The 144179-nt window shown below is 43.3% G+C and overlaps 4 protein-coding genes across 7 annotated transcripts in view; 2 read left to right on the top strand and 2 right to left on the bottom strand.

Annotated features, from left to right (window-relative positions):
- The first annotated feature begins 1407 nt into the window (after window positions 1–1407).
- LHFPL5 (LHFPL tetraspan subfamily member 5) lies at window positions 1408–12859 on the top strand. 2 transcript variants are annotated; one of them, XM_090025535.1, is made up of 3 exons: window positions 1408–1959; window positions 11361–11597; window positions 12066–12859. In XM_090025535.1, the coding sequence occupies exons 1-3, from the start codon at window positions 1548–1550 to the stop codon at window positions 12080–12082; spliced, it is 666 nt and encodes a 221-aa protein (XP_089881661.1). In that variant the 5' UTR covers window positions 1408–1547; the 3' UTR covers window positions 12083–12859. The 2 variants fall into 2 exon arrangements, with proteins under 2 accessions (XP_089881661.1, XP_089881662.1); XM_090025536.1 differs by lacking the exon at window positions 11361–11597.
- Window positions 12860–13884: 1025 nt separating this feature from the next.
- SRPK1 (SRSF protein kinase 1) lies at window positions 13885–62848 on the bottom strand. Of its 2 annotated transcripts, XM_090025099.1 has the most exons (17): window positions 62692–62848; window positions 62531–62591; window positions 61305–61397; window positions 42831–42949; window positions 36484–36592; window positions 35577–35664; window positions 34209–34296; window positions 32627–32733; window positions 31896–32061; window positions 28800–28825; window positions 28056–28269; window positions 26945–27379; window positions 26128–26228; window positions 24903–25010; window positions 23474–23543; window positions 17485–17577; window positions 13885–16510 (listed from the first exon to the last, which is right to left on the bottom strand). In XM_090025099.1, the coding sequence occupies exons 1-17, from the start codon at window positions 62795–62797 to the stop codon at window positions 16326–16328; spliced, it is 2169 nt and encodes a 722-aa protein (XP_089881225.1). In that variant the 5' UTR covers window positions 62798–62848; the 3' UTR covers window positions 13885–16325. The 2 variants fall into 2 exon arrangements, with proteins under 2 accessions (XP_089881225.1, XP_089881226.1); XM_090025100.1 differs by lacking the exon at window positions 61305–61397.
- A 5854-nt stretch (window positions 62849–68702) lies between these two features.
- SLC26A8 (solute carrier family 26 member 8) lies at window positions 68703–105102 on the bottom strand. Its single transcript, XM_090026680.1, has 21 exons — window positions 104885–105102; window positions 103342–103498; window positions 100525–100769; window positions 97346–97485; window positions 94724–94840; window positions 92973–93148; window positions 91637–91801; window positions 90851–91000; window positions 87300–87382; window positions 85796–85943; window positions 84595–84708; window positions 82549–82626; window positions 80215–80310; window positions 78541–78647; window positions 75668–75737; window positions 74768–74860; window positions 74547–74681; window positions 72855–73220; window positions 72017–72071; window positions 71705–71892; window positions 68703–69327 (listed from the first exon to the last, which is right to left on the bottom strand). Exons 1-21 carry the CDS (start codon window positions 105082–105084, stop codon window positions 69106–69108), a joined length of 3105 nt encoding a protein of 1034 aa, XP_089882806.1. The 5' UTR covers window positions 105085–105102; the 3' UTR covers window positions 68703–69105.
- A 142-nt stretch (window positions 105103–105244) lies between these two features.
- MAPK14 (mitogen-activated protein kinase 14) overlaps window positions 105245–144179 on the top strand; it is a 40776-nt gene continuing 1841 nt past the window's right edge. Inside the window, exons 1-12 of one of the 2 annotated variants that reach the window (XM_090026681.1) lie at window positions 105245–105495; window positions 112655–112784; window positions 121520–121578; window positions 124566–124677; window positions 125559–125588; window positions 126090–126137; window positions 126680–126794; window positions 127538–127609; window positions 135507–135586; window positions 141720–141798; window positions 142935–143108; window positions 143630–144179. The exon at window positions 143630–144179 is cut by the window's right edge and continues 1841 nt beyond it. In XM_090026681.1, the coding sequence (XP_089882807.1) occupies window positions 105380–105495; window positions 112655–112784; window positions 121520–121578; window positions 124566–124677; window positions 125559–125588; window positions 126090–126137; window positions 126680–126794; window positions 127538–127609; window positions 135507–135586; window positions 141720–141798; window positions 142935–143108; window positions 143630–143697 (1083 nt within the window). In that variant the 5' untranslated portion in view covers window positions 105245–105379 and the 3' untranslated portion in view covers window positions 143698–144179. Of the gene's footprint in view, window positions 105496–112654; window positions 112785–121519; window positions 121579–124565; window positions 124678–125558; window positions 125589–126089; window positions 126138–126679; window positions 126795–127537; window positions 127610–135506; window positions 135587–141115; window positions 141196–141719; window positions 141799–142934; window positions 143109–143629 lie in introns of both variants that reach the window. The other variant, XM_090026682.1, reaches the window with a different exon arrangement.

The following is a 144179-nucleotide window of genomic DNA, read 5'->3' on the forward strand; positions in this document are numbered from 1 at the left end:
TAGCTCAGGGGCTAACAAAAATCAGCACAAGACCTTTGCTGGGCTGGCCTGGGCAACCCTAAGCTATTATTAGCTTGAGCGATAGACATGCATGTGTGTGCAGAAGACTCAGGTGAGGCACAATGCTCAAATTACACCTCAAGATAATATTGCAGTCATGTCAAGCCCTTTGCCCTCTGAGTGCTAACAGATGGGCAGCAGTAGGCAAGTGTCAGATAACTCCAGAGTATTGTGACTTTGGCCCTACTAAAAGGGCCAGAGAACAGACCATCTCCTGCCAGCTAACACTGAGCAACTAAAGAAGTCCTTCATTTCAAAGAAGCTTAGGTTAGGACATTTTCCATTGATAATTAATACCAAGGTCTTGATTAAAAGAATCTTCCCAAGAGAACCCCTGTATATTAGGAAATCCCTCTCTGTCCCAGTTACAACAGAGCTGTTCTGCCAGTGGCAGCGACAGTGAGAGTGTCGGTATACAGAGGGGTAAACTGGTTTTACCGCTAAGAGTACCGGTATGTCTGCAGTTCCATCACAGCAGTGGCTCCATTAGAACATGGACATACTCAAACTAGTTAGCTTCAATCCTGGTAGCCATCTAGCTGAGCCAACACAGAGGTCTGCATGGGCTGTAAAGAGGGTAAATTAGCCTGCTCTGAACACTGTGCTGCCCCACTGACACTTCTACCAGTATCTAGGCTGGCTGGTGTACTTCTAGCTCAGGGATCTACCTTGTGCTTGGGTGTCTACAGCCATGGCAGCCAGACCACACAACACCCAGGCACATTCAGAAGGGAGTTAAATGAATAGGTTGCATGAATGAAAGTATCCTGCCTATGCTTGCATTCCCCCAGCAGAGCTGATCCAGGACTGGGGCCAATGCCATTGCTCCCCACACAATGCTGGTGCCACCTGCACCTGCTGGGTCGACCAGCAGATCCACAGATCCCCCTTTGGCACTGCCAGTGCAGCCGGGAGCCAGCGAGAACAATGCTGCACCCAGTCGCTCCTCTAATTGCAAACCAGACACCCCACTGGTGCCGGCGGTGCAACCCAAGTGGAGCTACGCTTTACTCCAGCTCAGGATTTGGATCCTGCCTCCCCCCACCACACCCTCCCTGCCGGGCCAGGGAGTTGCATCCTGCCCCCCCCCCCAACCCCGTGGAGATGCGCTCCTGGCTGCTTGCCTTGGCTGCCGGTCAGGGCATGCCCGAGGGACTCCGCCGCCGCCCTGCAGCCGCTCTCCGGCTCCGTCCCGCCGGCGCTGTCCGCGGTGCTGAAGGGCGGCAGAGAGCGGCGGCCGGGGGAGGAGGCTGGAGGAGCGGGGCGGGGCCGGGGGGGGGGGGGTGGGGGCCGGCTTCTCCTGCAGCGCGGGGGGCACCGAGCCCTGATGCTGGCCGCGGAGCCGGGGCGAGAGGAAGCCGCAGAGCCCAGGCCCCGCATCCTCCGGCCCTACCGCATGCTCGACACCAGCCCCCGGCTGCCCCCCTAGAGCCACAGGGCAGCAAAGCAGCTCCCCCCACCCTGCTCCAGGCCCCTCCAGCAGCACCATGACCAAGCTGCTGCCTGCGCAGGAGGCCGCCAAGATCTATCACACCAACTACGTGCGCAATGCACGTGCCATGGGGGTGCTGTGGATGCTCTTCACCCTCTGCTTCTCCATCATCATGATGGTGACCTTCATCCAGCCCTACTGGATTGGCGACAGCATTGATACCCCTCAGGCTGGCTACTTCGGCCTCTTCTCCTACTGCATTGGCAATGCTCTCACCGGCGAGCTCATCTGCAAGGGTGGCCCCCTGGACTTCGGCACCATCCCCTCTGGTGCCTTCAAGACAGCCATGTTCTTTGTGGGCATCTCCACTTTCCTCATCATTGGCTGCATCCTCTGCTTCAGCCTCTTCTTCTTCTGCAATGCAGCCACGGTCTACAAAGTCTGTGCCTGGATGCAACTGGCAGCAGGTGAGTGGGGCATAGGGTTTCAGGGAGATACAGCCCTCCTCCCTCCTCATCCTAAGGGATAAACGCATGCGTGGGTGGGAGACTCATCACTGTTTGTATTGCCATCCTGTGTGGAGGTCCCAACAGAGTTCAGAAAATTCTCAGACCTGGGAAAAGCTGCATAAGTAACTTAGAGCCACAGAGTAGAAGAAGGGAAAAAAGCCTCTTTTTCTATTGCATTAATTTAACATTAATGAACAGAGCCAAATGCGTGGAGACAGATCCTGCTGTCCTCTCCATCCAGCAGGCCCTTTATCCTTGCCTCAAGGCTGACATGATTGCCCGGTCAAGAAGGGAGAAGACAGTGTCACAGCCTTGACCTATACAGTCACCGAGCAATCTGCTCTGACACTAAGGGTGCCTCAGACCCCAGGCCCTAACAAAATGGGCTGACCCCTCACTCTTGTTGCACATAAGTAGGTTATAATCTGCTTTGCACAGCAGGCACAGAAAAAAGAGTGTGGAAGGGACTGCAGAAAGCTGCCTCAGACAGCCAACTTCTAAGAGTTCATCTGAATCAAGTTACACTTCAGAGAAACAAAGAATCAGTATTTTATAAATGAGTAGTTGCTTGCAACATGACTGGCACTGTCTGTTTCAGCAGGGTCAGTTGGAGGTGGATCAGGATTTTGCTCCATGATATTTAGCCCAAAGTTTACTTCTTGAAGTTAAGCATCAACTCAGAAAAGCATCAGTTTGGAGGCATAAACGAGGTCAAATAAAGCAACCAGAAGTGCTGCTCACCCAAAGTACCCAAAGCAGAAAACCAAAATCCTTGCATTATTAATAAAATGAGTGAGGAAGGCATAATACAGCCTAACATAAAAATGGGGTTTACTGAACCCTACCAGTTCCCACTCGTCCTCTCATATGAAGTTTTGCTAGCGCAACACTTCTGGGGAAAAAAAAAAAAAATCATCACACTAACTCATTCCTATTTTGGCTCCCTACATTGTGGCGGATACCAGGATGGTTAAAACATCTCATTATGGCTCCAGAAGAATGAGGATGAGTCCTGCTTTTGATTCAATGAAGGCCGTTTCCAGTCAACCTATCTGTAAAAGGCTCTCAGCTCACTAGGGCTGAGTGTCAAGGGTGGCTGGAGATGATGCTGGCCACATCACTCCCTCACATGATGAGGATTGTAGGAAATAGTGCACCTGAACCACGCTCACCCAATGGGCCATTCAGCTTGGGTAGACTTTTAAACTTGGCCTTCTGAGGGATGCACAGAATAAATGAGCTGCACAAATTTAAACGGAAGATGGCATTAAGATTGGCAACGTTAGCTCTTTCCACTACTAGCGTTTCATTAAGTCCACAACTATCACTGCAGAAGACAATGGCTGAAACTTCGGGGGAAAGCTGAGCATGAAGCAAAACCCTAGGGTGCAATTCTGTACATGGCAAAAACCCCTTACTACTTCTAGTAGCATGCAGCCAAGGTCAGAGACATATGACTTGATTAGCTTGCAGCAGCCCTACAATGACTCCCCTCCCACTTTAAAACAGGCATTGATGAGCTAAAGTTGGGGTGTCCACAGGTCAAGCAGATAGTAAAAGTAGCACATATATATTGGCAGAATAACAGAGCTAAGCACATTACAGGTATGGGTGCTGAGGCCTCGGTTTAGGCAGCTCATCAGCAACTAGGGCATGCATCTTTTCAAGACATTAAGAAAAGAATAATGACTCTTTAGGTTCTAACTTACTCAACTTATCTTCAGGTTACTGGACAGAAATATTGGCTAATTAAATCCTGCCAGCAATGCTAATGCTCAGGAGAATGTTACACAACTCAGCTGCATCACTTAAAAGCTATTATAATCCAGTATAATCATCCCAGCCTCCTGAATCATTCATGGTGAAAAGAAAGACTGCATCCTGTTACAGCTCAGCAGAAGACCCTTGCTGGTTAAAATATCATGGAGACAAAGAGAGTTAGGCCAGCTGAAGTGTGGTTTAAGTCCTCTGGAATGGAAGTAGGGTTAAATTTGACCCTTAAATTTTCTGCTAGGAGGAGAGCAGCATTGTGGGATTGCAGCTGGTCTAAAAGGAAGTCCCCCAAGCCAAGATTAAGATAAGAGGCTTGAAAACAACTCAATAGCCCCAGATGTCTGGATAGCAAAAGGCTTCCTATCTCTGAGCTCTGCTGTAGTCATTGCTTATATATGTTTGACTACAAAAATAATATAAAAAGGATTAATAAAGAATGGAGAAGTGCAAGATGCATCAGCCTTCTGCATTGGCTTTATACCCTGGATTAGGAGTCCAGTGAAGACTACATTAACCCCATGGTCATTTGGGCATGCTGTAAAATGTTCACTTCTATGGCTAAAATTCAGCAAAAGCACAAGTTATCTGTTCTTTTGAGAGACCTAACAGTACCATAAGGTCTGGGATGAAGGGAAAATGATGAAGCACTAAGAAATATACGGGAAGTTCCCACTGATATCAGGGTGGTGCTATTAAGACTTCATTTTCCACAAGAACTAAATTAATGCAATTCTGTATTTTGGGGTGGGGAGAGAAATGTTAATCACATTTTAGCCTCTTTAAAAAATAATTAATCTGCTAAACAGAGATACTATTCAGTGCAAGGGGGAAATAAGGCGAGGTAGACATCCTACTCCTGTTATGAGGATGCTGTATTTGTTAGAATGGCTGCATGTGTTCTCTTCCTAGGAAGGAATTAGAATTGATGGCCCTTAACAGGCTCAAGGCAAAGTGGTGGTGAGACAGGAGCCCAGCAGCCAGTAAAAATCTGGAAACCCCTTTTGGAGCAGGGCAATTGCAGGAAGGCTTGATGAAGCTGCTCAGTTGCTGTAAAGCATGCGTCTCACCCCATGCTGGGGATATTAATGCACCCTTCCTTACAACAGCCTGGTTTTGCCTTAAACATAATAAACCCTTCTCACTAGCTTTTCTCTTTTAAGATCTGTGAGCAGACAGACTGGAATGGTAGGGGTTAAGGTCTGTACTCTGTACAGGCGATGCAGAATATTTAAACAGGGTACACTCTTCACACCTCTTTCCAGCATTTATGATCATAAAGGCTTTATTTTAGTGCCTCCTTAGGTTAAAACAGAGCCCAAACCTGTCCCCCTGCATAGATAAAGCAAAGCCAAAATCCATTAACCCCACCTCCCAGCCATCCTACCACAAGCAGAAAACAGGACCAGGCAGGTTACATGCTAGAGCTGGTGGCATTGATAAATGATCTGGACACTGTAGCTCTATTAAACAAAAACAAGGTGGGGGGAAGGAACATCAGGCTGTGTCAAAGAAAGCAGGAGTGATTCCTGCTGTGCTTTGAGACATGCCTCCTTTGAAAACAAACACTGCAGATTTCTTTGCAAAGTGGTTTTACTAGAGCAGATGCACACTCCAGACTTATGCAAGTTAGAAACGGTTGAGGCTACAAGGAAGCAATGATGTTATCTAATCCTCTCCCACCAGCCCCTCCTTTGGCTGTACAAAGACGTTCTCAATAGCCCAGAGTGGCTCAGTCAGTATGAAACATTTCATATCAGGGCTTCTCTCAAGTCTGATGGGAGACAGGTCCACAGTCTAACAGACTCATTACTTGTATTAATACAGGCCTGGGAGGCCCCACCCATTGTGCTAGCACTGTCTAGTCATGCAGTGCATGCACAGGACAGAGTATAACAGAAGCAAACAACATAAAGCATCAGTGAGAGGCAGGATCACTGTCCTTATTTTGCTGGGAGAGAGCAGAGGTAGAGAGACACACTGAGATTTTCAGAAAGGACCAGTGCTTTTGGGTGCTCAGCATGGGACACTTTTAAAGCCTCCAATTTTCAGAAGGCACTTTCTGAAAATACGTATCCTTAAATGTCTTTCAAGTTGAGCAATCAGAATCTGGTCTGGGACTCGAAAGACCTGGGCTCCATTTGTGGCTCTGCCACTGACCTGCTGGCTGACCTTTGGCAAGTTACTCTCTCTTCATGGTTCTGTTGCCCCATCTTTAATATAGGAATAGTAATACTGACCTCTGGTAAGGTGGCCTGAAATCACCGAAAGAGAACTGCCATAAAAGCAGAGCATGATTATTAATCAATCACCTTGAAATTCTCAGCTTAAATGACTTGTCTAAGGTTACAGAGGCAGCCCGTGTCAGGATGGGACATGAACCCTGGCCTCCAGAGTATCTCAACTACAATAGCACACTTTTTCCTCTCCTAACACGTTACACTAATTTAGTTTTCCTCAAAGATAATGCTATCCAAGCACTGTGGACATCTTCTCTTCCTGATCGAATCACCAGCCTCTCTCCCGACTGAGTCACAATCCAGTGGCAGCAGTTAGGCAGTTCTAACTAACCAGCTGCTCAGCGCTCAAAGGCAGGCGCTATCAATGCCTGCCACAAAGACTAGCACCATGGAGAGAGCCACTACCAACCATCAGATTCATTTATCAAGTCTCCATGCCAATGGCAGTGTTGGTCAAGAAAAAAAGCAAACAAGGAATTCCTGCAACACTAGATGGGAAGGCAAGAAGAATAGGTTTAGAGAAGTAACAGGACCATGGTTAAAACACTGGACAGGAATTCAGTTGATCTGGGTTTGGTTCTGTAGTTCTGCCACACGCTTCCTTCCCTGACCCCACGCAAGTAATTGAAGCCGCCAATGCCGGTGTTTGCCATGCCTGTCAATTGAGATATCTGGATAGTCTTTCTTTGTTCTTTCCCTCTTAACGGTCCCTTGTCTTAAGCTGAACGGGAAAAGTAGCCCATTTCTGTGCCTTGTGCACAGAAGGCAGAGGAGCGAGTCACAGAGGGCCATGGGAGGCATATAACAGCGTAGACACCCATTGCTGAATATAGCTCCTCCTGCCTGGGTCCATTAGTGTCCATGGTTTCCTATTTTACTCAACCCCCTTTCTTTTCTTTAGCCCTTGTATTGCAAAGCTTCCTGCCAACGTTTGCTCAAATGCTTTCCTAATACAACTGAAAAGCTTTGGGTTGACACAAAATTAAAGGCAACCCCTGGGAAATTAAGCAGATTGTAAGTATATTCAATAAGCAAGAGTCAGAGCAATGGGTCTATGAACTTGCCTTTAGTCTCAAAGGGTTAAGTAACTGTTGAGCAGTTATTCGTGCAAGGAGTGTCACTGAATTCGATGCCACTGTTTGCATAAATAACCACTTGGAGTGGGGAAAGGCTCCAGAATGTGGACCTTAACAAGATGCACGTGAAGTCTTGTGCCCATGTTTCCCAAAGGGGGAAAAGATAGGTCCATGGTCACGACTAGAAATAGATTTGGTTTCCCTTCTAATATCTGGGATGCAGTCTTTTATTTGACAAGACTTCAGAGACACTCAAGCTGATAAATGCAGCTACTTTCTTAGCCCACACTGCTTTTCAGATGCTCATAGCAGACTATTTCCCATGCAGAGAAATCACTGGTAGTATATTTCGGGGGGACCAATCAGTGTAGGAAAGGACTTGGTTGGATGAGACTGCTTTTGCTTGCATGCTGTAATTATACCAGGATGCATCTCAGATTAAGGAAGTGTTTTCACTCGAAGTGACTCTTCCCTAATCATACCCCATATTCATGGAAGCTGCAGGGGAAAGTAATTAAATGCACTAGAAACCAGTTGGTTCTAAACAAAGAGAAATTGTGCAGAGCCACTAAGGTGCATATATCCTTACTGTTCTCCTCTCCCTAAAGCCATTGAAAAGCCCCTTGCAAATCATTACACAAGAGCACCTGTCAACAGTCCTGGAAACACTGAGGTCTATCAAGTTCCAGGCAACAAAGATAAACATGGGCTGTAGGGATGGTAGGAAAATGCACGTTACTAGAAATGAAGCAGTAGCAGCAGTCTCTTTACACTAGGAAAGATGGTGCTGCTAATACCCATCACCTGATGCAACAGGAATCCGCAGTATATCAAAGCCCAAAAGCTGCCTATATACCTGCTGCAGGGAATCATTTGTTGCGTGTCAAAGCAAAGGAAACATGCCAGATGGAGATAAATTGCTTCTTATTCCAGAGTTCTTAATGTGTTATCATTGCTGTAAAGCATGCAAGAAGTGCCTATGGAGATTTTTAGTTGACTAGATACAGATTTATTATTGGTAGTAGTAAAGTGGAACCTATCTTGGGACTAGGACCCTATACAAACTATCCCCAGTCCCAAGGAAGGAAGGGAAGAGAAATGCAGAGGATTTCTGTAATTCACTCAGCAGGTTGCCACTTAGGTTTTGATTGCAGACGCACAGAAGACTAAAAATTAAACCAACACAGCAGGGACACACAGAAACGTCAGCTGACATTTTAGTGCTTTGAGCTAAACACAGCCTTGAGTTGCTTACAATCTTAGGCCCGTGGCAGACGTCAGAATAATGGCATGATTGGGATCTGAGGAATGTTACATCCCGCTCCAAAAAACATGGATCCCACAATACCAGATGTACATGGCAGGATGAGTAATGTTTGGGATAGGCCATAAAATTCCTCATCTCCAAATCACACCACTGTAGGGCTGCCCCTAACTTGATCTTATGGATCGGGCAGGGTCTTTGTCCTGGACCCTGGAGCTACCCCATGCCCAATCCCACAACATCAGGCTCAGGTATGGGCAACGCTGGATCCCTAGTTCCAGACTCAAAGCTGCTCCAAGTCCCAAACTCAGGCATTGGGCTGGAGGTAGCCCTGAGACCAGAGGCGACTATCAGTAAGTATACTGGCTCCAGAGAGCCTCAGGTCCTGTTCCAGATCTGAGGCTGTGATTGTCAGCATTGGTGGGGCAGCCCTGGCCTGGAACACAAAACATGCCACACATTCAATTTAAGGTGTCACACAAACTAGCCACGAAGATATTCTACATTGTACCTGGAACATCTTTGTTCCTGGTTTGCCATTTTACGTTGCAAGGTGGTTGAATGTTTAGCATATAATTTATGGCACTATATGTTAATTATGCCATAAATGTAACATCTGCCCGAGATCTTAGTTGCCCAGATTTAAACTAGCAGGTGATCATTATACACACATTTGGGCAGCTTGCTGATACCTTTAGCCAAATGGAATGAGGATTAAGAGATGCCCGGCTTTGGGGCAAGAATCCTTCATAATTGTAGAGAACTCCTTCATCCCAAAGCATCAGTCATTTATAAGCTAGCAGCATCTACAGGGTGTGAGGCACCACATAAGCCAGGAATACTGAATCCTATACAACATGCTGTTGGTTACTGCTCTACAGACAGATGCCGAGGTAGACTCTCACAGGCAGAGATGGGAAAAGCATCTAGTAACTCCCTTTTCAAGGCCAACATGCAACAGACACTGCTGAAAAAGGGCATAAAGTGCTTAGGTGGAACATCACTTTGTGATATAGAAAACTGAAAGCTGCCTGGATGGCAAAGAACATTTTGTGAACTAGCACTTCACCCGTTTCAAAAAGAAAAGTGAATGAAGGCCTCCCGCAACTCAAACACTGCACAACACAAAGTAGCTCAGCAGTAGGAATGGATCCAATAACAAGGTCACATATACTCCTAGGGGGAATGGATCTATAAGTGCTTATAGTAATTGATAACTTGGGAGTCATAACTGGAAACCCTTCAGCTGAATAGGCCTAAACTAATCTGGGTACAAGTCTGTTGACTTCACATATATATATATATATATATATATATATATATATATATATATATATATATATATATATATATATATATATATATATATATATATATACACACACACACACACACATACACACCCCCCTGGGCAGATTTTAGCAAACGAACAGCAATACAAACCTTTACTGATCGAACAATCCCAATTCAAACTGGCTTTCAGCTGTTTGGAGGACTCCTCCAGTGACTGTTTAAAAGGACGGTTCCCAGAACAGTTCTTAGTCATGTTTTTAACAGGTCAGCATTGCATATTCATGTAGGAGTGAAAGGATGTTGCCAAGGCAACAAGGTTAATGGAAGATTACACAGCATTTCCTCTTTGGGAGAGAACCATGCTCTTGGCTACAAAGCTCACTCTGCCAGAAATGGTTACGTGCAACAGCCATTCTGGCTTTCCCCTTCTTTACCTTTTATTTGTAGTAGCGCTGTGTTCATTTAAGGTATATGCATTCGGAAAAGATCACAGGTTACAATGAAAATATTAAGCTTAGTATAACAACATTGTACCAATGTAACTATTTTGGATAGGGCTGTAATTATTTAAAAGAAGCAGAATCCTTAAACTACAAAATCCCGAAGTAGGCATGCAGTTATACCAATGTAAGAAGGGCCTTACACAGGCCTGGTATATTCTCCTTCTTGTGGAAGAACTATACTAGTAAGCTTTATATTTATGACTGTCAGCACTGTGGGAAGAGGATATACTACTTTATCTGTAACACATGACAGGTTTAGACAAGCCCCTGGTTATGTATCATAAGGTTTTAGCAAGGTGCGCTCATGCGAACAATACTAGTCCTGAAAGGGTGCAATTATCTTGTACTAACTTTTTTTTCTTGACAGACCAATGACAACTTTTGTCTTAGGGTTGTGGATTTTTCCTCATATTTTTAACCTCTAAGACAGGAGAAAGATAATACCCGATTCAGTGGAATACTAGTATTTTCACTTTGAGAAATGCAAAGCATTTCTTATTGTAAAATGCTATGGAGGGAAGGATTAGTTGGATAGGCAGTTCAGGTGTCCCAAATTACCTAACTGTAGCAGCAGGAGTCTGCGATCACAACTACAATATTCTAGTAATCACATTTAGCACCAACTCTAGACCAGGAAGCATGTTAAGGGTAGGATCTAGGAAGCTTTGATCAGTACCTTCCAGTCAAGGAACTTTAGCGAGAACTTCACTTTAGACAAGAGACCATCTTCTCCATCTCACCATCCATGTAAAACTGAAGCACAGCTGTTTAACTGGCTTTTCTCAAGTTTATTTTGGTAATGACTTGGGCTTTCATATAGCCTACAGTGCATCAGTTGAACTGGTGCTTGTATGCCTGTGAGCAATTACTCCCACAAGTAGCCTTGGTTCTGTTCCAAACACGGACCAGATCCAACACTGAAGCTGAACAGTAAAGCTGTTGCCAACAGTATGCACTGCCCCTGGCAGTGAACACCAAACTGATTAACCATCCCTGTAAAGCTAAATTTTCACATAAAATCTAAAATATGCTGCGATTACTCTACCCGAGACCATTCTTGTTCATCAAAAGTTGTGGAAAGGGAAATGAACTAATTGAATATGAGCCAAGTCACAGCAGCTGTTCGAACTACTCACTCCATTCACGTTATGGTGGACTGCCATCCTGTGCCGTCGTATGCCCTGCAACAACAGTAGTGTTTCTCTCCTTGCAGCTACGGGCCTGATGATAGGTTGCCTAATCTACCCAGATGGTTGGGATTCCAGTGAAGTGAAGCGCATGTGCGGTGAAAAAACAGACAAATACACAATAGGGGCATGCACCATACGCTGGGCCTATATCCTCTGCATCATTGGGATCCTTGACGCCCTCATCCTCTCCTTCCTGGCCTTTGTTTTAGGGAACCGACAGGACCATCTCCTCCCATCTGACTTTAAAGTCGATGGTAAAGGTAACTGAGCCTCTTTGCTCTCTCTCTCTCTCTGGTCACATCTGCCACCCATTATAAGGGCATGCCCAATCCCCTACAAGGCCAAGCCCTGCTATGGTCCACTCGTCCCAGATGCAACATTTTGTGCACATTACAGCAAACTACCATAAAACTGAAAGGCAGGCAAAGGATACAAACAAGGAGAGCAGTCATCCCAATTAAAGGTTTCCCTTCACTAACCAGTTTTGCCAACCATGGTTTTGAGTATCCACGCTTAATTTTCTATATACCATTTTGGCTACCATGGTATAGAGTTTTGAGTAACCCTGGGTTTCCATAGCTGCCTATCAGCCTACCGCCTGCCATTTGCCCATAAGCCCTTTGTCTTGCCAACCACGGGAACTTTCAAGAACCTAACCCCAGCAGTTGGCGAGGGAAAACCTGTATACCCTTATGCTATTAACGTAACTACAATTCTTTGTTTTACAGAAGAGGTCAATGAATGAAGAAGCTGAACGCCACAATAAGCTACCTCGAAGGAACTTACTTCTACACTTACTACACATGCATTTTACATGTCATTTACATGTGGGGATTCCTGAAATGTTAGTGGTGTTGCATTGATTTATGTCATGCCCATTGTTTTAACATGGTGGTGCCTAACTGATCCAGCCAGCTCCACCGGCCCAATCCACCACATGGCTCCCTTTAAGTCCAGAAATTCGGCAGCAGGACAAGTGGCAGCAGCATTAGTTGCCGTGGCTCCAAGAGCCATGGCGATTAACATTGCCACCCACTGCCAAAGCTCCTGTGGGCCAGATGACACAGCTGTGTGCCGTATCTTGTTCACTCCAGCTTTAATTTATGCAATTAGGTGCAAGACAAACCAGCTTTAACTTAACTGACACCGGCAGTTTCAATTCCTTACACAAAAAGGAGTTAAGACTATTTTGATGACTACAGTTTTGCAAAACTGATGGGGGGGGTTTCTCTTTTCCCGAGGGAAAAAACCCAAGAATCTCTTCAGGCAACTATCCAAAACTTGCTCTTTTTCCTTAAGTTTTTTTTACAAAAAATTTTTTATGACAAACTTTCTTGAAAACAGAGGACCCACAGAAATTCTATGCAAGGGACTGCTGTAGGATCACCACTCTCAGAATTTAGTTGGATGGAGACACCCTATGAAGTGAAAAACCACAGCATTTTACAAATACACTATCCAGTGTGTGTCAGGAAAATGTTAGTGATTTTAATTTCCTGTCACTCTCTTTGTACTGCCTTCTTTCAAGAAAAATTCTGCTGAATAAAGACATATTTTAAATGCTTTGATTTTGTATTAGATTCCTTGAGAAACCTATTTCTCCTCTGTTCCCTCTTCTGTCGTCTTGTCTATTTTAGATGATCAGTTTTAAAGCAACCTTGAACAGATTCTCAATTGTTGTCTTTTGAAAGTCCCCCACATAAAGGACAGAATTATTTTACTGGTACATGGACTGGTTTAACAACTGGATTATAGCACTCAGTGAAGACTGCCCTTAAAACCCAACCGGTTCCAAAACTCCTCTACTCAATCCTGAGCCACAGTAAATGCAGACTCTCTCCTAGGGAAGACTTTCTGGCACAAATCTGCCTGCCTCCAGCATGACACAGCAGACAATTCACTTGATTTTCACTAGAACAGATGGCGTCAATCAAAGTCAGCTCATTCACACTCAGTGGATCACCGGACTCAATTAATTTCATTGAACCATCAATTCACATCATACTGATCACCTACCTGCCAGAGTCTTCAGTATAATTCTCCTATATAACCTGAAGAGGCCGCACATTTCTTTTGGTTTTGAAATGTCAAACAGTCCTACCAGATTGACATCCAAAATTGATATGCATTAATATCTACTTTCCTTTGGACTGGATTGTTCTTGTGACTAGAAATCAGGGCAATTCTTAGCAATGGTGCACACTGAACTTCCACATGTTGCTTCTGTTACAATAAAGCCTTTTTGAAAAGCTTAATTAAGATTCCCCACTTCAGGAAGGCAGACAGAAGAAATATAGCAACAAAATGGCAAATTGGAGGGAAAACTCACTATAGAAAAGTTTTCTTATTTCTTCTGAAAAAGTTAAGATTTTTGCAAACAGTTTTATGATAGCTATATATACTCAATCACATGCTTTGGCAGATTTCCAGGGTCTTAACACTACTAAATACTGACTGAACCCCATTTCCTACTGCTGCAAGCTACAACCACCACCAGACGGATACTCCCTCCAATTTTGTTCATTCAGAGCCAACATATCAGGAATATGTATGGGTTATTAAATATTCTGTTTATTGTACTGCATTTACAAAGAAAAAAAGACAATGCGTCCAAGTAGAAAGAATAAAAATGTATTTTCCTTCAGGTTTTAGACTGACACAGCAAATACAAATCCTTTAGTGAGCACTTTATGGCCATTTGAAAAGTCATGAACCTCAAGTGAGCAAGCACACAAGGTACAAGACCGAATCCTGACAGCTGCTTCTGCATGTCTTCAACCCACAAGCTGGCTCTTTTACTACTAGCAGAGGATAAAGGTCTCTTCTGATCGGGGAGATGGGGGGGGGGTGGAAAACAGATCTCAAAAACAAGTCTGCAGCCCCCCTCCCTGCCCCTGCTATGAGCATGTCATTCTTTTAGGTCAGCCAGGTTGCTGAAGTGCACAGGGCTTGATGAGCTCTAGCAATTCCAGCAGAAGTTCCATTAACCCTGCCAATAAGACTTCACAGTATTTAAAGAGAAGGTAATTGTTCTAGTAATCCAATCCTGTCTGTAATCCCCTTGCAACAGATGCAAGAATGATGCTTGGAATCAGAGTAAGAATTCCAGGTGGCTGGAAATATCATTCAGCAGATTTACTATTTTGGTATGTTTCTCTCCTTTAACATTGGACAAGATGCATAGAGAATCTGACCTAAGAATCCCTAAATGGACATGCAGCATGGATTTCATTAGTGGCCCAGTCAGGCGTTATTAGACAGGACAAACAACTTTTGACGTGGATTAAGTAATGGCACCAGTTTTGTGGATGAAAGATTGTTATGGACTGAGATGTCAAACACACACAGAAAGTTACATGTAACAGTCTCACTGGCAGCTTTGGTATCATATCTCAAATAGTGCCTGCTTGGCCTTCTGTGAGGTCCAGAGTCGTGCAGCAGCTTCTATCCTCTGAGAGCTTCATGATCCCAAAGGCCTGTTTGGTCCATGGTGAGGGGTTCCAACACTGCCAAACCTTGCTTTAGAGTAGGATGCAATGAATCTGTAATAGCCTGGGCAAGTCTAGGAGAGACCATCATAAAACTAGCAAATGCTACAATTCTTTAACTTTTAATTAAAATAAACCCACAAACTTCAGTTACGTCCAATCCCCTCGGGGAAGTTTAAAAGCTTATACTGTATTCTACTGAGCAACCTTATTTGGTGTGATTCTAGGAAGCATCAGCTGACCCTGCATTTACAGGGAAAAGGCCAAAACACTCTTCTCCCGTCTAGTTCAGCTGTCCTTGTGTTAATGCCCACGTACCCAAATGCCTCAGAAAATAAAAGGCAATCCCATTCAGGGCTGTTACTTATAAAGGCTAACACCTGAGGCAGGTTAACAGAGTAGAAATCTTTACAAGTGCGGTGTTTCAAAGTCAAAGGATAATGTGGCTGTAACACACAGATGCCACCACCCTCTCTTCAGAAGTGAGTAGTCAAAATAAGAGCAAGAGTACGTTCCATCTTTCTAGAGTGAAAGCCAACTGCTTACTGATGCAATGGCAACCTTAAGCAAGGCAAAGGAAGTGCCAGTGGGGGGTGGGGAGTGGGGGGCTCACAGCTCACTCAAACGTCTAGGACGAAATGCCTGAAGCATGGCTACTTCTCTGCAGCCAAAGGGTGTACACATCTGTACTATGAAGATTGTGCGTTTATCTGTTCCAGCTTTTGCTTTTATTTCCCTTGTCAAGTTTTAGTCCAAAAGGCTCAGGCATTCAAGAGAGCAGAGCAGGTTTCACTGAATTCAGAAACTAATCTGAACACTAGGGAAAAAAAATAGTACTAAAAAACTAGGTTTCTGAATACAGCTTGTTTCAAAAACAAAAACAAAAAAAGTGGCTAAAACTAAAGAAAATTATTTGACTGGAAAGAATGTATGAAATTACCCAAGGAATGGAACAGGCACCTAGGAAAGGATGGAGGATTCCTAGTTCTTTGCTCCACATGAAGTTAAACACCTTAGTATCATCTGCTATTTATGCTGCCACTAGCTACTAGATGTGCAGTGGAAAAATTAACTCCCGAGTCAGTGAGCTAAGGAGGGAGTCGCAGGTTTTCACATCCCTCTGACAAAACAAAAGATTGCTGTAACTTAGTGAAAGGAGTATATTCCAGTGCAGATCAGCTCACACTTACAGGATATAGCACGTTAACAGTGAACAGACTCAGGGGCAACTTCATGTTCCAGTCGGTCAATTAGTCTTTGGCAAAGCCCAATCAAGGCAAAAATCAGGTGATGGTGCCCATTGGCTAAGAGAGTCCCCACTGAGTCAAATAAGCAAATTCAATTGAACAGGTTAGATTTATCTAAAATCTTGGAAGCCTTGAAGGAAGAGCTTCACACTGAAAATGAACATGAAAAAAATGGATCTAGGAAGGGGCAGCTGGATGTATGTATGCTACGCTGTAAACCAGAGAGTAGGGCTGTGGTACTGTGTTGAAGCCTCTAGGAGTTAAGCCAAGGGTGCCTGAGACACTCTCCTGCTGTGGCCCGTTTCTCTGGAACCAGCTCCAACATAGGTAATAAGAAGTCTGTGAATGCAGCCGCCTCATCTTGAGGCCACTCGTATTTCTCCACAAGGACTTCAAAAAGGCCCCAGGGCTTCAGTTTGGTGATGTGCTTCAGATCACCTGAAAACCAAGACAGATAGATTAAAGTCACCAACGGCAGTTGTTCATCTAATCAAACAGGGGAGAGATCTGGACAATGTTGCCTTGGACAGGAGAATCTTAACCTTTTTGTCTCAAAATTTCACTCTTTAAATCTGCTCTTGTAAACTGGCCTTAAAAAAAAGTGTTTCCAAGAAAGTCTCATGTCTTCTCTTCCTACTTCTGCCCAAAGGCTTGGATACAACTTGATTACTTACTAAACTTTACGATTTAATGCAACAAAGTCAGGTACTCAGACTCCGGCTGAGAAAATAGGCTCTACAAGTAGCAGCCAGATATCTCCTGTTCAGGCCGGTAAATTCAATGGCACAGGAAACCTTCACTCTTCTGGCTCTTGTTCAGATAAACCCAATGTATTTTACTCTACAGTGTTTACAAGACCCTTATTATACCATAAGCTCTCATAAAGAGATTTTGGGCCTGGCTGCAATACAACTCTGCCAGTTCCCTGCCAGCTTTCTCTGCAGAGTTGTCACTTTCCCAAACAAGGCCGTACATCTTTTTAAATCTACAGAAGAATAATGTTTAAGGTTTAAAACAGCATCTTTCAGTTTTTATTACTGCAGGGAACTACTTCTCCAGATAGATTTAGATTGGTACACCAGAGCTGTACACATGAAGAAATTCAGAAACAAATTACAGCCATCATATGATAAAACACCAGCTGTTTAATGCCAAAAGATCATTCAAGGAGCTCTTTACAACAATCCCCTGCAATCTGTTTAGTCAGTCTATATTGGATGTGGAGCACTAGAACGTTCTCAGTTGCTAGATAAGAACACGTGTATATCAATGCATCTTTACTTTGAGACAGTCCCTACTGTTCCAGGAAGATAACTTTAGGATACTACTTTGCTGGGGCCTACAATTACTATGACATTCCAGTACTATGTATTCGAATACTGCTGGGGTGGGGGAGAAAAGATTAGCTTTACCTTTTTTGGTGAAAAACTCCTTAGAATATTTTCCTGCCAGAATGAGCTTGCGAGGTATTTTCCCCAGAAGTTCTATAATCAATGCAATGTGATCTGCATTTTTCAAAACATTTAAGAAAGAACAGAAACATACAACAGGTATCAATATGAGGCACTCCATATGCAGCAGAAGCTCTGGACATTGATGGAGCAAGCAGCATGCAAAACTCCAGTTGGAAATCTTTTCTCTCTCATTGCTAAATGGAAGGGAGTGGATGACCAGCATCTGATTTCTCCTTCTGAGGATCCAAAGACTCTTTCCCCACTATCTAAGGATTCAGGGCCCTGAGAAACTCTGCTTTCCTCCGAGATGTGGATGCTGTCCACATCCTGGTACCTGGGAAGAATGGTGTCATGGAAATATTAATTCCTGCAATTATCTCCCATAGAGGGGCAAGGTACCTTGGCATTCTGCTTGACAGTTCTACAATATGCACAATGTGGGCTACAGCGGGAGAAGAGGAGGCAATAAAAGGGACAAAGATGGGATAAAGCGGGATAAAGGAAATACAACTTTTTTCCAGCTTTATTTAGACAATATTTAAGAAGACAATGGGTTTAAAAGGCAACCTGCTTTCTAACTTGGCTTTAACTGTATGAGGTACAAAAGAAAAAAAAGGCAAAGTTTTTAAAGGAATATCAAATCTGAGCTTGTATTACTGGACAACTCTGCTGAGTACCAGACTGGAAGCACTCAATCCTCATGTGAGCAGCTGAAATGTTAATTAAGAAATTTGCATCGAAGGTCTTTGAGGTCCAAGTTAAACAGGGATGAAACATTTTAAATACCTTCCAAAACTGAATTGTTTCAGATTTGCAACAAGGCAGTGCAGTCTAGTGGATAAGGTACTATATGCCAGGACTCAGGATAATCAATTGGTTTGGTCTCATTTGGATAAATCACCTCATTTTTGCTTCCACTTCCACTCGCATCCTTTTTGTATATGGTATAAATTCATCAGGGCAGGAATAAAGTGCCTAGCTCAATGAAGTTCTGATCTCTTCTGGGGACCTCAAGCACTACACTAATACACACTTTGATTTTATTAGCTTTCCGTTTGCCCACAAAGTCTTCCAAAAACACAAAGCCCTACTCAGTGGTTCCAAAACTGTGCTCACTGGTCAGGAGTCTGCAGACTGAAGTGACCATTCCCTCTGACTGAATAATTAATAAGGGAATCTCATAGTCCACACACAACAAAATAAAAAATTGAGGACTGACAGTGGTCTGCTGGCCGGAAAATTTTGGGAACCTAAAAATGTTCAATTTAATTTCTAGAAGATGGCAAAAGTTATAATCCAAACTAGTTTCATAGGGTCTAATAGGGAGCTCACCCACTAGCTTGTTTAGCCATGGTCATGATGCAAAAATACAGCCAATGTCAGAATAGCATTTTGGATAAGCAGAGTATTAAGAAAGGGTGTTACATTGTGTGTTCTCCATGAATTTCAGCTTTCAATAGTTTTTGGATTTTTACACCAAGAATTTTTTTAGAGTTAGCTGAAGAGGCAGCCAGGTTTGCCAGCTACATTCTATAAAGCTATGTCTAACACAGGAACACTTCACAGGATCACAGAAGTCGGGTCGGAAAGGACGTTGTAGATCTTCAAGTCCAACCCCCTGCCTGGGCAGGAGAAAAAACTGGGCTCAAATGATCCCAGCCAGGTAGGCATCAAGCCTCCTCTTAAAGACCCCCAGGGTGGGAGCCACCACCTCTTCCCTTGGAAGTTGGTTCCAGATCCTAGACGCCCTGACAGTGAAGTAGTTCTTACGGATGTCTAATCTAAACCTCCTCTCCAACAACTTATGGCCATTATTCCTTGCTATGCCAGGGGGCGCTTGGGGAAACAAGGTCTCTCCCAAACCCTCCTGGTCCCCCCTAGTGAGTTTATAAATGGTCACCAGGTCCCCCCCCTCAGCCTTCTCTTGTGAAGGCTGAACAGGTTCAGGTCCCGCAGTCTCTCACTGTAGGGTCTGCCCTGCTGCCCCCTGATCATGCGAGTGGCCTCCTCTGGACCCTCTCCATGTTGTCCACATCCCTCTTGAAGTGTGGCGCCCAGAACTGGACGCAGTACTCCCGCTGTGGCCTGACCAGTGTCGCGTAGAGGGGGAGGATTACCTCCCTGGCCCTACTTGAGATGCACCGGTGGATGCACAAGGTCCGGTTAGCCCTGCCAACCGTGACCTCACATTGTCGGCCCATGTTCATCTTGGAGTCATTATTGGCTCCAAGATCCCTTTTTGCCTCCATGCTCTCAAGAAGGGAGTTTCCCATTTTATAAGTGTGCTGCTGGTTACTACTCCCCAAGTGTAGCACCTTGCACTTGTCAGTATTGAAACACATCCTGTTTTTGTTAGCCCACCCCTGTAACCTATCCGAGTCTTGCTGCAATCTTTCCCTCCCTACTAACGTGCTCACCTCACCCCAAATTTTGGTATCATCAGCGAATTTAAACAGGTTGCTTTTCAGCCCATCGTCCAAATCGCTGATAAAGAAATTGAACAGCGCGGGCCCAAGGACTGAGCCCTGGGGGACTCCGCTGCCCACCTCTCTCCAGGTCGAATATGACCCATCCAGCACCACCCTCTGAGTACGACCCTTCAGCCAATCTGCAATCCATCTGACTGTGTAGGCATCAATGCCACAGTCACCCAATTTTTTTTAATGAGGATGGGGTGAGAGACAGTGTCAAAGGCCTTGCTGAAGTCCAGAAAGACTACATCCACAGCAACACCTGCATCCAATGCCTTTGCAACCTGATCATAAAAGGCAATCAGGTTGGTCTGACATGACCTGCCCCTAATGAAACCATGCTGGTTGCCCTTCAGCATCACCTCTGAGGCCGGCTCATCACAGATGTACTCCATGATGATCTTCTCAAAGAGTTTCCCTAGGATTGAGGTAAGACTGACAGGCCTATAGATGCCCGGGTCCTCCCTCCTCCCTTTTTTAAAGATGGCGACCACGTTGGCTATCTCCCAATCATCTGGCACCTGGCCCAAGCACCACGAGCGCTCATAAAGCCATGCCAAGGGCCCTGCAATAACCCCTGCTAGCTCCCTCAACACCCTGGGGAGGGAGCATCTGGATCCGCTGATTTGAACACGTCCAGACCCTCCAGAAGCTCTCTAACCCAGTCCTCCCCAACCTGAGGTCTGGAGGCGTTCCCCTTGAGTCCGTCTTGCATCACGGTGGGGAAGTCCCGGTCCCTGCCCAAGAAAACGGAGGTGAAGAATTGGTCAAAGAGGTCTGCTTTCTTCTCTGGCGCAACCAACAGGTTGCCCAGAGGATCCTGCCAGGGGCCCCTCATTTCCTGGTTCTTTCTTCATCCTCCCTATTTATTTGAAAAAGGACTTTTTATTATCTTTGATTTTGGACGCAAGTCTTAGCTCTATGTCCACCTTAGCTTTCCTGACAGCCCCCTTACAGGCCCGAGCAGAGGTATACTCCTCTTTGGAGATAGCACTCCCTTCCACCCGTTGTATGCTGCCTTTTTGGCAATCAGGCATTCCCGTACATCCTTAACTTGGAAAAGTTAAGATGAATCAACCAAGACAGAAGTCAAGAAGCACATAAACCCTGCTGCCATTCCGGGGCAATGCGACTTTAGTGATATTGCTGCAGTCCAAAGGCACTCAACTCCTGATTTTACCCACCTAGCTGAGTCACTTCGACCTTACTGAGTGTTCCCATATCAAGAGCTGTACACATCACTGTTTCAGATGAATATTGAATTGCTTAGGCTTAAAAAATGCGTAAGTGTGTAAAAGTTCCCGGCATCAACAATTAATTTATTTTTATTAGGTAATTATTTCTCCAGTTTTAACCATGCAAAAATATATGCAATAGTGACTAGGGTATTCTCTGTGGAGCTTTCAACGGCTTCTAGAGAGAGAATAGCTTGCTAATTATACTAACACTTTGGTCCAAATCTCATGGAATGCATAAGCATGCATGCCTTTTAGTTTTCAATGCCTTTTGATCCATGTTTTTATCTATTCAGTAAACAATCTGACTTTCTTTAGCACATGGTGGTGGTTAGGATTCACATGCTGTATTTTATATAACAAGTACAGCAATTCCTGCTTCTGAAGATCACTATCTCACCTAAACTGCTGCAGCCAGGGGTGGAAGGAAGGAATGATATGGCAAGATACTTGTAAGGCCAAGCCTCCTCAACGTGAGCACTACAATCAATGCTTTTGAGGGGCTGCTCGGACCCTGAATATTGGGAAAGTTTTAGGTGCTGAAGCAGACTTGGCATTTTGCACTGAGTGCTCAGACATTCCTACGACAGGAGGGTTTACATGCATCCATTCTGTGCTGAAACAATGCAACAAGATGAGATGGTGCTTGCCCACTTGCAGACCATGTGTGACACTCACAGCAGTGTCAAAGGAATTTTACTGGTGCAACAATAAGCCTCTGCTCCAGATGCATATGGACCACACCAACAAGCATAAAAACACAAAATCAAGTTCCTATGAAGATGTTAAATGAGGTTTACTCATTAGGCTGAATGTGATTTTTCAGCTACTTGATCAGAACAAGGGTTCTAAAGTGACAAAATAGGGACTGTATGAGGAATGTAACTTGTTAAAATTTGTGGGAGCCACACACCATCAAAGGTACACTATTTTTCTGTATATGCAACAGACTTAATAGCTACATATTAGACATGTTGCAATTATGGACCCAACTCCTTAAATGTCATGATCCAGAAAGCCACAGGTAAAATTTGCCTTTAGAGAGAGTGCAGTCTCTGGATTTTCAGTTCTCTGTTGCTGGTTTCATCATATTCTGGACATGCACAATAGCTGTATTCACTAGTAATTGGAAAGAGAACAGTTCTGGTACCTCTATATTTAGGCTAATGGGCAACAGAATGAATGGTTAGATAATTGTATTGCTTATGTAATTTCTGTTTGAGACTTGAGGCACAGTCAAAGGCTGTCAGAGACACCATCTGTGAATTACTGTTGCTAGTGCTGATGTCTCACTAAATAAAGCAGTGGTTAAAAGAAATCATTTTATTCTGAACAAAGTCTTAAGCCGCCAACATCAAATTCAGAGTACCGACTTGCACAGATTGCAGTTATAACTCATTACCATCAAATCTATTCATTTCCTCCTGCTCATTTTAAAAGGCAGATAAAGGCGTCACTATGAAAAGCTGTAGTCAGGTAGGGCAACAGTGAAAGTGTTCATTACACTGCATATTTATATACAAAATTCACTTGCTGCTATAACATGTTTCTGGTATTTAGAGGTGGCCATTTTACTGGTCTCTTTCTGAGATCAGGTTTGCTCAGAGCACTAGGACTCAGAGGAGACCAGTAATATATTCCCAGCCCGCCCCAGACTATTTTGTCACGTTGAAGAGTCAGGTCCCATCCGTGCCTCAATTTCCTTATCTGTAAAGTGAGGATAAAAGTACTTGTTTTACAAAGGAAAGCCTTTTCAGGTTTATAAGGAAACAAATACCGAATAAAAGGAAGGCATATTATAAAACTGTTCAGTGTCACTTTTGTTTGTATGATCAGATGTCTAACCATGTGCACTATGGAGATTACATGTTCTGGTTTAAAGGCCTTTGGAATACAAACCCGTAAAAATCAGGGACTGGTTACAGAATCTACAAGAAACAAGAAGGACAACAAAGGCTGAGGGGTATACTCAGATTGAATCGTAAGATGAGAAATGGCAGAAGCAGCAGTAAAGAGAAGGTTAATTTGGTATCAAACAAAAACTAAATTTTTACAGATCAGCATTTCACAGTAAAGCTTCAACAGCATGGATGTTTCCTAATTTTACTAACTTGGGGCCTGTTTACTTATACAAAACATCTGTGCTTCAGTGTCTTCCAAGAAGCAGCTCTTTGTCTCTGGACAATCCCTCAATTTATTGCTCTCTCTCTCTTTTTTTTTTTTTTTAAATGAAAGACACACCTTCATCCCGAGAGTAGTCTTCTCCAGAGTGAGGCTCAAATAGGTAGTCTCCTGTAGCCAATTCAAAGGCCTAAACAACAAAAAAGTAGTGTTAAATCACATTAGGCACCTCTAACTGGATTGTTCTAGGTTTTCCACCGAATTAAACCCAACATATACACTGTAAAGTGCAACACAATGCTGCACCTTATAGAAATATCTCCATCAGCATCAGTGTCCGAATCATAGCAAAGTGGAGAATCTATGAACTAAAAATCAAAATCATTAAAACAGAGTGCAAAATTTAGGATCCACACACTTGACCCAGACCAGATCTCATATTTAAAAGCATCACAAGCATGCAAGATACTTGGACTAAAAAGGTGGGCTTTCTTTTATTAAGCTTCCTCCAAAAAAGCAGGTTTCAGAAGCTCGTCAAATTTTCTAGACAGCTTCTCTCTGAATCTCTTTCTAGATTCAAAAGCATTTTTGATTGATTCTGAATGAAGTTGACACATGACACTTTCACATGTCAACACGTCAGTGCTAAATGGCACTTGTATGTCAAGAGCTTATATTTAGGCAGCTGTTCACAAGGTCTTTGTACCCCTAAGACTTCACAATTACTGAACCTTCACAACTACCGAAACAACCTCATATTTACCACAGGAGGCATGCACATACACAGTTATCATGGAGTAGATGACGCACCAAGTTCACATACCAACTTACACAGTGATAAATTTGCTCATGTGCCCATATACCAAGTGTTTTATTTATTATTTAATACCCAGCGCTAAGGTTGCCAAGAAATCTTCCAAAAGTGACTCAGCTTAAACTTGTTTTATTTCAGGAGTCTGCAGAGATCCCCGAACAGGCCTGCCAGACTAAAACTGAGTGCTACTCTGGTACATCACAATATCTAAATGTCCAGCTGCTAGCTGATTTAACAGCAACACTTCTTATGATATGCTCATTCTACAGTTCCAAACTGGTTCTCAAGGTCTCTCAAAGGCAAAGAGGACAAAATTCCTCTTACCAAGTTTCAGTTCCAGCTTCTTTTCAACAACATACTTAATGCATTATGCATCAATACAAGAACACTGAGTATACTGAAAATCTGAAGTCTGGAGAGAGAGTAAAATATTTATCAAGATAAACACCATAATCTGCATGGGGAAGATTTAAAAGAGCGATAATGCACAAGTCTGAGGTTTCTGCCATATAATTAAAATTTAATATCCTGTATAACACGTGGGCCCCCTGGCTATAAACCTACACAATTTAAAAACTAATGGATCTCTTTCAAGAGAGAACTCCCAATCTGTGTCTGAAACAAACTAAGAACCACTGGAGAGATGATTAAAAACAAGCAGGAAGTTAATACTTTCCTTCCCTCCTTATCCTTATACTGAATCAACTGTATAGTCAGAAAGCTCACTGAACTCACCATACAAGCTGTGCTCCAGATGTCAGCAGGAGTGTTATAACCAGATCCAATCAATACCTCCAGGGATCGGTATTGCCTTGTCTGAATATCTTCAGTGAAGTGCTTGTGCTAAAGGAGAAAAGAAGTCTTTATTAAAATGCAAGTGATCTTTAATGGAAACGATGCTATTGAAGTGAAGACGAAAACCGTGATGAAAACAGAGACATCTCTCAGATGAAGTTGACAGACAAGACTAAGGAAGTGTTTAAATGAGGGAAAAAAATTCTGTAAAAATTAACATGATCTAACTACAGACAGTTTTCCTAGCAGAAACTTTTCTTCAGAAGCAGCAGCAGGGAAGATGTCCGTTTTAAAAATTAACCTGCCAAGCGTTATCAAGCGACTTGTGATTGTTAAGCAGGCTCATTTCTGATAGAAACTGTCAGTATTTGACAAACCTGAAACATATAGCCTGAACTGTAGAAAGCATGCTTACTAGCTGGACTCGTTTCAAAATAACGAGCTTGCACATTAATGCTAGAGAATTAAGGAGGAGGTCAGACAACAGCACATCGGGAAAATTTAGAATTAAAGCAAATGGCAACGTTTTGGTGAACACAGGCTGAGTGTCGTTATATATCCTACATTAAACTCCAGGCAGACACGTAATCATAAAACCCGGTTTTAGTTCCCTGGAACTCCACATTCATATTTCTACATCTCTCTTACCAGAGAATGATTCTGTATCTACTTTAAGCACCTAAAGCTATGAACACAACTAGGACACTGCCTCACTAAGTGATGCAAGTCAAACACAGGGCCCTGAACACTTGGGACATTTCAAAGTATTTAGCAGCCTTTTACAAGCCTTCAGTCTTTTACAAGCATTTATATAGGCAGTCTTCTACTCAAGATTTCAATTTGGCTTCAGAATATTGCAGTACATACAGGATTTGCAGGGACAAAATTGTTTACATTCAGTCTTCTGCAACCAGCAGTCAAGCTAATGAGCTACAAGGTTGGCTACAACAGGGAACAGCAGAGGATCTTTCAAACACTGGAGGGATAACAACATGATTCTTCCACTCGCAGAACTGCACAGGAGCAATAAGCATTTTTCATCTTTTATATATATAAAAAAAAAAAAAAAAAAAAAAAAAAAAGAAGATGGTGCCTTCTACATCCTCCCTAACTGGGAACAGATTAGAAGCTTTGGTCTGTTGACCCTAAAAAGTTTTAAACTTACCACCCAGCAGGCATTTCCTAGGTCAGCAATCTTCACTTTAAGCTTATCGGCATTCTTGGGTTCAAGAGGATTAAGGAGGAAATTCCCAGGAGTGGATTTTCCTAAAGGCAACATGCACAACAGCTGATTAAATCCACATGGACAGTGCCACCATTTGCTCTCCAAACCCTACATGCTTTGTTCTACATAGGATGCATGATGGTCACTGATCAGAACTTTCCCCTTCCTCAAAGTTTAATTATTAGAAACCCACTTCAGTTTCTGATAAGGTGACAGAAACCATCAAGATATTAAGATTGTAACGCTTATAACTAGAGTAAATACTACAAATACTTGGCACAACAGAGTTAGTTTTGTTTCTTAACCTTGTAGTGGGCTATTTAGTACTTAACTTTTCCTTTACAAGACATGTTCTGCCAGCCAGTGATGGTCCTGGACATTATGTATAGAAACTTTAACAAAAAGACACTTCAACTATAAGGGAAACATTCCCACTTATAAGCTGACCAAAATAATTAAGACATGCTTGAAAAAGAATTAATTCTTTTTAGAGAGTAGGAAGGGACAGAACGAATTCGATGAGAACATGGTAGCAATTTATACGCTCCTGATCACAAAAAAAGGCATAACTATCTGTCAAATGAAACCTGCAGATTCTGTGAAGGTGAAATTATCAGGACAAGGCTCACCATGGTGGCCTCGGACAGGATCAGGTCTGACTATGTAAACTGAGACCCCAACATTAATACTACATTCTGCTCCATGGCACAAGCAAGGGAAAGGAAATGGTTTCTCATGTATAGGACTCCTCTGATACCTTTATTCACAGATGAGCCATTTTCATTTTCATCCTCTGAGGGTAGCTCTGCCTGGATACGCTGTTGCAAATGGCTAATCTCCTGCTCATTATATGATTGCTCTTCGCTTGAAGTTGCCTGACACACCATGGAATCTAGCACCTCAGAAATTATAGGTACACATGAGTCCACCATGGTTTCTTGTGGTCTGTCCTCAGAGTCTCCATTACGCTGGCTGTAACTACAGCTATGGAAGTTGTTCTCCTCCTGCGCTAGAGGGTCCTCGCCACAGTCATTGGCATTATGAAGATCTTCCTCAAGATGCTCAGGCCCTTGGTTGTTGGAGTTCGAGAAGCCTGTCGTTTGCACTACACCGTTGCAATTGATTTCCATTATGCATTTTTCTACGCCACCATCCATTAGGATAGTCTGCTCTTTCACCTGAAGATTTTCATCTAGGAGAGGGAGAAACAAACAGAAATCAGAATGCTAATAAAAGTACAAAGAAACCTACAAATATACCAAGTAATAATCAAAGCAAGGCAAGTGCCATACTTCTTTAGCCTGGGGGTGTCAAACATAACCCAGGGGTTGCATCCGGCTCGCAGAGCCTCTGTCTGGCCCACTGGACTACCAGTGGCCATCAGAAGTTGGCAGATGTGATCTACCACAGAATATGGGGATGTTTGGCCCTCCTAGCCAGAGCCACCAGCAGCAAGCCTAGCTCACTACTGCAGCTGCTCCCAAACTCTTGCTGCACCCCCAGACTCCTGCTGCTGCCAGAACCCTTATCCCCAAACCCAGGTTCCTGCTGCTCTGGACTCTGTCCCAGGCTGAATTTGGTCTGTAACAAACCTCAGAGTCTGGACCCAGCCTGGGGCCCCAAGCAAGTCTGACATCCATGCTTTAGCTTATTTTATGCCAGCACAATATTTTGCAGGTCCCTCATACTCAATGGAAGTTTTTGCAACAGAATTTAAGAATATTACACAGTTTTCATAAGGTTACCAGCTTGACTGCCACATGCTCCACAATTGTCCACTCCAACTTTACCAGCTTGGCTGTACAAATACTACTGTGCTGCTGTACATACAGTTGGATGCAAGGCCCTGCAATATGCAGGATTCATACCTGATTTATGTGGTAGCCCTTCATCTTGTGGACTCTCTTTCAGAAGGATGTGAAGGGGATTCTGAGCTTCTTCCTGATCTGTAGGTTGTGTTTGAACTGGGCTGGCTTCCTTCTCCATTTCCTCTATCTCCTGCATTCGCTTTTCTAGTAGTTCAGCTTGCCGTTTCTGTTTCTTTTTTAATTTCTTTTTCTTATTCTTTGACATTTTGTCAGCCTGCAAGGAAATGAAAGGGGCAAACCTCTTAAGCGATGACCTGGTATTTTCTATTTTAAATGCCCCCCAAAGCAACAGATGGGATTTAATTTAGCAAATTATTTTAGAGCCTGTGAAGAAACCTGGACTGACAGCTTTGCTGACTGAGTTCCTTTTCCATCAACGAAGCAAATGCAACCACTGTGCAAGCCTTTATCTAGTGCCTTCCAGTGGGTCCCAATCCTGACCTATAAGATCCATCTTTTGGTATTAAAAGTTGTTCAGTCTTTACGGCCTGTGTAGTCCTTGGATTCCCACTAGAAACACCATAAAAAGCTTGGGTTGCAGTGATACCTTAAAGATGCAAGTACCTCTCTCCAAAATGTACCAACACAGCTGATGAATGCTTATATAGTGAAAGAACTTGTTAATGTTTCAAGTTCTTCTGGTCCTCCCTGCTGTGCTCCCAAAACAGAATTCCCCCGATGCTAAAGAACAATCTTACAAAAGCTGTATACGAGCAGTTATAAACAGTCCACAGCTATACTTACTGGTTTGGGTTGTGGTGCAGTACTCACTGAAAGGGAAGGGAAGAAAAATGAGTTAGTTGCTTGCATTACACTTGTACAGGAATATAAATGCAACCTATAACTTGAATAGAAAAGCTGATTTTTTTTTAGAAGCCAGTAACCTCTTCCACAAAGCAATACTGTTTTTCTGTGGATACTAAGTACTGCTAAAATGTAAAGTTGCACTAACACTAAACCGCAACTGCCTTCTCACTCTACATACATTTGCATAAGACATGTCGGTGGCTTGTTCTATACGTACTGGTAATAATGAACTTAATTGTATCGTCCAATCCTAACGGTTGGAGAAAAAATTATTTTTCAAAATAACAAACAGCAGACATCCACCCAAAAGAGCTCAATGCAGAAATTGTTAGTTAAACTTCAAATGAAAGCCTGACACAGCAGACACATTTGATTGATGACCAGACCAAAGCCTCCTATTATACTATTTCATAGAATCATAGAAAAATTAGGTTTGGAAAGGACCTCAGGAGGTCATCTAGTCCAACCCCCTGCTCAAAGCAGGACCATCCCCAACTAGATCATCTGAGCCAGGACTTTGTCTAGCTGGGTCTTAAAAACCTCTAAGGACGGAGAATCCACAACCTCTCTGGGTAACCTGTTTTAGTGCTTTACTACGCTCCTCCTGATAAAGTTTTTCCTAATACCCATCCTAAACTTCGCTTGCTGCAACTTCAGACTATTGCTCCTTCCTTGTTCTGTCATCTACCATTGCTGAAAACAGTCCAGCTCCATCCTTTTTGGAACCACTGCTCAGGGAGCTGAAGGCTGCTATTAAATTCGCCCCCCCCACCCCACCCCGTCTTCTCTTCTCCAGACGATTTAAATAAGCCGAGTTCCCTCTGCCTCTCCACACAAGTCATGTGCTGCAAACCCTTAACCATTTTCGTCGCTTCTGGACTCTCTCCAATTTGTCCACATCCTTTCTGTAGTGGGAGGCCCAAAACTGCACACAGTATTCCAGATGTGACCTCACAGTGCCAAACAGAAGAGAAGAATCACTTCCCTTGATCTGCTGGCAATGCTCTTACTAATGCAGTCAAGTATGCGGTTAAGTCTTCTTGGCAACAAGGGCACACTGTTGGCTTATACTCCGCTTATTGTTTACTGCAACCCCCAGATCCTTTTCTGCAGAGCTGTTGCTTAGCCAGTCAGTCCCAAGCCTGTGCATGGGATTGTTCCATCCTAAGCGCAGACTTTTACACTTCTTGTTTTTGAACCTCATGAGATTTTTTTTTTATTCAATCTTCCAATTTGTCTAGGTCTCTCTGAATCCTAACCCTATTCTCCAATATATCTACTACCCCCCTTCCCTACCCCCTGAGCTTGGTGGTATCTGCGAACTTGGAGAGTGCACTCCATCTCATCTTCCAGGTTGTTGATGAAGATACTGAACAAAACCAGACCTAGGACCGACCCCTGGGGCACTGTACTTGAAACCAACTACCAGCTAGACAAGCCATTGATTACTATCCTTTGAGCTCAACGATCCAAACAGTTTTCTATCCAGCTTATAGTCCATTCATCCAACCCATACTTCTTTAGCTTGCATGCAAGAATGTCATGCGAGACCGTATCGAAAGTCTTGCTAAAGTCAAGGTATATCACATCCACTGTTCTTGCCATATCCACAGAGCCAGTCATCTCGTCATAGGCCATCAGGTTGGTCAGGCATGACTTGCCCTTGGTGAATTCATGCCGACTGTTCCTCATCAATCACCACCTCCTCTCCAAGTGCTTAGAAATGGACTCTTTGAGGACTTGCTCCATGATTTTTCCAAGGACTGAGATGAGGCTGACTGGTCTGTAGTTCCCTGGATCCTGCTCCTTCCCTTTCTTAAAGACGGGCACTATATTTGCCCTTTTCTAATCATCTGGGACCTCTGCTGACCACCATGAATTTTCCGTTTGACTTAAAGAAGATGTAAAGCATACACAGCAAAGAGAGATGCAAACTAGGACTCTTGAGATACATCTACAGGACACTCCTGGTGTGTTTGAAGAGGGATGCTTTTGATTCCACCCTGCTTTCCAGGGAGCACCCTCTGAAGCTGCTTAAGAATTCTGACTAGCATCCTTGAAGGCAACCAGAGGGATGCCACTAAAAAAAGGTTTCACCACTGCATTATTGGGTCAGAGGCACAAGATCAGGAGTGGATGGGTAGAGCATGCTGAAGCGTCCCTCCCTGGACGGTCAGTGATGGAATAGACATACTTGAAGTCCAAATGCCAAAACTCAGAGAATCTGCCATTAGCCTACCCACATTTAGCTGAGCTTACTGGTTCTCAGCCAGAAGTTGGCCCTTTGAAAATATAAAGATGTCTATGGCATGTAATGCAGCAGTGTGGAGGTATCAGCAGTAAAATACAGTGGAGAAATATCAGCTCTGGTGCCAGAATCAGTACAGCCACACCATGACACTTGTGCAACTATACTGCTTTTGGTTCTAGAGCTTAGAAGTCAACAGCCCCTTACTGAATTGTACATTGCAATAGTTCCTAGACATACTGGTACACAAGCAGATCCTGACAGGGGGAGTGGAGAATATATATGAATTCCAAGCATAAATGAAACCTTGTCTGTACTGTCATTTAGAAAATGTTAATGCACCAGGGAAACCATTTATATTGGCTTAATCTCCTCTCAGGTGTGAAGTCAGTGAATTGGTGGCGCTTGAGTCATCTTTTCACGAGACTGCCAAAACAGACCAGTTTTATAACAAAGATTTTTACAGCACTCTAGGAGGTAAGCTGTCTAGAACGCATCCAAGACGTGTCATACCATTAATTTTTACAAGCACTTTTGAATCTAACATTTCATCCGGCTACTTTTACGGCACTGTAATAAAGATAGTGCGACTGTGATACCATCCGCTCCCTTTGTTTTAACCAACTAACTTCTTCTAAGAATGTGTGGCTGGTATGGGAAATGGCTTTATGGAAGAGATATGAAGTGCTTTTTGTTATTTAGCGATGCTAAGAACTAGAGGATTTTCTCTTGTGAAATTGGTTACAAGCTTTTTTGACAACACCAGTTTTCAGTGGAAAAGGCACCTGCAGAGCCAGATGGAGGGGGAGCCCCAGATCTCTGCCACTCTGTTGCTTCTGCAGCCAGCCTCCGAATGTACTGGTCATTAACACACAGAAGAATGTTCTCAGGTTTAATATCCGTATGGATGATCCGACATTTTGCGTGCAAGTAATCCAGGCCCTGCAGAACCTGCAGATATGAGGGGAGGACATGGACAGTCAAGAAAAGCAAGCAGCAGGCAAGCAAGAAGAGAAGAAATGAAGAGAAAAACAGTATCAGAGTTTAACGAGTATTTAAATACCTACTGAACAGAATTTCTTTAGTTTAACACCAGGGCCAGCCTGGGATGTTGCTACCAATTTAGGATACTGTTACTATGGAGTTAAAGAGGAAGTGTGTGTGCAATTTCAAGTGTAGTTAATTAAATGCTCCATCTCCTCCCCACTCTGCTTGATCTATCACTGCTACAGCACTAATGCTCACTTAACTTTTAGAGCTTCCCTCCTTCCTCTCCTTGACAAAGTCACTGTTCAAAGCAAACCTTCAGCTAGTCAGGATGCAAACTGTGATAGCTGAAATACCTGTGGGCTAATATCTTCAGAGAAAAGACTAATCTTACATTTAATTGAATTGTTTGTGGGGCCACACATCAATACGAGTTTAAGGCTCATTTTCCTGCATCTAACAAGAAACATTTTGCTCACAAAGGAATTCGAGGAATGAGGGCATTAATGAAGACTGAATTGAAACGTGCCTGTTGGATGATTTTTTTGACACAGGGGAGTGGAAGCCCCTGATAATTTGACTTGATGATCCACTTCAGAAGATGATGTCCTAGAACTTCAAACACCATACAGATATCTGTAATTAGGTCAAGGAGAAATAGGGACATTCTGACCCAGTGAGCCTCCAGCATTTTCAAAACAGAGCTAAAAATAAAAAATAAATCCAATACAAGGAGCTACTTCTGTCACCTAAGCTGGCAGTTCTTACAGACACCCTTTCCCTCCCAACACAGGTAGCTATAATAGGTGTTAGGAGCAGCAAGTAGATGTGAGCACTCTCAAACAAACATTGCCACCAAATATATGCACCCTTAATATAACTGAAGATGATGTTGGTTTTATGCAACAGCAACCGTAACACAGCAGCAACCGTATCAGATTCTGGAAAGAGACCACTTATGCAATGGACCATGCATGAACTGCTTAAGCACAATATCTAGCTGAAAATGTGAGTTCCAGAAGCATCTTGGCTCCTACTCCAGGCAACAAATAAATAAATAAATCACACCTCCATTTCTCCACAGCTCTAAGCAACACAAATCTCAAGACACCAACCACTTGCAGAAAATATTTTTCCCCACTCCCCGCTTCTTTATCACTGCCCCATTGACATACTTCTTATTTTTTTTAACTGCATTTATATTAGCTCAGTGATTCTCAACCAGGGTGACATGGCCTCGAGATCCTTTCGAGGGTGCTGCGGGGTGCCATACCCTGTTTGTATGCCTAATAGTGCTAATATAATTCACATGATAAACCCAGAGATTTCAAACAGGAATCCATAGTGTTAAAGATATTCTGCCCTATTGTGGTCTGAGTTATTTGCAACAGAAAAATTGCTGTTGTTTTTCTGTAGTCAAAAAATGAGTAAAAACAAACCTTGCCCGCTTATGTCCTTAGATCAACATGGCTACAACCAAGACACCAGCATCAAATATACAGTGACAATCAAGGGTTTCTCTGTTCCCAGTATTACAGGTTTTCAATACCCCAACAGAGTTTCTAACCTAGGTAATAAAAATGCATTTTAGAAGCAACATTGCACCTATAAGTCTTCTAATGTCCATGCTAATGTTTCTGATTTAAAGCCAACTTATGTTGCCAAGTAACAGACCCTGAAGTCTGCCCAACTGTGCTAGGGCACATCCCTGATATTTTGCAGTACCTTCACTCTTTTCAGTCAGGCATTATTACAAAGCTGCTATCAGCCTGACCAAGGTTCAGTGGGGGAAAAAGCAGCAGCTATTCATCTGCAGTCTGCATTCGAGTACAGCCACTATTTTAAAATCATGACTCAGCCGAACAGCCCTTCCACACAAATGCACATAATTTCAGAGTCGCAAAGTAAATGATTATTCCAAGTACGTATTCTGCCGACACCTTCAAGGCCTATTGAAAAGAGATTTTTTTTTTATTGTTTTCATTATTGCAGACTTGCTTTTGGAGGATAAAATGCCTGCCAAAACACCGTTCAAACTTTCATTGGCCTAACAGCTATGCAGGAAACATCCACGCTAATGCAGTGCTCCACATTTGTTCCAAAAAGGATACGGGAGCCATTCACTCCTGAGATCTTGAAGTCATCCAATAATTGAACCACTCTCTCTTTATTCGGATCACTGGGATCACTGTTGCGGACCTGCATGGAAAGAAGATAAGGGACACAAGATAAATCCTTTAATGGAATTCCTGGGCTAAGAAACATTGGGAGTCACAGGAAGGAGCTTTAAGAGGGATATGGATGCACCTATATATACCATGTCTCTTTCCCATTTATTTCTTAACACACAAAGCATTTCAAACAGCACAAAACATGTCTACATTCATATGAATCTGAAATAAGGTAGAATAAGAATCTAAAACACAAAAGTTACTTTAGAATAGCCCCACAGGTTGACACTTTTACTGTCAAACTCATTTCTGTTTGGTTCCCAGATCCCAAGTGGGATAAACAGGAAGATAGGTTCCAGAATGGGGAGTGTTTCTACACATGCAGCTATTCTGTAGTAAAGAGGTATACAACCTTCCTCACACCGATAAGATTCAGTGAAAAAAGGAAGACCACCAGAAGAGGAAAGTGCTGTGTGCAGAAATGGCTGGAAACAGACTGTACCCATGTTGTCGCTGCCTCATCCCCTTCAACTGTGAAAAAAGCTTGTTGTGCATGTGCCACAAAGCCAAAGGGGGTGGCTGGAATTCCTCACCGTGAACCTGGGTGCCACAGAGCTCTCCAAGCTCACCAGCATGTCAGAGCTCCTGCTGCAAATGCCACAGGTGCTGTGAGCTAAGAACTCACCAGCTGGTCAGCACAGAGCCTGCCCAGAGTCCCTGCTTTCAAGCAGCTCTGAAGCTTGCTGCCGATTGCTCTTAGAGCTGCAAGCATCCTTGGGATGCTGCTCACCCTTTTTCTCCCCACGCTGCTGAAATGGGGGATGGGGAGGAGGGGCAAATTGAAGGGAAACAGCCACAAGCGCTGAACCTGCTTGAAAGCAAGGACTGGGCAGACCCTCAGCTGAGCAGCTGGTGAGCTTAAGAGAGCTCTCAGCACATGCAGGGCTCCTAGGAGCTCTGCTGACAGGCTGGTGAGCTCTGGATCTACCCTGTATGTCTTTTTGTAGAATTAGTGAAACCCTGTTTCCTCTATCAGGTCATAACCAACACTTTCACAGATCTCAAACACCACCAGAGAGGTTAAAACCCACTGCACAGCATTCCTTAAGTCTCAGTAAACACAGCACAAACTTTCTCCTTTAAGGGTGAAACAAAAAAAGTCTACTCAATAAGGCCTGTAGAGTCATGCTGCTTCCACATACTGTGGAAATATGAGACACTCTTACTAGCCCAAGGACTACTTCCAAACTGACTTTCATATGAACTCTGGAAGTGGATAAAGTTGACCAGAGCCCTTCAAGTACTCACCGACTTCAGCAGTTTGATCTCATCCAGCGCTGTTTCAGTGTAGTGCTCAGCACTCTTCACTACTTTCATTGCCACAAACCTCTTGCCCCTAAACACAAACAGAGCAAGTTTACATCAAACGGTCTCCCAATTAAAAGGGAAACAGCTGTCAGCATTCTCTCAATTCTCTTGGATCAGAATTGATTAGTTAGGATTGCTTTCTGAGTAAGAGGAAGACAAGTTCTAGTTCACTCTTGTGACAGTTGTCTTTGAGGCTCTTATGGTCTTAAGAAAAATTAACCCTTTTATAAGTGCCATACTGGGTCAGGCCAATGATCCATCTACCCCAGTGTCCTGTTTCCAACAATGGCAGAGATGGATCGCTTTAGAGGGACAGCACTTAACTGGATGTCTACAGTGTTCTACATCTCCTGTTCATTATCCTCCCTGACTTTCATCACCACTGGTTTACGGATGCCATAGGATACATCTTTGACTGTTCTGTTCTATAGTTCTAATGCCCATCAGTGTGTCTAGTCCCTTTTTGAACTTGGCTGTACCATCTGCCTCTACAGCCTCCTGTGGTAAGGAGTTCCATGGGTTAACAACACACTGTTTAAAAAAGTACTTCATCTTGCCTTTTCCATTTGTCTCAAAAACAAACAACAGCCTAACTGGCCAAAAGTGATAGGTCAGGGACAGCTGAACACAGGCATTCTTCTAATGAGATATGTACGTTATACCCATGCATAATACAATAACCTTGGTGGACAATCTATACATAACATGTTTAAAATAACAGAAGTCTGAAGAGAACAGGCAGCTTCGTATAAAGCATCTGCTAATCTACCTGAACATTACCTACTCTGAATCTTTTGTAGAAATGCCCATTAAAAATAAACCAGCCCCCACCCCCCGAACAACTTACTGAATATCCCAAGCTAGCCACACGGTGGAAAAGTGCCCCCATCCAAGCTTCCGGATGACATGGTATCGGCCGTTGAATAGATCTCCTATTTTCACTAGATGATAACCACCTGGAAGAACCAAGGGGGATATCACCACAAGAGATCAGTCAGCAATGAATGTCAGTGAGCAAACACATGGAACAGGAGCCACAATTTCATGACAACTTTTGATAAATATTTAAACATAAGGGACACTTGTGAATTTCTCTAGGGCAGTGCTTCTCAACCTTTTTCCTAGTGGGACCCATCTCTAAAGGTTCATGGCCTGTCCCAACCCACACCCGCTGGATTTTTCATTTTAATGGTGATACTTGTGGATTCTCCATTTTGCAAAGAGCTCTCTGCGGGCCTGCAGAGTTCCAGCCTGCAAGAGCTTCTTGCAAAAAGTGTGGCAAACCCTAAGCCCAGTCCTGACAGGGAGTGAGAGGGGGAAACACCACTCAGTCACCACATGGAGCCTGAGATTCAGTCAGCCAAGGCTTGCTTTCCCTCCTGGAGCCTTTGAGATAAGTGGGGTTGCTGGGGGCCCCCCTCTGGCAGGGCTGGAAGGAGTGGGGAGTGTGGGTCAGGGATGGAGGACACCAGCAAGGCTGGTTAGGGGGCGTGTGGGGCAGGTGCAGGTGACTGTTAGGACTGGTGGGGGGGGGAAGGGTTGGGGGCTGTGGAAAGAGCCAGTGGGGTGGGGTTATATAGGTGGGGGCTGAGGGAGTGGGGAGGTGTTTTCAGGAAGCCCCATGTGGAGGGCCAGCCCAGCCCGACCCAATTAAAAGGGAAATAGCTGTCAGCATTCTCTCAATTCTCTTGGATCAGAATTGATTAGTTAGGATTGCTTTCTGAGTAAGAGGAAGACAAGTTCTAGTTCACTCTTCTGACAGTTGTCTTTGAGGCTCTTATGGTCTTAAGAGCCCATGCACCATCAGGTCGGGTGGGAAGCTGCCCATGGAGGCAAGCACTCATGCACCACTGGGCCGGGCGGGCTCCGTGCCTGCATGAGTTGCTTCCTGCTGGAGTGCTGGAAGCCCCATGCAGAGGCACAGAGCCTGCCCGGCCCAATGGCATGTGGCTCCTGGTCAACACACCATCCGGCTGGGCCAGTCAGCTCCGAGACTTCACACTGGGCTTCTAGCACTCCAGTGGGAAGCCATCTATGGAGACAGAGAGCCCGCCTGGCATGATGGCGTGTGGCTCCCACTTGCAGTGCCGCGATCCACACGTGCTGGTACAGAACCAGCTTGCTTTGGTTCAAAAGCACGTGCCAGTAGGCCGGGCCATCTCCATGCCAGCACGTGCAGGTCCTGGGGCTCAGACTGGGATGCACGTCACCTGGGGCTCTGCCGGCCATGAACACCCTGAGGTCCCACTGCTGCTGAGCCACCAGCGAAACCTTCATACTCACATTCCTTTACTACCCCCCACCTGCTCACAACCCCCACCCCAACCACCCACAAAGCCCCCACACCCACCACCCCATATAACCCCCCACACCTTCACAAATCTGCTCACACCCACCTCCCAATGATACAAAGTACCTGCATATATTTCTAAAGAAGGTTCAAACAGTGTTATATTTACATTTTTTTTGCAAATTAAACTAATTAAATTTTGCATAATTTTGAGTTTTCCTGTGCATAATTCCCGGGGTGTACAGAGTCATGTCAGTAGGAGCTCTGATTTTCCATAATGAAAAAGCCAAAATCAAATGCCAAAATACAGAGGTATTTAGAATTAATTTTGTTATAGTGATTGAGGCATGGCAGGCTTCCAAATTGCTTTAACACTGTGAATATAACAAAAAAACTATTGTGTTATACAGTCACCTTTCGTTTTAATCACGGATTTTGGGGTTTTAATCAGAGAATTTGCATTTTTATCACATATTTATTTTATTGGAGAAAACCAGGATCCTTGATCATACGCCTTATGCACAAGAGGGCTAAATTAAGGTTACGTAGTTTCATAGTAGCTAGGGCCAGGAAGGACCTGATTAGATCATCTAGCCTGACCTCCTGTTACAGGCAGGAATGAATGCTGGGTTCACAAGACCCCAGACAGGTGATCACCTAACTTCCTCTTGAATTTGTCCAAGGTAGGGGCAAGGACCACCTCCCTGGGAAGTTGGTTCCAGATTCTGGCCACCCTAACTGTAAAATATTGACTTCTGATCTCTAACCTAAACCTATTCTCCATCAGCTTATTACCATTGTTCCTCATCACCCCAGGTGGTACTGGGGAGAAAAGGGCTCTTCCTATTTGCTGATTATCTCCCCTGATGCGTTTGTAGGCAGCCCCACCAGGTCCCGCCTCAGCCTCCTCTTGCTGAGGCTGAACAGGTAGGTTCAGGTCCCTCAGTCTCTCCTCAGAGGGCCTGTCCTGCTGTCCTCTCACCAAATGGGTGGCCCTCCTCTGAACTCTCTCCAAGCTGGCCACATCCTTTTCAAAGTGCTGCGCCCAGTACTGAACAAAGTACTCCAATTGAGGTCTGACCAATGTTGCATAGAAGGGGAGTATCACCTCTCTGAACCAGCTTGAGATGCATCTTTGGATGGGCGGCCACGATCTGGCATTGGCAGCTCATGTTCATCTTGGAAACAATAATGACTCCAAGATCCCTTTCTGCCTCTGTGCTTTCAAGAGGGGAACTCCCCAGCCTGTATGTATGCTGTGGATTCCTTCTCCCAAGGTACAGCACACTGCATTTGTCTACGTTAAACCTCATCCTATTCTCATCTGCCCACTTTTGTAGTCTGTCTAAATCTTGTTGCAGGCTCTCTCTCCCTTCCAGTGTGTCCACCTTGCTCCACATCTTAGTGTCATCAGCAAACTTGCTTTCCACCCCCTCGTCCAAGTTGCTGATGAAGATGTTAAACAGTGCGGGCCCGAGGACTGAGCCCTGGGGGACCCCACTGCTCACATCTCGCCAGGTTGAGAACAACCCATCCACCACTACTCTGGGTGCGCCTCATTCGCCAACTTTTTACCCATCCAACTGTGTAGGCATCAATGCCACAGTCACCTAATTTATTGATGAGAATAGGGTGAGGGACAGCGTTAAAGGCCTTCTTAAAATCTAGAAAGCCTACGTCCACGGTGACACCATCATCCAAGGATTTAGTTACTTGGTCATAAAAGACAATCAGGTTGGTCAGGCAGGACCTGCCTTTGATGAACCCATGCTGATTACCCCTGAGCATGATCTTCCCAGCTGGCCCCCCCACAGATGTGCTCCTTGATGATTCTCTCCAAGATCTTCCTGAGCACCAAGGTGAGGCTTATGGGCCTACAGTTATGTGGGTCCTCCTTCCTCCCTTTCTTGAAAATCGGGACATTAGCTACTTTCTAATCCTTTGGCACCTGGCCAGATGACCACAAATGCTCATACAGCTGGGCCAAGGGCTCTGCGATGACTCCTGTCAGCTCCCTCAACACCCTTGGGTGGAGAGCATCTGGACCTGCAGATTTAAAAATGTTCAGCCCTTCCAGAAGATCCCTAACTACATCTGCGCTGACCGAAGGCCTGACAGAGCTATCCCCAAGATTGTCCCTACCTCTGGTAGGAGGGATGTCTCGGTCCCTGTTCAAGAAAACAGAGGCAAAGCAACCGTTAAAAATATCAGCTCTCTTGCCTGGAGTAGCCACAAGATTACCACGTGAGTTTTGCAGGGGCCCTATATTGCCTGGTGCCGCCTTCTTGCTCCCAATGTACTTGAAAAAGGACTTTTTGTTGTCCTGAATCCTGGGCCTTCCTAATAGGCCTCCTACACTCCCAGGCAGAGGAGGAGGAGGAGTACTCCTCCTTGGTGATAGCTCCTCCCTTCCACTGGTTGCATGCCACCCTTTTAGTCCTCAGGCATTCCTGAATGCCCCTGCTGAGCCAAGAGGGTTTCTGAGCACTCTTACTTGCTTCTCTCAGAGACTGTTACCTTTTAGGCCTGGAGTATCGTCCCCTCAAGGTATGACCATCCCTCATAGACTCCCATCTCCTCTACCTTCTGGGCTCTCAGTGCCTCCCCCACTAATCTCTGAAGTTCACTGAAGCTGGCCCTTCTGAAGTCAAGGGCTTTAGTCCTGCTGTAAGCCCTTTACACCCTGTGCTGGACAGTGAATTCCAGCAGGTGATGATAATTATTACCCAGGTGGTCAAAGACCTGCAATCCCCTCACCAGGTCATCCCTGGTGGCCAGGATCAGGTCCAGCAAGGCATTACCTCTAGTGGGGCTGTGTACTTCCTGGATAAGGTGAAGGTCCTATAATACAGCCAGGAACCTATGTGAGCAGTCAGACCTGGCTGTCTGCTCCTCCCAGAAAATGTCTGGGTAGTTTAGGTCACCCATGATAATAACATCCCTTGACCTAACCACCTCCATAAGCTGACTGGAGAAGTCCCGGTAACACAGGACAACCTTATTTCTTTTTGTAAGTTCTGAGTGCTTGATTCTGCAATCTTGGCATTCCTTAAAAAAACAAACAAACAACCGAACTCAGACTACCTTTAAATCTTAAATGGACTATTACAAATAAATCCAACTTAAAAACATGGAACGGTTTCTACCTTTATTTACTTGGCAAGCCTCAGGCAGGGACTCTATTCCTCCCGTTTTTGATACTGACAGCATAAACTACAGGAACACACGCATGGCAGTTTACTGCACCTACTGTTGCCAAGTATGCTACTGTATTTTATACCACTGTGACTAACCCAGGACAATCCATGCAATTTAGGCATCCTGTTTCAAGCACTTACAGTGAATCATATCCACAACATTTATGCTGTGAAGTCTACAAATTACTCTACCCGATCCAAAATGCCATGTCAAATTGGTTTGGGCCCACCTGGACTGAATCCAGACCAACATAGCTGTCACTTGCCTGCCTGGTACCAACATGCCTATCCACTGGGGCTCCATACCCTGAATTTTGCCCCTGCACACCCTCCAAACTCCTGGCCCCTCTAGGAGCCCTGCAGCTGAGATAACACGATATCATGGGTCAGATTCAGTACACAAGCCATGTTTGACAGCCATGGTCTACGTGACCACTTTACCACAGCAGGAAGTAGCACAGTAGCTAGAATGGCTTACAGAAAAAACAAGTTAACAGTTATGTGGAATTACATGAACTACTGGTACTAACTGTGTGAGAAAGCATGGTGTTACAGATATGTTAAAAGGTTTCTGAGTCTAAGGCAGGGAGCTTTTCAAAAGCACAAGTGGGAAGTAGGTGCCAAATACAACTGAAATGCAGAGATAGTTAAACACTCATGTTCTCTTCAAATGTCAGAAAGCCTGTCTCTTCAGAAGTTAGTAGCCTCTTACATTCTGTAGTACAGACAAAAGACAAGTACTTCCTGATATGATTAAACAATTATTTTAAAAAACAAAAAGCACTTAGGAGTCCTTGATAGGTAGAGACTTCAAAATCACCTTCAACAGAAGGGGGAAAAGACTACTGTAGATGCATGGCTTTAACTTCTTAATACAACTCTAAAAAAGGAACTATAAGCAGGTATCTGTCCTAGAAACTAGATTATTCCTTTCCTCCTACCTCCAGCTGATAAAGCTGAGGCAATTTCTAGGGAAAACTGAGACAATTCTCTACCAGAGGAGGAAAGAAGTTGGCAGGTTTGTCAAATTAGTGCCCCACTAATACTGAAATGTGGAGATTTGGAGTCCTTCTCCATCTTAAAACACTGATTCTCAACCTGGGTTCAATGAAATCCTTAAAACGATCTCATGGTATATACCTTCGTGATTCACAAGACAAACTCGGAGATCTCACATAGGAGCCCAAAGTGTCAAAACACTCGGATCTGCTGGGGCCCCAGCTCTTCACAACAGAAAAAATGCTCTATTGTTCTTCAGCAACAGAAAAATAAGTGACAGCTAAGAACTGGCATTTTCCAAGGGATGCCTTGAGTCTTGAAAGGCTGAGAACCACTGTCTTAAAAGGGAAGTTTCAACTTGATCATGCTTTGTTTTATACACAGAGCAGACCTTGTCTCAAGTAAAGAAAAGCAGACTGTGTGACTTAAAACAAAGTCCATCAAACAAATAACGCCTCAATCCAGGTAAGCAGATAATAGCTTCTCCCCATTCTCATTTTAACAAAGTCTCTTCAAACACCAGGCAAACGTATACTACATTTTCTCCTTTGCATCTTAGACTTGAAAACATTTCAGGTTAGACACTCCATAGCTTTAAAGCCCAGAGCATAAAGGCTGAAGGCTTTGTAAGGGAGCAGGAAGGATAACAGGCAGGAAAAAGCTAAAAACCTGTTTAGTGTTATTTTTAACACAAGGCAAAGCCCTCACCTTTACAGTAATCATTTGGATCCTCCTGTTCATCATCGTCTGATCCCAGAATTTCCTCCTCTTGCTCAGGGAGATCATTCTCTGAATGAGCAGCAGGACCTCGGTGCTGAGTTTCAGGTCTGTGGGAGAACACACATATGTAAAGTGCATGCACATTAAGGTCATTTCATTTCAGCTACTTTCATTTTACTCAATGCAAGGGACTGAGAAGCATATTTGTCTTCAGAAAACCTACTTTCACGTTTAAAAGTTTTTACTCCCAGGCCAGTAGTGTCAGGAGGGGTATAAAAGAGCTCTTTGCTTTTCAGATATACTTGATCTGAGCCTTCAAGAGGCTGAGGAAAAAGCACATACACACTCTATAATGAGCGAATACTCACTTAATCCCGTTGCTACATTACTGCCCTTTGAAGCTCCCCCACCACTTGAATCTTGGGGTCCTTTTCATGCTAAATTAGTGATTCTCAACAAGGGCCCTACATGAACCTTTTAAGGATGTCATGCAATATTAGTCATGCCAAGACCTACACAATTCATAAGATTAACCAAAGATTTAAAACAGAAATCCATAACATCAAAAACATTCTGACCTGTTGTGGACTTCGTCCTTTGTAAGCAAAGAGTTGCTTTACTACTTTTCTATTGTCAAAAAAACCAAACTCCAATAACAAAAGAGGAAAACTCAGAAAATGTTAGCTTTTGAGTACTTTATTCTGAAAAGGCTGAGAAACATTGTGCCAAATAGTTTAAAGCAATAAGGGGGGGTTTTTTTGGCAATTTATATTCCAAAGCATTACCTATATTAAACCTGTGGACTCTAAACCAATGTTTTTGATCACTTATGACTCACCATGCTTGGTAACTGAATCAACAAGCCTAGAGGCTGCAGAGAATATGCAATGAAATGTCTTTGAAATTACAGTTCCTCTTCAATCAAGGAGACTTCCTATTTGTTACCAGGGGTTATAATGACATTTTTAAACAGAGCTTAGAGGTAAAAGGCTAAAATTAGCATGAATTTGTAAGAACAAAGGAATTAAACTAATTTCTTTGGAACCAAGTGGTTGCCATTTCAGAGCTTCCATCCCTCAACACAGAGGAATACGGAATAGTTAATATTCCTTCAGCAACTAACACCTTAGAAGTCTGAAAATGAAAATGCATTTAATTTTGTCTATGTAACCAAGTTTGAGACAATTACTGATAAGACTGGACTAGTTGGTATCGCCTTCTGGCTCTTATGCAGCATTTGGTCTCCAAATGCTAGAGGATGCTGAAATGTCCCCAAATTCCTAATCTGCAATGTAAAAAGTAAAATCAGATGACAGCATCCCTCTAAAGGATAATACCTTCTAAATTCAGGGATATCCAAGGGGAATAAGGAAACATTGTCCTGAATCCAATTTCCGTTTCTTTTCCCCATGTCTCTGGGACACTGGCATTCAGTTTATGAGGATCAGCAGGGAGGGCTTCACTCCTTGGTGCGTGCTGGGAAACTTTTGTCAGCTGCATTAACTTTGCCACTACCAGCAGCAGTTCTAAAAAGGCAGGACCTCCCATCACTTAAAGCAAATACATTTCTCTTCAACAAACCTAAGAACACTTACAAGGCCAGTCAACCCCCTTCAGAGCAAGTTGTTACCAATGCTTTTAAAAGCTATTGGATTTACCCAAAGAACCGTCTGCCTTTGTCGAAAAAGTCACTTATATGCATGTCTACAGTTTCTCACATCAATGATTTAATAGCAAAGAGCTGCATTCTTCTCTCAACACTAAATTTTCAATTAAAAAAAAGAAAAAAAAGAAAAGAAAATCAGCACTGTACTGGGTGCACAGGGCCCACAGAGGCAGTGCAAGGCCAAACTCCAGCTAGGGCCAAATAAAGCCAATTATCTAAACAAGTAGCCAGATCACATTAATAAATTACCTTTTCATGGTATTTTAACAAAAGCTTCAGTAATTTACAGAGTCTTCTAGTCAGTGCAAATTAGGGGCAATACAGAGCTTCCACTATTGTTCTCATAAGGCAGTAGTTATACTTGGTGCTTCCCACCCACCTTCGTTACAATTCTATTCCCACTTTGCTCAAGGAAAGAATGATTTGCATGGCAAGTGCTGGTTATGTTGTCAATAGGTGGGTTAGTAGGTGTTGACTCCTTCCTGTCATTTCAACAGCACAAAATTGAGTTGTAGGAGTCACACTGTGATAGCACTGCCTATTACAAGGTCATGATACATTTTTAAATTTTTTTATTTTTTTGCTTTTGGTAGTCATTCAGGAGATTTAAAGGCAGATTTGATGCTTCCCCAAGACCACAGTTTATTGGAGAATTTCAACCCTTTACCATACGTAGGATACAGGAGGAGCTACTCTTTTGTCCTAGAGAAAAGTCTAAATTTGAACTACATTCTGGAGCTTAATTTCACCAACACAGAGTTAGGTCTTACTAGGCCAGAATGCTCAATCCCTGGCCTGTGGGCCAGATCCCCACAGGTCTAGAAATTTGGCAGTGGGGAAGAGGTGGCAGTAATTGTAGTTCCTTTGCTGAGTATGGGGAGCCCTGTGATCTGTATAACTTAGTCCTATGCACTATACTGGATTCACAGGGCACATAGAGGCAGTGCAAGGCCAAACTCCAGCTAGCTAGGATGGGTGGAAGCAGTGAAGGGCCATATCCTAGTGCTCAGGGCCTAATCTAGCACATGGACTGGCACCATGCCATTCATCCAGCCCACAGGGGCATAAACTAGAGCATCAATGTACTAGATGAACACATCTCAACTAGGGTGCTGCAGCACTTGGGGGTGCAGTGAGATCCTTGTAAGGAAGCAAAAGATGCAATGCAATATTAGCTCTGTTAGTAGAGGTACACCAATATACTGGTGGCATATCAGATCAGCACCAATAAAAGGAAAATTAACATTATTGGTCACTGGCTTTTTTTGGCCACTGTAGTTGATAATGTCACCGATAAATGGTGTGTGCCTACGCACAGCTGCCATGCATGTGGCCAGCAATGCAGCTGAGCAGCTTGGAAAGCAGCATCCAGCCAGTAAATCTGTGGGTAGGAAGGGCCGTGTGTGTATGCATATGGGGGGGGGAGGCGGCGGCGGCGGCGGGTGGCAGATCAAGGGCCCCATGGGGAGGAAGGAGGGTGTGGGTCAGAGACAGGTGCTGCCTAGCCAGGGTAGTGAATGGGACCCCAGTGCTGGAAGTGGGAGGGAGCTGCAGGCAGTTCATTTGGGGGGCACAGGGGGCTGGAGAGGGGGCGCAGGGAGTGTGGGCAGCTTCCTGCCACTGTGCACACTCCCAGGGGAGGCATGTGCACACCTGGATTAGTGCGTGGAACAAGGGAAGGGAAGAAAAGTGCAGTGTCCCAAACAGGGGCAGTGCTGGGAGGGGTTATGGGAAGCTAATACCACCCCATAATTCCCTGTAGCCCATCCAGAGCCAACCCCCCTGTGCTGCTGCCATTCACCTGCCCTGCGCAGCTGAGCCCCCCTCCATCCCCACCCTACCCGGCAAGAGGCTGACACAGCCCCTGGCCCTGAGGCCACAGTGGGCAGCCTGCCCCTTGTCCCGTGCATAAGTTGGGGGGGCCGGCACATGACCCCCCATGTCTCCCCCAGAGGTGTGTGCAGCAGCAGGGAGCTGCCCACAATCCTGTACACCCCCCACACAAGTCACCCGCAGTTCCATCCCACTCCCAGCCCCGGGCTCCCAGTCGCTGCCCTGGCTGGGCAACGCCTGCCCCTGCCCCACTCCCTCCCTCACTGTGGGGGCCTCAATCTGCAACGCTCCCTCCCTTCCCCCTCCCACAGACTTACCAGCCAGATGCTGTTCTCCAAGCTGCTGGGCTGCATTCCTGTAAATCGGTTATTGGGTTGATATTGGCCGACAGCTGGTTAATAATCAGCTATCAGTATCAGCCAAAAAACTCTCCATCAGTGCAGCCCTAATTGTTAGGTGGGCAAACACCTATGTTCAAGTTACAAGATAAACCCAGAGATTTCAAATAGGAATCCATAATGTCAAAAGCATTCTCACTTGATGTGGTCTTCCTATGCTTTTTCTCTATGCTGAATTCTTTGCAACACAAAAAACTGCTCTATTATTTTTCCATCGTTAAGAAATGAGTGAACGCTAACAGCTGGCATTTTGAGGGGTGCTTTAAGTCTACCCCAGTTAAGAACCACTTTATTAGACAGATGTGTGAAGCTCTGTCTTGAGATAAATTTGGGGGCTTTTTGTTGTTGCTGCTGCTGAGGTTATAATGAGGTCTATTGCTTTTAAAATTCATAAGACAAGTAATACTCATCAACAGTCCTCACACCGTACACCAGAAACCTTTGCAGGAAACACAATACACTGTCAATGCTAGTGGGACATCAATGACACTGTAGTTTGAAACTGTTCAAGATTCTTGGGAGATTTTCCGACCAGCTAAGCTAAACGCCCCCCTCCCCCGCCCCCAAAAAACACAAAACAAAACACACAAACCCTCTGAGCAAGTCTTTGCACCCTGAATAGCTGCTTCAAGTTTTGTTCACAACTTGATTTCAAAAGAAATGTGACCGTTTTTATTGCTGGTAGCAAACAGAGGACAAAAATCCTACCACACACCAACACATTGTGTTTAAAAAGCAGAGGGAGGGAGGGTGCCTGGAGGAAAGATTAGATCCTAAATAGCAAATTCTACAACTACAAGAGAGAGAGACAGCCAACAAAATGGGGTACTTAAAACCAAAAGCCACACCCATCACATTAAAGAGTTTGTTTTAATTCTCCACTTGATACCATCAGCCTTTTCCTTTACATAATCGAGCACTGTGTGGAATAGGAAGCAAGCCACAGGAAAATCTATTTTAAAAGTAGTCCATAACAGTGGTTTTTTCCCAGAAATTACCCATTCTGAAAAGCCTTTCTGGTACCTTCCTCGAGACAGGAAACATTCAAAGCTATTCTTTTGCAAACCACTAAAATCCCCTCCTAGAGGGAGCCAACAGGTCATGCTGTTGACAATCTGGTGTCTGACACACCCCAGTCTGCTTCTCAGATTGTCCCGCAGCTTTGAAATTCAGTCTAGCAAGGCATCTCACTTACATTATAGTCCATTATAACTCCTAATGAGGTATAAAGCAAGAGACAGCAGAAAGACATTTACAATACCATTTTAAACCAAACTCCTCTCTCCAATTCACCACCCTTTGCTCACACATTTTTGCTCTACTGCTAAAATTCATTAAAAGGCATCAGACCCCACTGAAACCTTCTTCCCCATAAAATCCTGAACCACACAAACAACAGATCTGAAGGAGAGAAACCATTAAGGTTGAAGATTAAAAAGATTAAACTCTCCATTAACCAGGAAACAAGGGTACACTACAAGAAAGAAAAAAAAGTGACACACAAAAACACAATAACTGTCTGTCTGCACCTTTCGCTCAGACAGCAGTCTACAACCAGGCACAAAGGGCTGGTGGAGACTGCAAGAAACCCATAGCTTGTGTTTAACTGAGATGGTGGGAAGCTGATAGCTGTCAGTAATACTGCAGGAAGCATATAAAGGAAAGAAACCCTGCTTGGATGATTTACTATTGAGCAGTCAAATTATAGATACTTTTTTTTTTTTTTTTTAACCATGGTACTCACACCAAAGAGTACCCTGACCATCTGAATTTTTAGTTAGCTGAGTGAAGGGACATCACAAGAATGAACTGATTTTGTAGTCTGCCTTTGAAATACTATGGCAAGATTATAAGATGATGTCAAAAAGCAATGTTTTAAGGCAAATGTGCAAGAGATTCACGGAATCCATAGCCTTCACGTAGGAGCACAAAAGTCCTTTTTCTTTAAGCCAGGCCTTAAACCTGATTCAGATAAAAAAAAGGAAAGGGGTAGCTTACCTGCATGAAGCACGGCCTCCCATTGCTAAAGGTACCCCTGAAGGTAGACCAACAGTTTTTGAAAGAGCCATTAAAAAAATCCTAGCAGATTGTTCAGGAAGCAGAAGCACACACAGTGTAGGAGGAGAACTGGCTCTTGAACGCAGCAAAGCTTTGTGCAAGAGTGAGGGAGATAAGGGACTTGCCTCCACCACCTAGCTGCAGATGCATAGCACTGCATTGCAGGTAAAGGGCCTTGCAGCATCACTGAGGGGGTTGCTCTCAGCTGATCTTTCTGCAATTTTAGTCATCCTCACGGTTGAGCATAAAAAGATTCTTCACATTCCCTTGATGTTCACTTATTTCTACAGTTCTCCCCCAAGGAAATGCTGAAATCAGTTGGATTTTCCCTTTCATCTTCCTGAACTGAAAATGCAACTCTTGATTTCATTTGCCTGTTTAAACAGATCATTAGATTTACAGCCTCCAATAAACACAAGTCTCTCAGTAACTGTTGATAGTCAATCCATTTGCTGTAGCAACTATTTGTCATACAGTAGAAAAGATGTTCAAAGTAAGATTTGGAATAACTTCAAGAAGTGCTTCTAACCAACCAAGATAGCAAAAATAACTCATTTTTATACTAAAAACCTCAGACACCAAATGGGTAAAAGGTCCACTAAGCCTTAAAATAAATAACTGAATGTAACTTTATAGCCTCAGGGATTCAGCATTTTTTGGATGCCATAGGAGTATTTCTGGCACATTTTACTTTACTGCTTTATGCAACTGAGAAGGGAAACAAGCAAGCAAGTGTGACAGTGCACAATTGTTCAGAGACCTCAAGCAATTAAGAATACTTACTGATAGAAATATTGAGAACTACACTGTGCGAATCAGATCCTACAGTTCTGTCTTAGGCAAACCTAAATTATGGGAGATCTCCTTCCAGAAGGGATGATGTTAAGCATGTAATCCCTCAATATGCAACTTAAAATGAAACATAATATCACCCACTTCAAACTCAAACCCTAATGAATTCAACACTGCATTGTTATTATTTCAAGTAAGTTACCAAAGCCAGCAGGCAACCTTTGTAAATTAGAAAAAAAAGTGGAAGTCACACTGCTATATTTTCATACAACCGCCAATAATTTGAAGGGTGTTTACTGAATATACCAAACAACTGATCTGTTAGCCTCTGCTACTCCTGGCTGACGGCAGTATCCAATATCAAACACCTCCAAGTCTTAAGTTTCTCAAAAAGTTCAGCTTTGAGCATTCGGGCTCATCGGTCTGATAAGAAGAGACGCGTGGGAAATCTTTCCCTAGTCCCCATAACACTGCTTCACTATCCTAACTGGAGAGGTGAAGATAGCCTTCAGAAACTTCTGCAGAGATTCTTTTCTTAGTCTTCTACGGCTACCAACAAACGGACAACTAGTGAAGATGTTAACATAACCTTACTTGCCTAGCTCTTCTACCTAGCAGCAGGGATGCAGCAGAGCTAGGACACTGGCTGTTGTGCAGAAACTGTCAGCCTTGGCAACCCAAGTGTATTCAATTCCTCTTTATTTCATTATCCCATCTAAAAGATCCTTTTCTGCGGCCGCAACTGTTTATTCTAGCTCCTTAAAAAGGTAGAGGAGGCATTTAAGCCAGCTAATTAAAGGGGACTGGTGCCTTTCTGCATGGCTCATGGGACAATTTTTAGATGGATTTCTGGTACTTAAAAGGGGCTGGAAGAGGAATCTAACATCTGGTGTTAGTATGTTCATTTTCAATCTGGGCACAAAAATGGACCCATCCTAACATTAAAATGGGCATGGAGGTATTGAAACCAGAGTGCCTTATCCCCAGAGAAACCACTGCATAGATACTAGAAGTCAAATAATCTGTGCTCCTCTTCCCCGCTTACGCCACATTGTCCTTCTTAATTACTCACTTTTCTAATGATTCCAGTCTACATGGTAAGGCTTACATGGACTGGTGCTACAAATTCATTCCAAGATCCTTCCAAAAGGTGATGCTGATTTCCACCTTAATCACTCTCTGAATATTTTCCTTTATTATTATGCACATCCATCACAGAAAAATGTTATAAAGTCTTCCTGCCTCTTTTCACACTGATATGTCAAGTTAAAAGTCTTTTCAGCCTCGATCTTAGAAGGCTTTTCTTCAAAAGTAACTGCAATATTGAGATCAATATCAAGACTGGCTTCTGTTATTGCCAGTCTGCAAACCATTTAAACCCAGATTTGTCAGGAAGTTGTCAAGTTTGTTTGAAGTTTCATGCTTGAATTCAGCATTGTACAAATCTGCAGAAGAGTTTTACAAATGATTTCTGGATGGAGTCCACATGAACCCTCATGCCAAAGTATTTCACTATGTGTTATTTTCCTATTTTTGAATGTTGTCATTTCTATGTTTGTCACTAATACTACACACACCCCACCATTGTGTGAGCTGAGACCTTTAAATGTTTCCCCGTTGCTACAACCTATTGCTAGGTGATTCTTGATACAGATTTGAAAAAATTGACAAATGAAGGGGCTGAAGGCTCATTATTTTCTACCTCGTGGAAAAAAGATGTATTTACCTGTAATTCTTGTTCTTAAGTATTTTGTAATTATAGGCAACTCCCCCTCCTCCACAGAGCTGAGCTAAATTTTTATTCCATCTCTCTTCTGTTCTAAAGAATTGATAGCGACAACCAACTAAAGCTGACAACTGCTGCTGTAAATTAAATTCAGAAAAATAAAGCTATGGGAGCTCTACTGTTGGGAACAGAGTCCAGGGGTGGGAAGATGGTTTAATACTAGGGCTGTGCCAAATAGCCATGTTTTGATTTGGATTTGGCTGTTTCAGAGGACAGCGATTCATTTTGGCGTTTCAGTTCACTGTCCTGTTTCATTTCTGCCAAGTCTCCTCCAAATCCATTTCGAACGAGCTGCAAGCTTTGCACAGTCCTACCGTGCCGCCGGGAGGGACTTGGGGCCGGGGTCCCAGCAGGGAGCAGGCTGGGGCCATGCGTAGCTCATCCGGGGGAGGGCCACTGCCCTCCGTGCAGGCAAGAGACCCCCCTGCATGGATCTCTGATCCCTGTCACGCCAAGTTGCGGGGCAGGGAAGCAGCGCAGGGTAGTGAGCAAGCCTGCTGGTCCCTGCCACGTGACCTGGCTCCACAGGGAGCAGAGATCTGCATTGGGAGTCTCATCGCCACCACGGCCCGCCCCATGCTACCCCAGATCTCTGCTCCCTGCACAGCCAGGTCATGCAGCAGAGACCAGCACTGCCTTGCTGAGCAACATAGCTGTGAAGAGAGCAGAGATCCGCACTGGGGGTCTCCTGGCTGCCTGCCCAGTGCAGCCCCCTGTCACTGCAGTGTATAGCTGTTTCCCTGCAAGCCCAGCTACAAAACATTTCAAATATGTTTCGGAGCCCTCCATTTCAATTCAGATTTGGTGTTTCAGGCGCTGAAACTGCTTGAAACTCCTCCAAAATGAAACGGCTGCCAAAATTCTGCCCAGCCCCATTTAATACTTAGTTTTTGAAAGACATACACTTATAGAAGCCAACACAAAGTACTTAACCAGCAGGTCAGTTTGAAGATAAGTGCAACTGAATCCCACTTTAAAATGGTGCTAGTATCTAAATAAAATGAGGCAATTTGAACTTTCTCATGTTCTACACACCCACTCTCCCCCACGAAGAGAATGTAACAGGTCTGTCTCTTTGTAGAGATGTTCTTTACATAAGCTGCTAGCTGCAGGAGACTGTCTTGGAAACCAAAACAGCTTAATATAACATGTCATGCTGCAGTTTGAGAATCATTTTTATACTTGAAAGAAAGTATGGTGGACAAGTCCTCACATTCTGATTCCACTTTAAACATGTTTAGAGTGCTTAGAAAAAGATTCTGTATTGATTGGTATTAACTGAAAAGGGGAAAACCAAGAAAAGGGCTTGATGCAAAGCAGAGCTTTCATGAATAAAGCTGAAGAAAAACAGTTAGAAAAAATAGTATATAATTTATCTATTTCCTTTGGAATGAGACACATGATAGCAAAGAAGCATTGGGAGACTAATTACAGATGGCATTATCAGCAGCCTAGATGAACACATCCATGATTCTCAAGCCAAAGTGTCATAGCACCCTGGGGTGACTTGAGATCCTTTCAAGGGTGCTGCAGGGCGCCACACAACACTAGCGCTGTTAGGTTTACAAACACGATGTACAAGATCAACCTATCAATTTCAAAAAAGAAACCCACAGCGGTAGCCTTTCTGAGTGCTGTGCAACACAGAAACTGCACTGTTAGCTTTCTGTAGTTAAAAAAAAAAAAAGTGAAATTAAAACCTGGCATCTTCCGAGGAGTGCCTCAAATCTAAAAAGGTTAAGAACCACTGGTCTAACTGGAAACAAATTTAAATGCATGTTTGGATTAGACCGTGAAATGGCTGAAGAAGTTTTATTAGTTTGCCGTTGGCATCTGCAATCCAACTGAATTTTCCCATGGTGTCTGGCTCTGAAATTTCAAAAGGCTCTGAAGAGTCACTTATTTAAAATGAAAATGTCTGGCAAATTGCAGCAGCTTTCAGAACAACAAAAAAGTGCCTGGGCACATTTGGAACGATTAAGATACTGGCAATGAACACACTCATCTGAAGATCTAAAGAGGCGTGAAGTATGAACACATTCAGTGCAACTCCCTCCCTTTTACAAGTGGGGTAAATTGAAGCCAGAATAAGCTAGCAGAAGTCAGGAGCAGAACTTCACTCTCAGCTTCCACCCCCATGTCCTGGCCCTTCCAGGATGCCGTATCTGCCATGTGAAAAGGTAGCTTTTAATCCAAATACCGCATTAGTCTTTAGTCAGGCTAAATCTCTCTGCAGCTATACCATTCTTTTGTTCTATGTCTGTACACAGCTTAGTGCAAGGTAGCTCTGATCCAAAACTACAGCTAGAGGCTTCTGAGGTACAAATAAGCCAAGGTTTCCCACGACTGGCAATTCTGAGACTTTTGGAAATTAGACTTCTTTAAAAATATGCTAAGCACCCACAGGTTGGTGTTCAGAAACAAGTCACCTGTGAAAATTTTTGGCAGAGCTAAGATTAGAGGCAGAGCAGAACAGACTACCAGATAGATGCAACTGATACAAAAATTTCAAGAACACAGGATTTTGCAGTCTGTACAGGTAGATATACTGCTAGAGAAAACACAACATTAAACAATAAAAAGGTATTGCAAAAAGTTAATCCCTTATTCATTTTTTTTGTTTGTTTTTACAAAAAGGACAACTCAAATTAACCAGATGCACTGAGAACTAGAAAAAAATACTTCTGATGACATTCGACAACAGGGATGACCAAACCATGGCACACATGCTTTAAGTGGCATGGGCAGCTGCTGTGTGCAGCACACAAGCCCCGGGTTTTTGGTAAAGGGAAGTGCGAAAACAGGGGAGGGGGCTCAAGCCTCCAGCCACAGCAGAGCAGAGTGGGAGCAGGACACTGCTGCAAGAGGTATCAGGTATTGTTGCCAAGAGCCAGGTTAAACCTTTCCAGGCCCCGTAGTGGTCACTTAATTTAGGGCCTTGCATCCTTGCTTGCCATATAATACTGCAGCAGTTGTGGAGACAGAGAAGAGTTCAACTGGCTCATGTTGGGGATACTTCTCTGAGCAGCATCCTGCTCCTGCTCCGCCAGGGGCAAGACCTGCCTCCATTCTGGCACCCCTCAGTGCAGACTATCAGATATACTTGGGGAGCAGGGGAAGGGAGGGAGGGCAGGGATCACAGCAGCACTTTGGGATGGGGCAGGGCTTAACTTGTGGCACACCTGGCAAAAAGCCTGGCCACCACTGCTCTATGTGCTATAGGAATACACATTATGTACTGTAGCTATCCAGTTACCCTTAACTTTGCAGTTATTCATGTTTGATGAAATCAAAACTTCCTGATTCAGGGCGTGGGCAATTCAACCACCATCACTGTGCACAAAGCAATGAATGAAAGCCTTTGTGTATTAGTCTGCTTTCTCTGGAACATCAGGTACACAATTGCTGGAAGAAGGGTATCAGACTTGATGAACCAGTAGCCTTATCTACTACGAGAAAGCCAGCAAGCTACTTGATATTTGGGCACTGTTCAGCATTGTAGGTCAGTTCTGCCTATCTGACAAGAGGAAAACTAAATCAATTTTAAAAAAAAACAACAACAGCATACAGCATAGGATAAACAGGATATTCAACAGTACAAGCAGCTCATTCAGCAGACACTTATAAATTGGGTGAATTTTAGTGTCATGTTTAACTTCAGGTCTTCAATTCAGCAACACTGCAGAGAAGCCACACTTCACAGCAGGTGGAAGAGTAGTTTGATCTTCTAAATGTCTGCAATATCAGCTACAGAGAATAATCACACATCACAGTTCACAGCAACTGATAAATTAAATTCCCAACCATCTAGGTCTACTGTAATTTACAGAAAACATACTTCAGACATCAATACAACACACAATCCTGATAACTCCCCTATGCCAGCGATTCTCATTCCAGGTGTCATGGCACCTTTGGGACCTTGATTTCATTTCAAGGGTGCCACAAAATGTTAGCCCAATCAGATTTACAAACATGATTCCTAAGATAAACCCAGAGATTTCAAATAGGAATCCATAGTGTTAAAAGCACTGACCTATTGTGGTCTTTGAGTTCTTTGCAACAGAAGAATTGTTCTGTTGTCTTTCTGTAGTCAAAAATTGAGTGGAAATTAAAAGCTCACATTTTCCTAGGGGTGTCTTGAGACCAACATGGTTACCAAGTACACCCCTGAAACATGAAAGATGCTGAATTTTAGCCAATTTTGAATTTTAAAACTTCACTGCAGAACAACAAGGAACTTTTTTTTTTTTTTTTTTGGTGGGGGGGGTTACCTCCCCCCCTGCCTGCCATCTGACACCTTCAGGGAAGGACTTCTACCTGATCAACACATCAAAGAGCTACTCAACACAGCTCACAGATACACTCTCAGGGACCCTGAGGAACAACCTTCCATCTTCAGCTCCCTCTGTGCAAAAATGAAGTTTATTTCCTACCTATGGGGACTTTTTGCTATCTGGTACCGCCTACACTTTTCCCAGAGCCTGACAAAGGGACTTTGATCCCAAAAGCTTGCAGAAAAGGACAATTTTCTTGCCATTTGCCAGTTGGTCTAATAACAGGTATCATTTTGGAACTAAGAGTTCTAGTATTTTGTATGTCTTTGAGTCTAAAAAGGTTGAAAATCACTACCCTATGTAATCTATGCATCAGCAAATACAACTGTTCACACCAAGAATGGTTTCAATGCTTAGAACCAGCTCTATGTTGCATCAGAAGGCTACCTTTGACACCTATAAGGTAATAAGACCTAACAGCCAGGAGTGTTACTGCATGACCACGCTTCCAACTCCAATTCTTACTCTACGCACTGAACTTGACCCAGTACAGGTAAAATACCAAAATTCATGTTTGAATAGAATGCACTTTGAACCCAACTAACCCTGTAACACAATCAAACACTGTACCATAGCACAGATGCATGCTCCATTTCTTACACAGCTAACTTTGCAAAATGCTTACCACCAATAGACTTGAAATTAGATTTACCAGTTGTGTACTGGTTCCTAGGAATTTGAGAGAGAAATACGTGCTGATCTTGTAATCTCCCTACTTAGTCTGTCCCGTTTCATGTGACCCAGCAGGTTAGTGACAAGTAAACTCCTTGCCAAAGCACAGAATTTTTGCATTTTGCTGCAATAAAGGATCGCAAACCCCTAAGGCTAGCAGGTGTGCCGTTCCAACATGAATGCCAGGGCCCCAAGGAAGAGTGATAGCATCATAAAAGTCTCATATAAGCAATTTTACTGCAAAGTCTTCTACTGATTCTATGCAGTTAAACACGATGGGAAGAACTCACATCCGGGATGTGACAGACCCAGATTCAAGCAAAGGACATTTAAACACAACTCTCTCCCATCTAAATAAGTGGATAGAAGAGAAACAGTACTGTTCACCTCATACTCTGGCATCATTTCAAGAACAGGACTGAATTCTCCCTTGTTCTATGAAACAAAAGGCTTGGATGCCTCACCCCAGGCAGAGGTTGAGGGCTGTGAACCCCAAGAAAAGCAACACATCTAGCAAATCAATTTTATGATAAATCTTAAGTTTGATTTTCCACTACAGACAGCAGCTGGCTCCTCCATTTCTTTGGCCATCCATCTCTCCAGCTTACCAAAGTTGTCCACATCCCCACAAAGAAACAACTGCTGTATTTACACAAGAAAAACTTATTAGCATAGAAACACTAACTTGTTTCAGGCCATGGTTACTGCGGCCACAAACTAGCAAATATTTAACCTTAGAACAGTAAGGTTCTTTACAGCACACAATTTCTGAGAGGGATTTAAATTATCAAAAAAAAATGGGGTACTGCCTCTGTTGCTGCTACCTGTCCACCAGAGGCTATTTTTCTTCTGGATACACCCTCAATCTCCTATGCCTCAAATCAGAATAGGTATCAATTTAAGATCATTATGCTTAGCCATACAAAAAATAATTATTATTTTGGGTAAAGCACCAATTATGTAATTCCCAAGTGTCCCACAGATATTACATAATGTGAAATAGGATGTGGTAGCTTCGTAAACATGGGTTCTAGGATACAAGTGATTAGTTCATAACACATCTGCTTCAGCAACATTAGGTCTTCCTCCTTCTGGCAGCAACGTATTTTCTGCCACGCACACTTTTTCCAGTCCTTGGGCAGGTCCACCAAGTAGAAATTTGTTTTCTGTGTGATGGCACTCCCAACATAAAATCAGAGAAACAAGATACTGTCTTCAGATGGATCACTTGTGCCTTCTCAAACGTTTTAGTTACAATCACTTTAACAGTGCTAACATTCTTAACTGAACTGAATTTAACTGAATACCAAAGCATGGTCACCAAGCCATCTACCACAGCAAAGAATACAAATAAAGCAGAATTTTTAAAAAGAAAGACATTTGCTGGAGACTTGGGTTCTATCAAGGACTACAAATGATGTTATTATCTGCCAGAAATCATACTTCAAACTTAGTTTTTCACTTGTACCTCAAAGCACTTTGAGAAATTGGGCATTATTCTTATCAAGACAAAGAGATTGTAGACAAACTGGCCTAAAGCCAGATCAAGGCTCACTCAGGCCTAGAAACCGGGTCTAATGATAGTCATCCCTGAGCTCTTCTTTCTGATGATCTAACTTACAGATACTACTTACCCGCCTACATTCTTGGATATCTTTGAACCAAAGATGTTATTTTCAGACTATAGGACGAAAAACTCCTCTGGCACAAGACACAAATTACTGAAAATCCCACCAAAATGAAAACAGTTGTCTGTAGCCCACTTGCCTGACTGCAGGGACTCTGCCAGTCTCAAGCCTATGGAAGTTCAAGTTTTGTGTGTATCGTACAAAATCTTTGGCTAGTTTGGTTGGCGGATCATACAGGCATGGCTTTTAATTTTTAAATGCAAGTTATCCTTAGAACTTCACATGTTAACATGCAAGCTGCAGATCCAATTCAACACTTACAGAAGAAAAACAAATGCCCAAGAGAAAGGAAAGCTTAACTGACCATAACTAGAGAAATCCTAGAGTTGGTTTTTTTCCCAAGACAGCATCATGCAGTTCCCTGATTTTCTAATTTCTAAGTACAAATATTATGAATGCCTAACACATTGTGCTTCCTCTCCAATTCTGAGCTCCAGATGGCTTAGTAATCCTTTTTAAACAAAGAGCTGCAGAGTCTTCTCAATTCCTAAAAGCCAGGCAAAATAACCATTTAACAACAATGCAACAAGATCCATTAATCTGAAGAGACGACAGACATGTCTTGAAATAAATTTATGAAAATAGTAGAAAGAAAGGAAGTTCATAAGCTTGTAACTTAGGAATGGTCAGATCTCTGGTGGGCAGACCTTTTCAGTGAGTTAAGTTGGCTTATTTGATCCACTTTATAAAAATCTTTAATCAAATTATGGAAGCAATGTTAAATGTAAATTCAGGAACTTCAGAGACCAACTCATCCATATATGAAAGTGCTGAACTTAAGTTTATTCAAGACCTACTCCAGCCTTTGGGGATGAGAATGGAGGCCTCCAAGAAGAGTGTATTATAAGGTCTGAAAGGTGGATAGCAGTTAAGATCTTTCCTTTCACTGTTATAACTGAATAATGGAAGAATAGCTAAAAATCAGTGATACTGGCACCATCACTCCTTTTCTGAACACCCCAACCATCAAAAGGATTAGCATCTCCATTTTTGTGGCATTAAAAAAACATTTTACACAAAATTCTGAAATCTGCATCAAAAAGGTGTTTTGTATTGTCAATTCAGTATATTTTTTTGCCTAGCAAGACAGTATGTGGTGCAGTGGAAGCACACCACATGTACCTAACCACTTTTAAAAGCTATTATTTGGTTGACTGACATTTTACAATGTGTTTGCTTCATTTATTATGCCTGAAACCAAACAGACCATTTCCCAAATAAGAGGGTACACTATATCTGGAAGGGAAAGGAATAAGGCAGCAAATATTTCTAATTTGTGGAATCTGAATATTATGCCTAACATACCCCCATTTTCAAACCAGTCAATATTTTTTTACATTTCACTAGTAAGTCCCAAATAGGCAAGTTACTGAGAACAAGAAAAACAAAACTTAAAATTCTCTCTCTGTGGTAGGTATCATTTAAAATATGGTTGAAAGAATTCAATTTAAAATTAGCTGTTCCCCAAAAGAGGGAGCTGTTATGCAGACTTCGCCCATATTTTAGAACAAGCTATGATCTTAGGGCCCCTTGACACGTAGTCCTTTGTATAAACAAATAAGATTTGTAGCTCCCCTCCCTATACTCCCATGTGAAAACACAGAATACTTTCTGAGCCCTTATTAGAAACATCTGCAGAGCCATTATGAATTTCTGAGTTGTAAGATCCTTGTTAAGAACACGTTCTAAAAATAAGATTCTCCACAAAGCCAAATTAGTTTAAGATTAATAATACCATTTTTGAAATTTTTAAACTCATTTATCATCATTTGGGACATACTTGTTGAAGCATGCTATCCACCTAGGCTAAAAAAATAAATAAATAAAAAAAATACTGTATTGCATTATCTTCTGGCAACAACATGAACTGCAGCAGTCCACATGCCAGGTGCTTACTGTTCTTTTAACATTTAAAGAGCAGTATTTTTTTTACTTTCTCTCACAATTAAGAAAATACCAAGAGAACATTTGGTTTGCTCGTCTGCTTTAAAACGTACTCATTTAAGTGTTTAGAGTTTTCAATACAATTCTCCTGCCTTCTGGTAGCCTTCAACAACGCAATTTTGCAAGCTGAACACAGCTCAGCACTTAACCGACTAGCATGATGTCTTCTGACCTCGGTCCTTTTCCTGCCTGGGGCAGGGGGTCAGACATGATGATCCTTCGGGGTCCCCTTTGACTCTATGTGTAATCTATGAATCTTCTCCATCCACTCACAAGGAGAAAGACCACTTTTCCAGATATTAGGGAATGAAGGCAGGTACAGGTGCTTCACCTTCATACAGCAGAGTCCTTGCCATTCCTCTTTCAACAGAGAATTACCTTAAGCAGCGGGGTGGGGGGAGAGTGCTTATCTGACCTCACAAACAGGAATTTGTCAGACAAGGGGGTGGGGGAGGAAAAACAGAAGAAAGATATTTAAATCTGTCTGTAAAGACAGTATCACTGCCCTTGCTTTTTCAATTAATGTTTAGTTTCAACTAAGTTGGCTTCTTTGCTTGGCAACTTGAGTCACAATGCTTAGAGTTTTCTTAAAATACACCCTATTCCCATAAACAGCACTTAAGATTACTATAACTGAAAGATGAAAGTTGTCTTATTTTTCATCCTTTTAACTTTATCCACCATCAGTTTCATTGGGTCTCCCTATACAGTCAGTTTCAACTTGTTTTTGTAAGCCGTTCACAGAGCAACAAGAAAAAAACAATTTTAAATAGTAATAAACACCTAATGCATCGCAAAACCACGTGCAGGACTAAAAACCTGCTGTAGATCTGAAAAGAAAACATTAACTCATTCTTTCTTTAAACTAACCGCACTGAGTTGTTTAAACAACCATCTGAAACATGTTCTGTAGTTATACATTTATCATAATGACAAAATTTCCCCAAGTACTCAAAAATTAATTGCTTTGCACCTATATACGGCCTTTTATCAAAGGATCAAGGTTCACAACAAGTCTGAAAGGGCACTTCAGGCAATTCTAGTTGCATCAAAAATTATTTCAAAGATCCAATAAACTTAAGTTTAAAAGAATAATGAGAACAAGTTTATATTTAAATAACACATCGTACAGTGCTACTGTCTAAAGCAGCAGAAAGCAAAACTGACCACGCTCTCTTGGGCAGCCAGAGGTGGAATGAGAATCAACACAAAGTCTTTCACCAATTTTTCAGAAACGCTAGACACAGAGTTAAAGAAACATGTAACTTTAAAACGTTTTTAAACATGCCTGTGAGGCAGGTGAACATCAGGACCAGATTGAGCATCAGTAGCCTGGAGATGAAGGGACTTGCCAGAAGTCATACAGCAGTCAGTGACACACCTGAAAATAGCAAACAGCTAAACAATATTGACCGCCAATGCCCTCCTCTAGCTAGTTCATCAGAAGGGATTTTTACAGAGCCACCAGCTTTAAGTCACTGTATAAAAGCTTTATGACTCACATAGACTGTACTCTTAACAACAGAAGTCCTGGACTACACTAATAAATAATGGAGCTGGGATTATTCCCCATGCAGTTGACAGAAATGCCAGGCAAACAGACAGAAATCCCAGCTATGCACCCCGATCTGATTGTTCATTCAGAAATAAAGACAGAGGAATACTATCTTATAACAAAACCTTTGCGGTATGTCCACAGAGAGCTTTAGAAAGCAGTACATTCTTCCAGATGCATTACACCTCCATAGCCCTCAAGCAGTTTTGTGCCATTTACTTTGCAAAGTCCCCTCAAGACTGGCAAATTTGATCCCTGCAAACTTTCTGCCCCTGGCAAGGGGGCTGGACTCGACACTCTCTCGAGGTCCCTTCCAGCCCCTCATATCTATGAAATGCATTAAATCTATAGCCAAAACCACCAGATCCTCACCAGCGGTTCTGACCTATTAATGGAAACCGAATGTTATTCTAGAGCAAATCAGACAAATCAGTTATTCATTTTTTGTTCTTTTTGAACTGGAGACTAACGGGTCAAACAAGCGCTGCTCTCCGTAGGTGGGATGCATTCAGACTACGATCCACCGTAAAACTAGCTTATTTTGAATGCCCTTTGAACTTAATAAAAGAGATAACGGGGGCAGGGAGAGAAGAGGGCAGAAGAAATCAGAAAGTTTTAGTGCAGAAAGAGTGACTAAATGTGACCTAGGATCCATCTTCTCACCTTACCCACTGCTGAGCGCTGGCAAACCCTGAGCCACGGTGGGGTGGGGGGGGGGGGGTGGAAGGCCGTGACACCGAGCTGGGCCACCCTGCACCCACAGGGACGCAGCAGCCAGGCGGGCCCACGACAGCTGGGCGCAACACGGGGATGGCAGGGACAGCGGGCCCAAAACAAAGCCCCCCCACCCCCACGGCGCTGGCAGGAGGTGGCAACCCGCGGGCCCCGCTCCTCGCCCGGGCGAAGCGCCCCCCCCACCCCCGGGGGGTGCGGAGGCACGTGCGGCCGGGGACACTCACTTCCTTTGGGCCTTGTCCTTCTTGGCCTTGGTCCGCTTCTTCCGAGCCTGCAGCGCCAGCACTGCGGGGAGAGACAGACGGGAGTGGGGGTGAGGCTGGGGGGGAGGGGGGGGAGAGGGGAGCCAGGGAGGGGAGGCGGTGTGGGGGGGGGCGACGCTCACCTTTCCGCTCCATGGCGGCCAGAGCCGGTAGCCGCGGCCCCTCGCGCCGGCGCTCTGCGCCCTCCCCCTGCGCCTGCGCGGGGCCGGGCCGCGCCGGCCTGAGCATGCGCTCTCGGGGCACCTTGGCGCGGCGCTCCGCGCGCCACCACGCGGGCTCGGGCTCGTCGCTGCCGCTCGAGCTGGGGCTGCTGGGGGACGCCCCGCCCCCGGGCTCGGCTGAGCACGTGCGGCCACGCCCCCTCACGGGGGGAGGGCGGGGCGACAGCGGAACCGCTCCCGCCTCCCTGGGCTCCATGAAGTGCGGCGCATGCGCGATCGGAGCCGGGGGTGGGAGCCGCGCTCAGGTGGCGGGGACTGCGCAGGCGCTACGCAACACGCGCGCGGGAGCCGGGCGCCCTTGTGACGTCAGGGAGGCAGGGGCCCACATGATCGCGGGGGTGGATGTGGGGGCGGGCTGTAGCGCGGGAACGGACGGGGGCTGTACCTAGGCTCAAATTTAACTTTCTTTTTCCATATATATACACACACGTATACATCTATAAATGCACACATATATTATATATATATACACGTACACACATAAATACATACATACACACATACATAAGAATGCCAAAAATCTGAGAGTTGGCAACACTGAGCCAGTCTCAGCTGGATCCCGCCTGGCTGCCTCTGCTCCCCACACCTGGCTCTTGGGGGTCCCTTTGGGATGAGTCTAGGGGGACCTTGGCCTCAGGAGCCAGGGAGGTGCTCAGAGAGGGTGGAGGGCAGGGCAGGACGGCAGCTTGGGGCAGTGGTTCTGCACCCATGGTGCTGCTTTGGCCCACATGACAACCTGTTAAATCATTTTTGTAATGGAGGTACAGGAAGTGAGTTGTGTGGCTGCAGCACACACAACTCTCCTGTCTATGAATCTAAGAACATGTTGAAAGCTGCAAGTGTGGCCCATGAAGACAAATAGGTTGAGAACAGTGTTGCCAGGCCTCAGGGGAAAGAAAAAACAAGCCCAACCCATTTGAAGTCCAAAACAACCCCCCAGCCCAAGTGGGGCTACAGGGAATTTTGGCGTGGCTGTAGCCCCCAAGTCCCTCCATAGTGCGGCCCCTGCTGGCAGGGCACGCAGCAGGGTGTGGAGCTGCTCCGCAGCCAGGTTGGGATCTCGTGGTGATAGTGGTTCGGAGCTGGCACACTCCTGCGTGCGCCAGGCAGGAGTGTGCCGCTGCCTCCGGACCGCCCTGTCGGCTGCAAGGAGCTGCGGCAGAGCCACTACCTGCATGTCCCTGCCCAGAGTATGCAAGCTGCAGATTGCGCCTCTTCCCTGGCTCCAGGAAACATACAAGCTCCACGTTGTCACCACCACAAGATCACCGCAAAGGGAATTATGATTTTTGTTCTGACAGTATCGCCTTAATTTAAAGTAAAAGTGTGCTCAGAGGTCAATAGACCAAGTGTCTCTGCACCACAATTGATGGGTAGCATTAATGTAGCTAGCTTGAGTACTAATAGCAGTGAAGAAAGGTAGCAAAACTCTAAGAAGAGACTCGTCTCCCAAGTACTGACCCCTGGTTCCTGGCCAGGTTGGCCCAACCTGAAGCCTGTCTTGTCACACTTTCACTGATATTTGTTATCCAAGCCAGCTAGATTAAAACTAGTAAATGCTGACTTGAATCACAAACTTACCTGCTTACGGCAGCATAGTGCGATAGAATTATAAAATTTCTGGATTGCAAATTATGCAACTGAATGTCATGTCAATTGTTATAATTTATGATTTAGCCTATGGCCTAGTCAAGAGTACTCAGTGTTTTACCTCCTAAAGAAATAGAAATCCTTTCCTCAGTTTTGTGAATAAATGATAGTTTGAGGTGATTTATCACTTTGTTCCTTGAACAGATCAAGGCACCTACTGGTACAGCTATTAGAGTCTCAGGGGGCTGAATGGTCAAGCAGTGTTGATGGTTGTAATGGGGAAAAGTTCACTTTGGCTCTAGGTATTAATCAGCCACTGAGCTGTTTAGCAGTTCCAATTTTTAGTGATGAATACATTTTCTGGATTTAGTAATGGTTATTATATACTCCTCTGAGATCCTGTATGAGCATCTTTGGCTATGCTGTGATATAGGTGGAGTATGGTTATAAGCTTTTGCAACCTGTTGTTCCCTGTTAGGCCAGGTCTCTCTTGGTTGGCTATCTGGTACCATGTAAACCAGTACAGCCTGTTTCATGGTAGGGTTGTCAGTGACTAAACTGGTACTCCCCCCTACCTGGGCTAGCCTGGTGAGGACAGTGTGTGGATACCCAGCAGGACTAAAAACTTGACCTGTCAGAGGGTGGATAAACTCCCTGTGAGCCAATGGCCAACCATACCTGGAGAGGAGATGGGCACCACCAGATCACTTTGCCCAAAGAATCACCAATAATGCACAAGACCTAAGGTGCCCCAATGGTCGCAGTGGCCTCAGGACTGACTTGACTTGAATTTTGTGTTAAACATGCTGTCTTCTCCACCTTCACTCTGTTGCAAAAAAATCTCACCCTGTTGGTATAACCATGCCATCAGCAAAGCTCCAGTTAACTTGACACAAGCCAGCAGAGGGAGCCCAAAACATTGGTTTGGAAAAGTCTGTGCAAAAGCAGTGTATATTTAAATTTTAATTTCTAGCCAATCGAGTTTAAAAAGGTACCCAGGCCCAAACACCATTTAATAGAACATTATAAACCAGATGTGGTGACACGAATGCTGCAAGCAGCATGGGCAGCTTCTCTGTGTAGCACACAACAGATTGGGAGCGGGGGACAAGCAGCACAGCAGCAGATAAAGCAGGGAGCAGAAAGTGGAGCAGGAGGTCAGGCCCGGAGCACAGAGCAGGAAGCAGCAGATCTGGGCAGAGAAAGGGGATCCAAGTGGCCGTCGGGATGGGTGCAGTACTGATTTGCGGCAGGCCTGCCAAAAAGGATGGCCCCCACTCTTATCAACGTTTCAAGGACATGCACATTTAGAACCTAAGAGATGTCAGTTTGTAGTCGGAAGACGTGCGCAAAATACTTTTATCAGTTTAAAACTGTAGCTCCACTGATGTGACTTGCAGACCCTTGGAAGCTGAAATCTTTTAGTTCCTTACAATAATGCATCTTCTGGCTCATGAAATAAATTCATGTTTTGGTCCCTTTACTCTCCATAACAGGCAGTACATCTGTTTGTTTTCCAGTGTGAGCTATTTAAAGTTAGAAACCGTAGTACTGTGATTTTATTTCATTCATGCACTGTTAAGGTCTCGGATTTATGCCCTGTTTACACAACTAGCTTCATTTGTGTTAGTTGGGCCTCAGTCAAAAAAAAGGGCCCTGTTCATTCACAGTGTACCAAAACATTATTAAAAAGTCCCTGGCACAGATAGTTTACAATTTAAGTAGACTAAAATGAGATTGAAGAGTGAGATCAGATTGTTGTGATCTCTGTTTACACCTGGGACACTCTACCTGCAGTGGGATCTCCTTTTCCAAATGTGTAACAAGTGACTGGCATGGCTGGCTCTAGACAAGGTGTGTGCTCACACACCATTTGATTTCATTTGCTGAAAGTAACCATGGCAGCTATCCCCATTTCATACTTCTTTTAGCCTGTCCGAACACACGGTTGTATTCATGCAATTAGTCAGACATTAATTTTTTTTACTCATAAGTATATCTGCATGTAACTGGTTTGACTGGCTCTCCTTCCTCCTAGCTCCCTGTGCAATGTAACACACCTGAATGCATTGTTCCATGAACTACTGCTATTATTGTGTGCACGTCCTCTGAACATGATAGGGTGCCTGTACTACCTTTTCACTGCTTGCTGTCATTTTTTACACCAGTGTAAAGTGGCTGTAAAAATCACCAAGGTAACATAAGAGTATCTTACATTCACTTGCTTATATCACATGATTACATGCATATGAATCAGGACCTGCATCCCCTATTTAGGTGTTATGGGATTGCTTCCCAGATTTCTACCTGACTTAGGCTGTATTTGGTTCTTTCCCAAACCTGAAGCAGAGCATTTCTGTGCCTGAAAGCCTGCCTTTGTCTCCGATAAAAAAATATTACCAAACAAATCTTGCTTCTTGAAGACTGCCCCAGCATTCACTGACACAAACACAGTTAAGCAGCCTGGTAGCACATATACAGTTCCTAGCGATAGTGTGAAAAACATTTCTGCACGCACAAACCACAACCATGTTTGTTTTAACTGGGCCAGATTCAAATGGCATAAACTGCTTAGAAGCAATTGCAGACACAGGCCTTTGGACTCTGTGAGTTCTCCTCCCATGACTTTTAAAAGGGTTAGGTGGAGTCTTTTGCCATATGGTACATACTTTGTCACTCCACAGTATCCTGTGCCAGGTGATTTGTGTATTAGTTAAACACAGGAAACGTGTTCACATTCTTGGGTGTGGAGCTAAGGCACTGCACAGCAGTGACTATGTGGGAAAAGAGATTAGGAAAAAAATTACTCCTGCTAGCATGAAGGTCAATATTCTAGCACAAGCCGTTGCTGCCTAAGAGAACAGGTGGCAAAGACCTCACATAAGCAAAATTGAGGGAGAAGAGCAAGCTTAAAAGGAAGTGCCTGGACTCCCAATGCTTGAGAAGTACCTGCCTTGCAAATTTTACATGCATATTTAAAAATGTTATAGGCATATTGGCCTTTGTTTGATTTGTCTAATGGGGCTTTAAAGGTAGGACCTCAATACACAAATTATGGGTGGAAAGGGAAGATTCACACCTATTGTTTACACATTGTTTAACAAGCTAAAAGAACCTCTCCCTAATTTACAGTGAGGAGGATTTTGCTATACAAAGGGCTAGGAGCATCAGTTTCACCTTAAATTGGGGATGCAGAACAGCCCCCAAAGTCTGAAAATTAGAGCCATTATTGTAATTTTTAGATTACTCTATTTTGATCTAAGCTGCCAAATGAAAGGGAGCTGGCTTGAAGACACTGTACAGAAACAATGTAAAGAAGCCTGCAGAATTACTTAACACTTTTGAAAGGAAAAAGTGAAGGCTCCATCCACAGGCGATGATGACTCCACAACTCAGCTTGTCCCACTGAAAGCAAGCACACAAAGATTGTTCTTTAAAATCCTTTACCATTTTAAATGACATGGATGCAGTACTATGTCTTTCCTCCAGAAACTCCTTGGAAACAGTAAAAAGAATTTAATTTTAAAAAGGTCAGGAGGATTTACTTGTGTACTTGACATTACGGATCCTTAACTATGATATTTCTATTAGCCTACATATCGCCATTAAAATTTAACAACCCAGAAGTGGAGAAGATCTGAATAGTCTCCATGTTATTGCTCCACATGGTAGGGGGAGAGGATGGGGAGGGCAGACTGTATGCAGCAGCAGAGGCTGAAGCTGTTCAAAGAGTAAAATTCATCTCTCAGTAGAGGACTTATAAAGAACCCTGCAGTCCTTAAATCCAAGTTGTTACCTCTCAATAGGGTTTAAATGGTAAGAATGGTATATCTTGTGCTGGCTCTCTGCCAAACAAGGGAATTCCACCCACAACTCAGCCCAGGTGTTGAGGTCAGGGAAGAATCTCTTGGATGAGTGCATTAAGGTCTCTGGTACAAATGGCATTGCCATACCTCATGGAGACTGTTTCTGCCCCCAGTGTTGTCCTAGCATGCACCAGACTGTACTGAGTATGAAGTTGATACTCAAAAAATAAGAATTAAAGCATTTTTTCAAATGCTACTGTACTTTTTTTTTTTTTTAACTGTTCTTGGCTCCTAACATTGAGACTGATAAATGTTTCTCCCTTCTTTGCTGTCTCAGTTAATTCCTACTAAGAAAAAGAAAAGAAAATGATGTAATTTGCTGACAGTGGGTTATAGCTGATCTGAAAGGGATTGAGAAAAAAATCTCAATATACTGATATCATTTTGTTTTACTGCAGTCACCAGTAATCCTAGGAAAATGCAGAGTATTAGTGACAAAACACTTTCTTCTGGAACTTCACTTTATTTTGCATACTGTACATCCAAAATTAATGAAACAGCACGTGTACAATCTGCTGAAAAATGCAAACATTTATTCACTAGTAAACAGTGTACAAAAATGTTCCGAGTTTAAGAACATCTGAAGTCATTCATAAAGAATTTCAGAAACACTGCCAAAATTAATTCAATGGTTCCAAGTTTCATCTTGCAGAAAGTCAAAATTTTCCAGCTTTTTCATTGCTGAGTAGTACCCTTATAGAAAGTCCTTAATGGTAACCTGATAAACTTTGCTGGTTCACTAGAGTATTAAGTCATTGGATGGGTTGGCTGATTTGTTACATTAAGAAATTTGAAACAGATAACAAAGAAGTAAAAAAGCAGTTAAGAACTACCAGATATATTAGAGTGGGATTCCCTGTCACTGCTTTGGATTCCTGCCTTTTTTCCAGTCCTGCCCCCCCCAGGCCTCATCTTCATAACCTGGCTCAAGAAGTGGAGTATCCAACTGCCGGAGAACTTCTGGGTCCGTCTGCGAGTATGAGTCGAAGAGATTTGGTACCGGCTCTTCATTCAGAAGTTCATCCTCAGCAGTCCTCATAGAGAAAACATCATTGTTCTTATCCACATACTGACTTCTCTCCTGAAATGCACACAAAAGTGCTTCGGTTGCACAGTGCCCAAGACAGTGAAATAAATCAAAATAAAAAGTTCACCGTTTCCCCCTGTGTAGATTGAAGTGATCCAGCACTGTAACAATTTGGAAAAGAAAACTTAGAACGTTTATCTTACCGTGCAGATCCTTCCTCACTAGGAAGGGTTAAATCCTGTTTCACTTTGTGCCTAAATAGCACACATGCCGCTGTATAACAGCAGTTTTTGACCTGCATTTTTATACATAGTTTACCATGTAGGTTTGCTTGCACAGACCTACTGACTACTCTGGTCAGGCAGTTAGCCAGTGAGACAGAATTGTTCAGGTACTTGGGCAAGGCTGGGTAAGTATCTTGCAGGCATTAGATACTAGAAGAGAAGAAAGCCCTCCCACCTTTTTAGCCCCCAAACCTACGACATTTGGCAAGCTAGGAAATCCAGGCTCCTGGCCCCCCACCTTCCCTCACTGAGAAGCAGTTTGAACCCTTGCTTCCCATTTTCCAACAAAGTACTCTCTCTAGCCACCAAGTTATGCATTAGGCACTGCCCAGAGGCCCCTCCTCTTGGAAGCTGGCCCACTGCACCTTGTATGTAATTCTCTCTGCATAAAATGGATACATAGTACAAGGATAGGTTCTGCCGCAGTGGGAGCAGGAGTCCAGACTAGAACAAAGTGCCTCTTATATGCCCACCTATGTCTTATACTCCACGGCAGCGTTCATTTTATACAGCCACATATCCTTTGACTTGTTTTCTTCTTCCTGGCTTCACATATCTACTCTATCTCCCCATTGTTCAGTCAGTCAGCTTCAAGAGAAGGGCCGAACAGGATTGTGAAGCATGCCTGGCTTAGAGCATTGTGTTGGGAAGCAGAGGATGGAGGTTCTCGTTGCTTCTGGGGAGGGGAACCTAGAACCTCAGTCTCTCACTCGTTAGGCAAGTGCCCTGACTGCTAGGATAGTTGGATAAAAGGTAGGAGAGTTCTTCACCCTGTTCTGACTGATACTTGTGCATGATGATTTTATTTTATCATAGTAAGAAATAAGACTCTTAAACTGTACATAAGTTCCATAAAACTGCAATTACATAGCTACATACATGTCATTTGGGTACGTAAAGCAAAATACAGTATATCCTGAAGTGTATTAAAATTATGTAAACCACAAAACCATCTTCTCCCAACACACACACATTACTCCTGCCACTGTATATGAAAAATAACAATATTATCAGCTTACATTTCCATGGTACTTTTTATCTAAGGGATACCAAGGTGCATTAGAGACTACACATACATAGTGGTCACTTTGCAAACCAGTGATATGCAGCCACCTTTTCTGGGAGGAATGCAGCAGTTGTTTAACGGCATCAAATAACAGCATGCCACAATTTAGGCAAAGATATATTTTTAAAGAAAATCCTGTACGCAAATCAAACAGAAGGATACATTTAGGAAGGCTGAATTTATCCAAATTGGAAAGGACAAAATGCTATCAAATGTTTCCTGTATACAACTGATATTGGAAGTCAGCTCCTGTTTTTACCCACGCAGGGCTCATTATCTCGTCTAGATACAGGGGAGATGGGAGACTTGTCATTTTGGAGGGACAACACTTATGGAATTATCTAAGTCATCTTAAGGTAGGAATCCCAAGAGCATCTAAGCCTGGATAAAAACCTTATGTTATCACACTGCTGAAGTCAGTTTCCAAGAAGAATATGATGACTTTACACAGAGTGTATACCTTGTGTTAGAGCGGATTTAAAAAGGACCTTATCATAGCACTGAACATCTTCTAAGCACTGTACAAACATTAATTCTTACCTGAGCCTCTAAAGTAGAGAAAAAAATGGTTACTTATCCTGCAGTAATGGTGGTTCAAGTGTGATAGCCAGTATGGATCCCCCTGTCTGCAAGTTCAGAAATTTTCCTGAGTAGCCTGGTCATGTACATACTTTGTGTCCTGTCCTCCTGTGGAGGAATATAAAGACAGGAGCAGCCCCAACCCCTGCAACTCAAAGCTTTTGACTAATGAAGATGACAAAGCAGGGATAGAGAACCCTTCATGGGATCCACACAGATAACAGCCTCTCAGAGAACCACAGTTGCTACAGGGTAAGTAATTAATCCTTCTTTCTTGACTATGCATTAATGTAGAACCAGCTGTAGGCAACTGGCAAGCACCATTCTCTCAGGATACTGGGAATGAGGAAAATCAGTTGTACTGATCAGCTAGGGACCCTGGAGTCTCCTTTTTCCGTACACTCCTACTTATTCCCATATATCAAACTACCTGTCAATATTTACCACTTCATATACCCCTAGGATCACTGGACAGCATGAAGATTTGAACTAAATACCATACCTTCTTTTCTTCTATCAGCCCTTCATTTAACTCCTGCTCAGGTTCTCCAGTGCCGAGTTCCATAGGCTCCGGCATTTGCCGCTGTTCCAGGGCAGCCAGCACAGCATCATGAAGGGTTAGAAAGAACCGTGCTTTGGTGACACAGTTGTCAAAGAAATCATTCTTCTCAAAGATTTCTACTACAGAAACTTGGGGAAAAAAAGAGTCACAGCAAACAGCATCACTAAAGTGTTTCACTTGGGTTCGAACTTATTTTGTTCCTGCAAAAAACCCAGAAAGTGGTCAATACAGCATTACTAACACTGTACTTACGGTGACAGCTGGCTATCAGGACTGTGATGCCGATATTCTGGAACATATGGAAGATCTGTAGAGAGAAGGGCATATTAGGGGGGTCACATGCTCTATACAGAAATGCCTGGGCACCTAAAGGCAGGACAGAAAAGGGGGGGAAAAAAGTACATGCTTGTAATTCTTTGCCTCCAAAAGTACTGTTTTTTCAGGAATCTCACTCAGGGGGTCTTACCTTAGCATGAAAACAGCAGAACTCTCACAAGTTCTCGGGGCAAATCATGTGCCAACCCAAACTGACCATCAAGTATCACTCTCTGTAGCAAATAAATGTTGCCATGCCATGTGTTTGTATTAGTTCCTCTGGTCATACTAGAAGTGCAGCTTCCCTGACACTAAGCTCATCATAACCCATACACAGAGTTAACAATCAAAATCAGGATTTACATTTTCAAATCCAGCTGGTGATATAAAAGCATTTCAAGCTATGCTGAATATTAATTAACTTGGTTTTACAGACAGCCTATATGCTTACGACTTTCTGAATGCTAATTAAAATTAAGGCATCTCAAGCTGGCACCCCAAAATTGGGACACAACAAACCATTCAAAATCATTTAGTGTTTCAGACAATTTAGACCAAGATGTAAGTAGAGGAAAATTATGAAAAACTGAGTGACAATAAAGAAGGATTATCTTCAACGATGCACGACCACAAGGAATTTATTTTTTTTGAAGATGCAATCTGCTAGGACTTTTGCCTCAAGACTACAAAACTGAGAACCACTGCTTTAAACTAATAAGAAACAGGATATTGGCACACTTCAGGTGCTACTTTTATATGCATTCAAGGGACTTACCTGCCGAAGTAAGTCTGTAGCTTGCAAATCCACAAACTGTACCATACTAAAGTCTAAAATAATGGTGTGAACTGGATATATCGAGCATTCTGCTGCCTGACACAACATTGTTGTGGAGTTATCCAGGCCACGGTCTAAAGGAAACAATGTTCTTTTCCCTTCATCCTTCTGTCTTCCAGTCTCAGGTCCTGCTGCCCTGCCTCTGATGTCTTCAGGCCGGCCAGGGGATAGTGCTGAGAACCCTGTTGAAAGAGTCTCAGAGCTGTGTTTACTTTCGAATTTCGACCAACGTATCAAGTTCAGGGAAGATGATGAAGCCCCACTACTTCTGTGACTTCGCTTTACCAGTTTCTCAGTATATGGGACCTAGAATGGAGAGCATACAGTCAAGGAAATTGGTCTAGAAGGTAGAAATTTTCTTGTTATAAGATACAATATATGATATGATAACGTTGTAAATCATTCATGGCATTTTCCTTCCCTCATGGTAGCAATGCCTTTGAGATTATGCTAAAAACAGAAGTAAATAATATGAATATGTCAATTAGCAGGAGACCCTGGTTGTGGTCAGCAGTATACCTTCAACCACCCAAGAACTGCATTGTTACCCTACTCCTTAAGATCATCATTGCAATGTCCCTCATCAATTTTACATTTTTTTATTTAAAAAAGAGAAGGAAATTTATGAAGTTTTATGCAGCGTATCTTCCTGCTATGAACAAGCAGTTTCTAGTATGCATCTATGAGAAAACTGACAAGGTTTTAATTTTTTTCTTTAATAGTTCAAATATGTCGATGCCAAACCCTTGTTTTTAAGATTCAGTGGATCTCTATACCTTAGTTCTCTTTCTAAGCCTTTTCAGCAGACAATTTTAGCTCAAATTGTTTTAAAAAGATGGAATATTGACAAGCTCCCACTTTAACTTTTACAGTAGAAAATGAGTTGAAAGTGGCTGAAAGGCTCACACACTGTGGCCCAACTCTCTGGGAGAAGATTGACGTTCAAAACCATCCTTCCCATCAGTCCCACACATCTTTCCCAGACTAGTTTTCTTTAGGTCCACCCCCACCCCGCTTTCAGAAGTATGTTATTATCTTTTGTTAACTACCCAGCATAGTCTGAGAATTAAGAATATTTTAGTAGGATTATCCATGTCCTGAAGTCTCTTCAAGACATCTGCCTATGAATTTGTCAAGTATAGGTAGGAGGATGAGACTGACTGAATAGAAGGCATTCAATTACCACTGAATTTAAAATAAGGAAAAGAGAAATCTGATCATAAAGGGCGCCTGTAGACAGAGATTGTGGCTGGCAGGATTTAAGGTATTTATTGCTCCTGAGCTAGTGAATACCTAGCATAGGGACTGGCCAGAATTCTTCAGGCAGTCAGTCCTTGTTGAACCATTTCACTTCTTTCAGTCAAGGAAAGGGAAAGAAGGTAACAATGTTGGATTTTCATATTTCAGGTCAAGTCAGCCCACAAGCAGAGTACAGTATCTATTCATCTAGGTACAAGTGTGAGCAGAAGGATCACGCTTTTTATTTCTGATTTGCAAATATATGTAATTTTATATGCAATACAGACAATACAGGTTTCTGGCAAGTTTGTAACAGGGCCCTCAGTGCTAGAAAGTTTGGATGCCGTAGCTGAATCACTAGATAACTGTTAAAAAGCAAATAAGGCTGCTTACCCTGGGTAATGGCTCAGGTGGATCACAAACACAAGTACATTTAAAATCTTTTCTCTGAACTCCAGTGTCAGACAGGCTGACTGAGATTAAAGCTCTCATTTCATTTTCATCGAGGGGCACTGCTTTCATGTCCATCTGGAAAAGTGAGTATATTGGAGAGGACTGTGTATTTCCAGAACAGCAGTTCAGAAGCAGGTGATGACAGGAAAAATGGCATTTACCTTACGTAACAAATATTCTTTGAAGTGTTTCATATTTGCAAACGAGATGGAGGAGCAGCACTGGAAGATTTTAACACCTTCAATCTCCACTGCCTGCAAGACAAAACCCAAGCCACTGAGGGCTGTCCGCACATAAGTACAATTACTCACTTGACTCTGACAATTATGTTTACACTATCTGTAGAGATATCCATACACACTTTAAGCTTATTGCCTTGGGTACTAGCAGCAATCTAGCCATGGAGCTCAATAAGGATAATTTACCCTGGCACATAGCAGTCTGCAGTGTAGGCATACCAAATGGGTCTCCTCTTACCATAGCTGAAAATGGTTTAGCTACTAGAGCACAGACAAGCCAAACTGCTTTCAAGAGTCACTTCAGAAAGTATATTTCCTATTTGTCTACGCTAACATTTTTCTTAAAATGTTCCCATCTTTGCAGTATACTACTAGGGGCATACTAATGTAGAAAGGGCCTTGCTATTATCTGTGGTGGAGACAGACTATTCATTGTGGCCACAAGGGACAGGACAAGGAACAATGATCCTTGCAGCAAGGGTAATTTAGGAATAACTACTGCACTGTGAGGCTACCCAGAGAGGTTGTGAAATCTTCACCCTTGGACATTTGTAAGACCAGAGTAGACAGACATTTGACTGAGATGACTCAGTCAGAGACAATCCTGCCTTGAGGAAGTGGCTGGACTAGATAACCTCCTCAGGTCCCTTCCAAACCTGTTCTTTTATGATTCTGTGGTTGTTCCCTACTGCAGATATTGAACTATCTGTACAAATTTTCAAATCTTACAATGAACTGAATGTGATGGGTAACCCATGGACTTTAATGTGCATGTAACAAGGATTAGAGGAGGGGGGGTGGCGTGTCATTTTTTTCTCTTACTGCTTTGTAGTCAGATAAACTTCTATAAATATCCATGTGTTGAACCTGGCCCAGCATCATCATCTTCATTCTGAAACCAGATGTTTATTAGGCTTTTATAGAGAAAAGGGAAAAAATAATAGCTCTCAACATTTTTGTGCCTGGAGTTCAGGGACATTAATATTACATTGTTTTAGCCATAACCAGAGTTCTTTGTGAAAATGATCTGTACATATCCACACCCTTTGGATGCATCTGTACCCCTAGCTCTCTTGAATTCTCTGTGCCAAGCCATGGAAACTCCATATAAAAGGTAGGCAAGGAAACATCTTTTCCCCACAAAATATCCTCATTATTCAACATAACCCCTAAAGAAGTGGAGGAGGATCTGGAGTGTGGAAAGTGTGAATCTGTAGTAACATTCTACTCAAAATCCATTTACCGGTGACTTGATTGTTCTTTTGAGTGCCATCAATACAAATACTCACTTGTGGTAAATGTATCTGCAGTAACAAACCTGTAAGGTGAAAGGGATGAAGAAGATGCTTAACTGAAATATGACTGCAGAATTCCTCTTCCAAAGTGTTCATGGCATTTCAAGTCTAGCTCAGGAGAGTAATGGTGTATGGGAGTGTAAAGCAAGTGTTAAGAAGCAACTTGAAATATTTGCAGAATTGAACCATTCCCAGGGAGTGACTTAGAAGCCACCTCAGACCAATTCACATGCATTCTCATGTGTTCAGGGACTGGGATGCTGACTGGCTTACAGTTTGTATCTGCATAAGGTGTAATCTACTCTGACATGCACTGGCAGGACATGCACTGGCAGGAAGTAACCTCTTCAACAGGTATATCAAGATAAGCTCCAAGTATTTGGCAGTGAGAGAAATAATGGTGTTTTGTTTTGTTTAGGATAGTAACTACGAGCCCTTTATGCTGTCTACATCACAACTCTGGCAGTGCTGGGAGCACCTGCTCTCAAACATATCCTGCCTCTGGCTTCCCTTCACATGCACCAAACCCAGAAACACAGCAATACAAAGTCAATCCAGGAGCATCCCTGGTGCTGCCCTTCAGACTGCTGCTACCAGAGTGCTTGAAGGTGGTCATAGGAGAGACCCTGGAGCAGCTTTACTGCCATAATTCTGGCTTCAGCATAAGCAAGCAGGAGCAGGGGCGTGAGATATGTTCAAGAGTGGGTGCTCCTGGCAGCACCAAGGGCATGATGCAGACATATCTTTACTATCAGTCTTTAGTCATCTGCTCTGGCAGCAAATGTGTTCAATGAAAAGATAACAGTCTGAGACTCAAGTGAATTTTGGTAACTTCTCTGAAATAAGGACACAGGACTGCCACCTTCTCTTTATGGAATATTTATGGGGGGACACCTGGCTGGATAGCAGCTCTGTGGAAAAGGACTTGGGAGTCTTGGAAGACCACAGACTCAATATGACTGTAGTATAATGTAGCCACACAAAAAGCCAACGCAGTTTTGGGCTGCATCAAGAAAAGCATTAGGTACAAGACACAGGAGGTGATAGTGCCTTTCTACTCAGCACTGGTTAGGCCTCATCTGGAACACTGTGTGCAATTTTGGGTTCCAGATTTTAAAAAGGACATGGAGAAGTTAGAGGGGGTCCAGAGGTGGACAACAAAGATGATCAAGGGCTTAGAAGGCAAGTATATAAGAAGAGGCTGAATGAGTTTGGCATGTTCAGCTTGTGGAAAAGGCACTGAAATGGGGACATGATAACAGTCTTCTAATACCCATAAGGGCTGCCATAAAGAGGGAAAGCACATTTTCTCTCTTGCTGCAGAGAAGATGATGTAGACCAATAATGCGAAGTTGCACCAAAGTAAATTTAGATTGGAAAACTAGAACAATTTTCTTCACTGTGAAAATAATGAGGCAGTCGACTAGATTGCCTAGGGACGTTGTGGACTCTCCATCACTGGAGGTGTTGGAAGAGGTTGGACAGCCACTGGTCGGGAATGATTTTGCCTCAGCTATGCCTATTTTCTACAGTGGGTATTTCCCATCATTTGGGGCTCTGCTGGTTGCTCCCACCCTTCCCCCTGGTTTCTGCTATTTGTGGCAGGGCGTTTTTAAGCCTCCCCAGAGGCATTGGGTGTTGGCTACTGCTAAAGCTGGGCACTTCAACTGGGATGTGCCAATTCTCCTGCTAGGAGTAAAGTCAGAGGTTCCTGGCTAGAAGGTCTTGACCTCTATTCAGGATCAGACTGATTGCTATGTTTGGGGTCAGGAAGGAATTTTACCCCATGGTCAGATTGGTATGGACTGTGGGGGGTTTTGCTTTCCTCTGTAATGGAGAGCATGGCCCTCCACCCAGGACTTCTTGAGTATATATTGACAACATTTTACAGAAGCAGGATATTGGCTGCCATGGGTCCCCTGCTTTACCTGTGGCATGTTAGGGTGTTAGTTAGGTCTATGTTGAATCAGGGTTGAGGGTAGTCTTATACAGAGTTTAGATTATGGTTGTATGGGATGGTTTGGATAGGGATGATCCTGCCTCAGGCCGGGGTTGGACAAGATGACCTCTGGAGGTTCATTCCAGCCCTACTTCTCTATGACTTCTATGAGATACAGAGGGTCAGCCATTCCTGGCTGATCTTATCACAATGTACAATACATTTCAATAAATGACACATTTTCCCATAGACTCAAACGCATAGCTCATCAGCCTGGTTAGGATGCGGTTAAGGTCCCAGTCCATGCATGAACTGATGGGAAGACATTAGACAGATCTCACGATTAGTTTGACTGAAGGCTTAACAAATCCAAAAACATTTTGATACTAGAACATGACATACTGCTATCATCCAAATATCAGCTTAAAGAAAACATAGTGTACTGCCATAAGAACCCATACCTGTGTGACCTCACAGTGATTATGAAGAAAGTGAACCCCATTGAGATGGCCAAGCCTATATCAAGACCGAGACAGAGAACTGCAGCAAAAGTCACAATCCAAATGACCTTTGAACAAAAGTCAGGGACAATAATATTAGCTATGACAAAGCTCAAAAATGTAGAACACGCAAAGAATGCACTCATCTACTCCATATCAGCCAACAGCATTCTCTCTGTCAAACCAGTAATTCAGCTGCCTTCTGTTCTGATGGACGTGTTTGATTTCTTCATAGACATTAAGGCTGGAAGGGATCGTGGAAGATCATCGAGTCCAGCCTCCTGCCCAAAGGGCAGGAAGTCAGCTGGGGTCATAGGATCCCAGCAAGATAAGCATCCAATTTGGTCTTGAAGGTGTTCAGCGTAGGTGCTTGAACCACCTCCGATGGCAGGCTGTTCCAGACCTTGGGGGCTCGGACAGTAAGACAGTTTGAGATGGCTTCCTTTGAGTACAGGTACTGTAAACCTTAGGAGGGTCATGGTAACTTTTTCGTTGAGCTATCCTCAACATCATCACTAAGTAGGAAGACAGATGAGTCAAAAATGGTAACAAGGGAAGTGTCTCTGCTTTACTCTTGGAACAGCTTTCGCCTGAAAATGATCACAGGCAGGCCTGAATGACCAAGGGCGATGAGAATTTCCAATTTAGTTGGAGCACCATCAATTCAGCACCAAGGAGCCTTTTCAAAAAGAAGTCTTATGCTAAAACCTTCAGTGGAGTAACATGAAAATTATTCCTGGTATGGCCAACTGAAGAAAGTACAACCATTCTTACTGGCTGTATTTTTCCAACAGTCAAAGGTAATATCAGCAGAGATCAACAACCTCTTCCTTATTATAGATGTATTTCTTCCCTATTAGAGGAGGCAACCTGTTCAGGTGAGCTACTACAGCTCACAGACTCAATGAGGCTGTGCAAGTTCATAGACTATTAGAAAGCATTGTTTCCAGCTACAAGCCTTTCTACGGAATAGATTACCCAAATTTCATCATATAAATGTATATGCAGACTGCTACAAACAGTGGCTTCCCTCGTCCCTTCTATCAAAAACACAGTGCTGTCTGACCTCAGTGAAAATAGAGGCTCTCAGTACTGAAAATCAACTCCTCAGTTTAATTTCCTTCCTTCTAGTAAACAGAACTCTAAAAGAGTGCATCTACTTATTGTTCAGGTTTTTATCCAATAATGAACAAGATCATATCCGAGCATTCAGCATTTCCTTACTTCAAGCTTTTCTTGAGAGCATGTTGTTGGTTTCTAACATTTGCATGATTAAAAAAAAATAAGGTACATTTAATCATATGTGGTTGTGCATGGCCGATTTCTAGGAGAGACTGTTTCCTTCAGCCTCCAGTCAATCATAAAGCTCCTGAACAAATGCCTCCTGTAATACTCTGAGGGCACCAGCAATAACAAGCTCTCTCAATGCTGAAGTAGCTGCAAACAGATTTGCATAACTGCTTTAATGCATCCAGTAGCCATTTCTCTTTCAGTGAATTCCCCACCTTTTTTTGCTAAATGGCCACTTTTCCAAGAGCACCTGCATTGTTATGTTTTCCCCCCTCTGCCTCCCCAAAAGGTTTGTTTCTTCCTTAAAGCTCCCTCTAATCACTGAATTAGTTTTTCAACACTTACTAAATGATACTTATCTTGCCTCCACAGGGTGGGGATGTCCAGAAATTTTTCAAGAAATGGAAACATGTTGACCATTACAATAGCAGCTAGGACAGCCTACACAAGTCAAAGAAAAATAGCACTTATTCTCCTATTAATCCTCTGTGGAACTCTGACCATGCTAAGTTATGAAGACACAGACAGTGGCTAGATCAGCTGCTAAATTAAGGCCCTGAAATATCCACATTCCAATAATTGTCATGGATACATATGACTAAAACGTCTTCTGATTTTTAAACCCATATTCAATTTGTGTATAGTCTCTTGTCTAATTACATAAGAGCTTCTGCCAGTATAATTGGCTCTTACTATGTGTTAAATTCCTCTACAGTATTCTTCAGTGAATCATTGCAAATATCCCTGTGCTTCTTGAAACACTAAAGGAAAGCCAATTCTGCATTACTGAAGTACATATTGCTGTTTCATAGAGTGGTTTCAGTTAGCTCCAGCAGCTCACAGCTAGACAGAGGAAGCTGTTTGACATAATTTTTCTTTCCTTTGTGGATAAGTGAATAGGAAGTAGGTGGGTAACATCCACTTTGTCAAGTTGCTCTGAGGAAGAGTAAGTTCCCTATCTCATAAAGAGCCCAGATGTCAAATGGAAGTAATGCTCAGTCCCATGTCCCCTATTTAAAACCTTCAAAAGAATAAAAGATCTACAGAAAAGATTAAGGAAAAGACAGAAAAAAAAATGGTTCACCCCAAAGAATATATAGTTGATAAAATTTAATTGTAGTCCTGCATGGCAACATAAGGTCTGCAGGAGACTATGTTTGCAACCATATGGTTTTGGAATAAGTCTCAAAATCCAAGCTGGTATCCCCAGTTTCCAGCTGGAAGGTTTTTTGTTTTCACATCTCAGCCTCATCTAAAGTACCAATCCTGCAAACACTTATTTGTGCATGGATGTAGCTCACAGATGCCTACAGCTCCATGGGAGGCTGTGTGCACAAGTTTGCAGATATGTAGAGGTACAGATATTTCTGCAATGACCTGGCTGTAGACCATTGCTGTAAAAGTCTCAATTTGGCAGTGGCTGTGTGAGGGCTAACACGGTAGCTACTGGCCATGTAGCAGGGGACAGGAGGCAGGTGAGAAGGGAATCCTGCCTCTGGCTGGAGTGAACAGCCTCTGGATGAGCCCAAATAGAGCACGTCTGCCTGCCACAATTCTGATACTCACATCCATAGTCAGAGCTCAGGGCTCGTGTCCTGGTTACACTACTGCAGATATGTAACTGCAATGGGAAGTGAAACATCCTTTAAAAATGATGGATTCTGGGTATGAAGTTTCATTCATTTTTTAACCAAGGAACTGAAGATCTTTCTAAAGGTAGTATACCTCCCTAATTCATCAGAAAGGTGCAAAAAAAAGCAGCATTGCCGGTTTGGTAGAGGACCGTTTGAAATTGCATAGCCAGTTCCTTTCTGACTGCGTCTCCTCAGAACTGCAGCTGAAAAAGGGAAGGTAATTCAAGCCAAGGAAGAGTAATGAGGCTGAGCACTGGAGCACAGCTGCCAGCAGGAGAAAAGGCGTTGCCCGTGAAGAGACTGCTGAGCCCATAGCTGGGGGAACCAGAATCTGCAGAGGGCCTGTGGCAGTAAAGACCATAGTGCATGGCTCCACTTAACAGATGGCCTGCAGTAGTATGGACCAGGTGGCAGAGGGACTGCAGCTGTGAACAGCAAGTGGAAGCCGAAATCCCAAAATAGGGGCAGAGGTGAAGACTTCCTGAGAGACTGAGGTAGGAAGTGGTCTAGGGGGGTCTGTGGAGCTATGAAAGGAGATTAGACTGTGGAGTTATTCTTACAGCTGTTCAGGACCATTGTCTGGGACCCAGAGAAAGCGGTGGTCCTGGGTCCTCCTACCTCAGTCTCCACTTGCTGTGATGGGTGTTTTGATGCTGCCTATCAGGCAATTGCGGGAGTTACTGCAACGATTAGCTGGAGCAGTGCACACACTACAAGAGAATGAGAGACTGTTCATGGAAAGAACCGTTGGGTATTTTTAGCCCGATGGGTTAGGTGCTGCTGCCTGGTGAAAGAACTATATGAGCAGGCAGAAGTACCCATCTCCCGACCTTTCACACTAAATGGGTAGAGCTAAGTGAGATGCAACGTATTTTACCTGGAGTTTGAGCCCGTCCCAGAATTAGGGGAGTCTGTACCTATATTTGATATGATCCAGTCCCTAGAAACATTTCACTGTAGCTTAATCATAACTCATCCCTGAAGATCCTTTCTTATTCTTAGTCATGGTAACAACCTACTTCCATTCTATTTGATGCTTACTTACATTGGGCAGAGCCTGGAAAAAGTATCCTAGTTTCTGCACTAACACCAGCATTATGGATGCTCCAATCAGTGCTGCAAGCTGAACACAAATATTGTATTAGAAATGCTTTTCAGAAATGAATTCCCAAAGTCTCAGGTCATGTAGCTGCCTGCAGTGCCTCTTCCTGAGGCAATAAAGGAACGCAGGTGAGAGACAGTTCTTACACAGCCCCTCCAAAACTGCAGGTCTTAATGCTTCTATGAGCTATCCCAGGTGGAAAATGACAGATAATAAGGAGTTTCCTCAAATAGTTTGAATCCTGTCTTGGCCAAAACGTGAGCAGTCTGAAGGCATATCTCAATACCTGTAAGAGTTTGGCCACCACTGGGAGCAGATAATCTAAATTACTCAGGCAGAACATCTCTCCACTGGTGAGGTGCAGTTGGTATAATTGCTTTGAGGAACTAAAAAGGTTGGGTCATACTTTATTCTGAAGTTGGCTGTGTCAGATTGACTGACTGACTGTACGGCTTTACTTCTGACTAATTCTTCCCAAAATTCTGGTACTCAGCTACTCAGTGAATATATGCCAAGTCTGGGATTCTAGCAGGTCTTATGGACTTAATAGTCCTGAGACCATAAGGATCTTATAACTGGGAAACCAGAGCTGGTGCAATGCTTAGAGCCAGTCTCTGTAAAAACAGCGATAGAAAAAGTCTTAGCTTTCCTGAAGGCTGAAAGCATGGAGAGATTACAACATAATTAACACCTTGGGTGGCAATGAAACAAAAGGTGAGTATCCTTACCATCAGACACACCTATCAGAAACCATTAGGTGGCTATCCTCAGAAGTGAGACTAGGCATTGTGAATCACAAGAGTAGGGAGGTGCCTACATTCCTGAGAAGGGTGGGATTCAGGTACACTGACTTTTCCTACTGGCTACCTTTAGATGCCTTGTGGGGTGCCAAAATCTAGTTGCTCTTTGGCACCTCTGAAGTCTGTCCATTGATTGTACAGGAAGTGTAAGCACCTAACCTGGTCAAACTGAATTATCCTCTGGAGAAAGGAGCCTAATACTTCAGCACTGTAACACCTCTGAGCAGGCACCTAATTGAAATATATTTTTTTATTTTAAATTTTCTGTATTCCAAACCCAATTAGCCAAAACAAATTCCAAATCTGTGAGTCAGTCCACCCCCATCTGGGGCTTCAGATGTTCCCAAAACCTTTGGCAGGCATCGTACTTGCAGGCCCAAGCCCGGAAGCTTGGGGTTCGGATGCCCCTGAGTTTCACTTGCCCCCAGCTATATGGCCCTAAGAAGCAAGCTAGGGAGGAGTCTCCCATTTCCATAAAGTGGGCATAAAGCCAAGATTAACTATGCATTACCTATGGGGGTACTATCCCATGCCAGCATAGTCCCCGGGTGTAACTAGGAAGCCACCACTGTGATCGTGGTATTTCCCCTGCCAGGTAAACATAGGACTACACTTGATCTGAGCCCTCAAGAGGCCAAGAAATAATTCTAGCTTGTAATCTTTTATTACACAATCACATACTATTCCTTCTTCATGACCTGTATCTTGTTCACTGTACACAAAGGACCACAAAAGCAGCATGGGGCCAGAAGTTACATTCGTTGCATGATCAGCCCCTTGAAAGCACTCTACAAGCATGCCCTGACAAAAGTGCATGGCTGCAGAGTGTTTTAAAAGTGCCCGATTGCATGACAAATTAACCCTCATGTGAAAGTGCCTTCATTAACTTCTGTCTGATTGGGGCACCCACCCTCACTCCAGCACAGGCTGGACAAATGCCAGCCTGAGCTCCCTCCCCTCGCCTCCCTTTTCCCCTCTCCCACCATGCAGACAGCACTGGAGCTGGGAAGCCGGGTCAGTTTAACTTATGGCACTCTCTGTGAAGTGAAAAATATTTTTCTGTGAACAGAAGCTTGTAAAGTGTCTGGATGAAAAGCAAGCCCTGATGAAATCATAGCAATCTAGACAAGTCTTTGGAAGCCTGACCTCGTGATGGGGTGTTGCACCTCACAAAACTAGATCAACTTACCTGTGTTTTCCCACCTGTTTTCTCCTGAATGACAGTCCCAGAAAGACCAGAGCTCACTGTAAAGCTCTTGAAAAATGAACTGAGGACATTGGCTAGCCCCACAGCTAACAGCTCCTGTAAAATAAAAACCAAACAAATGACATGCAACCCCCAAACTGGCTACTTATCAGAGCAAAAGCATTCTGAGAATTAAACTTTTGCACATTCCCAATTGCTGGATGAATGCCTATGCTGCTACACGTAGGGATCCTCCTGGAAAGCAATGCCTGCTATCGCTACACAAGCTCCCTTTCATAGCACCAGATGTTTGCAGCTGATGCTACAACAGGACCATATGGCTCCCAACAACATCAATTCCTTCTTTAAACAAGTCATTTGAGAGTGAACTCTAAGTCAATGAACTAATAACATCCTAGCTAGTGAGTAACATGCCTCAGTACAGTCTAATATGCCCACACAAATATAATCTGGAAAGGAGCTTCCCTTCATATACCTCCACAAAGGCTATGCAAGACATTATCCCAACTTCCTAACTGCCTTAGCTCTGGCTGAAAAAAGCCTCAAATCTTCCTAACAAACTAAATATTAAACAGTGCAAACTACCTCCCACTGCTCCTATGGTGCCATTGTTACTGTGCCATCATTTAGTACTTCCTAAAGGAAGTTTAGATCTAAAGCCTTTGAAAGCACCATTCTGGACAGAAAAAATCCCATGGGTAGATCTAGAAAGGAAGGAATCTGGGCTGCTTAGCTCTTTTATAACTTCAGCTAACATTTTAATGACTGTACAGGCCCAGTGCTCCATGCAGGTCTTCAGCTTTGCTGGCACCAGTAAGAGATACATCCCACAAGCAGAAATATACAGTTACCATATTATAGAAGCAACAGATATTTTAGCTCAGCTTCTCCCTCCCCACACTCTCCAATTTATCTCCATTCAGTTGCAAAATATCTCTATAAACATATGATTGGTTTCAGGAAGGTTGCTTATTGCGTTACCCCCTCACCTCCTGTCTTGCTCCAGATAGCCAGGATTACATTGCTCTTCCTCCCATAAGAAAGACAGCCAAATTACAGCAAGAGCACTAGTTTAAGTTTTTGCTCTGCTCTTCCTACCACACTCTCAGCTATCTAGTGACTTGGATATGTGGATGAGTCCAGTTTGGCTGGTTTAGGAAGTATGTGGGGGCTTTGCTCTTACCTGGTTGCTGCAGATGTTGTAATTGTGAATACAAGCATACCTCTTTCCCACAAAAACAAGAAGGAAGTAGCTTACAATAGCCAGGGAGAATGAATGGAATACAATCCTGTTCAAATTGGATAAGTCTGGCAGTGTAGGCGGCAGAAACCTGGAACAGCAGAGAACTGGTAGTTTTAGTCTCCTTCTGTGCAATATGCTTATACCCATGACCAAAACTGAAGACATACAATACCCCATAGAAGAGGCACTAAATCTTACAGGACTGGACACCACTATCTTTGCCATGTAGGAACAGCAGTGTGATTCAGTAAATGGTATGGTATGGTATGGTCTTTAAAATGTTAGGGAAGGGAGGGATCAAAATGCTTACAGCTCACCTCTTCCCAAGCAACACATGCACAACAGCTGGGCAGGATGCTAAGCATTACCTTATGCACTAGGCGGAGGCCTGACCAATGCACACAATGTCACTGCATATCACATGGGATGTATGAGACAGTTATTGGCTTGTGGTATATCCAAACTCCCTCAACTGTCTTTGACAGCACAGGCTGTTTCTATTTGCAACAGCAGTAAGTATATCCCCCAAATCCCACCTCCCACAGACATTTTCCTTTGCCAGGATAGGATCCATCCTGGACCTTCCATCTGGTTTTCACTGCTAATTTTCAATATCTCTATACCCCAGTTTTAACAGGTATAGAATCAAGATACTTAATATATACATTACAAGGATATTATGGGTCTTAAACTATTAAGGTTTGAAAATACTTTAAATTCACTGAAAAGAAAGCTCCATTCACTGTTCATTATATGGAGGCGGAGGAGGGGAAGTTCAGAAAAATAAAGGAACACATCCAAGAACCTTGTTCTAGCCACATAAGGGATTGAAAAGTGTTATCCCATCTACCTTTTTCACTGACTTCGCTTTAAAACAGAAATTAAATTGTTCCACGATGGGAGGACTTTTGGACATAAGCATCAGTAAAACATTGTTTAATCAGAGGACATATGCTGGAGGCCAGGACCAACTAAAATGTTTTTCCTGTTGTTCAACAGCAGGGACAAAGGTTTGTCCCAACAATTCTCCTGCTTACTGCTGCTATTTATTTTAATGTACAAATTACTCATGGTGCTTTTAGTAATAAAGCACAGTTTCACATCTTTCATTTTTTAGGCTTTACAATATTGGCAGGTAAAAATAGGTGCCGATATTCAAAAACCCTAATTTCCTTCCCTGTATTAAAAATAAACCCAGAAATCACTAAAGTAAATTTTAGAAACTGAATTTACTTTTTTTTGTATACTCTTGTTTAGTTTTACCTTTATTAGTTTAAACAATGGATTTGACCTAATTTTGTCTCTGGCAGGACTATGCATAGGCCTGTGCTTGTTGCTTCTATTTCACTGGTACAAAATCAGTCTGAGTTAGATTTCAGGAGGGAGTGAAAGTTCTCTCTCTCTCTCAACATTATAATAAAATTCATAGCTGGAGATTACTAACCTGAGTGGAACCATTTTGGCTACAACTGTACTGGATTCAGCACGGAGAGGAATATAATTAGAGATGATGGCGATCGTGACAATCTGAGAAATAAAAAAAGAAAATTATGATATCAATTGTAAATTTCTTTGGGGGGGGACAGGAACTGTTTCTTCATGCATGTTATGAAATCTTCCCTATGAAATATGCCATGAAAAAGTTGTTTTTGGTTTTATTAATTCTGTCATAACTAGAAACTGTTTGATATTCTGCAGAAAGAATCACAGGAGCTATATTCCAATGTAAGAGTGCCTTTAAATCAACTGTGAAACATCCTTTTAAGTAACATTTTTTACTTCTGGCCCTTCTGAGCCTTTTGCAGGTGACAATGATTGTAATGTAGTTATATCAAAGGTGCCCTATTACAGTAATAAAATGTGTTTCTAATTCTGACCCAGTTTATTTTTACTTGACAATTTTTGAACAAAGGACTGAAGATTTTCTTTCCACAGTTGTTAAATTATTTAGAAAGTGGGATGGATCCCCATTTACAATCCCCAATAATGGGCTTCCACATAGCCAATGGTTCAAATGCTCCATATTACACAGAGGGCACCAAATGGCCCTTACTTCTGCTGAAGTCTGTGTTGGACTCACAGGGTGTGTCCACACATGCAAGCACATGTGCTTGCAGCAACTCAAATAGAAGCAGTGCAAATTTAAGTTTTGCCTCAGCACACATGCTTGGACATGCACTTTGTGGTGGAGGAAATTGTGCCACTTGGGGCACAATAACCTTGCCTGGCTCCTCCCAGATCTGCAGGTAGGGGGAGCCTGAGCCTGGGGCCAGCAGCTGTGCTGTCCCCAGCAGTATATAAAGCTGCCCTGTCCTGGCCCCATCCATACAAAAAGCTGCCCTGGCAAGCAGCTCAGGGCTACTCACTCTCAGGAGCTTTTGGGGCCGGCCACTTGGTACCTGGGGACACTACCCCTTGTGCCAGCTGGACTGCTGAAGCAGCATACCAAATCCATTTAAAAAAAACCCCCAAAATCCATGTTTTTCCACAATTAAAACAAAAGACCACTCTATACACACACCTAGAGAGTGAGAGAGACAGAGATCAGTTGGGCAATGCTTTATTGGTTTATTTACAATGTTAAAGCAATGTGGAAGCCTACCAGTGTCTCTATTGTCTTGATAAAATAAACTCTAAATACCTATATGTGTTGATGTGTACTTTTGGGTTTCTTTGCACATGATGGGTGTGTGATGGGGGGAATGTGGTGTTTGCAGGAAGGGAGTGGGGAGGGGTGTGGGCGAAGGCAGGTGGGTGTGTGTGGAGAGATGGGGGTTGGTGTGTGGGTAGGTGTGCGGCGATTGCTGGGGGGAATGTGCTGGACCTTGTGGGGGGGGCTGCTCAGGTGGGGTGGGTTCCCTGGCCCCCACAGGGTGCAGCCGCCCCACACAGCACATGGAATGCCCCCCACAGGGCCCCATCTCCCACCCGGAGGGCGACAGCTCCTATCCGCCGCAGGGCCACAGCCCCCCTGCCCAGGGTTCCAAGCACCTTGGAGGGCCACAGCCCCTCCCCCCAAGAGTCCCAGCTCCCCCCTGGAGGGCCACAGCCCCCCTGCCCAGGGCCCATAACTTACCTTTAGCAGCAGCAGTGGGAGTGGGGCGCTCTGAGCCATGGCAGCGGGGCCTGGTGCAGCACACAGGGACCGTGCACTGAGCCCTGTAAGGTCCTGCCAGCCCTGGGGCTTCTCTGCTGCCCAGCAGGGCCCAGCCATGGTGGCAGGACGCAGAGCAGGATGCAGGGACCATGGGCTGGGCCCAGCTGGTTTCTGGGGCCTCTGCCACCTGGCTGGGCTGGGTCATGATGGCAGGACCTGGCGCAGCACATGGGGACTGTGTGCCGAGCCCAGCCGGGTGCTGCTGCCTTTGGGCCCCTCTGCCACCTTGCCGGGCCATTCCCATGGAGGCAGGACCTGGCATGGCGCGTGGGGACCGCATGCCACACCCAGATGGGTCCTGCGAGGCTGGGCAGCAGGACCATCCCCAGGACCAGCAGGGCCCATCTGGGCGCAGCGTGTGGTCCCCGCGCACTGCACCAAGTCCTGCTGCCATTGTCCTGGCCCGGCTGGGCAGCAGGAGCAGCCCCAGGGCTTGCAGGACGTGTCTGGGCCCAGCACATGGTCCCCACATGCCGTGCTGGGTCCTGCTGCCAAGGGCTTGGTCCAGCTGGGCAGCAGAGGCACCCCAGTGCTGGCAGGACCCAGCTGGGTGTGGCGTGCAGTCCCTGCACACCGCGCCGGGTCCTATCTGTACCCTGCTGTGCCTGCAGGGGGTGGGGCGCGGCAGGACCTGGGCCAGCCCCGTGTGGCTTACTAGTCTGGCTTTGCACCAGAGCAGCTCACACGGCTCCAGGAGGCATGGGTCCTATGCGTCCCTCTCAGAGCACTGTGACCTGCTCCAGTGCAAACCCGGACTAAAAAGCTGCACGGGGCTGGGCTGGGTCCATACCCCCTGCAGCCCTGGGGGCATCCCCCCTGCCACTCTCCAAACCCCCTCACATCCCCTGCCACCTCTCACCCACCCACACCCATGAACACCCCCCTCCACTTACCTTGGGTAGCACCGGGGTCTGAGGCAGCAGGAGAACAAAAGAGACGCTCTGGCTGACACCACAGCATCTCTTTTGAAGGACTGACTCTATGGCACTGTCTGGGACCATGCCTTGTTCCGCTCTTCTGCGGAGCGGTTTTTTTAGACCCCTGGATATCCAGGGGCCTAATTTTCTCCCTGCGCTGCAAGTTTGCAGCACAGGGAACAATTTTTCATTCCCACATGTGCCTCTTGCCCCATCTCAAACCCCTTTGAGGTGGGACAACAGGCATGTCGTCTGTATGTGCCCACAGTATTTTATTCCTCAGGGTACATTTGACCATCTAATAATCAGACTTCTAGGCTGAGCAAACAGGCCAGTTTTACTTTCAGTCTTTTTTGACCATTCTCTTTCCCTTAATTTATTTCCTAATTAAAAAAAAAAAAGAGTACAAGAAAAAAGACACTGACAACAGCTAAATTTGAATTCACAACTGGAAACTCTTTAGAATGAAAAGAATTGAGCACTCCAATTTCTGGAAAACTTCATACTGAGACCTGCATTCTGAACCCCCAAGTTCAGGAGGTACCATTCTAGTTTTGTCCACAATAAAGAAGAAAATTTCACATTGAATCCAGAATGTGGATTTGTTTTGGTTTGGTCTGTCTTTGTACTGTAGTTTTAATTGATACAGCACTCTACATTAACTAATCTTCACAGATCCCGGTGAGGTAGGAGGTGGTCTGATTTTCATGTAACAAGAAGCAAAACTGAGACAGAAACATAGCAAATCACCTGCAAATCAGTGAAACAGCTAATTATGAAACTCTCAAGTTCCTGTGTCACAACATTGTGCTCAGACCACCATCTTCAAACCACAAGATTAAGTTCTTTCTCTTAAAGTAAGTTTCTGCTGCTCTATATACTAATTTTAAGTATGACAACGGAAGTGTGGAAAACACTTACCATGAGAAGTTCCATAGGAAATTCAATAGGATTATGCTTATAAGTTATCTTGATACATTTGCTGACCCGTAGCATGACTACGCAGACCAAAAAAATCAATATACTGGTGGAATTAGCTTTTGGCAGTGCCATACTGTAATACAACAGATTCTGAAAGGGAAATGTTATAGAGAGGATCAACAAGGGCTATTACAGACATTTGCATGTTCCAACAGAACAATACATGGATGCCCTTGTATTTGAACTGATAGGCCACCTGATACAGAATTAAGTATCTTTAGTGAAGAGAGGGAAACAGATGGTAAAAACAAAGCAAAATATATTTTCTCAATATCTCTACAGTCTTAGCAAAAAAATTTAGACTGGCTATCAGGAAGAGCTTCCTACCTACGAGGGTGACTAAACATGAGAACAGATTATCTAGACCGGTTATGAAATCTCCAGCCTTGGAAGTTTTTAAGAGCAGGTTAGAAATACACTTGGATGAGTTGGCTTCAACAGGGGGGAATCCTAGCTAGAGTGTGGGGTGGAGGGAAACTAGATTACCTCCTGATGTACTTTCCAGCCCCATTTTCTATAATTCTATATGGATACTCTATATACCGTATTCCCTCTATCCTTTTACCTCCAAAAAACCTACATAACCTGTACAGCACATAATTTGAGATTTGCATAGATTTCCCTTAGCAACTGACTCACACTGAAATGATTTTATTTCTGAAGCCATTTCTACCTTCTCCCTCCAAGATGCAGACATTTCTTTGAGCCAAAATTGGGTTTACTCACATAGAATATAGCCAAGGGTCCCACGTGGAAGTCAATTACAATCCCAAAAATGAAGGTGAACTGGGATACAATGACATGCAGTGCTGCTGCGGTGAGGTAAGCATCAATGAGGGTCTTTGGCAGATAGGTTGTGACAAAGCCCAAGCAAAAGCATCCTAAAAGCAACTGAAAGGAAGGCAGGACAGGAATAAGAAGCTGATTACACACAGCTAAAGAAAAAGCGTGTTCCTAAGCAAGCCTTTTGTCACATGTAGTCATTGTATCTCCTACATCTTTTTTGCACAATAAGTCTAAAATACTACCAAATCAGAACAGTAGCCATTTGTCCCTTTGTATATTTATAAATAACTAGACAGAGGTGAGATAGAGCTAGTTACCCATGTTAGTCTGAAGTCAGGCAGAAGTCAGGGTAAAGATGCATTTTATAAAGTAACTGAATCAAGATGCATAAGTTTTTCTGAGCAAAAACATGATGAAATGAGCTCCTGCTTACAAAAGTTTATATGCATCTCTGATTTAGTTAGATAAAGGTGCATCAGTAGAGAATCTATATAAGAATTAACTTTAAATATTCATTTTTATCAAAGGAAATTCTCTGAGCCCCATGTTCTATCAGATGGATTAGGAATAACTCCTAGAGTAAAAATGTGGACATAACAGATTAAAACTGAGTACAGAAGTCAGGAAGTATAAGAGTAAATTTTTATAATAACGCTGTAGTTGGAAAAAATAAAATGAAATACAAATATCAAAAAGTTGAAATGCAGAATTAAGGTTAAAATGTACAAGTAACCCAAACATTTCAAAGTATGAAAATCCACTGACCAATTACCAGGCTATCTGATATCCCTAGCAAGATCCAAGGCTGAATAAATAGGGATCAGTGAGCTATAAATAATCTGAAAGGTGAGGTCAAAATGCTGAGATAGATGCACCAGAAAATGGAGAGCCAGTGAAGAGTGTCAGATGGGAATGCACGTGTAAAAGAGACGTGATGAGAGTAACAGTTTGCAAAGGGGAAGTTTTAGCAGTTGTGTTTTGAGTGGACTAGAGAGGAAGGATTTTGAGATGTCAGAGAGGAGATGCCTGCAGTAGTCAAGAATGCATATAAAGGTTTAAACAAAAGTTCTTGTTGTACTGATAGAAAGAAAAAAATGATACAGGAAATATCATGGAGGAAGAGATTCCAGGATCTGGACATGAGAGTCAAGGGGTACAGGTGCTTTGAACATGTCGTAGACCTTGGTCAGAAATCAAGGGAGAAAAGAGACACACCCTTATATTCCATGCAGTACAAAAATATTCAAATGTAGTCAAAGACACATCCCACTTTTACCTGAATGATCCCAGTCAAAAAGGTTGTTGATGCAGTAAGATTTAAGGCATCCAGGTAACTCCTTATATAATTCTCATCTGAGAAATTGGCAAATCTATGATTAGGCGAAAGTGACAGGCTGAAGTTCAGAGTCTTCACAATGTCTGCCACCATTGCATTCAGGATGCTGAATGAACCTGGGACCAACAGAAGCAGAAAAGAAGAGACATATGATTCCTGCAACCAAGATGAGTGTCTGAGTCACAAGTCCATGGTTCCTTCTCTCATCATCAATTGGTGCACTAGATTCATCCCCATAAGTGCATATTTTAATATCTGCCTGTAATACCATTAAACAACTAAAAGCTGGCCACTGACTCCCCAGCCTAAATGATTAGGCATCCATTTATAGTTAGGTCAATTGGAAGCGGCCTCTGGCACAAGTCCAGAGTGGTGCTCACATTCACACCTCTGGAGCTGTAGCAAGATATCTTAACTACCCTGCAAACATAGGTTCAGCCTCTGGAGTGTGGACTCTCCAGGACTTCCTTCTGATTCTGGTCGTGACAACTTGCCGGTTCATGATTTCTGTCTCCTAACTGATGACAGAGGCTTCCTAGTGAATGCCCAGAATATTTTGCAGGTATGTGTTTCATAAGGCCTAGTTTCAGAATCATGTAACTGAGACATAATTAATGCAAAGGTTAGAACAGAGGTAGGCAATCCCTGGCATGGGTGCCAGAGCGTGGCATGCAAAGGCATTTTGCTTGGCACATGCACCCCAGGACAGATGGTGGGGAAAGAGCTGGGGGTGCGATACCACAACAAGGATCAGCTCCTTATGGCTCCCCCATCATCTGCTCCTGGCACACCAACATCTTACAAATCGAGTTTGCAGGTGTTTTTGGCACTCTGCCTAAAAACATTGCCAACTGCTGGGTTAGAAAGTAGTTTTAAATACAATGACATGAGGAAAATCCCACAAATGGAGAAGTAACAGTGTTTACTAGTTAGTTTATATCTTATTTATTGGCTAAGTGCAGTGCTAACTGTAAGAAAAGAACCTATAATCAATACACAAAAGAGAAAAAGGTCTTAGCTTTTCCAATGAAATGTCTTAAAGGAAAGCAAAACAAAGTAGTAGGTATAGGACTAGGACTATTACCAAAAACATTTACCAGGACTATTTATTTATCTCTGGGGTACATTTCTTTGTCGATTTTTCTGTTTCTTTTTTTTTATGCATGTGTGTGCGTGTGCGTAGGTGTGTACAGTGTGCATACAGTACATAGTACATAGTTAGGGAAAGTGAACTGTCAGGAGGCTCAGTTGTAGCAACTTTCTACCTAGCCCCAGGAGCCAAGCTGTGATTTACAGCCGTGCTCTGAGTTGTGGACAGGTAATGGAGGAGATTGTTTGGTGCTAGCCCAAGGGCATGTGCAGCTTACTCTTCCAAGGTACTTCCACTCTCTCTGGGCTTCTATCTGTAAAAAGGGAAGCTCATGCAAGAAACTATGTGGAATCCTTTCTCTCTTGTGTAGGTGTATAGGGCAGCCAACAACCGTCCAAGTTCACGCAGCAAGTCCGTTACAGAACTCAGAAGAAGCAAAGGACTAGGAATCAAGATGTTCACTCACAAATCACGCTGCCAAATGTGATTAGATAGGTGAATGGACAAAGGCAGGTATAATGACCTCCTGCATTTCCACAGGACACTGTGAGTGACCCCACATGACCTGTAGACGCAAGCTGTAGTACAGAGTAAAACTTACCAATGGAGATATGGCGTGAGGTCCCAAATATGACGTATGTTAATGAGCAGCAGAATGCAGAATAAAAGCCATTGATAATTGGCAATGGTAACCTGGTTAACAGAACTCCCGACAGTCCTGAAAGAGATACATCAGTTTTGAATAGAAAGTGTACCTTGAGGGATCTTTATTTTCTATTTTTAAGTGAATTTTTCATGGTGAAGGTACCAGCCTAACAGCTCTGAAGGAGGAACTTCTGTATCATTATAGGACCAATACAATATAACAGCAGGAAAACAAGTTTCTCTCATGTTACCCTGCCATTGTCTCAATCTGGGTCTGGAGAAACCATCTTAGGAGGCAAGAAAATAATTTATTTCCCATGGTCTATTCTGTAGAGAGGCTAAGAAACAAGATTTTCAACTATGGGGCCAGTTAGTACCAAGGTAAGTGGGGGGGTTTTGTGACATGGGCCCTAGTTAACTGGACTGAGAACAAGAAAGTAATTTCATTTAGTCCCCCTAATAGCAACCAAGTGGTAAAATTTTATGCAACTGACAAGTTAAATTGTACCAAAAGGTACAAACATTTGGTTTTGGCCTAATGTTTAGTTTCTGCTCATTTGAAACAAGCAGTCCAGCAAAAGCAGGTGACTATTACATTCTCTTTGTAAATTAATAAACTATAAGTAGACTGGGAAGTACTATTCATACTCAGGCCTGGACTAGATTCAGAATGAGGTTTAGACTTGAAACCAGATCAGGTCTTGAGTCGACAACTTCACTGACCAGAACCGGAGGTTGTTTTGTTTTATAAATTTTAGGTTCACAGAATGGAAATATTGAGAATTTAGTTGTTCTCCTGATAGCTCAGGCATACCCAAATATAACTGGAAAATAAATCTTTAGGATGGTAACACTGGAGCAGGTTCAAACCCAAGGATTCTAACAAATTCAGATTCGAGCTTCCTGCTCAACTTCTTAGTAGCATCTAATCCTTAACATGCAATGTCTTTTATATAGTCTCAACTTAACCTGACCTCCAGAAATTGTGGGACAGATCATCCCAAGGATGGTCCTAGGGAGACCTGATCAACATCATTACCCTTTAGAAAACCTCATTCTTGTCAAAAAGAAACCCAGGAATGTTAGTAGGTATGTGCACATACTAAATTGTGATCACAAGTATATAAATACAATTGTATTCACAATCCTGTCTGCAACAGACCACAAAGTCAGTTAAAAGTACTAAATATCAGTTTGTAGCCCACTGTATTATTTATAATATTACAAAAGATGTAAAGTGAGTGAGCATATAGCAATTTAGGGTAGAATATGTTACAGTTCATAGAATCATAGGAAATTAAGGCTGGAAGGGACCTCAGGAGGTCATCTAGTCCAACTACCTGCTCAAAGCAGGACCAGCCCCAACTATTTCATCCCAGTCAAGGCTTTGTCTAGACGGGTCTTAAAAACCTCCAAGGATGGAGATTCCAAAACCTCTTTGGGTAACCTGTTCCAGTGTTTTACTACTCTCCTAGTGAGAAAGTTTTTCCCAATATCTAACATAGAATCATAGAAAGTTAAGTTGAATATTCCAAAAGCAAGCATGGTAAATTCAAAAGTAAGGTTAAATGTAAAAGAGACACACACATAGTAAGTTAGGAACACAAACACAACACCCAAATAATCTTAACTGCAACCTGGACTGAAGCTTTACAATTTGAGCGAGTCATAAATTTTCCAGCAAAAACTTGTATCAAACAGCATCAATTCACTGAGTCTTAAATATTTTATTCAGAACATCTCAGTTTTGATGAAAATTTAATTATGAGGCAAACTTACTTGGAGTCCTATGGGTCTTGTCCAGACGAGCTTGCATGTGCAGTGTGTGGCACCACAGACCTGTCTGCAGCACTGCACGTCACACATGCAAGCATTCCCTGTGCTGCTAATTTGTAGTGAAGCAAGGGGTTTTTGACACCAGGAGATCCTGGTGTCAAAAACACTTGTGCCACAAAAAAGTGGGGCAGTGCACATGGCAACAGCATGTGCTGCCCAAAACTGGAGCCTGGCTGGCCAGAACCACACTCTAACTGCTGGCCAGGCTCCATACACCCAGATCACTACTGCTAGAGCCCCAGGAGGTGCTCAGGACCTGAGATGCTGGCCCCAGTCTCCCGCACCCCACCTGGAGCATTTTCCTCGTACTAATCCCACATGCAGGGGCATGCGCTGGGGCAAAATGCAGCAGCACAAATTTGTGCCACTGCTTTCTTCCTTGTGGCAACTGTGCACCCCTGCTCATGGGGACACAGCCAAGGTATTTGCCCTGGGACCAAGGATGATGGGAAGCTGTTAAGTACCTGGAACTGAAGCACATTCATCCAGCAGTTCTGACCTGGAGCCAGGTCTACTGGAATCTCCCTACAGCTGTTTAGTGAAATTAAAAATTGTACTAATTTTACTGCTAATAGCACTAAGGGACTGCAGATTCTGGGAGCTGTCCATTTGCCAGAAATATTAAAATAATTTGGTTTAATTTAGCAGAGTGAGGTAGTTAGAAAATAAGACAGAAAATAAGAATATAAATACAAAAAGGATAGAACTGAGAAGAGGAATAATAGTGTTTTTCTTTGCTTACCTTGAGGAATTTGGACCAATCCCACACTTATACCAGCATGTACATCCCCCAGGAGCCACTCTCTGATCCGATATATACACAACCAGTTCAGGATGGGAAACATCGTATGCACAAACTTTCTGAATCTTCCCCAGGAGAATCTAAGAGGAAACAGACATATTACATGTATATGTGTTGAGCACTTTAGTATTTTGTTTTTTTCTGGGTTTCTGTTTTCTCCATGCTCAGAACCCAGACAGCTATGATCAATCCTTTGCAAGCCCTAAAAGTATATAATATAAATTCATATAATAAGACACTGTAATGATTTCTGTGTGTGATGCCCCATAACTGCAAATATTCCGTGTTCTGCTCAAGAGATTAGCACACATTAGTTTGCAAATGCAAGAGCTCACAACCCTGGACATGCTGACTGCTTGTTTCTGGTATCACGGCAGCAAAACATAAGGTGCATTGATTCTGGTTATAGGTGGAAAATAAAAAATCATGAAGTCCTGGAAAATAGAGGTGAAAAGACACCACTCACTTCACGTATCTCCCCTGGGGAACAGTCAATTTTGTTTCCTGTACGAAATTCTCTAACATGAGTATTTTAAACTTACAGCCTGAAAGAAAGATCCCACCTATACATGTATTGCACATGTGCAATATGCAATGTGCATGCCTTGGTCAAAGTCTAGTACCCAAACTTTTGTTTAAAAAAAAAGTTGTTACATCTTCTGGCTGCAAACATATCGTTTTTTAATAGTAACTAAGTGTAACTGAGGAGTGCCTGCCCAGGTCTGCAGGCAACCTGAAGCAATGATTTCAAAGAGTGAATTCCATTGATCCAACTGGAGTGTCAACTTTAAAGCCTGATCGTGGCACTTCTGTACCAACAGTAACTTTTTAACGGCTAGTGTTGAAGTGATGTTGTAGCTGTGATGATCCAGGAAATATGCAAGGCCTGAAGTACTGTATTTGGCACCTGAAACCTCTAGTTCATCCCAACCATACAGTTAGTTCAATAAAGCATATTGTCCACAAAAATCCTTGCCTCTTGCACATTTAATAACTGATAATTTAAGCACATAGAGTGGGACGTGCGGTGGAAGTAAGTATGCTGGGTTGGTAACTGGGAATTAAATAGAGAAAAGAAAATAGAGGATGGTCACAAGATAGGGAAGTGAGAAAGAACCAGAAAAAGGAATATGAGGAAGCAAAAGAAACAAAGGGCAGAAGCAATAATGTTACTAAAAGGAGGCAGATTTTGTCACTGAATGATGAATGCACCAATAAAAGACTGAACAAATAATGTTTAGCTACAATGTAAAAGCAATAATTTATCTTAATCTCTGTGAAAATCATCTACTGATGCCAGTAGGACCACATACACCAAAACGTGAACTCCAGCTCACAGACCATATTTAACCCTCTCCACCAAATAGGTTTGATACCACTGCTGCAGTAGTTTGTTCATTGCCTTTCCCTTTTTGTTAAATATCCCAAGTGATGGTGCTTTTCACAAACAAACTGATTTTATTATTAAGGGTATTTCTGAGTGAATGAAAAGCTGGAAAAGAAGTAGTGAATCAATTTGTACTCTCATTTACATCACTGTAACCCTAGATTACTACCACTTACCTCGGTGAGATTACTGGAGATTTACTTCAATGTAACTGAGTGCTAAATCTCTCATAGTTTTGTATTAAAATTTGTACTAACAGTTTCCTAGATCTGAGCAGGCTGGAATGGGATAACATTTAGACAACTAAGTTCACTTAGGTGTCTTACAGGTGGAAAAGGATCAAGTCCTTTATTTTTGGTGAACTCTGAGACAGACTTCTGAGAAGTGATAAATGCATCTTTCGGATGACTTGGTGTCCACTTTTTTATGCAGACAGTGGTATTTAGGTGCAAAAGGAGCCCATCTAGCACACAACTACTGTTCCTTGTAGGTCAATCCACAGAGAGGTACCTGGTGCTACTTCAAAATAAATCAAACCCGACACTCACAGGCACCCCCACTTTCTCTGATGAAGATGTAGTACATTCATATAAAGCCGGAAATGAAGTGGACATGAACATAACTCAGGGACAGCTCAAGATGGGTGCCAGCAGCATCAAACCAAACTAAAAGGGAACCTGATAAAGTGGCTCCCAAACTTTAACTGGTTATGTTTTCCCTGATGGAAGAACAGGGAATATTCTCTGTTAAAAAAATGCTGCTATCTGGTGCCCACTGTTGGGAACTCACCATAGATGGATGGTTTGTAACAGGAGAGACGCCCCAATCCCAGGAACCAATGTTCCAAAGAGAATTTGGGCGGGTTCAACTTTTCCATTCTTTTCAAAGAATAAAGGGCAGGCAAATGGACTAGAAAGTAGGTATCAAAGATATGGCCCACAGGCCAAATCCAGGCCACAGAGCTGTGTCAACAAGTCTGTGTGGCTCCTGGAGAAGCCTTGTGATCTTCTCCAGGAGCCAGAGGGGTAAGGTAAGTGGAGGCAAGGCCCACCATAAAAATATCAGGGTATGGAGCTCTGTTAGGGACGTGTTTCAGTAAGGGCTGCATTAACTGCCTGGCTCCCTGATCTGATACAGCACTGCTCACCCACTGCTGCCGCTGCTCGCCTTACCACTGGAGCGGGGTTCAAATCCAACCCAGAAGATTTCTTGCTGGCTGGTTCTAGCCCGAGAGGAGCCCTGCTGTCAGGATGTGGCCTGGGGGCCAAGCAAGTCTGACAGTCACTCCTGGGTGAGAGCAATTTTTGTCAGTCCTGCAGGAAAGCCAGCCAGCTTCTTGGTCCTACAAAGAGGGAACTGAAAATGGTATCTGGAGAATTTAAGCAACCAAAATAGCAAAATCTACAAAGCAGAAAAGCAGACGTAACCTTGTATCTAGCAACTCAGGTGGCGGGGAGCCCTGAAACAGGGCTCCTCCTCACCATGCACAAAACCTTGGGATGATGACAAGTCTGAGACAGATGTTCATAATGGACAGAGACTGGTGTGGACTGTCAGCTGTAGTGCTGTGCTGAGCTTCGCCTTCCACTCCCCAGGCATGGAGCTCTGTAGCGGACTATTTCATTTCAGCTGTTATTACAAACTTCTGGTTTTGCATTGACAAGTAGCAACAGAAGAACAGCACCTGACAGAGCCCCTCAGCTTTTTCACAGATTTCCAGAAAACAACTCACCTACATTGAATCTTCCTTCTTTGGACTCGAAAGATTTTGAAATCCCTGTTCTTGGGTGGGGGCTCGTGTCTTTCATAGGTTCTCTCAAAGTGGTCTTCAGTGCGCAGCCCCCTATTGATGTGGTAGTTCCTTGATTGCCTATGCAGACCGAAGGGATGACTGTCTGGCTCCATTCGGTCACGGACGTCAGAAGGCGCGGGAACCCTGAATGCCGGCGAGCAAAATGAAAGCTCTCGTCTGCGATGCTAAAGAGAAGAAAGAGGGTCACGGAACTGAAATGACTCTTCAGATAGTTATAATGACTGGACCGACCAGGCGACAGGGTCAATAATTGACGCCTGGGGTCATCCCATGCAAATCAGCAGAGTTAAATTAGGCTTTGGCAGCTGGAAATCCTCTATCTGCCAAGCGGAAGCAGCAACCCCAATGCTGCCTCCGGCACCTCCTGGTCACATTGGGGTGGGATGCGATTCCACTAGTCCTGCATTGATCTCTCAGGTCCTCCAAGAGCAGTGCCCCAGCCATGCTGCTGAGCCTCTTGTTCTCCTTCCCACCCTCCCAGGTCCTGCCCTTCTCATCCCTTGATCCCCTCCTTCCCATGTCTTTCTCCATCTCCCTTTTTTCTTCCCTCTTTCATAGTTTCATAGTAGGTAGGGTCAGAAGGGACCTGAGCAGATCATGGAGTCCGACCCCCTGCCATGGCAGGAAAGAGTACTGGGGTCAAACGACACCAGCAAGGTGATTGTCTAGCCTTGTCTTAAAGACCCCCAGGGTAGGAGCCAGCACCACTTCACTTGGAAGTTGGTTGCAGATCCTAGCCACCCTGACAGTGAAGTAGCACCTCCTGAAGTCTAGTCTGAATCTACCCTCTGCCAGATTGTGACTGTTATTTCTAGTCACTCCTGGAAGTGCTCGGGAGAACAGGGACTCCCCTCATGCCTGCTGGTCCCCTCAGACTAGTCTGTAACAGGCCACTAGATCCCCCCTCAGCCTCCTCTTGTGGAGGCTGAACAGGTTCAGGTCCCGTAGCCTCTTCTCGTAGAGCCTGCCCTGCTGCCCCCGATCATGCGAGTGGCCTCCTCTGGACCCTCTCCGTGCTGTCCACATCCCTCCTGCAGTGCGGCGCCCAGAACTGGACACAGTACTCCAGCTGCGGCCTGACCAGTGCCTCATAGAGGGGGAGGATCACCTCCTTGGATCTGCTTGAGATGCATCTGTGGGTGCATGACAAGGTGCGGTTGGCCTTCCTGCCGGCCCATGTTCATCTTGGCATCAATGATGACTCCAAGATCTTTTTTAGCCTCTGCCCTAATGAGAAGGCAGTTCCCCAGCCTGTAGGTATGGTGCTGGTGCTTCCTCCCCAGGTGCAGCACCTTGCACTTGTCAGTGTTGAATCCCATCCTGTTCTCATCTGCCCACCCCTGTAACCTGTCTGGGTCCGATTGCAGCCTATTCCTCCCTTCTAGTGTGCCCACATCTTAGTGTCGTCAGCAAATTTGAACAGGTGCTTTTTACCCCCTCATCCAAGTCATTGATGAAGATGTTGAACAGTGCGGGCCTGAGGACCGAGCCCTGGGGGACCCCACTGCCCACGTCCCTCCAGGTCGAGAATGACCCATCCACTACCACCCTCTGGGTGCGGCCCTCCAGCCAGTTGGCGACCCATCTGACTGTGTGGGTGTTGACACCACAGCCCCCTACTTTCTTAATGAGAACAGGGTGAGAGACAGTGTCGAAGGCCTTCCTAAAGTCCAGAAAGGCTACGTCCCCTGCGTCTAAGGATTTGGTGACCTAGTCGTAGAAGGCCACCAGGTTGGTCTGACAGGACCTGCCGCTAATGAACCCGTGTTGGTTGCCCCTAAGCATAACCTCCCCCGCTGGCCCCTCGCAGACATGCGCCAGGATAATTCTCTCAAAAAGCTTACCCAGGATCGAGGTAAGACTAACCAGCCTATAGTTTCCTGGTCCTCCTTCCTCCCTTTTTTGAAGATGGGAACCACATTGGCCCTCTTCCAGTCCTCTGGCACCACACCAGAGCACCACGAGTCCTCGTAAAGCCGTGCCGGGGTCCCGCAATGACCTCAGCTAATTCCCTCAGCACTCGGGGGTGGAGATCGTCCAGACCAGCTGATTTAAACACATCTAGTCCCTCCAGAAGTTCCCTGACTAGATCCTCACTGACCCTAGGCCTGGGTGTGCTTCCCTGGGTCCTATCGGGGTCCTAGTGAAGGGGGTGACCCGGTCCCTGCTCAGGAAAATGGAGGCAAAGAAACTGTTAAATAGGTTAGCTTTGTCATCTGGTGTGACAACCAGATTCCCTCGGCTCCAGGCCTCCCTCTGCTCCTCACCCCTTAGGCGCTGGGGCCGTCCCACGGCAGCGCAATGGCAGGCGCTGGCACAGCCGTCCCCTCAAGACCAGGCTCGACCAACTGCCAGCCTGGGGGGAGGGGGGGAGGATCTTTCTGGAAGGCTCCCACCCCAGGAGGGCGCCGGGTCGGGTCCCCCTCTTGGAGGAAACTGCAGCTGATCCACCCCTGAGGGAGGGCATCTGATTCCCTCCCTTCCACGTCTGCCCCAGGTGGGATGAGAGCGAGTCCCAGGTCTACCCGCTGTCCTCGACAGGCGTGCAACGCAGGGGACAGCTCCCAAGGGCCTGGAGAGGCATCGCCAAGGATCCTGCGTGGCAAACAGGAAAGTCGCAGTGCAGACGCCAGCTTCCCGGCTGCAGCCAGCGTTGCCAACACGGAGTGGAAGCAACTTTGCTAGAATGGAAGTTGCGTGCGGGCGTCTGACCCCCAAAACAAACGCTCTACTCACAACTTGAGCTCTCATGGCAGCCAGAGGAAATGTTTCAAGGACGCATTCCAGAAAATGGAGGCCCACATCAAGAGCTGGGAGCTGGCTGCTAACTGACCCGAAAGGTGCTGCAACCTCAACCAAGCAGCAGCCCACTCGAGGTAAAGCATCTGGCCATCTAAGCAGAGAAGAGAGAGAGGAGACAGGAGAAGAGCCCCAATGTACAGCTGACTCCCCCCTGAAGAAAGACCTGCAACATCTGCAGACAGGTCCGTGGCTCAATGATTGGACTCTTAAGTCACCCGAAGACCCATCAATGAGGCATGGTAGAGATCGTCCTCGAATCAAGGGACTGCTGCTGCTGGCCCTTTGAACTGTGCGGGCTAGTTAGACTTGGGCTTGTATGCACATTGCAAGTGGCAGGACAGGTGAGAACCAACCTCCTCCCTACCGATAACTTCTCAGGGGAGCAAAGCCAAACTCCAACACCAGGGATGTGGCTTGGGTGGGATCATGATCAAATTGCCCTAGATGGGGCGAATACCACACAAATATCACTACTCCTGTCTCAGGGAGAAGCAGAGGCTTGACCTCAGGCCTGAGGTGAAGTATAGCATGGTCCATGATCCTAAATTCAAACCCTACTAAGCACCAGTTATTTGTTGGTTGCCCACTGTTCATCTTTTTACTTTCTTAATTCAGGCTCCACTTCAACACTGCTTATTAGGACATGCTTATTTAAATCCAATTACCTGAAACACATGCTTCAAGTTAAGTATATCCACATCTACTTTGGCAGCGTGCCTCATGCAGTGCAGACAAACACAGATATTCCACTTCGCTAAATATTAATAGCGCAGAAGGTGCATGCAATAGGAGCCCAGGACACACTGGGAAATCTAACTGGGGGACAACTATCATTGCACATCCTTCAGATGGAGGACACTAGAGGCCAAAGTGGCATTAAAAGGAAGGACATGGTCACACCAAACTGGGACTCAGGCTCTCCTAAATCTGCTTCTGTGCAAATGCATCAGGTATCCAGGTTGTAGCTGTATTGGTCTTGAGGAAAAAGCAATCAGGGCTCATGGACAGAGGTGATGTCTTTTATTAAGATTTTTTTTGCAAAGAACTTGTTGGTTTAATTGCAAGCTTTCAGGCACAAACACCCTTCATCAGGCATGAGAGAAACACCCTTCATACAGGCCTAAACCTGGATACCGGATGCATGGAATATGTTGAATTTTAGCTGATTTTTTAAATGAAATCTTCATATTTTCCCAAGCTGGAAGCAACCGTGACCACCTGAAACCTGCTCCTACCTTTGTTTCAAGGTAATTCGCATCATTACAGATCCTCACAGGAGACCTGTCCTTACCAACTACAAACTGCTGCCTTGAGTTTTCCCTCTGTAAAATCCTATGAAATACAAACTTTCATTCCTACCCAGGAGAACTTTTCCAATCTTTTCTCTGATGCCTGATGTGGGTTTGTGCCCGAAAGTTGCAATGAAATAAACCTGCAATTAAAGTTTGTAATGAAAGAACTTGAAATGAAAGTTTACAATTTTTTTTTTCTTTCTTTGCAAAAAATCTTGGTCCAATGAGAGATCACTTCTGTCCCCGAGCCCTGATCGCTGCGTCCAAACGCTGCAGCGAAAACCGTTCCCACTCGGTGTCTCTTCGGCTGATTTTGCTTTTGGAACCACACGCGCCTCGGCGCTTCCTCCACGCTCTCGCGAGACCGCCCCCGCGCTGGTTCCATATTGGGTCATCCCCGTCCCCCACTGCCCCAACTCTCGCGAGACCCACTGGAGTCTCGGTCGGGCTGTGCCACTGGCGGAGCGGGCGGGGGGTGGGGGGTTACGTCGCTCCGCGGCTGCCGTCAGCGCCTGCAGCCGCCTCTACCTGCGCGAGGAGCCCCCTGCCCCCGCCTCCTGCGGTCCCCCCGCCCCGCGCGCGAGGGAGGAGCCCCCCCGCCGGCTCGGGAGGGGACGGGAGGGGGGGCTGCGCGCGGGACCCCCCCCGCCCGGCCCGGCGCCGGCGCCGCCGCCGCCGCGATGTCTCAGGAGCGGCCCAAGTTTTACCGGCAGGAGCTGAACAAGACGGTATGGGAGGTGCCCGAGCGCTACCAGAACCTGTCGCCGGTGGGCTCTGGCGCCTACGGCTCCGTGTGGTGAGTGCCCGCCAAGCTAAGCAGGGTTGGGCCCGGTGCGCGCTTGGATGGGAGACCGGGGGGGGCCAACGGCCTTGGGTGACAAGGGGCCCCATGGTGGAATTCTGGTGTCTGAAGTGTTGGGGCTGCAGAGGTCATCTAGAGGCAGGATTATGCCTCTAGAAACTGTCCTGTGCACACTTTGATCCTGACATGGCAAGTAGTGTCCTGCTGCTGCTGTGATAGGCTGTCAGTGCACACCCGAGAGTCTGGTGGTTTGAACAGTGGGGGGGGTCAGGTGTAGAAATATTGGTAACGCTGTAATGTTACAGCTACTAGTGCCTGATCGGCTGCAGCCTGTTCCCAGGGGCTCGCAGTGCTTGGGCGGGTTGGTGCAGCTGTCACTGTGTTCATGCAAAATAGGCATGATAGAAATCAGGAGACCTCTGGAGGGGTCGTTCCTATCCAAAGCATCCTGTGCACCACATCGTCTTAAATACACAATCCATAATCGGTTAATGCCAGAGTCATAGTCACCAAATGTGGAGAGAAATGATTTTCTTTTGCTGGGGTTACATGACCCTAGCAGTCTTTCCTGCCCAAATCAAGGGGCCGGACCTGATGATTGCACGATGTCCCTTCCAGCCCTAAGCTTCTGTGGATCTTTACACGTTGTAGCTTTTTTTTGTTTTTTCAAGAGAGCTGTCTGTTGGTTCTGTTTTTTTTGACAGCAATTTGTTCATTTGAATTATAAAGTTGTCTACAAGTTCCATTCAAATAACACCTATTTCCTAAAACTGCTGTATCGCAAATAGATGAGTATTTGTTCCCTGCCGGGTATAAAGGAGTTAGTAGTCTGAATAACTGAATGTGCTCTTGGAACTGTTATTGTTGAAAAGCTGAGTTTAATTGCAGCAGACCAGAGGCCTGACCTCCCTAGTTCATGAGTCCTCCGGAGGTGCTGAATGTTCTCAATCCGCTTGGATTATAATGGGGGGAAAATGAGCATGCTTCCTGACAAACTGACTTTATTTTTAAGAACAACCCTTTCAAAATCCCTCCTCCCATTCCAGATTGTGTTTTCCAGACTCTTAAGTATTGCTTCCAAATGCTTCTTTCCACTGCTAATAACGTAAGGATTTGCATCATGAATTTCCTGTTTTGCAGTGTCAAAGCTTTCAAAGATTGTGCAACTGCCTTTCAGTAGCAGAAGAACCTATTTTTTATTGAAAGCAGTTTTAAACAGACTGGAGTCTAGTAGACATATTTACTGTGTCTTTCGATATGTCTTATAGCAATTTTTTTCCCAAAGAAAATGGAGAAAATAAGTCTGTCCCCACTGCTTTTTGCTGTACTTGGTTTGAGTAGTGTAGTCTGTCTTATAAAATTTGATGGCACTTTGCTGCTAATCAAAGTTCATGTCTATTTCTACAGACTTGCTCCTTGGCTCATCTTCTTTTCCAATCTGTCATCACTATGAATTATGTTGTATTTAAGATATAATTGGAACAAATTAAGGTTACAACAGCAAAGCCAGGAGATTGTCCTGCAGTGTTAAACTGAGGTAGTGAAATAGGCAGACTATACTAGGATATATGGCTCTAGATGCATGTACCAGGGAGTGTGTGCATGGGTGGGTGGGAGCTGGGGGTAGAGGGAGTTTAAACAGGAGGAATATTAAGGCTCATAGGGAGAAGACTTTTTCAAACGTAAATAATTGCATCAGCAAATCATGAAGACCATGTTTTCCAAAGTATAACATCATTTATTTAGGAGATGGTATAGGTAGACATCTCAGTTGTTTTTAGGAGACAGCTTTAATTTACAAAATGGAAATTAAGATGCAGAGATATGGGGTGGAGGCTCAAACTTTTAGGAACTGAGAAACTGATGTAGACAGAAATGTTTCTTACACTCAGTAAATAATCATTTGCTGTTGTATCTATTGGATGGAATACATATTTCATTTGATCGTACAACAGTTTCAATATTTTTGACACAACCCTGTGGTTTAGTCTACATTAATTCACTCTGGGGTTGCTGAAGTACCTCTGTCATAAAGCCCTGACATAGTTCGGAAGAGGGGATTTTGAATAACTTCCTGCAAGGTTGTAGAATGGAATCAATGCTGCTACAACACTAGTGATTTCCCTCCCACGTGGGGGAGAACTAATTGTAGATGGCATGGTTTCAGTTAGTTTCAAGCTAAGAAAAGTGTGTTCCAGATGTTTCAGCACTTTGAAACGGTCAGTACTCAAAACGGTTTTTGCACTAGATAAGCATAGTGTTGCACAGGCGGTATGAATACAAGGCTTTACAAGCAGTGTCTTTTTCTTGTAGTTGGCTTTTGCCCAGTGTTTCTGGGAACTTCACAGTTGAATATGTTTTAATTTGTTCTAGAATATGTCTAAAGCTCAGTTCAGTGTCAGGCGGAATTTAAGCAGATGCACAAGAATCTTGTAACATGGCTCGTATATAGCATGTATATCCAGATACACACAGTACAGTATTCACAGATTCACAGAAGTTTAGGACTGGAAGGGACCTCGTGAGATCATTGGGTCCAGCCCCCCCTCCTCTGGGCAGGAAAGACTGCTGCGGTCAAGTAACCCCAGCAAGGTGTGTATCCAGTCTCCTCTTGAAGATTTCCGGGGTAGGTGCCTGCACCACACCTGCTGGGAGACTATTCCAGATCTTTATCTGGATCCAGATATGTTTCTGTTATGAGTTGAAGACTAAAGTGTCAGAACTAGATTTGTTCCTCAATTACTAGTCATACAGATAGTTTAGTTTCCTTTGAACTTGCAGTAGTTTCCCTTTTTAAGTAAAGGAACTTTAAGTGCTTAAGACTAAGAGGAAATGTGGTGAAAAGCCTTAAATATCCCATTCCAAATGCTTCAAAATAGTAATGATTTTAGCAGGTTTTTGAGTTAGCGTCTATCTTCACCTTCCCTAATCTATCAGCATAGCAAAAGTGCTCCTGTGTACATGTGTAGGAGGCAGGAGAGAACTACTGGTAATACAAGTAAACTGCCATCCCAACTCATAGGAGAAATAATCTGATTTGTTTATAGCAGTTCCAGACTGCCCTGGAGACCATGGTAGTCTGTATGTGGCTTGCTCACACTGGGCCTCTTCTTTTCATTTAAAAGGGTGTATGGGGACCGACCGGTGAGAAATTTTCAGGCTTGACAGTGGTTCGTTGTTCCAAAATGTTTGGGAAATGCAGGTTTATAGGACTTCTGGTTTGCTTGTGAATGTGGGGGTGATTTACTGAATGAGGGAAAAGGAGGCTGAATTCTGTATTCAGTGCTGGAAGTAGTGAGGATCCTGTTCATCTTTATCTTCTTGTAAGAGGAGATTCCAGAGGCCACCGGCAGTTCCTGTTACAGTTTTCTCTCATGCATTCGTGAGCCTCCCAGATCTGAGTTTCATTGTCCCAGATGCATGTAGTTGTGAACTGGATGCCATGTGGAGGATGATGACCTGAGGTAACAAGAGTAAGTTCCATGAAATGCTTCCTTTTGGCTGTGTAGGTTGTAGCCATGTTGGTCTAAGGACACAGGCAGACCAGGTTCTTTGGGTGAATCTGATATCTTTTATTAGACCAACTTAAATAGTTGGGGGGAAAAATTGCTTAATATGGTTTTTCCAACTATTTCAGTTGGTCTAGTAAAAGATATCAGATTTACCCAAAGAACCTTGTCTCTTTTTGGCTGTGTCAGAGATCTAGATCTTGTCTTTATATTCCATCAGGAGCCAGTGTACAGAGGAAAATGCCAGGATGCATCTTCTTTTAACTAAAATTGTAGGATTTTAGTGCATTTTGTTGAGTTGACTCAAGAGAAAACAAGCAAGTATCTGACTGCCTCTTCAAGGATGCTTGAGGTGTTCTCTAGTCTTCACAGCTCCAAAATAAGGCAAGTCATCATGATCCAAAACAGACTCATACAAATTAGTCATGAATCTTTACTAAGTTTCATCCATTTCAAGAGGAAAAGATGGCATACAACACAGTGTAATAAATCTCTCTCATGTTAAAAAGAAGGGGATCTTCTGCATTACTCAGTCTTCTCAATTGCCGTCTCTGTCTGATGAAGTGAATTCAAGATCATGAAAGCTTGCATGCACTATCTCATTTAATTAGTCTGCAAGCTGCATACCTATCCTGCCTTCTATCCCACTTTTGGCAAATAAAGTTTTGCTTTGTTTTGACTGGGTTCTCTTAAATTACCCCTCTTTTGGTATCTGTAAGATATTCCACTTTAAAGAAGGTGGGGGGCTCATGGCAGCTGCTCTGCCATAACTGCTTTTTTGCATATTTGCTCCTGTTCCATGAAAATTAGAAGCTATTTTGTGCTGTGCTTTATTGTATTCTTGACCTATGCCTTCCTTTAACATGAACTTATTGGTTTGTGTGTCCAGACCCTTATAATTTTTCAGGACCTTGCTATTGTCTTCAAATTTGATAGATTCATCCTCACTTTTGTTTTGATTATTTAATTGTTAAAGTCTAGTTGAAAAAAATGAGTTTATAGCTAGCTTTTGCAGAAGAGTGAGGTTGCTTGCTTCACTGGTGGAGAGTGTTTCAAGTATGGGAATGGTATGAAAACAGCTGTGAAATAGTGAGTGGGAGGAGGAGGTTATGAAGAATTTAGAGAGCCAGGTAATATTAGCAAAAACTATGTGAGCAGGGGCAGAGTAGGAGACCAAATCCTATATTAGGAGGCATGAGGCAGAGCTTTGAAAATGAGAGCAAAGAATTTGAACAATTAATTTTCAGAAGTGCGTTTAAGAGTGTACATCTCGTTGTATGGTATTTCAGGCTGTAAGATATAGGCAGGGCAGGGAGTCTTCTAGCTTTTCTTTGCAAGCTGGTCTATTTACAAACAAGAGACTGAAAAAGGTGTTGAATCTTTTTTTTTTTTTTCAGTTCTGTTATCAGCTGTTTCCTGGTTGGAGTGTAGGTAAGGAGAGACTTTGAAAGTGCTTGGATTGAGTGAGTGCAGAACACTCAGACTTTGAGTGTTATAGTTTTCTTGCTTATAACCCAAGCAAGCTATCTTCAGGACAGAGAGGATCCTATGAAAAAGAATTGGTCAGCAGAGGACCAGGTCTCCAAAGATAGCTGCTCCACAAGCAATGAAAAGAATATCTCTGAAAGTAGCTAGTGTTCTACAAAGATTAAAGATTTTATCCAGGTTTGGCAAAACGCTCTATACCCAGTTTATTTAAATCTTCACGTTGTCAGGGTGCTGAGAAAATTACTTGGATCGGTATAAAAGGACTCAACCAGTATAACAGAAGAATTGCATCCAGAGAATCTAACATTTAGTTCAGAATTCGAGAGAGAGCGTGAGCTTTGAATTATAATTGCTCCTCCCTTGACGTGATCTGTTCTAGTAAATTAGGTAATGAGGCAATTTCCAGAAATTTATCCACAGTAGTACCTAACTGTCTGTGGAATTTGGAAGTTGTGATTTATTTCAGAGGCATGCCCATTCTAAACTTATATTTATCTTATTTTAAATGATTTTGAAAACTGCTTTAGATCATGCCACTTTTTCCTCAGTCTTTTTCAGATGAAATGTAACAGATGAACTTAACACAACTCTTAAAGCTGTGATAAATGCCAGTTTTAGTGATTTTTTTTTTAACACTTTCCAACATGACAGCTGTTGTGTAGCTCTGTGTTCTGTACTTGTAAAACCATTATGCAGTCATCTGCTTCAGCCAAAAATTGCTCAGCAAACCCTGATCTTTAGAGAGACTCCGTTTTTTAGGCCCCAAATGTGACCTAGCTCCATGTTTATAACACTTTGGAGGATATCTCTGGAGTGTAAAGCACCTAATGTGAAGGTGAAGGTGAAGGTGTCTGTGTGTGTCTGCTAATTAACTCTACTGAATAAATTGAGACCTTTTGGAATTCCTGCAGTTCTCTTGGCCGTGTATCACGGGTGAATATAAAGTGCAGCCTACAGGGGTAGTGTAACTACTTTTGTGTTCAAGTACAGACCGTTGAGGTATCCTGAGCTGAGTGATTGCAATCTTCTTCATATTCGTTGGCTGTGGCCTTCCAATTTACGATAGACTGTTCAGTTGAGAATAGTTGTGGCTTCACTGGTTTGCAGTAGTTTTTAAGAAGCATTGTCCCCTGGGAGCTGTGTTGCTCAGAGCATCTACTGATGCAGTTGTGTTACCAATGACCTTTTTTGGATAAAGAACAGCAAGAAAACTGGGATGTGAAATGCAAACAACTAGATTATTTTCAGCTCCCTTAAAAACTAAATAGAAAAATGTGAACTGACAAGTGGGAAAAAAAGCAAAACAGAGTTACTTAAAAACCCTTTTATCTTGTGCTGTTTTTCATGTTAAGAATATATTTAAATCTTACCCAATTTAAGCGGCTCAAAGAAAGCAGATGCAACTATTACAAAGTGTGCAATGATACCATCTAAAGTTTGAAACCGAAGTTGAGACTCTGATAGAAACAGTTGTTACACCTACTCCTTGCTTAATGTTGTAGTTATGTTCTTGAAAAATGTGACTTTAAGCAAAACGATGTTAAGCGAATCCAATTACGTCACAGTAGTTACCTACTAGCAGGCAGCGGCCAAACAACATAACCTAGCATTGCACAACTTTAAATGAATATGTTCTCTAACAGATGAGCAACGTAATAACGAAGCAGCGTTAACTGGGATGGTGTTAAGTGAGGAGTACCCATATTTTTTTTCCTTGAAGAACTTGCCAGCTAAGTGGACAAAATAAAATATAAGAAGGGTCTTTTTCTTTTCCTTTTATCTCGCTTATTGCTCTTATCCACAAGGAAGCTACACTTTCAAAGAACAATGTAGAAATGAGTTTTGGGGATCAAATGTTTTTCATTTGGAGGAATGCATCGTAGGGGAAGGTACAGAGTGGTAGGCAGGGAACTTGGTTTGAGCCCTTCATTACTGCTGCTCAACTTGTACAAAAGAGAGCTTCTTCCTGTGTTGTCACTTTTCCTGAGAAAATAAACTATGGAAAGCTGTATTTTGACAAAGTGACACAAGATGCTTATTAGCTATTTTCACTGGGGAAAATAGAATATGAGTGTCTTTGTCCAAGACCAGGGAGAATTGAAAAATATTTCTCAATGACTTTTGGTAACGCTGTATTTATTCTTTTTTAACCATAGCTCTGCCTATGACACAAAAACTGGGCTGCGAGTGGCTGTGAAGAAGCTGTCCCGACCATTTCAGTCCATCATTCATGCCAAAAGAACCTACCGAGAACTACGGCTACTTAAACATATGAAACATGAAAATGTAAGTTCAACAGACCCAGAGACAGTGTGTGGAGAATGGAGTACTTTTTATAGCTATGAAAAAGTGGGTCAAATTGTCTCTCTCCATGCATGAAAATTCCTTCACTAGATTTACATTTCCACTGTACTAACTTTCAGTTTCTCATACATACTTCTAAGCCTTTGCAGATCTTTCTCATCTCTTTGCTTCTCTCTCTAGTCTGATTCTGTCTGTTCTGTCTCATTGCTTCCTCTGCATTTTCATCTTTGTCCCTCTTGCAGTGCCCTCTTCTTCACAGAAATCTTTTGCACTCCAGCATGACAAACACCTACCCTTTTTTGCAAATTTCTTGGAACACAGCATGAATCATCCTGTTAAGCAGCTGGCATTCATTTATTGTAAATAGTAGAGGTGCACTGATATATTGGTCCATATCAGATCAGCACCGATAAAAGGAAAATTGACATTATTAGCAATCGGCTTTTTTTGGCCAGTATAGCCAATACTGTCACTGATAAATGCCACGTGCACAGCTGCAGCATGCACACAGCTAGGAAAGCAGGCGGGCAGCTTAGAGAGCAGTGTCCAGCCGGTAAGTCTGTTAGGGGCAAGGATTGTAGTGGGGGCAGATCAAGGCCCCCACAGTAAGGGAGGGAATGGCACAGAGGCAGGTGCTGCCTGCGTGAGGCACTGGGCAGAGCTGTGGGTGGATTGTCCGGGGCAGACTGGCTCCTGTCACGTGCCCTCCCGGATTTGTGCACAGGGTGAGGCAGGCTGCCCATTGTGGACTTGAGGCCAGGGGCTGCATCCGTTTCTTCGTGGTGTAGGGGCTGGGATGGGGCTGCAGCCAAGGTGGGTGGGGTTTGGGCGGGCTGCCGCAGTGTTGGGGGCGGGTCTGCAGGGTGGGCTACAGACATCCCAAAGTTTGCTGCAGTCCCCCCATAGCCACACCCTCCCAGTGCTGCTGCTCCCCGTCCTGAGGGCAGCCCCTGGCTTCGAGCCTGCAGCAGGCAGCCTGCCGTCACCCCATGTACAAATCTGGGGGCACATCCCCCCCAGACCCCTCCTGGGGGGTGCATGCAGTGGTGGGAGCCGCTGCCCCTCCCCCATGGCTCCTGAACAAGCCATCTGTGGCTCCATCCTATGCCCTGTCTCAGCTGGGCAGTGCCTGCCCCAGCCCTACTCTGTCCCTCACTGCGGTGGGCTCGATCTGCTGCCCCCCCCAGCTTACCGGTGGGACGCTGCTCTCCAAGCTGCAGGGCTGCATATTGGCTATCAGATTGGTTAATAATTGGCCATTGATATCGGCCAAAAACATTTTTTATCATAGATTTCATAGACATTAGGGCTGGAAGGGACCTTGCAATATCATCAGGTCCAGCCCTCTGCCCAAGGGGCAGAAAATCAGCTGGGGTCAGATATCAGTGCACCCGTGTTCATTATTCAGTTTGTTATAAATCCATCTATCTTGTTAAGAGGTGCTCTGTTTCTCACCATACTCAGAATTGAGACAGTAAACTCCTTTCAAGAGATGCATTTTAGCTGTCTTGTGTGACGTAAGCATTCTGTTGGCATTCAGTGTGAATCACTTTTTCAAAATTAAAATTAATATAACTAACCTCTTCTCAAATTTTTGCATGATGTAAGTTTGAAAGTTGGGCCTTTGGGTTGATAGGACCAGGTAATACCACAGATGTTTTGCAGAGCTAATATTCCCTGGATGATGCTCCAATTTTATGTAATGTAATTTCTAAGTCTACGATGCAGTAGTCCTCTAAAGTAAGCAAAATTAGGATTGTACTGGGAAGGTTAGACCTAAATAATTAGATTCAAATCTGTGTTGATCTTCCTGTTTCAGTACTTTCACTTGTACAGAATTATGCACACCAGTGGATTCTCTTCCTTTTTTTTTTTACCTTTGTCCAATAATAGAGATTTTTTTTCCTGATAGTTTAGAATGCCTCTGTGGTATCATGGTAAGAAGTAGTGCTTATGGTACAAGGCTTGTTTAGGGATGAACAGTTCCAGTTTGGAGCTGTATTGAAGTATCACCCCATCAATACTGTATGCTGTTTTCGAAGCAGGAAAAGCCATGTGAGTGAACACTCTCTAGCGCTCTGTCCAGCTGTCAGAATGTTAATATAAAAACTCTTAACTTCTCTGAACACAAGGTTTTACTTGACACAAAGGAAATTCCTGAAATTGGAGCACTGTGTTGAGCAAACCTGTTTTCAGTGTCTCTATTAGGCAAAGAATTAACATCACAAAACAGATTTCACTGAAGGAGTCTCTAGGGTATTTTAACTAGAAAGCCCCTTGTTTTTCTTTCCAGAGCCTGTAGTATATTTGGCTATCAGCCATCTCATTCAGCTGCCAGTATCCCCAAAGGATCTGATGTTTTAGAAATCATTTTGACAGTGTTAGTGCTGCTGACATAAATGGAACTTTTGACACATCAACATGCTATGTAGGATAGTGTGCAACAGCACCTGCTAAATGCTGTGGTGAGGACAGAGCTCTGCCCTAATGGGCAAAGTTAGCAACTGATTCTGCTTTACACCAAGACTTTTCCTGAACTTTTTTCACCTGCTTGAGTGTTCCCAAAGCTGAAACCTTTCCTCAAGCGGTTTTGTTTTTTTTTAATTTTAGCTCAGAGTGGGAATTCCATTTTGGGCTGGGCTGATGAAGATAAGTATAGAAATGTTTGTGAAATTGTAGCATTTAGTATGTATTGCTCCTTTGTTAAGAATGGAAGGTAGTTGCTTATTTTCATGTGTAGAATGAGAATGTGTATGTGGTACCTTGTTTAGATGTAGTAGAGTACCAATTTGAAGGAATGAGAGCAGGTTTAATTTAAAAAATAGGTTTGTCAATTCTTGCAAACCTACCATGGGGTATTTAAAGATGTTTTGAAAGAAGGGTCTGCACATAATGGGCGCATCTACACATGTGTTTTAATGTGCATTAGCCTATTTTTAATGCACATTAAAGCATCACTAAAACAGCTATTTAGTTACTGCATATTAAAATAGGCTTAAAAACTGCTCTAATGCTCATTTTCTTAGTACCTCACAACAGAGGGTGCCTATACATGAGTGTGGAGGCTATTCTGAGGCACTGTAATTACAGTGAGTTAGAGCAGATTTGATTAATCAGGTCTTCTGGAACGTGGCAATTATTGTGCTCCCACAGCCTCCCGCAAGCATCCCCACACTTAAGAATGGCAGCGGGGGTGCTTAAACTAAGGCACGTCAAACGAGCTTTAGTTCAAGTGCCCCTCCCACCATTTTCAAGCGTGGCAATGCTGAAACACAAGATGCTGTGGCGCTTTAATTAGATCCGCTCTCAGAGTGGCTCTAATTAAAGCACCTTCTACACCATGTGTAGAAGTGCCTGGAGGTACCAGATTTAATTCGCATTAACTAAAGCATGTTAATGCACATGTAGACATGCCCAATGCTTCCCATTTGCAGCTACAGAGAGCTTCCTCCTTTTTTCAGTTAGGTGAAGTCTCCCTTTTTAGTACATACCTTCATATTTATCTGCACATCTGAAAGAGATATACAAAATGTATTGATGAAAAGCTTAGTATCACAGTGTTTTATTATAGGTGAGATTGGGATACTTTTATGTAAACAACTAGATGTACTATACAGGCTCAAATGATTTTTGACTTGCTAATACTCAGTCAGTCTTAGATAGCCATTCATAGTTGATTGAAGAAGCTTATTTGAAAATTTACTGGAGTTTACCCTTGAAATTCTCTAAATCTGCCATTTGGCTGTATATTAGATTATCTAGATGTGGCTACAGCCTTGGAGATTTTGTCTGAAACCTCTATCCCTTAAGTTAGATATTCAGTTAACCCATAATTGTTGCAGCCTATGTACGTTTGAAAACTTGTACTGAGTTCTGCTGAGACTGGGAATGAGTGGGGAAGAATATGGCCTATAGAAAGGAACCAAAATTACCTGTTTAATTTCTGAAATCTCTGTAATTAGCTTTAAATCAATATGCAGTTTTTCTCTTTCTTGCCTATTCAGTCAGATCCTTGTCCTTTAAAATTTCAGAGGTGCACTGATATATCAGTCGTATATTGGGTCAGCATCAATTAAAAGGAAAATTAACCTTATCGGAGATTGACTTTTTCCGGCTGGTGTAGCCAGTAATGTCACTGATAAATGCCGTGTGCATGAGCACAGTTGCAGCATGCATGCAGCTTGGAGAACAGCCTCCTGCTAGTAAGTCTGTGGGGGAGGAAGGAGCATGGGGGGACAGGATGTAGATTGAGGCCCTCATGGTGAAGGAGGAAGTGGGTCAGGGGCAGGCACTGCCCAGCCAGGACGGTGAGGGAGACCCCGTGGGTGGCTTGTCCAGGAGGTGTCAGGGGGTGAGTATGGGGGGGAAGCTCCCTGCTGCTGCATGCACCCGCAGGGAAGGCATGGGGGTGGGCATGTGCCCCCCTGGATTTATGCACAGGGTGAGGTCAGGCTGCCTCCTGCAGGCTCAGGGGCAGAGGCTGTGCTGGCCTTTTCTGTTGGGGGGACTGGCCAGAGCTGGGCTTCGGGTAGATGGCAGCAGTGCTGGGAGGAGCGGCTATGGGGAATTTTGGTGTGGCTATAGCCCACCCCGTAGCCACTCCTCCCAGCACTGCTGCCTTCTGCCCTGCAGCTGCCTGTTTGGAGCCCAGCCCTCCTGCTGGGAAGAGGCTGGCGCAGTCCCTGGCTCACAGCAGGCATCCCGCCTTTGCCCCATACATAAATCCATGGGGGCACATGCCCCCCCATGCCTCCCCTAGAGGTGCTTGCAGCAGTGGGGAGCTGCTCCCCATTCCCCACACCCGCTGGACGAGCTGCCCATGGGGTCACATTCACTGCCCTGGCTGGGCTGCCCCTGCCCCTGCCCCAATCCCTCCCTCTGTGGAGGCCTCAGTCTGCCGCTCCCCCACATCCCTTCCTGTCCACAGACTTGCAATAGGAGGCTGCTCTCCAAGTTGCCAGGCTACGTTCCTGTAAATTGGCAATTGGATCGGTATCAGCGTATATTGGTGGTTAGTAATTGGCCATCGGTGTCGGACAAGAAGACCTTTATCGGCACACCCCGAATTTCAGTCTCTTCTTCTTTTTCCGAAGTGTGTGTTTGTTCGTGATCTCTGCTTGCCTTTGATGTCTGATGTCTCCTCTCCATCTTCTCACCTTTATTCTTCAAAACACTAATGCTAAGAACCTCTTCGCTGCCTTGAACATGTACCATCTTGTTTAATCCTTTTATTGGGTTCCAATCTCCTTCCTTGTCTGTGAAGCTGTACAAAGTTTTGTCCCTACCTATGTCTTGACTTACAATTTCTTATTTATTTTGTTCCTTTCAGTTCTCTCACTTTGCTGCCACCTTATCTCCCACATCTGTTTGCTTGCCCCAAGGCGATAAAAGGTACTTGGCAAATCGGAACAGGGAGACTGTCATTATTTTTTCTATAAGTACCACTGTACATTTACATTTCAAACAAATTCTTCTTTTTTATCAATAATCCCCATACCTTTCCTTCTCTGACCTATGATCTTGTATCCAATATTAAGACTGTAAAGTAGAAAATAAGTTATTCATCTTGGTAAAGGGCCTCCAGCATGTAATGCTAAATATATTGACTAATAAATTCTCAGAAGATCCCTTCTGTACTGAAAGTGCTGTAATTTTGAGGAATACCTGCTGCATTCTTCAGGAATAGGTGCCTGAATTCCTTCTCTGAGCGTAGAACTCAACTCAGGCATGGCCATTGAATCTCAAGTGGCATTTCTATAATACTAAGTGACCTATAATGGAACTTAGAAGTTAGTATTTTGGTAATTATTTTTGTATCATAGATTAAACTGAAGAATTTAGCAAAGTGAAATGTGTTTGAGTCTCATGTTAGTATTTAATTTGACAAGTTGTTGGTTGTCATATGAAGTTCCTTTGCTTTAAATCTCATCCTGTCTATCAACCATGACATGCATGGAAGCAGGATTGCAGGATCATAATGCATTTCTAAAGATTTGTTTGTTCTCATGCTCTAGTCTTCTGCTATATCCTTTGCATGAAATGCTGCTTCTACTTAGCATCCCTTTCAGTTGATGTGAAATGCTTCAGCAGGAAACTAAATGGTATTGGAGTACTTGGGTGAACTGTACTCCGTTCGTGTTAAATATAGTTTGACCAGCCTCTGTACTGACAGTCCTCAGTCCTAGTTAGGTCTCTGAACATAGGAGTGACACTTCAGAACTGAGTCAGTGATGCACTGTGGCAGACACATGGAAATATTGCAGGTTCTCTCATGAAGGGAAAGGTTTGCGTAGCCTTGATGCACAGGCAGTCCTTGGACTTACGACAAAATTGTTTCCTGAAAGCTGCATCTTAAGTCGAACATTGCAACTTGGAACCGATTTTTCCCATAGGAAACAATGTTATAAAAGGGGGATTGGTTCCTGAACCAAGGCCCAATACCTTATTTTTATGAAAAATAACACAGAACTTTGTACTCAATCAATTATAGATGAGTAGTATAGCTACATTAATGTATTTATATTGTAAATAGCAATTGTATTGATTTGGAAGGACTTCTTTGAGGTGACTTTGTGAGATTTTTTGAAGGGCTCTTGGTTGGACTTTTTGAAGCGTTCTTGGCAGGAGTCTTCTCAGGAGTCTTGGCTGCTTCCTTAAAGGAAGTTTGGACAGATACTGTCCAGGGAGACTGGTGACGCAGCGAACTTGTTCACTGGCATGGTGTTGCGTTAGATCAAGCATTGAAAAGTCGAAATTGATGTCAGAAAGTAGAAATGGTGTCAATTTATAAACGTTGTAAGTGTGAAATGTTGTAAGTTGAAGACTGCCTGTATTGAAATGTGTAGAGCCAAACTGAGGAAGGTGGCAAGAAGAGTTGGGGCAGAAAAGGCAAACTCTGCCCTTTCATGCTAAACTAATGGGTAATGCGATGATCTGACTGATATCTAAGATGGAAACTTCTACTGAAGAAACCGTGCAAGCACATAATTAACTACAATGATTGTTTCCCTGCTGTGTTTCAAAGGATGAATTTGCAGTTTTACATGGATATGAAATACTGCAGCTCATATGAACACAGGAAGGGAACAGATCTTTACACAGGGATTTCCAACCTTTTTGAATGTGGGGCCAGATCATGAACTTTTTATCACCCAGTGGGCCGGCCAAAGGCTCCCACCCCACCCCACCCCACCCCAGTTAGGAAGCTGCTCAGGGGCTGGAGGAGGGACAAGGGGTGGGAATGAAAGTAAACACCTGTCGCAGCACCTCGGGCCTCAGAAAACGGCTTGGTAGGCCGCATGGTGGCCCGTGGGCCATATGTTGAACAAGCCTGCTTAAACAGGGGCTACTTACTGCAGAAGCTAAATAATTTTTAGGATGTAGCACGGGTGGGTAGGTGGAAGCTGATTCAGTTGTTCAGTTAATTCTCAACCTAATATCCTTGCCAAAAGCATTGTCTGGGTTCTTCATAACTTGTGCCTTTGACCATCTGTTTAAACTTTTATCTTAGCCATTTCTACCTTCACTCATGTCTGTGTAAATGCGGGGTGTGGCGAACCCATCTAGATCATAATTTTCACTGGTTGGGGAGGTTAAGATGTGTGTTAACTAAAACTTCTTCAATAGTTTTGATTTTTTTTCCCCCTCATCTAGCTTCTAGTTTGATAGGTTGTTTCATTAAAAAACTTCTATACTTCAATCTTAGTCTTCATTCTGATCTGTTGAGTGAATTGAGATTAAAGACTCTTTGGAAGTTCTTGCTCTTAAGTTGTCCTTAAAAAACACTGTTTCCACATTTTCAACAAAAGCACAGAATGTGATGATTCTTTTATAGTAGTGTTGGAGTGATGTTGCCATGAAGGAAGCTAGGAAATACCCAAGAGGCAAGGATTTTTGTGGGTGATACTTTTTATTGGACGAACTGCATGGCGGGATATGCTGTACTCAAAAGCTTGTCTAAGTCTGTCCCAACTGTGCAGTTGGTCTAATGAAAGATGAGACCCACAAAAATCCTTGCTTTTCACATTATTCTGTTATAGAAAATAGCACAGGTATTAAGTCACTATGCTAGAGATTGGTTTACATGGTCTTAAAAAGACTTAACAAAAATAAGTAAAGGGAGATTTCTTTTCCCCCTGACATTGTTTGAGCCCTAGTTTTCAAACCTTGGTCTCTGAGATCTTAAATTTATGTATTTTGGAACAATGTAATTTAAGATTAATATTAGAATTGGTTAATCAGATTTTTGTCATTTTTAAAACTCGGTTGTATGTTTTATTAACTGTTATCTTTCAAAGCTTTTGTTTTGTAGTTGGAGCTCTAGATGCCCATTTCTGCTTGCTTTCCCTCTTCCCTAAGAGACTATCTAGAATCACGTACAGGATCTTTATCAAGTAGCAAGATAAAATTATATTAATAGTGCATGGCTTTTCCACCTTTCTTTTGTATTTGCTACTTTAAATGAATGGTTTGGGTGAGAATGATAACCTTAAATGTTAGAAACTTACAACTTCTTATAGTGAAAAGATTGTTTTCATTCAAACAAGAACGTAAAGACTGATTTCCTTCCTTTTCCCTAGCCTGTTCATGTAGTTAGAAATGAAGTGTGGAGTGAATAGTTTTTCTTCCATTACAGGAAGAAACCACTAATGAGGTACATTGGATGGTATTACAAAAGTATTGTACAGCTTTTTAATTTTTGCCTTTTTACTTTACAGGTGATTGGTTTGCTGGATGTATTCACACCTGCCAAGTCACTGGAAGAATTCAATGATGTGTAGGTAACCTTCCTGAAAACTAAGGCCCAAACATCTTCCTTGCTTCCTTGCTGAACTACAGTAGGAGTGTTTAACCGCCCTTGCTCCCTGGTGTAGAAGGAGAGGGATTATGTGGGCAATTTGTCAGAATCGTAGGTCTCTTTCATTTCCGCAGTGTTTTAAATACCTATCCAAGTGCTTGTAGATGTCCTTTGTGTTCTTGCCATATGTGCTTACTCTTTGCTTTACCAATCTATGGATATTTAGGCTGGGATGTGCAAAGGCATCTAGTGCATTTGGGTCTTTGGCACCCTTAAATGCCTTTGCAAATCCAAGCTTTAGCTCTGCTAATCTTTTTTTAATGATACAGAATAAGCAGCCTTTTCTGAATGGCCCCAAACATGGCTGTAGCAAGAAAAGTGTTGTGGGTTCTATGAAGCCATAAAATGTACCAGTGGGAGGCCCTGATCAGATATTTTTGTGCTGCTGGGCAATTCATTGGGTATCTGTCTGTCTCGATGAGTTGGAGTGGTTTGGCATTGATTCTGATCAGTGTCTGCAAATATGCTGGACTGGAAAACTAAGCTTATGTTGCTTTGAAAAAAGCTACCTGTACCTAGGCACCCATAAATCCTTGTAGGGTGTGATCCAGTAGGTTGTATTCCTCACACATATACACATACTAAATTAAGCCTGAATCTTACTCACTTCAGCAGAGCAGTGAACCTGGGCTCATAGCCTGGAATTTACCTCTGGAGAGTAAATAAAAGAAGGGTTATTTTTTGTTATTTTAGTGACTCTGTGACTGCTGTAATTTATACCAAATTCCAGCCCCATGCAGCAGATATGTATTTCTGGAGCTACTCTAAGTTGTAAGGGATCCTGTGGCAGGATAGTTATAGGAGCTCACCAGCGTCTAGCAAGGCACCGTCATAGGAAGCTTTATAAATAGAATTTTTTAACCTGATAAATGGAGGCAAGGGTGGATACCTAGATCAGTAATGTGTTGCAAATCTGGTGTACAGAGAAAGAGAGAGTGCATGTTCTGTTAATTCAAATGTAGGCCATATCGCCGTTAAAACGCTGCATGTGATGTGGGGCCATTTTAAGCTTGTCTGTTGACATGTGAAAGGCATATATGGTCATTGGTTATTGACTCTTAGCTAGCAGGAAGTCACTAGTATTTGATGCATGGGTAATGGACATCTCTCTTGTTGCAGAAGCCCACTGTTCTAGCAACACTTTGGAGCCCAGAGGTAGTTGCTGCTTTAAGAAACCTACATCTGAGGAGGCTGTTCATTTAGGCAGGAAAGGGCATGCACTGAAATTATTCCTTTTATTTTATTTTTACTTTGAATGAGAAGGGGGGGTGCAGAGATGAAAAGGGAAATTTTCTGATGAAACAAATAATCCAGTTGATATGAACTTATTTGTTCCCTGTCTTTTTGGTATGCCCTGTTGGCTGGAAACAAGGGCAATAAAACTGTCTTTGTCATGTGACCTTGCTTTGGCCCTTTGGTTAAGTTTGTTGAAAGATCTAATGAAATAACCATTTCCTCCAGAGTCTGTTTTGAAGCTGTAATGTTGAGCTGTGTGACTGAAGGTTATCAAATTCCACCTGTCCTGAATAGTAATGTGGAACTTACATTTGAGTCCAACAAAGCCCATGTGAAAACGTGATTGCTTAATAACAGACCCTGTAGGAGTTGTTTTATATCCGGTGTTTAGAGTGTTTAATATTTTAACTGTCCTTTCTTCACTTTCCGCCTTGTCATGGTGAGCTAGAAGTGTTGAAACATTGCTTCTTTACAAAATTGTAATGAATTGAAATATTTTGAGTTCTTAATTAAAAAAAAAAGTAAGTCCTACTCTTAAGTTGCTCTATATTCTCTGTCAGCTGTTTTTTGGAGAATAATTGAATTCATAATTAGGTTCCTTCCACTTTTAATCATAATTAGCAATTAACTAGGTGTTTAAATTGACTTCACTTTATGAAAAATAGAAGGTGTTTGGATAGATTAGGCTTCCCGATATTGAACTACATATATTGTAAATAGTGTTTCACTGTAGGCTTCTTGGGGTTTGTTTGTCTGTGGACAAATTCAGGAAGTGTAGACATGATAATCTTTGCAACCTAGTTTTGATTCCTTGCACTTATGAAAAAAGATGGCAAGTTCAGTATTAAAGCATAATAAAAAGGTATGAGAATGTGAATGAAAGATTTACTACAGCTTATCGTTCTTCCATCTTTAACAATGCTAACACTGACAATAGGTTTCCCCTGCAGGGGTGAGCACGATTGCAAGATGGTGCCTTTCTTGTGGATTTATGTATGGATATCTGACCATCTACTGCTTATTTCTGCAGAAGGATTTTAACTTAGAGATGCAAACAGTAGCCTCAATTTAATGTTTTCAGTCTCTGCCTAATAAGTGTTTTAATATAGATACTTATTTTTCTTTCTCTAATCTTAAACGGTTCTGCAGTTGGAGGTGAATTTATGATTGAAAGGACATAGCATTAACTTTAAGAGTTACATTTTACAAAACATCATAATGGGTGTCTGAAATACAGTTTATTGGGTCCTTTAATCTTTCTTCTGTGTAGTTGTTAGGTTATCCTTGTACGTTTCAGTCTTTGGAAGGTAAACGAATAGGTGTTCGCTGTGTTTCAAGATCTCCTAAGCTTAAAATGAAATTACTATCTCTTACAAATATATTTGCATATAGAAGGAAAGAGGAGTCTTAAAGGGAGCTGCTTTTTAGGTATCAGAAATGTTTTCTTAAACATTGTTCAGGAATCTGTGGCAAGCAGGTATGGTGAAGAAAATGCAGTTTCAATTTTAAAGGAAAGGTGTTGATTCCCTCCTGTGGTGGGCTCTTCTACTAAACCATGCTGCAAAAGGAGCAGGTTTAGTCCAAGTCCTATTGGAGCGCTCATGTTGTTCTTCGTGGAATGAGGGTGGATTCGTGGCTGGCTCTATCTTATGTTTTTCTTCTGTTTCCAGATACCTGGTGACACACCTCATGGGAGCAGATCTTAACAATATTGTAAAATGCCAAAAGCTCACAGATGACCATGTACAGTTTCTCATATATCAAATTCTTCGGGGATTGAAGGTAGTTGCATCAGTTTTATCTGAGACTGAACACACAACTCTGCCAAAATCCTTGATGCCTGTTGCACCCTTCATGATGAATGGATTTTGAAATGTTTATGAACTCTACTAATGTGGAACAGAGAGAGAGCCATGTTAGTCTGAAGTAAGGCAGAAGGCAGGGCAGGGTGACCCCTTAGAGACTAACTGAGGCAAGCTTTCAACCTTTCATGAAGTAGACTGTCACCTACAAAAACTTACGCTTCTCCAGTTTGTTTTCAAGGTGTCAGCTGCCTTCTCTTGTACCTGCTATAAAAGAGGGTAACCTTGTTTCTGGTGTCCCTTTCCTGTTGTCTCTATAATTCAGTGATACTGATAGGGAACTCCACTAGGAAAATGCACATAATTCCTAGATGCCAGGGCCGGAAGGGACCTCAACAGATCATCGAGTCCAACCCCCTGTCTAGGCAGGAAGGAGTGCTGGGGTCAGATGACCCCAGCCAGACGCCTGTCTACATTCTTTTTATATATATGGATAGGTCGACACTGGAAAATTATGTAGGAGAGAGGCAATCTATTCACTGTCAAATAAACTTTTATTATTTGAATAAAATAATAATGCTACTTGTCTAGGTACACCTTGGGTAATAGGGGGGGGGACAGGGTAGCAGCTTTCTAAGACTAACTGGTTCAGAGAAGCATAAGCTTCTGTAGATGAGAGCATCCTAATAATAATCAGGGAGATGGTCTGAGAATAAAACATTCCTGTACCTACAATCTACAGAAGGCTTAGGCAAACAGATTACTCAGTCTGACTTGGGAAGGAAGGTGTTATGCTCTAGTGAGGAAATGAAGGAAGTTTGCTGATGTACTATGTAAAATATCTGTCTTTTTGTTTTACAGTATATCCATTCAGCTGACATAATACACAGAGTGAGTATTTGCACTGAAATCAATCATTTTAAAGGGTTTGGCATTCATTCTTTATAATATAGAAGCTGTAGACTTGGGAAGAAAGTTTTGGGGGAATATTGCAGTTGGTGGTCTAGTGGTTAGAGGTGGGAAATGGGTGTCAAGACTCTTAGTTACTATTCCCAGCTCTGCCTTGACTGACTGTGTCCTGGGATATGTTGCTTTACCCCAAATTGGTTGCTCTATTCGTGCAATATACAGCTACTTAACAGAGGTATTGAGATTTTAAAGTACTGTATCTGTTTATCAGAGGATCTTGTAAAACAGCTTATCGTAGCTTATACAGAGGGCCTGGAAAGAAAACCGGAGCTGGCTCTAAGATGAGATTTTTCCCTCACAATACATAGCTGACATTGAAAGCCAGTTTGATATAAATGCAAATGCAAACGATGCATAGACTCCACTGTAGTTGCAGCAAATGTTATTGCACAAGACTGATGCTGATGTTGTTTCCATTTTTAGGACTTAAAACCTAGTAACCTAGCTGTAAATGAAGACTGTGAGCTGAAGGTAACCTAATGACAGCATGCAGTTGGTTTGGCTACTGGTTTGAGTGGGAAGTATGGTGCCTATTTCTTGGAATTAAAGGGTCAAACAAAATTATTTTGGAAATGTAGGTGTATATGGAGCATATTGCCCTTTTTAGTAGCACAGGTTAAAATGGTCTAGAATGATTTAGTCTGTTCCTCGCTAGTTTGTTTTCAAGGAGCTATGAGGAGATTTGTGCTAACTTTAGTTAACTTTTTTGTGTGATGAGAGAAGTTAGTAGTAATCAGTGTGAAGAGGTGACAGCTTTGGCTTGGAATTGAGCACAGGTCTGAGAGAGGCAAGTTATCTATACGTGTGATACTTTCTGATACCCAAGGTCCATGCTCCTCTACTCTAGTACGTTCAAACTGGTTGTGAAATTCAGCTTTCATAATCTGCTCTTGCAATTGTTCCACTGTTTCTTCCTCCACCCAGCCTCAGAACTGTCTAGTTATTTGCTCTAAACAGTATGTCGTTTCACTTTTCTACTGCATCAGTTTGTGCTTGTCCTTTCTGTTCTGCAGATTCTGGATTTTGGTTTGGCCCGGCACACAGATGATGAAATGACTGGGTATGTGGCTACCAGGTGGTACAGGGCTCCTGAAATCATGTTGAACTGGATGCATTACAACCAGACAGGTATTGCATGCAGGGGTTCTCAAAAATTTTTGAACTATGGGCCTCATGAAAGGGACTGACTTATGTTTGGTTGTGTAATGGGGACAGTTATAACAGTTGTGTGCTAATAAAGCTAGTTACAGGAAGGAAGAGAGTGGCATTAGGTGATCATCCAACAGTTCATGGACTGTATTTGGGGAGTTTAGCAGCAGCATTTGCAAGATTTATTTAAATAAAGTAGTTAAAATATCTTTTCTTATCCTCTACTTTTAGGACATAATTTCCTATAGGGACCGTTGGGCTACCCTGATTTCATCCCTCTTATTTATGTTTTCTTCTCTTTCCTCTCCTCTTATTCATGCACCAACACCCCACATTATTTCATATCCTTCCTTTACCTTTACAGTGTGACCAGGTCCCCTTCCAACATGCATCTTATTCCTTCTGAACACTGCCTATCTTAAACAGGTTTCTACTTCCCATGTGCAGATTTCTTCTTAATGCTTTAGAGGCTGCTGTATATTAGGTCTAGTGAGGAAATCTAAATTGGCATTAGCAGATTATTTCAGGCTATCAGGGTTGAGTTTCAGCTGAAGAGGTGACTGAACGTTGTTGCTTAGCCCAGGTTTATATTACAAGTTGCATTTTAATACCATAAAGGTCTTTAAAATATGGAGTTATTTTGACTTGTTAATCAGAGTAACTGTTGAGATTTTATCTTCCTATATTACAACTCTTTGTTGTTGTTGTTTTGTTTTGCTCAGTTGATATTTGGTCAGTGGGCTGCATTATGGCTGAGCTGTTGACTGGAAGAACGTTGTTTCCTGGTACAGACCGTATCCTTTAAAATTTTTTTTTTTTTTTTTTTTAATGTAAATACACTCAGAGCCATTTCACAAGGAAACAGGTTTATTTTTCTTAAGAATTGCATCTTGTGTTCCAGGTATGGCTAGGTGAGTCCTACCTTGCTGCATGCTGCCGCGTTCATAAAGTCATTACAATGCAAAAGAAGGTAGATCCCCCGCTTGGCATGGATAGCTTGCACTTCTGCTAGTATGTTGTCCGTTTTGGGCAGTTCCTCAACTTCTTAGCCTGGCCAAATTATTTGAGCTCCAAGTTTGCTGAAAGTCAGTGGCACAAGCCCCTCATCTTTATCCTTATTGTACCCTTCATGTGGAATCTGCACTAAGCTTACAAATGTGCAGCATCTGTTATCAGAAAGATGATTCCTCTCTCATGGCAGACTGCTGTAAAATAAGCAGTTCTCCTAATTCTTTGCTAAGTATCCAGTTCCCCTGTCAAACATCTGAATCCAAATGAACTTCTTGCTAGTCTTGAAGTGAGAGAGAAAGCTTTAAGACTTTCTTAAGGGTTGTTTTGGCAGCACAACAGTGGCCTAGAATGAGAGAGTAATTTATAAGGCAAGCAACTCTAGGAGAACCTGGGAGTAAGTTCCCCAGAAAATATAAATTTATTTGGTACAAATTGTCATGACCCAAAGGTGTGAAAGCGAGCCAAGGTTTTGTTCAGACATTATATATTTCAAGATGAGACTAATCCCTGGCAGAGAGAATTTAGTGCCTGGATATACAGATTAACTGTACCCTGCCCACCTAGCTACTACCCACCTTGTCAGCCCTATACACACTGTTGATCAACATGACACTTAATATTTATATCTACTTATTAAAATGTATCGGTATTAAATTTTATGTTAGAAGCATTTAAAACACTAACCTACTATTTATCATTGTACCTCAGACTGCGCTTTCCAAGCATATCTAGCACATCTTGTATATAGAGAGTTTAGTCCTTTAAAAAAATCCTTTTCTTCTTTTCGTCCTCTTTCACTTGTCTCCAGATTTATTTTCTCTTTCAGTGTTTATCCTTCTTTTTCAGTGTCTTCTCCCACAGTACCTCAAAACTTGCTGTCATTTGGCATTAGTAGTCTTTCTAATTTCAGTTCTGCAGTTGTCACACGAGTTCTATTTCTGTCCTTCTCAGTGACTTAAAAGGTGGAAATGGACAAAAAACTTCTGCTTCTGTTTTGCCCGTCTGGAAGCTAAGGTCAACTTTTAAAAGTTCCAAACCAGTTTAGCATGTTGCCAGATTTGGTAAGGAAATCCAAAATGCATATACTGACAACACTCACAAATGCTGGTGCAATCTGACCCTGGAAGCACAGTAATTCTTGTTCGAATTGTAAATAGCAGATGCATCAATTTGGAATACCTAATAAAAGCTGCGTATGACTCAGGTGTTTAAAATAATGTTTCTTTTGCAAGATGCAGACAAAAACCTTCGTAAATTTATAATTAGGATAGTGAAATCCCATTAGACCACAGTATATCAATAAGCGTTTCTTAATGTGTACCTTCCTGTGCTGAGCAAAATAGAAACAACTTGCCTTTCAGATCTGAGACCTGTTTACTCTGACTGTTTTACTGTGTGTTACATTCCTATCTGAGGATTATAGGCAGAGTTTAATTTTTGAGATATAAAGCAATCCTGCCATTTCCTATCGCATAAAGATGCTTCGCTTATTTATATCTGCCTGCAGGCCCTTGCCATTTGCTATCTTCAGTACTTCAGTTCCTTCACCTGGGTTGGTAACTTTTTAGGGCAAAGAGAATAATCTACTGTCCTAACGAGCGTATGATTCTATTTGAAAAGTATTCAGACTTCCTCCTCAAGTAAAGAAACCCTTTGGTAGCTTTCTGAGCACTGTGTGCGGGGATGCTCTCCTTAAATTATATGCCTCCCCTCAGCATTTGAGTTGGGAACTTTATGGCAAGCAGTTGGGGTTAAATATCCATCTTTTATGTGTATTTATAACAGGTATTCAAGTATGTTAGGAGGGAGCTAAACTCCCAATGATCCCTTTCTGTTCTGATCTCCACAGGAATTGGGGGTAGTGACAGTCTGCCCTTTCTACTGGAATAATCCAGTGTTTTTCATTTGGACCCTTCATTTTGATTTCTTTGAGCCTACTATGTCACTATGCTTTGGCAGCTTGAGGGTAAATTGGCTGGCTTCAAGCTGTGCCCCTTTTTGCAGTGGCACCATAAAGTTTTATGGCAGTGGAAGTCGGTAGCATCATGCTTGAGCTGATGTTCTGTCTCAGGCTTTTAATAATTTTGCTAATTTAGTTTGTCCAAATCTACATTTATTGCCATGGAATTTTCAGATAAGACTTATGGGGACAACAAAGGTTTGCGTTTGAGGGAGCATCCAGGAGTTCAGTCTGTTCGACCCGGAAAGCTGAAAAGAGATGCAGTCAAAAGAGAGAAGTTCCAAAATACCCAGCCTTTCCTTTTTTTCCCCCTTAGAATAGGAAGATGAGGGGGCTGTTGATTAATGCTACTTCAGAAGGTCCTGCCTTTTCATCCTTATTTCTGGATGGCTTTGAGGTTCAGCAAAGAATTACGTAACAATTGTCCTTAGGGTCCAGGAGACACTGCTTTCCATGAAGTCTGAGCTTATACACCAAAAGTGTATGTATTGCAGAATCAAGTGAGATCTATAAATCAGTCACTCTAGCAACAATTGCTTATTTCCGGACAGTCTCCTTTGCTACTGCTTATGGTGATTTATCCCACTGTGATTTAACTGATGCTAAGGTTGGGGGATGGAGACAGATCAGAGAGAAAGACAGGCTGAGGAACGCAGGGCATTCATTCACAGCAGTGCTGAACATCTTTAACCACCATTGATTTTGGGTGCTGTACATTCCTGAAAAATGGCCCAGAGTTGTCTAGCTGTTCAGTTTTGTGGGTTATCCCTATGTTTCTGAAACATAATCTCTACAGCATGAACAATTTAGAGATTTACAATGGTCTCTTATCTAAAGGTCATGGCTTGTAGGTTTAACAAAGGGTTTCTTTGTTTTTTTTTCCCTCTCCTGTGGGGAGGACGGTTTAGGGGACAAATATAGACATTTTTGGGGAGATGCTTGAAATAAACTCAGGGATTAAATTGAAGCATTTAGTCCATGTCACCAGTGCCAGGTGCAGTCTGATAACTGGGATAGTGTTGTGTTTAAAATTCAGTCGGCTTCAGAAAATGAATTTTTACTGGTATGAGGTTTTTGGTAGTTCTCCAAGCATTTTTTTTTAATTTTTAAAAGCACTTTTCTTACTAATTCCAATGTAAATAATTGGAGAAGCTGACTGAATAGAACACTTCCACTGTTTTCCCTGTTTTAAATTGTTGTCATGCAAAACCCCCCCCAGTTTTTTCTGTTAAATATGGGATGATGCATAGACAGCTTTTTTTTCTGACTAGACTAAGCTGACTGTATCCCTTTTAAAATGCTAACAATTGTTTGCTGTATATTTGCTTTCAGTAGGACAGATTTCATGACGACCAACTCATTCAAAATTGTGTATTCTGCTGGTCCTTTTTTTTTTTGTGGCTTATATTGCCACTGAAATAGTCTTATGACCTGTAGCCTTGAAGTATCTGCTGCTAATGGTGATGGAAGATTTCTATAAAATTTCAGAATTGGCGGGACTTGCCAGTCCTTGGAAAATTTGTGGTGACCCTGTTTGAAGTTTGCATGCCCTGCCTTCCCCTTCCTTTTGACTTCCTTCCTTTCTATGAGGCTTTTACCTTTTACTTCGTGTGTTTACTAACCTTTTTTGTGTAACCGTAGTTTATTTCACTGTGGCACCGTTTGCCTTTTAAGAGTGTGCTAGTAATTCAGTTAGATATTGATGCTAGGCTAGGTGCAAAAATGGATGCAACAGGTTTTGGCTTGGTTTATAGGTATGCACATCACAATGTCTGCACATGCTGTTTTCTCAACTAGCAAAATACTGAAGCTATCATTTCCAGTATCTCTCTCTTCCCTGAAAGTGGGGCTGCCAGGGCAGGGCACATTGCAGTAGTGCTATCGGCACACCTGTTGTGTGCACCTGACAAAAGTCAGCACTTCTGGTTTGTGAATGGCTCCTGAAATTTGAGACCATAATCCCACTGCAGTTCATCACTTTGATCATCTTTCTTTTTGGATACTCTTTAAAAGAAGCGTGACTTTTGTTTTCTTAATAAAATAAATCAAAGAAACTTTGAAGTCCCAAACTTTTATTTTAGCTTTCGGAAGTGTTACTACCAAATCAAAGCTGATGATGCTTCTGGCTTGTAGTTTTGTTAGATTCTTTGCATTCGTAGTAAATCAAGTAGCTCTCTTCTTGTAAAGCAACAGGGAACAAACTAAATAAATTAAGGGTTTTGGTACTTAAGATCTTTATTTAAGATCTTTCTAGATCAGGTCTGACTGATTCAATTACAGTATTGATTTAATTGCAGGAAAATGCCTTTTCCTGGATGATCCTTACATGCTACTCTTGCAGCTGCCTCTAGGTTTGCTGCACAGTCCATTTTAGATACTTTCATTTAGGCCAAGGAGTGAAGACGTGACCAAGTGAAAACAACAGGGAATTCTTAAAGCATTAATATATCCAACACTTAACTTTCCGTACCAAGCCCAGGAATTACTAAATTCTCTTAATTGGAAGAAAAAACCATAGGGATTTCCATTGATCACAAGTGGTGGTAACCTTAAGTTTTATTTTTAAATGGTGCTTGACTTGTCATTGTACTTTAATATACAGGAAATCAGGATATGTGATTTAATGGTCCTTTTTGGCATTATATTTCTGTGGTTATAACAGCTGTTTTCATAATATTTCTTATTATGATGTCAGTAAGCGTAATGGCTCAGTGTTTCAAATTTAGTACTATACTTGCTCCCTTTGGGTAACCATGTTATGAATAGCTGCCCTACTCTGAGCATAATTTTTTTTAAATTCCTTTTCTAGACTTTCAGTTTAAAATTTAATAAAAACCAAAGGCATGGTTCATTGGAACTAAGGCATGTACATAGTCTGAAGCTTATGCAAACTCCTTCTCTTGCTTAAAAACATGTGAAGGGTGGAACGGCTGTCTTAATTGGCACTGATGAAAAATAATTTTAAATGCACTACTGCGTTGTTTGGATTTTAAGTCAGCCCCTCCTCCCCATCAAGAAGATCTACATAAAATTTTCACTTGACTTCATATTCAGGGTGGACCTATAATCAGGTTTCTGGCAGTCAGGTTATAATCGCACAATAATACTCACATTTGAATTCATCCTTTCAGAAATAGAGACTTATCTGGAGAAAAGATGTTTTTCCTAAAATTGAACCTGAAATATAGGACTAACTTGCATATGTAGGGTTGACTTTGGGAGCAACGTGGCAGTTGTTAACTGTAATAACCTTTTACTAATTCTGTCTCAAGTATTGATTGCTGGTGTCCTAATAAACAGTAGTCATTAGTTTGCAGTGTTGCAGTTACAGTAAATATGTCTAGGTACATGAAATCATTTCCTGTAGTGTTTGATCAACATTTGGTAAGTAATTTAATGCCAGTGTTTCAGGGATGTTGACTGTAGCCATGTTGGTTTAAGGATGTAGGCAGACAAGGTTCTTTGGATAAACCTGATATTTTTATTAGGCCAACTAAAATAGTTGGAAAAAATCTTCTTCGCAAGCTTTTGGGTACAAACACCCTTCTTCAGGCAGAGAAATCATCTGCAGTTCTTTTGTGCAAACTTAATACCAGTGTGAATGTTCTGTAATTTAATTTTCTGCAAATTATTTGATCTATCAAGGCGGATTTTTAATATAGAAAAATACAACTTGCAAATAGAATTCTATGTGGGGCAAGCCCTTTGTATCACCTGGTATGTTTTGTTGAGCGTATGACAGTTTTAAGTCTTTGAAAACCAGGTAGTTGGCATGTACAAAATTTCCTTTAAATGAACAGGATGCTTATGCTTCCAAAACACCTTTCATAGACGAGTCTACAAACTTCATTTCATAAATCTGCTGGATACAAAAAAATCATGGACTGCATATAGACATTACAACCTGTGTGACATCTAAGACACCAGGTAACCTGCCTTTAGCTGAAGACCTGCATTCCTTCACACTTTTCCTTCCCCTCCTGTCTTTACCCATTGTCTTCCAAATTTCCATCTATTTACATTTTCACAGACTTCTTGTCACATTTTTAGTTTCTGTTCTACCTTGGAGATCTCAGAACAGTAGCAGTGTCTCCCAGTGCCTGAGGAAGGGTGTTTGCACCCAGAAGCTTGCAAAGAACTATTGTCCAACTATTTAGTTGGTCTAATAAAAGGTATCACTGCTACCCAAAGAACCTTGCCTGCCTGTGCCACTCAGAGACTTTAATATACTTCCTGTACTCTTTGAATTAAAAGATCTTATGTAATAAGCTATGATCCCAGCTGCATGCTAGGAGATCAGAAAAGCAGTGTTTCCATTAAAGCTAGTATTAGAAAGTCCCTTTTTAAAAGAAGAAGCCTATGGATATGTTACTTGCAAGGGGATGGTATTCCAGAAACAGATGGAGAAATCAGTTATTGCCTACATCTGTAATGGGATTTGAACTGCAAATTGGCAGAAAAGTTTAGATGTGGAGCAAGATTGCCTGTAACTACCTGGAAAACTTATTTTTAAGAGCTACCTTTTATGTACATTTTTTGCCACCTGTTTGGAAAGACAAAGACCAAGAAAATGCATCTTTAAAAAAGGGCAGCTCAGGTATCTAATTGACTCGTTGGTGGTTCTGTTTTGGAACAGGTACCTGCTGTCCTGTTGGATGTGCACAGCTCTGTCCCCATAGATGTCTAGCTTTTAGTTTGAGGACTCCTGTTGTTAGTGGCTTGCAGACCATATTGTTTCTGGCTGTATGTTGAAACAGGAAGTTAGGGTCCACTCTGTTCTAAAAGGACCCAGAGGGAGTGAGCACCCTCTGCTGACCATATTAGCTACTTTTGTGTCCTCTGGTGAGAATGAGGGAGAAGCACTCTCTAGGAGCATTTTTACCCTTGCAAGCACCGCAGTGCTGGGTGCTTCGAAAAGCACCCGGCACTGCGATGCTTACACTTGTGTAAGTGTCGAAATGCATGTCAGCGCTGAGAAAATGGAGGCAGCACACTTTTGAACTAAAATACCTTGGGGGTGTTTTAGTTCAAAAGCACACCGCTACCATTTTCTGCGCACTGACCGCTTATACAGCTGCATGCGGCACAGTGCAGGTCACCTCCGCTTGCGTGCAGAGATCAAGTGTGCCCCGAAGCAGCTGATCTCCGGCATGTTTTGGGGGGGGAGGAGGGGGGAAGTATGTGTATAAATGCCCTCAAATTCTACTTCTGTCTGGTCTGGTGCACCCACCATCTAATTGTGCTCTGGTTTTCTGAGTTTGTGACATCTCGCAGTGTGTTTGCAAGTGGGCTTGTGTTGGTGTTGGCGTGCAACAATATTTCTCAACATTTTGCTTTATTGTGCCTGCCACTAATGCAATTCTAATTCCCCTAACTTTTGCTAATGCTTTGATAGAGGGCCAACAGTGTTAAGTGAGCATATGAATTGAGCCGTGCCTTTGGACAAAGTTCCTCTCACTTCTGCTGTGCATTCTTGGTCTCTGCACATGTGTGGTCTGTTTGTTTAATATTTATGCCTCGGCACACAAGTGTGCATGTGGCAGGGTGTGTTTATACAATTTATACAGTTTGCTTTAAATGACTGTACAGTCAAGGCTTTGCAATCCATAACACACTAGCATCGTTAGCAGATACTCTGATTTTTTTTTTTTTATTATTATTGTTGTTGTTATTTTTCATTTTGATTTGTCCCAGCATTTTCCTTTATGGTCCATCATTAGATATTGATCAGTTGAAGCTCATTTTGAGACTCGTTGGAACCCCAGGGCCTGAGCTTTTGACGAAAATCTCCTCAGAGTCTGTGAGTTTTATACTTTGATTGTAATATCTATCCTTTTGGAAGTCCAGGTTTGTGTTTTATTTCTGCTTTGCCTTCTTGTTGTCTGTGTCATTAGCTTTCTCTTTTTCTTCCTCTTTTCTTCTATCTTGGGTGTCTTCTGGGGTTCAGATTTCTTGTCACACCTCTCTTCCTTCTGCCTCATCTGTGGTTTGCCTCCTTCCCCCTCATGTCCTCATTTTACCTGTTTGACTTTTCTTTGGGTTTATGATTTTACACTTATAGATCACATAGACATATGTATGTCAAGATTGTTGAGATTCGCTCAAATTTGGTGTTTCTTTAGATTGCTTCTTCCTAGGATTTGCAGGGGAGAATTCATGTTACTGGGGAATAGCAACCTCCTAAATACATGCAGTCCCCCATGTGAATGTATATGTTATTCCCAAACCAGTCTCTTTTTATGACAGATTGAGATGCTGCTGCCACCACTAACTCTTGTTTCTCTAAGCATAAAATCCAAACTACAATACAGATCTTAAATCATGGAAGAGATGGCCACCCTAGATGTACACAGCCCACCTAGCTGCTAAGCAGCCATACTGTACATTTGGGCGATTCGTATTTGCTGTGTCCTTTTACTGTGACAACCAGTGAAAGCTTTATTTAGACAGGCTTCTCCTATTTAAAAGGTCTTGAGCTTTCCGAGTGACCTTTCCTATATAAAAATACTTTGGTCATTGATTGTGAACTTGAGGCAAAGCATTAAATAGGATTTAATCTTTCTTGTTTATGAAAATAATATGCATGGAGATCAACAAGGGAATCTGTACTTTTCCAATAAAAAAAATCAAAGTATATGAAGAGAACAGAGGAGAATAATAGGTGGTTAATGCATAGCGAGTACCAGGATGATGAACTGGCTTAGTGTCAGACTGGAAAGAAGTGACACTGAGCTGCTCATTAAAGAAATGGAAGATCAGCACAGTGGAGGTAGGTGAGTAAACTGTTCCAGGTATCTGATTCAGCAGCAGCCAAAGTTTGACCTCTGATGTGTGAGAAATTAAATGAGGCTGGAATTGGCAGACAAACAAGAAGGGTCATAAGAGTTGGGATTCTAGGGCCTAGAAATGGCCTGAAAGATGACAGATTTGCAAATGGCAACTTTGGGAAACCATCAAGGAGGGAACGTAAGGCATGGAATCAATGAGCAGTGCCGCAGAATGAATGTGAATGGTAGGTAGTTTTGTTGCAGAAGTGATAGTACCTGGATGTACAGACCCCGGTCATGTAGAGTACAGAGAAACTTAGCTACTGTGGTATCGGGAGATCTAAGACATTGAACTTGTTTGGAACGGAAGAGAGAATCTAGAAAACTGCAGCTGATGCCATTTGCCTTATCAGGTAACAGGATATCTGTCAGTGGTGGCTGAATGAATTGAGGCTAGAGATTAAAAAAATATATTTGAGGCAGGTAAGCATATAGTTGAGAAAAACGTGAGCAAAATTTCATTGCCTAAAAATGGCACTGGAATGCTTATGTTACTGAAAAGAAGTGGGAGGAAGTGGATGCAAAAGAGAGAGAATGGTTAAGAACAAAGCCTTAAAGCAGGGGTAGGCAATGTTTTTGGCCGGAGTGCTGAGAATAATGTAATGTCTACCTTGTAAGGTGCCAGAGTGCCAGAAAAACAAAACTGGGGCAAGGGCTACATGGCAGGACGCACTGCACATTAATATAGTTAACAATCATAAATGTTGCTTTTTTTTAAACAGTAAATAGCAGGTTTTCTAAAAATTCTAAACCTGGTGACAATAAATAAAACTTCATATACTACTTTTGTTGTGTATTTTTTTGTAGGGTACGTTCTGATAGAGGAAAAAAGAAAGAGAAAAGGGAGAGAGAGAGAAAAGAAAGAGAGCAAAGAGGCAAGAAAGAAAAGAGGGAGGGAAAAAAGAGAAAGGAAAAAAAATGGAAGAAAAGGAGAGAGAAAAAGGAGCAAAGAGAAAAGCACTAATCACCTAGGTGGGAGGTAGGGCAGGCTCAGCTGCACAGAGCAGGCAGTGGCCTGGGCAGTGCTGGAGGGGTGGCTATGGGGGCGCTAAGGCAACTTTTTGGGTGGCTGTAGCTCCCCTAAGTCACCTCCAAGTGTTGCCTGTGTGCACCAGGCTCCAGTGCCCCCAGCCAGGCTGTGCCAGCGACAGCTGCACACATCCCACTGGGCAGATGGTGGAGAAGGGGGCTGAGGCAGCGCAACCCCGGGCCCCTGCCCCATCATCTGCTCTGAGGTGCAGGGCAGCAAAGGGGCTGGGACAGTGCAATGCCAGCCCCTCCACCAACATCCACCCAGGGGTACACACAGCCACTGCTGGTACAAAGCCTAGCTGGAACTTTGTAGCCTGGTGCACAGGGGTGGTTGGGGAGGGGGCTATAGCCACCCCACAATTTGCATTAGCCACCCCTCCAGCAGTGTCCAGGCCACCACTACTACCGCCACCCCCCCCGCTAGACCCCACCACTGGGAAGAGGGTGGTACCACCTCAGCAGTCGGTCCAGGCTCTGGATAGCTGCTGCCACTGTGGAGCTTGGGCTGCTTGCAGCAGGGCTTGCAGCCTCCCAGCCGCCTGCTGGGAGCAGCCCAGGCTCAGTGGTGGGAAGCTGCTTCCAGAGCCTGGCGGGCAGTGGTGTGCCGAGCAAAATGGCCTCGAGTGTCATGCTCTGGCATATGTGTTGGGGGTTGCCAATCCCTGCCTTAAAGTCTTTTTGGAGGGATAGTCTTTTTTGCCTGTGGAATTTGTAGCATCCTTTATCTAACCCAGAACTGCAGAGGTAGAGGGCAAGATATGGCAGTGTTGCATTCCAAGAGAGTGCTCTGGTCTGTTAAACCAGAGGTCAAAGAGGCTGAATGAGGTAGGTGTGAAGGTGGCAGTGGCCTCTCTGAGAAGAGGGTGTGGACATTGTACATGCCAAGAGATGGGATTTTCTTCAGTATTTACATTTTAAATTTATTTAAATTGGATCTGGGTCTCTCTGTTAGATGGGACCACCAGCATGTCAGCCTTTATTTGGAGTAAGCTTTGCCCTACTAGCACTGATTATCAACCAGATGCTGTAAAAACAAAAGTGACTGAATTTTCTGGGTCAGAAGGAAGATGTAGAAGTGAATTGAAAACAAAGTTAATGAGGTGCAACCCAACCCACATTTGCTAGCTACCCAAGCAGCTTCCGGTGACTGGTAGAGGGAGGTGACAGAATAGGACCCTGGTGCATTTAGGCCCTCTTCAGAACAACTGCTCCCTATATGGCCTTCCATTAAGTTTTTTGGGGTAACAGCACTAACGTTAGCGAGAATAGAGGTGATGGCTGCATTGCATTCATGAATGGTTGCAGTTTTAGTGGAGTTCAGGTGTTGAGTTAAATGTAGTAGTCAGATGGGAAGAAAAGACAGGTAAATGAACTCAGACAAGATCACACTGAAATCGGGTATTTTAGTAACTTCAGAAACTGGAGAATGATTAAGATGCTTACTGAGTGGCCGTGAACTTCATAGGACTAATATGACCTTTCCAGACCCCTCCGTAACCTAGAGACTTCTGTTTGGTGCATCTGGCTTGCTAATGACTTCTATTTCTACAACGCTGAAGCTCAAGTTTGTACTAGGCCTCCAAAGTGGGAGAGATGCCTAGATGACAAGGTAGCTGAGAGACGTGCAAGAAGTTTACAGTTTTCTGCATTTGAGGAGTTTGGGAGGCAAAGGACCCAGGGGTGAAAATGAGTTGTGGTTAGGAGGATATAAATTACTGAGCTGAGAAGTAAAGGGATGTGGAAAGAGAGGTTTAGGGAACTGGAGATTAAATTGAATTATGCATTGGTAATTAACTGGTGGATACCGCAGGTAAAATTATTGATGGTCTAGCTAACCATGCAGTTCCTTATCGTAGAATCACGTGGTTGGAAGGGACCTACCAGTCTCTTAGTCCAATCCTAAACCATCCCTATCAAATGTGATTCTTCCTTTAGGAAGGTCTGGGGGAATGGGAAGGGAAGTCTCAGAACGAGAGAAAATAAAGGTGTTAGGAAAAGGCAGTACTATTTGAGCTGTATTTGAAGCTCCCAAATGCAGGCTGATTAAAATGCAAAGTCAGGTGAAATGCTGAAAGAAGAAAGACTTGGTTACAAGCTCAATAACTGAATTCTAATTTTCTGAAAGATACTAGACAGTGAGAGGTACTGTGGAAGGAAGAAGAACAGAGGACTAGATGGGGCAGGGGGAAGGTTGGGAAATGAATGGAAAATGGTGGTCTCTGTCGGTGGTATAATAGAGACTTGGTGGTGAGGGGGAAGAGAGGAGTTGATGAAAGGGCTTGTGTAAGATTACTTTTTATACAGTTAGAACCAGGACATTTAATAGGGTTTTGCAAACTAAGCAGAGGTAGAAAAAGCTTCAGCAGACAGTGCATGGGGCTACTGAGGTGCTCCAGCTGTAGAAAAAGCTGCAGCCAACAAAGGGCACTCTCTCCAATCTGCACGTGGGACTGCTGATGCCCTCCAGCTGAGAGGAGAAGTCATGCCCTTTGAAGTAAAAACCACAGCAAATGCTCAAGTGGCTCATCCTTAATTTGGAAGCCTGCTACAAATGGAGCAGATTGTGAACCGCACAGATATGAGTTATATGGATTCTTTTCTATTTTAGAGACCTGCCTTCACATCACAGTCACTGAGGCGGGCAGCAAAGGCAAAGTAGAGATCCTCTGTCACATCCAAGTCAAGAACGCTACGTAAAATGCAGTGCAATGTTCTCTGCTCTGTTTTGACCTGTAGAAATGAACTCTTAGCTAAATTGAGGTTTTGTAGGACTATGGTGGCATCCCTCTAACGAGCTCTGCATTTGGTTTGTGCTTTGTGCCTGCACCAGTGGTTTCCTGCGTTAGGTTAGTTGCTGTTGCACCCTACTTCTGTTTACTGACATCGCCTAACATGTCATCTTGTGCAGTGCTAACGTTTTGCTAATTCTGCATTTGTAGCCTTCTGTCTCCTCGCCCGCATAACACGATTCACTGATAGCTGTTCAGACAGAGGTGCCAGTTGATGAGCTGATTTCACCAGCACCTATGCCACAAGGGGCTTCCTGTGCATGAAGTTAGAAACTATGTAGTATAAAGCCAATGTCGAGGATAAACCTGTTCCTAAGGTCTTCTGTGGCTGCAGCAGCCCAAGACACCTGACGGAGCACATACATCTAAAAGAAATATTTACTCCAGTGCCCTATAACTGCTGGAAAATTTGGAAGATAAAGTCCTAAATGAAGGTTACTGGTGCCTGACAAAAATAACCAGCTGGTTACTTTGTGCCATTAGCCAAGTAGTCCTTCTCAGTTGCTTCAGCTGCTCACGAGTCCACATTGCTAAACCCTCATATATGTATCTGAAAACAAGAGTGGTTCCTGCCTGTTCAGTCCGTGCCTTGTGCAGAAAAGAGGCTTATACATAGCTGTGTTGTCTGTTTAAAACGGTTTTTGCACTATTTTTAACAAAGCCCTTGACTAGGCAACTAAGATATTAACCAGCTTCAGCAGATCATGCGTCTGACGGGAACACCCCCTGCATACCTCATTAACAGGATGCCCAGCCATGAGGTGAGACCTGAGCAGAGATAGAGGGGTTGGTAGTTCAGGTCATCACTTCTAGCGTTCGCTGCTTGCATGCTGCATGGGGAGGGCGCTGAGATACCTGCTTGCTACAGCAAGGCTTTTCAGACAAAGCCAAGCCAACATTTCAGACTTTGTGCAGACTAAATGGTCAGTCTCTGGGGCCCAGGGAAATGCAAATTAATTTCAGGTCGTTACTTTGGTTAATAGTTTGATAATTTACCATCAGATAGCATAGAATCCATTAGCTAGTTCTGACAGATTTCTGTATTGCATGTATATGCTTCCAGCCTTGCCTAAACCATGGAGAAAGGTCATCTTTCCCCACTACAAGAAATAGTCTGTGGGTGAGAAGGAGAAAGCTGATGTGTGTAGTAAAATGTCTTGGAGATAAGAGCAGGGAAAGCAGAGTAGGGAGCCAGGACATTTAACAAAGTGCATCAGGGAAACCTGAACGTGTCTGTATCCTGGCAGCTGGGAGATGTACTTTAACAAAGCATTTATTTCCACAGGCGAGAAACTACATTCAGTCTTTGTCCTACATGCCGAAAATGAACTTTGAAAATGTGTTTATCGGTGCCAATCCCCTGGGTAAGGCTTTGGAGCATTTCTCCTGGGAAAGGGGTTTAGTGGCAGATGTTGCTAAGCCGTGTTTACTGATTTGAGGCTATGGGGTATTTCTCTTGAGTTGACAGGAGTATGGATTTCTGTTTTAGAGGGATTTGGGGAGATGGAAAGGTAGGAACTAAATTCAGTCTTGGCAGTGAAGGGAAAAAGCTGTCATCTGTATGGACAATTACTTTTCTACAGCAAGGTGTGTAAAAAAAAAAAAAAAAAAATTTGGACTGCGAAGTTTGAATACAGTGATCCTTGCTATAACTTATTAACTGCATACTTTAAAACCCTTCACATTTTTAGAAATGAAGAGAGATGGATTGGAAAAATGTACCTGTTAGTGTTTCAGTTAATGCTTGGCTCTGGTTGCTAAAGAGCTGCTGCTTCTTTATGTTGTTACTGCAGTCTTAGGGCACCTATGCACATGCCCAGTGCCTGCTCCAACACGGTCTAATTGGAACGTATCAGCGCAGGCTTAATTAATCACGTCTGCTGGAGTGCACTACTTAGCACGCTCCGGCAGCTGGCATCGTGTGTATTCAGTGTCCTTATGCTTCAAAATGGCAGCCAGGATTCTTTAAAGCTCATTGAATGAGCCTCAGCTAAATTGCCCCCACTGCCATTTTGAAGCGTTTGATGCTGAATACACAAGATGCTACTGGTACCCACCTCAGAGCATGTGTAAAGAGTTCTCAGAAGACTGAAACTTTTTTCTTGGCTTAGTCCCCTCTCTGCTTCAAAGATGCCCCTCTCTGCTTCTTGGCTTAGTCCTCTATTGTGGTTTGTTATCTTAAAAGTAGAATCCAATGCTGTGTGTTGGACTAACTAGTCGTTATTTTAAATTTGTGCTTCTAATGTTTTTAAAATATTGTATGGAAGTTGAATTTTTGCATTCCCAGGGTCCCAATTCTTTTTTTTGACTACAGCATAGTTTAGCAAGGAAGTGCCTCCTGCATCTTGAAAGGAATATTTGTGGTGAGGTTCTCAGAAAAAATACAGACTCCTTTTTAGATGAGGATTTTAAGAACTTGAGTTCTGGAATAGTGTCATGATGGCTCGGTATATGTGTAAAACTCTTTCCTTTTTTCTCTTTCTGTCTTGGGACTTGATAGCTGTGGACTTGCTGGAGAAGATGTTGGTGCTGGACACAGACAAACGAATTACTGCAGCTGAAGCACTAGCCCATGCCTACTTTGCTCAGTATCACGATCCAGATGACGAGCCAGTGGCAGACCCCTATGACCAGTCCTTTGAAAGCCGAGAACTTGAGATTGAAGAATGGAAAAGTGAGTCTTGGGGAGCAACCGAGTCAGATTCCCTCTCTTGCCGGGCACCGGAGCTTACCGTGAAACAGGAGCTCGTGCAGTAGTGGAAGTAGACCTTGAGAGGTGGGAGCACAAGAGGAACTGCTAGAACTGTTGTGTGATTAGGCATCTTTTAATTTTGTTGCCTCTTCACTCAGTGAAGGTCTCTCATACTGTTCCAGTAGCAAGCTGCATCCAGAATGAATGCAGTCCTTGGCCTGCTAGCTCTTATTACAAATATCAGCTCATGCAGGCAGTTACTGTTCATCCCAGCAGAAGTACAGCTTCCCTGCACTCTGGAAAGACCATTATTTTGAATGTTAGCCTGAACTGACGTACACCAACCACTGACTTTTTTTTTGTTCAAGTTATTTGTATGGGGGGTGTTTCATTTTGCAACGTGGCTAGGAGGAATCCATTTAACAGCTCCAGTTCCTCAGGGGAGAAATCACTGCTGTCTTTCTTTCTGTTCTAAATCCGTTTCTTTTTTTTCTTGCCTGCAGGCCTCACTTACGATGAAGTCACGAGCTTTGTGCCACCACCGCTTGACCAAGAGGAGATGGAGTCCTGAGAAACTGCCTGTCTTCTGTTTGTCCCACTTCACTGTGAGGGGAAGGCCTTTTCATAGGGACTCTCCAAATATCATTCAAGTGCCTCTTGTCACAAAGATATTCTCCTTGGTGAAGGGGTTTTGTGTGCGTGTGGAATGGGGGGAGGGAGAAAGGTCGTATGTAAACATGCTGCATGCTCTTGTATTCTCTGTACAACCTGGGACAAGCCTCTGAAGTCCTGTTTTGACTGCTTTTTAGCCCTTCCAGAGAGACCATTGTCAACCAGTTTGCACTGCTGCTGAGCAAGTCAGGGAAGCCGATAGTTAATGTCTCATCACACTTGTTGCCATTTAAATGGTTCTCTTGCAGTAAAATGACTTCACAGATCATGGAAGGCTGGTTATATGCTTGGAGAGTCCTCTTTTCTGCAGCAGCGGAGTAGGGGTGAGGGATATCTTTTTTTGTTTCATGCCAGACGGCTGATCTACATCCAAGGTCTCTT

This window comes from Crocodylus siamensis, chromosome 13 (genome assembly GCF_052110815.1).
Source record: "Crocodylus siamensis isolate JL-2025a chromosome 13, ASM5211081v1, whole genome shotgun sequence".
In the NCBI taxonomy this organism is placed as follows: Eukaryota; Metazoa; Chordata; order Crocodylia; family Crocodylidae; genus Crocodylus; species Crocodylus siamensis.

Excerpts from the sequence above, each read along its gene's own strand:
- LHFPL5 (XM_090025535.1), top strand. The coding sequence starts at position 1,548 with ATGACCAAGCTGCTGCCTGCGCAGGAGGCCGCCAAGATCTATCACACC. Across the intron at positions 1,960-11,360 it reads CTGGATGCAACTGGCAGCAG|CTACGGGCCTGATGATAGGT; the intron begins GTGAGTGGGGCA and ends CTCTCCTTGCAG.
- SRPK1 (XM_090025099.1), bottom strand. The coding sequence starts at position 62,797 with ATGCTCAGGCCGGCGCGGCCCGGCCCCGCGCAGGCGCAGGGGGAGGGC. Across the intron at positions 36,593-42,830 it reads TCCAAATGATTACTGTAAAG|GTGGTTATCATCTAGTGAAA; the intron begins GTGAGGGCTTTG and ends TGGTTCTTCCAG. Across the intron at positions 26,229-26,944 it reads TGGCTCATCTGTGAATAAAG|GAAAATCCACTCCTGGGAAT; the intron begins GTATCAGAGGAG and ends TGTTGCCTTTAG.
- SLC26A8 (XM_090026680.1), bottom strand. The coding sequence starts at position 105,084 with ATGGAACCAGCGCGGGGGCGGTCTCGCGAGAGCGTGGAGGAAGCGCCG. Across the intron at positions 82,627-84,594 it reads AAACAGGTGGGAAAACACAG|CTTGCAGCACTGATTGGAGC; the intron begins GTAAGTTGATCT and ends ATTTGTGTTCAG. Across the intron at positions 74,682-74,767 it reads AAGAATATTTGTTACGTAAG|ATGGACATGAAAGCAGTGCC; the intron begins GTAAATGCCATT and ends TCACTTTTCCAG.